At 42.7% G+C, this 133,444-nt stretch overlaps 1 protein-coding gene across 1 annotated transcript; it reads right to left on the bottom strand.

Moving 5' to 3' along the window:
• Positions 1 to 13,054: 13,054 nt before the first annotated feature.
• On the bottom strand, positions 13,055 to 108,308 carry LOC130100740 (corticotropin-releasing factor receptor 2). The gene is made up of 12 exons (XM_056266329.1): positions 108,060 to 108,308; positions 107,852 to 107,971; positions 74,958 to 75,043; positions 70,752 to 70,858; positions 68,126 to 68,243; positions 67,129 to 67,282; positions 49,468 to 49,528; positions 46,628 to 46,700; positions 46,003 to 46,088; positions 43,225 to 43,360; positions 21,864 to 21,905; positions 13,055 to 13,195 (listed from the first exon to the last, which is right to left on the bottom strand). Exons 1-12 carry the CDS (start codon positions 108,178 to 108,180, stop codon positions 13,055 to 13,057), a joined length of 1,245 nt encoding a protein of 414 aa, XP_056122304.1. The 5' UTR covers positions 108,181 to 108,308.
• Between the last annotated feature and the right edge of the window lie 25,136 nt (positions 108,309 to 133,444).

Below are 133,444 nucleotides of genomic sequence, written 5' to 3'. Positions count from 1 at the left end.
CTGTCATCTTAAATAAGCTGAATGAGCTGAAGATTTCATTTGAAGATTGCAGAGGGCAAGCTTTTGATAATGGGGCCAACATGAATGGTAAGAACCAAGGAGTACAAGCCAGACTGCTCAGAAGAAATCCCAGAGCCGTGTTTGTCCCATGTGGAGCACATACTCTAAACCTTGTAATTGCAGATGCTGCCAAATCTTCAAAAGATGCAGTAGGGTTCTTTGGACGTGCAAAAGCTCTTCACCTTCTTTTCGACTGGCACACAAAGATGGAGTGTTTTAAAGAAACACGTGAAGATAACCATGAAGTCATGGAGTGACACAAGATGGGAGAGTAGGCTCAAAAGCTTTCATGCAATAAGGCACCAGGCATCTGAGGTTCGGGAGGCATTACTGGAAGCCAGATAGACAATCAATGATCCTGTGGCCCAAGTGGAGGCACAAGCACTTGCAGAGGAGGTTGGATCCTACCGCTTCTTGATTTGCTGTGTTGTATATAGTGAACAAGCTCCTCCAATCCGCCTCAATGCAGTTGGATATAGCAGTTAATTTAATCTCGAATGCAAAGGCTTCCCTCACTACATACCGGGAAACTGGATTGTCTGAGGCATAGACAACAGCCAAAAGCATTTGCGAAGTAATGAATGTGGAGGCTGTTCTGAAAGAGAAGAGACTGAGAAACACCAATAATTCAGCTATGAGGCTCCTGATGAACCAGTGACTGATGCACTGAAAAACCTTGAAGTCAACTTCTTTAACATTGTGGTCGACTCTGCTGTGACATCCATGGATGAGAGATTTGAAACACTCAACCAGGTGAAATCCAAACATGGAGTGTTTTGCTAAACTTCAGCACTGCCTCACAGATGTCTAGGGAATCTTTAACAGGCCGCCACGCTACGGCTTCGTAGAACTCTTGAAAAACTCGAAGAGTCTGTTGGTTTATTTGTATAGTTTGCATAGTAATTACAGTTATTATGTTCCTGTGTATATTGCGTGAATGAGGGTTGGTGTTTGGGCGGATATTGTGTTTTGCGGTAGGTGATATGCCATACGGAACCGTTGTCCACTGAAACTGCATATTAACGCACCAGTGGGGCTCGACAGCCTTAGTCAAACGGGTTGGCGCGTATGGTCGGGTTGCGGAGAGATTGTGAGATTGTGGTTAGGTCTCAGCAGCAGGAGGGATGTAGAGGTCAGTAAGCTGGGCTGAGTTGAGTGGGGGACGGAGGGGGGTGACTCTGGGACGCCAGAGTCACTGTCGAGCCCTCTTGAGGTGTCGTGGGCTAGTCGACGAAACACTGAGGACGGAAGGTGCCCACTTGAAGACCCTAGAGATGTCCCCTACTCGGCTCAATCCAGACGGTTGTCGTGCTGGTCCTGTAGTTGCAGCCGTCGCGTGCGCTAACGCGCCAAGTACACTGCAGCCGTTAACGCCGGACAGAAGGGGAGTCACACCACCGTATGGAAAGAAGCGTGCATGGATGGAGAAGCATAGTTTACTGTAAAGCTACGTCTTAGTTTGTGCTTATCTTGGCGAAAGCCGAATGCAAATCAGCATGAAGTTTTAACATTTACTCTCGTGTAATGGAAATCTTAAAGACTCACTGCATGGAAGTTCAAAATACTATGACATCAGTGGAATGGATCTGGCACACGAGATTCAGAATTTACCAGATTAGATGACTGCATTTGAGTTGCTTTCATTTCTCTGTGAGAAAAACCTGGAGGAACTCTATCCTAATCTTTGGATAGCCCTAAGAACTGCAGTCACCCTGCCTGTAACAGTAGCATCGACAGAGAGGAGCTTTTCAAAATTAAAGCTCATCAAAAGCTTCCTGAGGTCTTCAATGTCACAGGAACGTTTGAGTGGATTGGCCATCATGAGCATAAATCATGATGTGGGGAAACACCTGTCCTATGATGACATCATTGATGATTTTGCCTCAAGGAAGTGCAGAAAAGGAATATTTTGATGGTAAGATTTTAATTCAAACATTCAAATGTTTACACATTTGTAACATGTAACGAGTAACATGTAAGATTGTGTAAATGACTGTTTAACTAACTATGTGATGTTCTTCTCAGTTTCTTCTGGACAGTCCAAATAGACTGGTGTTGCCCACACTGATGCCGAAAATGCCCAGGCTGTAGAGAGAACCAAAGTTAATCCCAAAAGCCAAAGCTTTTATGACTTTTTATGGTTATGATTTATTAGTTCCCTATCGGTCAGTCACTACAACGTAGGTCAGACTGACCAATAGGAATCTCGCTAGAGAGGCCAATCTACTTCGAGTGAAACTAAAACAAGCCAATGCACATTGGCATGCAATCATTTGCATCAGCTGCGCGTCCTCGTCAGCGCGGGTATTTAACAGCAGCTGTTATGATTGCACACTAGCTTTTTGCTTCGGAGCCAAACGCTTCATGGTAATCCTACAGAGTGTGAAACTTGGCAAGCCTTCGTTGGATCTCTCCTTGTTCGGTGCGGGCGTTACAGCACGGCAGCGCGAGCAGTCTTGTGTCCTCTCTCTTCTGTCTGTCTTTTTTGTTTTGTTTTTTTGAGCAAATTCAAAAAAGCTGTTTTAACAGCTGGTAAGGTGCGCAGTTCAGCGCTCAAAGGCTGTTTTCACAGCCGGTAAGACCTGCCAGCGAGAGAGAGAGACAGCGCACAGACGGGTGCACATTCCCGTCTGTGTTCGCAGTGACTGTTCCTCTGCGTGCTTCAGCACCAGTGAGAGTAGTCCCTAAAAGAGCTTACACAGATAGACAGCGTCTTTAAAAAAAGAAAAAGAAAAAAAAGATGACTTTCTATCTGTGTGTTTCTGGATGCGGTCGTTACCTGGGCTCACAGGATGGTCACAAGCGCTGCCTCGTGTGTCTGGGCATTGAACACGCTGAGGCAGCGTTTGTGGATGAGTCATGTACCCATTGTGGGAAGATGACCATCGCGGAGCTACGGTCGAGACTCCTGTTCCTGCAAAGGGGCGGAGTCCCCGTGCCTCTGCCTCGTTCCAATCCTCCTCAGAGGGTTGCTTCGGGCGGGGGCGCGGGTGACCTGAGGATCACGGTGAGCGCGTCTCCTTCGGGGAACCAACCCCCTAGGAGCCCTCACCCCTCTCATGCTCCGCAGCCAGTTGAGCTTCCATTGGAGAAAGCTGGACCATCCTCGAGGTGTGTACCGGTTGTCTCCTTTGGGGCTCCCAGTGACCAGATGTCGATCGCTGCATCGGAGGGTGGGTCAGACCTCTCTGCGGACGACGACTCGGCACTGCTGCCTCCTTCGGGGTTGCCAGCGGTGCCTGAGACGGACCCGGAGATGATGACCATGCTCTCCCGGGCCGCCAACGGGGTCGGGCTCGTGTGGAATCCTCCACCGTGTCCCGAACCCTCGAGGTTGGATGATTGGTATCTCGGGGTGGCGCGCGCTGGTTCTCAGCAACTCACCCCAGTGCCTTTCTTCCCGGAAGTGCATGAGGAGCTTACGGGAACGTGGACGGCACCTTTTACTGCCAGAAACCGTTCCGGTGGCTTCTCCTCCCTCACCACCCTTGATGGCGGGGCAGCTAAGGGATACACGCGCATCCCGCCAGTGGAACGGGCCGTTGCTATGCAACTGTGCCCTAACTCCACTCGGCGCGGAGAACCGTGTCTTCCTTCCCGGGCCTGTAGGTACTCGTCGGACCTATTCGACGAGGCTTACAAGGCCTGTGGGGAAGCTGCCTCTGCCATGCACGCCATGGCGTTGCTGCAGGTCCATCAGGCCAAGGCACTGAAGGACCTGTACGAAGGTGGTCATGATCCACAAGTTCTCCAGGAACTTCGTGCCGCAACGGACCTCGCGCTTCGTGCGACGAAGGTCACCGCGCGGTCAGTGGGTCATGCGATGTCCACCTTGGTGGTCCAGGAGCGCCATCTCTGGCTGTGTCTGGCAGACATGAGTGAGGCTGAGAAGCTCCGGTTCCTCAACTCCCCCGTGTCCCAGACCGGCCTCTTCGGCGACGCGGTCGAGAACTTCGCCCAGCAGTTCTCGGCTGTACAAAAGCAGACTGAGGCCATCAAGCATATCCTGCCGCGGCGGTCAGCTGCTGCCTCCAACCCACCGCCTGCGGCTCCTCAGTCTGCTCGTCGCCGGGGGCGTCCTCCTGCGTCTGCCCCTGCTCCCGCGCTGCAGCAGCAGCCTCCACCTAAACGGCGCCGTGGAGCCAGTCGCAGGCAGGCCGCCCCGCCCGTCCAGGCCCCCGCCAAGAAGGGTGGCAAAGCCAGAGGTAAGCGGCCCCAGGACGGGCGACCCGGAGATGGAAGGGACTGCTCTCCAGGAGACGATGACCGCATCGCTCCTTCCCCCGGAAGAGGGCCGGGTGGAAAATCCTGTGTTTCGTTTTGTTCCGCCGCTGGCCTTAAAACCAGCGGTACCCAAATTTTCAATAAAAGAGCAGTTTCTACCATCTCTGGGTCCGAAGAGGACCCGGAGAGCAATGGGGGGACAGAATCCTCACCACTCTCATCCGCCTCCTCTGTCGCCAGTGAGCAGCAGTGTGCAGTTCGAGAACGCCACCGAGCCGCCTCCTGCCCCGTGGAACCAGGTAAGTGCTGCACAGCACACACAGACCCTGCTACGGGCCGCCTCCCAGAGAGAGCCTCCCGAGCCACGTCCCTGTGTTCCACCTCGCTGCCCCACTCCGGGTACGCCTACAGTCCCTTTGGTCCCGCTTGCACGGTCTCTGAGAGCCTGGTTAGCGCTCCCCAGTCCGTCTCGCTGGCTCATTCGGACCATCAGGCTCGGCTATGCGATTCAGTTCGCCCGGCGTCCCCCCAAGTTTCGGGCCATCCACTCCACTACAGTGAGAGCAGCCGATGCCCATGTCTTGCGTGCGGAGATCGCAGTCCTACTGGCGAAGGACGCGATAGAGCCGGTCCCTCCAGCCGATATGGGGTCAGGGCACTACAGTCCCTACTTCATTGTACCCAAGAAAGGTGGTGGGTTACGACCGATCTTGGATCTGGGAGTTTTGAATCGGAGCCTCCACAAGCTACCGTTCAAAATGCTCACGCAGAGACGCATTTTCGGATGCATCCGTCCCCAAGATTGGTTTGCAGCGATCGACCTGAAGGACGCGTACTTTCATGTCTCGATTCTTCCTCGACACAGGCCGTTTCTGCGCTTTGCGTTCGAGGGTCGAGCATATCAGTACAAGGTCCTGCCCTTCGGGCTGTCCCTGTCTCCCCGTGTCTTCACGAAAGTCACGGAGGGGGCCCTTGTTCCCATGAGAGAACAGGGCGTTCGCCTGTTCAACTATCTCGACGACTGGCTTATACTAGCAAACTCTCGAGATCAGTTATGCGAACACAGGGACCTCGTGCTCACGCACCTCAGCCAGTTGGGCCTTCAGGTCAACTGGGAAAAGAGCGAACTCGCCCCTGTGCAGAGGATCTCTTTTCTCGGTATGGAGTTGGATTCGGTCGCACAGACAGCGCGCCTCACAGAGCAGCGCGCTCAGTCGGTGCTGAACTGCTTGAACACGTTCAAAGGCAGGACAGCGGTCCCACTGAAATTTTTTCAGAGGCTCCTGGGGCATATGGCAGCGGCAGCAGCGGTAACTCCGCTCGGCTTGCTTCATATGAGACCGCTTCAGCACTGGCTTCACGGCCGAGTCCCGAGATGGGCGTGGCATCATGGCACTCACCGGGTGGCAATCACACCGGCCTGCCGCCAGACCTTCAGCCCGTGGTCAGACCTCTCGTTCCTTCGGGCAGGAGTCCCCTTGGAACAGGTCTCCAGGCATGCTGTGGTTTTCACAGATGCCTCTGCCACCGGCTGGGGTGCCACGTACAACGGGCATGCAGTGTCAGGGGTGTGGACGGCTCCCCAACTGCATTGGCACATCAATTGCCTCGAGTTGCTAGCAGTACATCTCGCTCTGAGCCGCCTGAAAAGGCCGCTACGGGGCAGGGACGTGCTGGTCCGTACGGACAACACTGCGACCGTGGCGTACATCAACCGAGAAGGTGGTCTACGCTCCCGTCGCATGTCGCAACTCGCCCGCCATCTCCTCCTCTCGAGTCAGCGTCTGAGGTCGCTTCGAGCCATGTATGTCCCTGGCGTGCTCAACCGTGTGGCCGACGAGCTATCACGAGCTGTGCTTCCGGGAGAATGGCGACTCCACCCCCAGGTGGTTCAGCTGATCTGGAGAGAGTTCGGAGAGGCTCAGGTAGACCTGTTTGCCTCTTCAGAGACCTCCCACTGCCAGCTGTTTTACTCCCTGACCGAGGGAACACTCGGCACGGACGCACTGGCACACAGCTGGCCCCGGGGCCTCCGCAAATATGCGTTTCCCCCAGTGAGCCTACTTGCACAGACACTGTGCAAAGTCAGGGAGGACGAGGAGCAGGTCCTTCTGGTGGCTCCCTATTGGCCCACCCGGACTTGGTTCCCAGAACTCATGCTCCTTGGGACAGTCCCTCCCTGGCCCATTCCTCTGAGGAAGGATCTTCTGACTCAGAGACGGGGCACCCTATGGCACCCGCGTCCAGACCTCTGGAAACTCCATGTCTGGTCCCTGGACGGGACGCGGAGGTTCTAGGTGACTTACCCCCTGAGGTACTTAACACCATCACTTCAGCACGGGCGCCGTCCATGAGACGTGTTTACGCCCTGAAGTGGAACCTGTTCGTCGAGTGGTGTTCTTCTCGCCGAGAAGACCCCCGAAGATGTTCGATAGGGTCTGTGCTTTCCTTCTTGCAGCAAGGGTTGAAGCGAAGGCTGTCTCCCTCCACCCTCAAAGTACATGCTGCAGCTATTTCAGCTTATCACGACCACGTAGATGGCAAAACAGTGGGGAAGCACGACCTGGTCGTCAGGTTTCTTAGGGGGGCGAGACGATTAAATCCTCCTCGACCCCCCTCCATACCCTCTTGGGATCTTCCCCTGGTGCTTCGAGCACTTCAGGATGTTCCCTTTGAGCCTCTGCAGTCAGTAGACTTAAAGCTTCTTTCCATGAAGACTTTGCTACTGGTTGCACTGGCCTCTGTCAAGAGGGTAGGAGACCTGCACGCATTTTCGGTCGACGAATCGTGCCTAGAGTTCGGGCCGGGTGACAACCATGTGGTATTAAGACCCCGGCCTGGCTATGTGCCCAAGGTTCCTACCACTCCCTTCAAAAACCAGGTAGTGAACCTGCAAGCGCTGCCTTTGGAGGAGGCAGACCCAGCCCTGGCTTTGCTCTGTCCCGTTCGCGCTCTGCGTATGTACGTGGACAGAACTCAAAGCATCAGGACCTCAGACCAGCTCTTTGTCTGTTATGGAGGCCAGCAGAGGGGAAAGGCTGTCTCCAAGCAGAGGATGGCCCACTGGATAGTGGATGCCATCGCCTTGGCTTACCAAGCTCAAGGCGTGCCCTGCCCGCTCAGGTTGCATGCACACTCCACGAGAGGCGTTGCATCCTCCTGGGCGCTGGCACGTGGCTCCTCGCTAACAGATATCTGTAGAGCTGCGGGCTGGGCGACACCTAACACGTTCGCTAGATATTATAGCCTACGTGTAGAGCCGGTCTCCTCCCGTGTTCTCACCCTAAACGGGTAGAAGCACCGAGAGGCCCGGCTCTGTCGGCTTGCTGCACCCTACTGTGCACCCTTATTGCTCCAGAGTGAAAAACCTGTCGAGTCCTCCAAAAACCCCTCGGCCCGGACATGGCGGAGCGTCCGGTGCCAGGCCTTTATCCGCTGAATCCTTGAGAACCGGATCTGGGCTGGGTTCCATATGTGTGACCCTACGGGGATCCCATATGTGTATATTTTCCACGGCTGCTCCTAACGGAAGCCCGTGTCTTTCCCTTGGGCTAAGTCACCCACTATCTCATATGTAGTACAGCCTTCGGGCTAGTCCATATGTATTCCCCACATAACTCCTTGAAGTAAGTGGCTTCCGCAGCGTCCTCCTTCCTAACTGAAGGGCACCAATAATCTCACTGTATGGGTTATTACGGAACAACAGTGACAGATACACTCTGTGTGTAGCCTCCTCCTATCGTCCTTCTAGGCAAGAAGGTGTAGAGGCTTGCATGGGGCGCTGGATGGGGTGCAGCAGCTGTGGCGCTTTGGTAGGGATTCCTATTGGTCAGTCTGACCTACGTTGTAGTGACTGACCGATAGGGAACGTCTCGGTTACATATGGTAACCCTCGTTCCCTGAGGGAGGGAACGGAGACGTAGGTCCCGTCGCCACATCTGCTGCCGCCCACTGGGGCGGCCAGCTTTCTCAGGTTTGGCTCCTCAGCAAAAAACTAGTGTGCAATCATAACAGCTGCTGTTAAATACCCGCGCTGACGAGGACGCGCAGCTGATGCAAATGATTGCATGCCAATGTGCATTGGCTTGTTTTAGTTTCACTCGAAGTAGATTGGCCTCTCTAGCGAGATTCCTATTGGTCAGTCTGACCTACGTCTCCGTTCCCTCCCTCAGGGAACGAGGGTTACCATATGTAACCGAGACGTTTCTTCTTATTTATGTTTACGTTAATGTTCACTTACTTAATAATATTCACTTGATATCTTAATAATCTATTCAATAAATATTGTTTGTTTGAACCTCATTCTGTTCTATATTGTTGTACTTATTCTTTGACTGTATTCTGACCCTCTGTCTGAAATTATACATTTTTTTATATTCTTATGGTATGAAGACCTCTTATATGTCAAAAGCTCAAGCCAAATTTGATTTCTCAATTCATGACCCCTTTAAGGCTTGTCAGTAAATGGCCAATGATTGGCTAACTTCCTTGCTTAGGAAACAGTATACTGTGTCAGTGTAGACAGCATCAGTCATTATAATGGCTTCTATTTACTTTATATGCTACGCTCACATCCAGTGTAGGCAAATGCCAGCCGTTAAGCAAATGAACATCAGTGGGCGGGGCCTATGGTGCGATGATGTACAACTATTTGTCATTGTCTTCCTCTGGAGGCGGGCATATGCAAATGTCCGCTCCTTATACATTCACAGGGTTACTCACTCAAAGCATATCTGTGTATTGTTACAGAACTTGGCTTACATTAATACATGCAAACTGCAATAAATAATGTCCTGTTAATGATGAGAGAAAAGACACCGCTTGAGATGGTTGAGGAACTAATTCATGCTCTATATGTTATCTATCCAAGAAAACTCACACAGAGAAATCAGCGTATGAATTATATAACTTGACACGCACCCTCCGGCTATCCTAAAATATATCAGCGCCTAGCATCTAGATTTTTATTTGTTTTATTTAACATGATTTTGCACACCTGCATTAATATCGCTGGTGAATTTGACCCAATTGCATTGATTTCAAAATGTGTAATACAAATTGTAAAAGAAAATCTCAGAGTAAAACTAAAGTTGTGAAAAATATGATACGCCGGTGTTTTGCCAGATGAGAAGTTTATCTATGTATCATCTTTTTACTATTTTAATTCATTTTAAAACTATACCATCTATCTCTTTTAATTTCTTTTATAACTGTTTTAAATTTCCCTTGCTTTTATTTTGTGATTATTTTAATTCCTTTCTGTAAAGCACCATAGTGTATGAAATGTGCTATTTAAATAACCTTGCCTTGCCTATTTAAAAAATGTGAGACTGTGAAAATGGGATTTGGTGTGAATACTGAGATGATTCTCCAATGTGTCTAATGTAGCGTGTGATATTTGGATGGTGTGTTTCAGTGAGTCTGTAACTGATTTAATCCTCATCATCTCATGTGACTTTTATATATTTAGGGTCCCAAAGAACCACCACATGAACTCAGGAACGAATGCCAGAACTCAGGCTGTTTCTGAGTGTTCACAATGTTTTATATTTAAACAGAGCAGTAACACGATCATGTAACCTTTATGTCTATCATATCCACACTTTCAAAATTTTAAGGCATTTGGTTTAAAAAAAAAAAAAAATACAGAAAAAAAATGAATCACACAAACAAGCAGAAAACCTGGTAATAAAACATTCTGAAATACAAAAAGCAAACTGAACATTACATATTCTAGTCTTTGGCAAATATACAATATTAATTTTGAGGAGAAATGTTATTATAATTCACATAATTATTCTGCCCAACTACTTCTTTTTATTCAAAGGGATCAAAATCATGTATCAATGTACACTCTTGATAACTGTTTGAAAATACTCTATCACTATTAATATTAATAATCTTAATTACACTTAGTTGTTTTAAATAGAGAAATACTTTTAAAACAACTTTCAAGACAAAATACATACTTTCTTTCCTCATATAAATTTACAAGTTTGGAGGACACACACACACACACACACATGTACACACATACACACACACACACACACACACACACACACACACACACACACACACACACACACACACACACACACACACACACACACACACACACACACACACTCTCTCTCTCTCTCACACACACACACACACACACACACACACACACACACACACACATTCTCACACACACAGTCTGGTTCACTCTCTCTCTCTCTCTCACTCACACACACACACACACACACACACACTCTCTATCTCTCTCTCAAACACACACACACACACACACACACACACACACACACTGCTTTTCGATTCCTTCACATTTTTAACAGTAATACATTCAAGTACATCTTGCAACTTGACAAATATGTTTTCAATAACAGATCTGGGTACATAAAGATTTTCTAAGTATTTACAGGTAATTACAGGCTTCTTTACAAATGGAATAAAACTATAATGAATTTCTAAATACTACAAGTCAATGTATTGAACAATTTACACAGATTTGAATCTTTGAGACCTGAATGGATTTCTTACGCTGTGGCTCCCTTTGGTGGAAAACATGTCCTTCTTCTATCGATCCCATGAAAATAAATGACTGATGTTTTAGAAACTGCATGGACTAGAGCTGATGTGGATCTCATGAAGATCTTCCAAGGAGGAGTTTGACGTTTTTTGTTAGATTTTTAAAGGAGTTAGAATGGTGGATAAACTTTATAGAAAAATACAAATACATTTTAAGGGCCTGACACACAAATATTCAGATGAAACGGATACTTTGATGCTAGCATGCATGGAGAGTTATGAGCAAAAACGTAAAGTTGCTTATTATAGTTCCACCTTTCAGCTTTGTTTTGTCACTATGTACGAATATATCAATTTTCATAATGGTCAGCCGTTCTGAAGTTTGATTGGCTTTCTGGTGGCCATGTTTGTTAAATCGTGTGTATCAAGTTTAGTTAAGTTTAGACATTTTGTTTGGCAAATAGATGACCATTTAACTTATATCTTCGTAATGGTTTGATGTATCAAAATTCCTTGGATATCTGTCGACCACATGAGGATTGGGGGAGTGTTTGGGAAACCGTTTTAAAACATTTGTTACTGTTGTTGTTATTATTATTAGTGGAGATGAGATTGAAAGCGTGGGTTTTTATTACAGTAAGCGTGAGCGTTTATTAAGATCATATCACATTGTATGAGTAATCAATGCAAAAATTCAGATACTTTCAAAAGGTTCACAAATGTATTGTTGTCACTGTATCAGAAGTCAACAGTCCTGATATTTATGGATGTGAAAACCTCAGGCTGATCATGGATCCTGATGGCATCGAGGAATACACAGCTATATGTGAGATGCATCAGCCAAACACCAGATCTGACAACATTAGCTCTGAGATCTTGATGCGATTTTAAAGGGAAAGTCTGCTGAGAATGAGGACGATGTTGGCGGTACTGGGATCCATACTGAAGATTCAGGTCAGGTTGGCCTACCCTGATTACAGTCTGAGAGGTGAGGGCCGTTTTGGTCCTTGCAGGCTATTATAGGTGTTTTATTTCCACTTCGACAAAATATCCCACCCATTAAAAGCTCTTTTGGTAGGAAATTAAGTTTGGTGGACATTGAATCAAATGAACTTTTGCATGAAAATCCGAAATCTTACTCAAGCCCATGAAGTGGCATATGCTGATTTTTCTTTGCTTGTTGAATTGCATACAGATATTAGTCTTCAGGGATTCGGTGTCCTTATCCAAGTTCAGGAGGGACGAGAGCATGTGATTGCTTTATGCTTAGGTCTCCACCCTGTAGAGTGAAACCATGCCAATTACAGTTCCTTTGTATTAGAGTTGATGGCCATAACAACAAAAAAGAGAGATAAATAAAGATTACCTGTCTGGATCAAGGTCTACTGTGGTTACGGATAGCAATCTTGTGGCTCACTTGCAGACAGCCAACCTTGGGGCCACAGAACAATGGCTTACCAATTTAATTTTTGTAGGGAAGAACAATTCTTTTTTCTAGAAAATAAACAATTTCCTGCTTGCACTCGACATTGAAGAGTGACCACCTTCAAGCTCTAGGGAAAAAGTGCAAAAGTATCACAGAATGTTCCCATATGTTCACGGTTTTCTAAATGCACATGATATAGTTTGGTGAAAAACAAATAGATATGTCATTTATATAACTGAGAGAACTGGCAGCTGTTTTCCTATGTTGCAGTACAACCATATCTGCAGTTTTTGTGGAGATCTGGAGACTGGTCCCGAGTGTGGGCTGAAATTGGACTAAGATTGTTTTTTTTAAAACATTGAGACTTTTTTTGTTGTTGTGATAAATAGATCACCGTCCCCTCCCCTAAAAAACCCTGAAATTTTTATTGAGTTCATTACTAACTCATTGTCACCAATTATTAGATAAGATAGATAGATAGATAGATAGATAGATAGATAGATAGATAGATAGATAGATAGATAGATAGATAGATAGATAGATAGATAGATAGATAGATGAAACAGATGCTACAGTGTTCTGGATGTTTGAAAACTACTAAGTTAAAAGAAACAGTTCATCAATACTGTTTAAAAAACTGTTAATTCAGAGCAGATTGTCAGAATTACAGACATATAAATTAAAAATCTCTGGTTATTGGATGATACACCCATGACCATCGGAAAGGCAAACAATCATTTGGTCTCTCGTGCCACTTGCAGTCCATCTGTGTGGCTGAATTACTGAAGAGGAACCGCAGTTGTGTAGCGGTCAGACGGCTGTGGTCTGCTTGATGCTATGAAAGCTGATGCGGGTGGGTGAGGTGGGGATGGACATGGCCCTCGCCACTCTGACTCGCAGTGCGTGATGGTCTTGCCATCGATGCCAACGCTTTCTGGCTGCAGAACGTACCTATGAAGAGGAAACATGCATTAGTTTATGGTATTTTAAACTCAGCATTTGAATTTGTCTGCACTGATTGTGGAGAATAATCTTCTGAATCACTTGTTCATGTGTCCACTTTAAAAAAAAACACTGAACAAGAATGGTGATCGGACAACACATACTGGAGAAAACCACTCTTGTCTAAAACAATACCGAGGCATGTCTCAGGTTTGCCCCAAATCACCTGGATGTTTCACGATGCTTCTGGGAAAATTGAGATTAAAGTTTTGGCAAAAATGGGCATTGCACACTAAAAAACATCTTCCCATCATTGAAGCATGGTGATAGGAGCATCATGGTTTAGTGCTGCTTTGCTGCCTGAGGGCCTGGACACTGTACAAGCATTGAAAAAAACAATACATTAAAAAATGTATTACAGGAGAACTTCAGGAAAACAGTTCATGACTTCAAACTGATGCAACTGACAATGATCCAAAGGACACAAATAAACCCGCTAAATGTTGAAAAAAGAAAAAAGAATAAGGTACATGTTTTCCTGAGTCCTGACCTTAAGCGAATTCAGATGCTGTGGCATAACCTAAAGTGGGCAGAGCTATCGAGACAACCTAGAAATATTGATAGATTTGTGGGTGAGATGTTTAAAAAAAGCATTTTGTGGAGGTTTGCTGCTAAAAGAATATCAGTTACTAAATTCATCAAAGGTTCAATGTATTCAATAAAACATGGTAAAGTAGAACCGTTTGTGTCTTATTAGTTTTGATAGACTGGGTTGATTACCATTCCCTGTGCATTTAAGCCCTGAGTTCTGTCAGTTACTTTTTTGGTGTTATATATATCTTTGTTTTGCGTGGTTGTGTTGTATATTACACTGAGTGATCTCCTCTGTGTTCCCTTTTGGATTGATTGAAAGACTGTTTTTGTTATATTCTCCTGTGTCGTGCGATTATTGCTGTTGCCACCCGTGACAGAACATCGAACCACAAATACGGATTTAAAAGAAAAGATGGACATTCCTGCAATCTGCCTTCTCATGGAACAGGAGGAGCGTTCCCTCGAGGGATTTCATTGATCTGGCGTGTCTCAATCACTACCCTCACTGCTCCCTCTACGTCTTTTATTACACCACTCTCAACAAGCGGTCCAAGGGATGCATGCCCATGGCAGGTCCTCGAGGGAGCTTTGCAGAATACTTTGAGTGGGTGCTGGTGAAATGTGAATCCCCCCAAAGTCACCGCCAGCCCCACACTGGACCCAGAGCCCAGCCTATCATCAGCCATGCCCATCACTGACTAAGAGCCCGAGCCAACCGAGCCCGCCTTGAAACCAGAGGCAGAGTCGACGCACAAGCCCAACTCTGACCAGGTGCAAGAGCTGGCAACATCATCCGTCAAGGAGGGCATACTTGTGGAGTATGACGGCATGGAAGGGAGCCCTGCCCGTACTCCTGCTGCTGAGGGTGAGCTGTGCCAGGTCCCAATGCAATGGTTTGAGGAAGAAGTTATTCCCCTAAGTCTCCTGTCGCTGCTGGTCCCACCCAGCTCCAAGTCTTCTGTGTCTCCGCTAGCTCCATTCAGTTTCTTGGCTCCTCCTCTGTTTACTCCACTCTGCTGTGCGGATCTTTCGGTCTCCAGCTCCAAGTCTCCTGTGTCTCCGCTAGCTCCATTCAGTTCCTTGGCTCCTCCTCTGTTTACTCCACTCTGCTGTGTGGATCATTCGGTCTCCAGCTCCAAGTCTTCTGTGTCTCCGCTAGCTCCATTCGGCTTCTTGGCTCCTCCTCTGTTTACTCCACTCTGCTGTGCGGATCATTCGGTCTCCAGCTCCAAGTCTTTTGTGTCTCCGCTAGCTCCATTCGGCTTCTTGGCTCCTCCTCTGTTTACTCCACTCTGCTGTGCGGATCATTCGGTCTCCAGCTCCAAGTCTTCTGTGTCTCCGCTAGCTCCATTCGGCTTCTTGGCTCCTCCTCTGTTTACTCCACTCTGCTGTGCGGATCATTCGGTCTCCAGCTCCAAGTCTTCTGTGTCTCCGCTAGCTCCATTCGGCTTCTTGGCTCCTCCTCTGTTTACTCCACTCTGCTGTGTGGATCATTCGGTCTCCAGCTCCAAGTCTTCTGTGTCTCCGCTAGCACCATTCAGTTCCTTGGCTCCTCCTCTGTTTACTCCACTCTGCTGTGCGGATCATTCGGTCTCCAGCTCCAAGTCTTCTGTGTCTCCGCTAGCTCCATTCAGTTCCTTGGCTCCTCCTCTGTTTACTCCACTCTGCTGTGCGGATCATTCGGTCTCCAGCTCCAAGTCTTCTGTGTCTCCGCTAGCTCCATTCGGTTCCTCGGCTCCTCCTCTGTTTACTCCAATCTGCTGTGCGGATCATTCGGTCTCCAGCTCCAAGTCTTCTGTGTCTCCGCTAGCTCCATTCGGTTCCTTGGCTCCTCCTCTGTTTACTCCAATCTGCTGTGCGGATCATTCGGTCTCCAGCTCCAAGTCTTCTGTGTCTCCGCTAGCTCCATTCAGTTCCTTGGCTCCTCCTCTGTTTACTCCACTCTGCTGTGCGGATCCTTCGGTCTCCAGCTCCAAGTCTTCTGTGTCTCCGCTAGCTCCATTCAGTTCCTTGGCTCCTCCTCTGTTTACTCCACTCTGCTGTGTGGATCATTCGGTCTCCAGCTCCAAGTCTTCTGTGTCTCCGCTAGCTCCATTCAGTTCCTTGGCTCCTCCTCTGTTTACTCCACTCTGCTGTGCGGATCCTTCGGTCTCCAGCTCCAAGTCTTCTGTGTCTCCGCTAGCTCCATTCAGTTCCTTGGCTCCTCCTCTGTTTACTCCACTCTGCTGTGTGGATCATTCGGTCTCCAGCTCCAAGTCTTCTGTGTCTCCGCTAGCTCCATTCAGTTCCTTGGCTCCTCCTCTGTTTACTCCACTCTGCTGTGCGGATCTTTCGGTCTCCAGCTCCGCCTTTGAAAATGCATTCACTTCACCTCGGCCCATCGGCCAGTCGACGCAGGAGCCAGTGGCATACATTTATTCAGTTGTTTTCTTGTTTTGATGGCCACAATAGGGGTGTTGCTGCTACAAAAAAGGATGTCACAATAGGTTAAGGATGCGATTTATCGTGTTTATGAGGTTCCTGGGTTAACTTAGCATCTTGGCTTTCAAGCTCACTCTACTTCTGACGCATTATCTAATATTAGCATTTTTGGAGTACGTTTGATGATGACAACGATGACAACTTTTTTATTTCTACAAGAATTCAATTCAGAAATTCAGAATGCAAGAATTTAAATGCAGATGCATGACAGTGAATTGTTTTAACCCTCAACAACTATTTGTAAAACTCTTTTGCCCTAGAATAGTGCCCAGTCTTCATTCAAGAGCAAGATTTGAAATTGAAATGGATAATATAGCCAAATGGACTTGATTTTTTAGCTATCGAAAAGACATGCATGTAATGGTTATAAAAAGAAAAAAGAGCTTAGAAAAAGAACAATAAAAAGAGATGGATGATTGCTAGGGGCTTTTCATTATAAAATTGATTAATTTAGTCAGTCAGTCATGAGAGGGAACATGGTTGCCTTCATCTAAAAACATTATAATATGTATGGGCAAACAGAGAATGACATAGCTGAGTCACAGATGGCACTGATGTGATTTGCTTTGATGTTGACGGTCTAGATGACAGATCATCTTGAGTGTAAGCATATTCTACATCTTGCCTTGGGTCATAACAGAAATCCAAATAATTAACCCACATAACAAATCAGATATAAAGAAAGACCATTAGACTGTAAAATAACATTCTAAAGAAAAAAGAATAACCAAATGTTTAGTTAATTAGTTCTGAAGATTTTTATTTAAACATGTCAATAAGTTATATCAATAACAATGATGATGATAATAACACTAAGAATATTCTGAAATCGTGCTGAATAATGTAGTTTTGCACAGACTTGTGCCCATGGCAGTTCAGTGCTGCTGTCACCAAAGCAGACAGGGACTGTAGAAAAATAAAAGAAACTAGTAGTCTATTGTTCTAACAAGTAGTCTCAGATTAGATTGAACCTCACGGTCTTTATTAATGGATGGCCATTATTTGTTGTGATTTTATATAATTATTTTCTGTTAAGAGACATTAAACTGGCACAGTTATGTAGGAACAAACAGGGACGTTTAGGCATAGCTGGGGGGAATGTAATGACACAGTTTAAGAAAGAATATACTTGAGGTCAACAGCTAAGGCTTCTCAACCTCAGTCCTCCAAGGGTCATTTCTGATTTTATGGTCCTGAAAGGGAGGTCAGGTTCCCAGAGTTTTGTTTCGAACTGCTGAAGTGTATTCACCTTTCTCCTGACTGTTCTCCTGAGTCTGTTTGGTCTGTTCCGACACTTTCATCTTGAACAAAGACAGAATTAATCTTTTGGAGAACAGGTGTCATGCCTTATATTGTGTGCTTATGACTCACAGCATCCGGTGCCCCCATAAGAGATGTTAGGCTCCCTATGTTGGACCAGATTGTGCATTGGGTTTTTTTCTGCTCTTCAGTTGCTCTGTTCAGGAAGGCACAAAGCAATTATTTACCCCTCATATCTCACGCCACCAAAGACGCAGCAGGGTTTCTTTAGTCTGTGCACTCTTGCCTTGTTACCGCCTTGCATACTGTAGGTCTAGATGATTGCTTGGTTTTGACCGACCATGGCCTTCCTTTCTGTATGCAACCTCTGAGATAACCGAGACCATCTAAAATTCTAGGGCTCCGTCTAAAAGGTGCCTTTATGCCTTAAATTGGGGCTACTTTTTGCGTTGTGGTACAGAGTTTGAGGGTTGGAAACCAGTTCACCTCCCTGGTGGATCAGTGCTGGATTTCTTCAAGAGCGTTTCTCTTTGGGTGCAGCTCCAGCGACATTTAAGATATATGTGACTACAGTTGCTCCTGAGATTGTGCTTTTGATGGTGTTTCTGTGAGGAAGTGCTCTGTTTCCTGCTTCATGCTTGGTTTGGGACAGCTGAGGTCTTTTCACTTTGGACGTGTCTTTTCAGGGGCTTTATCTCTGTTTTTGGAATGTTTAACGGATTGTCAGCTTTACGAGCTGATAAACCAGCAGTAACCTCATAGTTTGCCATTTTGTTATACTGTTTGCAGAACCGGGGATTAGGGCGCGAGAGTAAGACAGGCGAGGTAAGAGAAAGAAGATGTAAGGATAAGAAGGGACAGAGGCAAGTGGTATGAGAGAGGAAAAAGGAAAAAAAAAAGCTTGGTCCGGTTCCATGAACACACTGCCGCTCGCTCTTCAACCAACTGAGAAGCCCTCACTTGCAGTGCCATGTCATGGTACTAGATGCCTCTTGGTGGACGGCCTCCAACTCCTCCGACCCCTGGTGGACGGCGACGGCTCCTCTGGCTTCCGGGAGCGAGTCCCCCATTCCCTCATTCAGCCTGGTCCTCCCCATTATAGCGGACAGCAGCAGGCCCTGCCCTCCATCTAACGGTGGCAGGATCTCCATCCGCCGCCCCTCCAGGAGTCAGGCAAACCAGGCGCACCTTCGTCCGCACTGCACGACCTCCTCAGCACCACGATCCCCCTCAGCAGCGAGGGCTCTCCAACAGTGTGCCCCTCCTTCCTCCCGGGTTTCGATAACAATAGCCATGTTTCCACTGTCGGGCCGAAAGCAAGCGTGCTAGTATGTGCCAGGGCGACTGCGTTTCCACTGTCACTTCCCAGGCTTGATCGGGCCTCGTCGGGGCTTCATCGGGGCCAACTGCCAGGTTTTTTTTTGGCCCATCGAATACCTTGGCCTAAAGCGGACCAACAGGGGCTTGAGGATTGGTTACAAACAGAGGCGGAGTTTGAGAGTGAACACCGCTTCTCATTTGCCATGTTTTCATATCAGGCTAACAGCTAACCTCAACATTAAAGACAATTCTCAGCTCAAAACTCACTTTCAGACACCAGCGAGTGTCTGAAATAACTTCTGATTGCAATCAGATGGAGATTCTGATAAAAGTATGAAGCAAAAATATATTTATATGCAATGCTAAATGCTAACCATTGTCATTATGTTTAAATACACATATGATTATCGAAAATACCTGAGACTAAGAATTTATGATCACAGGATTACACTTGTGTATTTATTTGGTTACATGTTCCATCTGTCTCTTCCCTGTGCTTTTGTTGCTTCTCCCTCTGTGGCTCTGGCTGAAAGGATAACAGTATAGTGAGACGGAGAGATCACACAAACCTCCTCAGATCGCATAATTTCATGGAAAATTTATAGAAATGCTCAGTCTTTCTAAAAAAAAGGTGATGTAAAATATGATATAATAATAGTATTTTTTCTAAATGTGTATGCCTTTGGACTTTATAGAGTTGTTTTGTTCATTGCTGTGATCAAGCAGGCGCGATTGAATAAGTTTGTCTGTTCTCTTTTTATGTGAAATAATTATACAGTTTGATTGATCATGTTTGATGTGCACTCCCGATCTAGTTCAGTCTGCTAGCTTCCCTGTGCTGGTGAAACGGCGAGGTTGTGTGATGTCGTTCTATGGAGGCGTGTTAAGGGCAGGTTGTAGGGAAGCACTGCAGTGCTACTGGCCCGACAGTAAAAACGCAACTTGATTTTGGGCTCGAGGTTCGAGGCTACTGGCCCCGGCCGGCACACTGTCAGCCCTGGCTCGCACTGGCCCGACAGTGAAAACGCAACTTGATTTTGGGCTCGGTGCTCGAGGTTCGAGGCTACTGGCCCCGGACGGCACGCTGTCAGCCCTGGCTCGCACTGGCCCGACAGTGAAAACGCAACTTGATTTTGGGCTCGGTGCTCGAGGTCCGAGGCTACTGGCCCCGGCCGGCACACTGTCAGCCCTGGCTCGCACTGGCCCGACAGTGAAACCGCGACTTGATTTTGGGCTCGGTGCTCGAGGTTCGAGGCTACTGGCCCCGGCCAGCATGCTGTCAGCCCTGGCTCGCACTGGCCCGACAGTGAAACCGCGACTTGATTTTGGGCTCGGTGCTCAAGGTCCGAGGCTACTGGCCCCGGCCGGCACGCTGTCAGCCCTGGCTCGCACTGGCCCGACAGTGAAACCGCGACTTGATTTTGGGCTCGGTGCTCAAGGTCCGAGGCTACTGGCCCCGGCCGGCACGCTGTCAGCCCTGGCTCGCACTGGCCCGACAGTGAAAACGCAACTTGATTTTGGGCTCGGTGCTCGAGGTCCGAGGCTACTGGCCCCGGCCGGCACGCTGTCAGCCCTGGCTCGCACTGGCCCGACAGTGAAAACGCAACTTGATTTTGGGCTCGGTGTTTGAGGTCCGAGACTACTGGCCCCGGCCGGCACGCTGTCAGCCCTGGCTCGCACTGGCCCGACAGTGAAACCGCGACTTGATTTTGGGCTCGGTGCTCAAGGTCCGAGGCTACTGGCCCCGGCCGGCACGCTGTCAGCCCTGGCTCGCACTGGCCCGACAGTGAAACCGCGACTTGATTTTGGGCTCGGTGCTCAAGGTCCGAGGCTACTGGCCCCGGCCGGCACGCTGTCAGCCCTGGCTCGCACTGGCCCGACAGTGAAAACGCAACTTGATTTTGGGCTCGGTGCTCGAGGTCCGAGGCTACTGGCCCCGGCCGGCACGCTGTCAGCCCTGGCTCGCACTGGCCCGACAGTGAAAACGCAACTTGATTTTGGGCTCGGTGTTTGAGGTCCGAGACTACTGGCCCCGGCCGGCACGCTGTCAGCCCTGGCTCGCACTGGCCCGACAGTGAAACCGCGACTTGATTTTGGGCTCGGTGCTCAAGGTCTGAGGCTACTGGCCCCGGCCGGCACGCTGTTAGCCCTGGCTCGCACTGGCCCGACAGTGAAACCGCGACTTGATTTTGGGCTCGGTGCTCAAGGTCTGAGGCTACTGGCCCCGGCCGGCACGCTGTTAGCCCTGGCTCGCACTGGCCCGACAGTGGAAAAGCAGGTTTGTAGCAAAGTTCAAGTTCAGGGAACGAAGGAGGCAGGAACTGGCAAATTACACAAATAAACAAACAACAAAACGAAAGTAAGCACCGACTACCACACAAAAACCTAATAAAACAGCAACATAAATGTCCCAGGCCTGGTCCTCTCTCCCCTTCACCGCTGTCGCTCCTCCTTATATCCTTCTGTAGCTCCTCCGTGGGACTCGAGACCGGTGTGCCGTGCAGGGGTCTCTCATTAGAGAGACAGTATTCTGGCTAATGTGATAATGCTATCAGCTACCAACAAGTGACACAATCTAATAAATGTAGTAAAATATATTTAAACTACAGATTTTCTTCCACAATGCAGAAAAACTTGCACACATTCTATGTGGGCCAACTTATATCTACACACACACACACACACAAATAATATGAATACAATAAATTCTGTTTGGACATAGAAGAGGGAAATAACTAGAGAAACATGACAGATGTGTCAAGTGATACTGAAGAGGAATCCTATAGGCAATAAACATGGCCCCATTAAATGAGAGGAGTTTGCAGGGTGCTGATAAATTGCTCTGTTTGTCTTGGTGTTTGTGTGTAAGCGAGTCAGGGTAAATAGCCTCCCACATAATAATAGACTTGGTGTCAGAGTACAGATAGGGTGACGGGGTGATATGGCTGTGGAAAGGGCCTATATATTTATAGTCATCTTTCATTTCTGTCCATCCATGAAATTACACTCATCATTGACTCACCTCCCCATTAAGAAAGCAGTAAAATACCGACACAAAGAATCCCTGTTAGAGAAAAACAAAACATAAACAACATCAGTTAAACTGGCACTTCAATTAACTTTGTTAAATGCAAACAATAAAATTAAAAATGCATTAAAAATGTGAAAATGAAATATGCCACCGTGATGGACACAAGAAACACAAGTCATCAAAATGTAATATTTTTGGCCTTGTTCAGTATGTAAAGTGCCAGATTATGGTGGTTTGACAGCGGGTCTCGTACCACAGGTTGTTCTTGCAGTAAAAAATAAATAAATAATAAATCTCAGTCAGGAACAAAGCTCCATCCAAAAATAATTGGCACATGCTGTTGCTCAGGTGTCAGCTCCACTTCTGAGGACTGACTGCATCAAAGGTTGCTGAGAAATAATGTTCTCAGGGGAAACATTTTCTTTTTTCACACTGACGCACTTACAAGTTTCATGAGAGCAGAAGACGAAAAAGACTCCAGACCCACTTAAAAGGTGACATAAGACCAATAATGGGTCCCCAACTCTCTTACACAATATCTTTTCGCAATATTGACATCTATACAGTTCTTTCAGGTGTACATGACAGACACAATAATAAATAGAACTGCAATTACAGTACCAAGCTCCCTAGGGATTTTATATTCAATGCACAAAAGCAATGGCTCATGAAGCATCCCATGCCAGACTCAAACCAGACCTCCCACAAGTTTTGACCAATATGAGTAAGAGTACATAAAAACGTTTTAGAGATGGTGAGCACTGTACTTCAAATGTCTCTAGGAATCTACACTGAGAAGAAACAGGAATTAAGGCTATATTATTCAAAAGTTATTAACACATAATTTAAACTGAGATTAATCATAACATAAAATTAACTGGAATTAAAACTGAACTGTAAAAATTTGTAGCAGCGATGGCGATTCCAAATTTTTGTTTAAATAAGACAACACATTGCCAAGATACAGCCTAACATTTTCTATTATTATTTTATTTAGTTTTTTCACCTCAGGATATGTTGCTAATGATGTTTGATGTTAAAAAGTTTTTATGTGTGCCATTGTTGGCACAAGTTGACATGTTGATTGATTACATTGATATTTTTAGTTTGGTCTATCTAGAGATCCTCTAGAGATAGCTTTGTTAAAACTCAAAATGGTAAACAAATAATACAGCTAATTATGTATCATTGTACTTTGCATGACCAAATGGATATGTAGTGAACAGCATATTCAGTTTTATTCTGGAGCCCGTCTCTGACTGCCACAGTGGAGAAAGGTTTGCTACATTTCAGTTGGATCTTAGCGGATGAAAACAAATAAATGCCCAGCGCCATCAGATAGGGCTGATACTGTAGGACAACGCTTACAGGGCAAGAAGAAGACCCCAGCACCAGGCCCGGAAAGGAGGGGACTAACCTATGGTCTAACTATGAACTAACTATCCTTCACCCATCTTGACTTTCTCTTCAAGATTCAGGCCAGGCCTCCCATTAAATTTCTTAAGGAAAAATTGTAAAACTGTCATATTACACATGACAGCTATTTGTAATACAACGGTTTACACGAAATTTAGCTGTGTGAATTCATTCATGATAGTTGAGTATTCTTCCATCATGTATTCAGAGTAATGCACAGGTAAAAGTCACGGTTCTAACAGTGTGCTTTAGATTATGCTAAATGATTTCCACAGGCGAAAAAAGGGTGGGCCACGTCTGATGCCAGCAGCCAATCACAGCACTGGAATGGAGAAACTACAAATTGCAATCCCCTCCTCATCGTAAAGGAGGATAGAAGCTATACACCGCTATACACCATACAACTATACAATTTGCAGAAAGAGAAAGCTGAAAACCATCAGAAGAGCAAAAAGAATGATTAGATGGAGATGAATGGCATGTATAGCAGCATGTGGTAAGGAACATTCTTCTGTTTATGATGTATCATACAGCTAGACCTATAATAACGACAAGACATTCCCAAGCAATAGCCTATTGACATCATATCCGGGAGATAAGTCAGTAAATTCGAGTTAAATTCACAGGCTTTGCTATTCCTGTGCGAATGCGCCACACGGAATTCCAATGTGGAGGGGTGATTTCTAAATCACACGATGGTGATTTAATTGCCGTCTGAATCCGCATCTCTGAGTTTACAAGAAGAGATTACTTCAAAATTCAATGTTTAAATCCTTTTTGATCACTGCCGAGCACCGTATGTGCGATAACAGTTGCGCTTCACTGTAATTTGCATGCATTTTAAAGATGTACACTTTTATTACTGAAATGCTGGAAAGTATTTACAAGAGCAATATTTTATCACCGCTCCACAAAAAAAGGAGAAAGAGAAAAAAAAAACACTTGAAATGGGCCGTTATTGTAGCAGCAGAAATATATGCAATCCAATTTTAAAATATGTAGGCTATTATGCACAACATTAAAAATACAAACCAAGCAGCTTTATTTGTATCTCATGTAAATAAGAGGTTGCATTAACTTGTTTCCACTAATTTCCATATTTTTTAAATTACATCCTTTTGAGATAAAATGCAAGACAGTAAACCATTTCAAATATAGAAACATTATATATACATGACAGCTTACGCTACCGTGAGAGTGGCAACTCCATCCCCAGGTGGTCCAGCTGATTTGGAGGCGCTTCGGGGCCGCATAGGTAGATGTTTGCCTCCCCGGACAAGTCACATTGCCAGTTGTTCTTCTCCCTGACCGACGGAACCCTCGGCACAGATGCCCTGGCACACAGCTGGCCCCGGGGCCTACGCAAGTATGCGTTTCCCCAGTGAGCCTTCTTGCACAGACCTTGTGCAAAGTCAGGGAGGACGAGGAGCAGGTCCTGTTGGTGGCCCCCTATTGGCCCAACTGGAACTGGTTCCCAGAACTAGTACTCCTCATGAGAGTCCCTCCCTGGCCCATTCCTATGAGACGGGGCACCTTATGGAGGTTCTAGGTGACCTACCACAGGCAGTGGTAGACACCATCACTTCCGTTAGAGCCTCCTCTATGAGGTGCCTCTATGCATTGAAGAGGAACCTATTCGTTGAGTGGTGTTCTTCCCACCGGGAAGACCCCCGAAGATGCTCGATCAGAGTTGTGATTTCCTTCCTGCAAGATGGGTTGGAGTGAAGACTGTCTCCCTCCACCCTCAAGGTGTATGTCGCCGCTATTGCCTTGCATCACGATGCAGTTGAAGGTAAGTCATTGGGAAAGCATGACCCGATCGTCAGGTTCCTGAGGGGGGCAAGGAGACTAAATCTGCCTCGTCCCCCCTCTATACCCTCTTGGGACCTGTATCTGGTACTCAGCGCACTGCAGAGACCTCCCTTCGAACGAACCACTACAGTCAGCAGAGCTAAAGATCCTGCCACTAAAGACAGTGCTCCTGACGGCACTGGCTTTTATCAAGAGGGTAGGGGACCCCGGCCCGGATATGTGCCCAAGGTTCCTATCACGCCCTTTAGAGACCAGGTGGTGAACCTGCAAGCGCTGCCCTTCGGAGAAGGCAGACCCAGCCCTGGCTTTTCTCTGTCCCATCCACTCCTTGCGTTTTTTACGTAGACAGAACACAAAGTTTTAGGACCTCAGACCAGCCCTTTGTCTGTTACGGAGGCCATTAGAAGGGAAAGGCTATCTCCAAGCAGAGGCTAGCCCACTGGATAGTGGATGCTGTTGTCTTGGCGTATCAATCCTAAGACGTGCCTTGCCCGTTCGGGTTGCGAGCACACTCAACTAGAAGTCTTGCCTTCTTCCTGGGTGTTGGCTCAAGGTGCCTCGCTGATATATGTAGGGCTGTGGGCTGGGCAACACCCAACATGTTTGCTAGATTCTATCGCCTTTGTGTAGAGCCGGTATCCTCCCATATACTCGCCCCAAGTGGCCAGTAGTGCGGGGAGCCCGCTCAAGTGTCGGCTTGCTATGCCATTCTCGCCTGGTTGGCCAGATACGTGTGTCTATTTGCTCCAGTGTGTTCCCCGGAGAGGGCTAACCCGGTTGAGTTCCTCCATCACCCCTACGGCAGTCAGACGTTGTGGAGCATCTGACCCCAGGCCTAACACTCGCATGCATTGAGGAACCTGTGATAGGCTGGGTGTCCATATGCGGCGACCCCATATGTGTATTTTCCACGGTACGGCAACCCTATTGGCTAGCCAGTGTCTTTCCCTTGGCAGAGCCCATTCTGCCGGTGTGCTTCCCCCCTAGGATTAGGCTGGAACCACCCCAGAGGCTTCCGCAGCGTTCTCCTTACCCTGGGAAGGGCATGCTTTCCCAGTGTTATCCAATGTTCTCACTGAGTGGGTCTTGCAGAACATCAGTGGCCAAGACTCCCCCGCATAAGCTTCTGCCCCTAACTTAGTGAGAGCAGGGCACTGGAAGGGCCAACAACATGGCGTGTTGGTAGGGATCCCATTCAAGTCGGATCCCTCCGACGAACGTAGGAGTGACCGACATGAAAGGGAACGTCTCGCTTATGTATGGTAACCCACATTCTCTGAAAGAGGGAACGTTAGACGTTCGTCCCATTGCAATGTTTATGTACAATCGCTGCAGACGGCCGGGTCCCTGGCTCGGCTCCTCAGCAAAAACCAAAGATGCGTTGCACCTTCTGCTCATTATATACCTGCGCTGGGTGACAGAAGCAGCTGGCGCAATTATTGTATATTTCTATGTATGTTTTTGTTTTTGTATGTTACTGGATACCTAAATTTCCCTCGGGATAAATAAAGTATTAATCAATCAATCAATTACATGCCAATGTGCATTGGCTCGTTTAGTTTCTCTCGGAGTAGATTGGTCTCTCTGTGAAGATCCCATTCAAGTCGGATCCCTCCGACGAACGTCTCCATTCCTTCTTTCAGGGAACGTGGGTTACCATACGTAACAGAGACGTTCCGCCACATACTGGCAGTTTTAGTTTAATTTTTAAAAGTATCATATTTCTATATTCAGAAATGTTTATTTTTAAAACGGTAATCTCAACAATATTTATCCAGTTGCAATTGTACCAATTCAGATTCAGATGCAGAGAATTCTCACATAATTTTGTTTTTAGTGATTTCATTTTAATGGTAACAGGTATATATAGTGTCTTATTATTCCAATTGTATTTATTGATTAAATATAAGACACTTTTCAGGCAGTAAATATGGATCTTCCAGATGAATTTGAGGAGTGCTGGTCTTGTCTTGGTCTCAACACACTCTGGTCTTGGTCTCGGTCTAGGTGATCTTATCTAACTTTGCATTATTTGTCTTTATTTGAACTACATGTATTTGTTAAAACAACAACAGCAACAAGAAAAAACACTTGTGATCGTTTTGTTGTGTTGCAACACAGGGGAGATTGAATTGCTTATTTTGCTGCACTTCCTCACAACCAGTGTTGTGTGACACTTTACATTTGATGTGATTTCATTTAAATAATTATCTTTCTTCTCATGTTTGTTTTTTAGTTACATACGTTAGGGTTTTAAATGTTGCATCTCATATTGTTTGAATATTAATCTTTACTCCATTATTTTGGTGCTGTATGTGTTTCCTGATATAGTTTTGAATTTGAGTGTATGACAATGTGCACCATATTTGCCTCAACATGTGGACTGTCATATTTTTATACATATTTCCTTCTTTAACTGTCTATTTTTAAATAAATAATGGAGACTTGCTGCATCATTTTACCACACACAGTGCAGGAATTCAATAAATATGTACTAACAAGGGAATGGACTCCCACATAACCATTAATCCAGCGAGGGCCAGCTGATGTTGAGATGCTCAATGTGCCACACTCATTTCAACTGCTGGATAATTCCCAGAGAGCAAACTCTCGCCCACTCTAACTGTTGACAGCAAACTGCAACATAGCAGAGAGTGCTCCCCACAATGACAAACATTACATAAATCTGTATGATATACTCAGCTCCAGAAATGTGGTTAATTAGTGACAGATTGTAAATCGGTGCTTTACACAGAGCAGTTGCTGGCAGAATTAGGACTCTAATTGAAAGCTGTTTGTGATCTTATCCCAAAGTCAAAGGGTTTTTGGTGAAATGTCTGACATAAAATACATTAGTAATACCCCCCCCCCCCCTGGGATATTAAACATCATCACACAAACAGGAAGATTCAGCTACACACTAGTCCACTTTCACAGCATTGTGTTTATTTCTGACTCAAACTGTCAGGTAACATGTCTTTTAAACTAAGACTGAAAGAGCTGTTGAAGCTGAGTGATGGAGACGTTTTAGTCACGTGACTGTGTTGTAGTTCGTGTATAGCCTACGTTTAGCTTTAGACTTCTGCTGATTCTATTTACGCTTCAAAATTCAGAAAGCTTGTGTCCATTTGTCTAGATGAACAAAACCTGGTTAAGGATTTAAAAAAAATTTCATTGGCTTTAGAATTATTGAGGAATATAAGCTCCATAACCAACAAAAGATTGTGATATGCACGTAAATCACAATCTTTTGTTGGTCATGGAGTTTATTTTCTTCATTAATTCTAAAGCCAATGGAAAAATCCTATTGGGTTTTTGTAGAGGGAACCAGTGTGATGGTAACTTATGGGTTGACCTAAAAAAAATATGTCACCCCTGCAGCGTTGTGTTGCACAGGGAAATTACTTTCTTCGACCAATCCTGAAGTCTTATAGAGACACACTAATTTGCATACAATTGGTCAACGATGTTCTAGCTCACAGTATTCGGCCCATTCGACCCATATAATGTGGCAGGGAACACCATTTCTTCAGCCAGCAATCCCCTTCAAACGAAGTTACATGTGTAACACGCCATACCACTAGAGGTAAGAACATATAAAAAGAACACATAAAACCACACCATAGAGGTAAGAAAGTAAATGCTTAAAGTGGAAATCATAATAGATGCTTACAGTGGCACAGCCAGTGCATGAGGAGCGTCAACCATTTTGTTGATGCAAAAGTGTGTTGGTAAACAATATTCCTGCTGAAAACAGGCGCGCTCAACTCCCAATACGTTTTATGGGTGTGAGTTATAAAACAGTAATCAAAATAAAGATGAAAAACCGCACTCTCTAGTAGCATCTCATAAATATTTATTTACCATGTCCACACAGACGCGTTTCGGCCTAAGCCATCATCAGTGAAACAATATTCCTCTTTTCATTTTCATTTCCCCACCCAATAAATGTTATCATTATGTAAAATAAAATTAATAAATTATACATAACAAATGCTGAAAGTATAGAGAGTGAGGAAATAATCAGCACTATTGTTCACTCATTCTGTCTGATTGTAATGCCCATTTCTTCTGATTCCACATATACTTTTTGGTTTGGGGAGGAGGTTGTGCACTTTTCAAAACAAAAAAAATAATTGGGTTCGTTACTGAAGGAGTGTTTAGTGGATCCTGAATATTTAATTTACTCACATCGCTGAGCCAGAGAGAAACTTGTGGTGGTTTGTTTGATTTCCAATCTAACAGCATTCTTCTCCGGGCCAATGTCAACAGTGGCGTCTGCATATACGGTTGTGTTCACTGTGTGCAACATAAGATCTCTGATTGACCGGACAAATGTTTTCCCTGAGAATATTTCAGCAGTTATTATGTGTTCCCCACTTCTGTTGATCCAGCGATGCCAAACGTTTGTGAATGAATCATTCTTTTGTGTCGTCTCTTTATTTTCAGTTAATCGGCCAAATGGGTTTGCAAAAGAGACTGAATTGATTCGCATTCATTCGGACTGCTTTCTCCTTGAATCATCTGAAAAGCTTTCTCAGTCTTTAAAACAGAGAGTATGGAGGTACTTAAGAACAAACAGCGCTGGATGAAGTAGATATTCACGTTTTGAAATAAAAGTCGTCTTCTTGAGAGGTAAATTCAGGCCTTTTACATTGTTTCCCGGTTGTTTTCCGATGTGAACATGCACTAGATGAATGCTTGCTGATTTTTCTTGTGTAGTGTTTTTAAAATAGAGACATATTCGTTCTGCTCTCACTGACCATTGGTCTGAAGAGTAAAGTCTTATAGATGTGCGTAAGATCAATATGAATTGTTCATACAACTAGGCATTGTTTTTAACATAAGCACACACTGATTGATTTTAGTGTTGGTTTTTGCAAAATTTCGAAATTGTGTGGTTGCATGGTTTTCAAATCAGAGCTCAGATCAAGAAAGAACAACCTGGCAGGATAGCATCATCAGTGCCCCTGTTTTTTAATAGACAAACTGAAAGGGATCAATATAGTCCTAAGGGATCCAGATAGATAAACCTGCAAAGGTTTTCTAGGAAAGACCCTCCAACCCAGTTGCCTTTTTGATGTCGAGACCTTTGAAAACCTTAACATTATCAGCCCGTCTCATTTGTGGCTCAAGTGCAAAATCAGTCACAATAGCCCCAATACATCACTACAGTCATAAGAGTTAACATCCAACCTACAGTAAAATACTTCTACTTTTTCACTTATACAGTATGCATACTTATACTTTTAGGAGTTATATTGGTTACCTTAGACCACAACTTATTTGAATTTGTACTCAAATCACTATCAATTATATCTCTATAATGCTTATGAGTTTCTCTTCTTTTGTGATTGAGCTTTTTCTGAGCCAGTTTTCTGAGTGTAGGGTCTTTTTGATTAAAAGCCAAGTGTTTCAGGTTTATACACTCTTTAACGTCCTTGGTGATATTAGGCTTGTTGTTTGGAAAACATTTAACCTGTTTAAACCTGTATCACAGAATGCACACAGAACTTGCCATGCTGTACGCAGACCTGATTTCATTATGCTTGTCAATATTCGGATCATACAACGCCTCCCAGTCAGTACAGAGAAAACAGCCTTTCAGTTTCTCCACATTCTCTGGAGACCAAAGTCTCTCCACCTTGTTTTCAGGCTTACTTGACTTCAGCGATGTGCAGTATATATGATATGCTGCCCTGCATTGTGCTCAGAGCTTGCTAATAGTGGTTTAACTTTCGCAGTGTATGCATTGGATACGTTCCCATAGCACTTCTCCAAAATATTATTCGTTCCTTGTATTACGTTTCACATACTGTTGAAACCCAGGAAGAAATCCTCAAAGATGACAGTGATTTATAAAACCTAAAACAAACAGAGGAGCATTTGGGTTGCGTTGCACACACTCAGACTCCTGTATCACAACTATTACTACGTTTCCATCCAGTGGCACATAGACAATGCAGATGACAACATTGCCAAACTCAAGTGGCAAATAGAAGTGTTGCAAGCTAAAGCACAGCAGTTCCACATCTCTGTCACATATAGTCTCCCTCACAGTAGCACAACCACACCGTCGATCTTAAACTTAAGCACAGACCGCACCTCGGCAGGATTTTCCTGACCGGTCCAGGTTTCTGTTAGCGTGCACCAATGTAAAGCCATCTGCCTCAACATTAACATCTGCCACAGCCACGATGCATGCGTCCTGGTAATCGTAACAGGCCGTCGTATTACTCCGTAATTTGACCATTTTATTCCCGTAATGAATGGGCATTGAACAGGATAATTGAAGGCAATTACCTCTCCTCCTCAATCGCTCCCCATTTAGCTCTACGCTGAATTCTGCCAGTGTTTTGCTTCTAAACAAATATCCGCTGTTGCCCTTAAGAAAGTTTAGGAATAAGGAAGTTTAGTGGGATATTTCAACGCAATGCCATTAGTGTAACAGAGTTAGAAATGTCAGTTAGTGTTTGTATGTGATTTTCACCATAATTAAGCAGCTGTATTGAGTTTGGTGTTTTGGAGCCCTCCTTTGGAGAAACGGTGTACTGCAGCTCTGCTGCGTTTTGTCCTTGTGTTGTTGCCATACCCGATCAGAAGCGGGATGCTTTACATCGGGTAGGTTCACTGTATAAAGCACTCTCACTTTGTTTTAATGATATAACTGTAAAATGCCGTTTAAAGTTGAAAACTTCGACATATGATCTGTGTTATATTATTTTACATGTATTGTTAAGATTCAGGTGCAATTTCAGCAACTTAGAGAAAGTTTATTAATGCTTTCATTATGACCACGATTTCATACACTCTGAGTCTAGCGTGGCTAGCTGTAAACTCCGCTAGTAACTAGCCGTGTATTCAGTGTGTATTTCTTTTATTTTTGTATGTGCAGATGCTGTTATATGTACACCAGTGCCTGAAGGCATGTTTTGTTCTGATTTTTCCAAAGGTATGTTGCTTCATATGTTAAATGTGAATTAGTTTCAGAATGAGGAAATATTTTCCTGTGTTTATTTTTCTTATGTTTATTTTATACCCTTCTTGTATGCTAAAGGTGTATCCTTCTGTATGAATGTTTCTTTTGTAACAATTTACCAAAGAGATCAGAAGCGGGATGCTTTACATCGGATGCTGTTATATGTACACCAGTGCCTGAAGGCATGTTTTGTTCTGATTTTTCCAAAGATTCTCCAAAGGAATAAATGTGAGAAAAGCCAGTTCTGGTTTCAGTCCCTTCACTGCCTGACCACCGTTACACTGGTGCCGTGACCTGTCGATCTCCCAGATCAGCCCAACGCCGATCGCCGTGGATGCTGCATTGAAGTCCAGCTCGAGTGTGCGAGATCAAGTGTGGTTAGAGTTGTCTTTGTATATGGTTAGGCAGTATAGGACTGTGTTTAAATTATTCCTATGTGGGGAATTGTTCGTTATCTTTGATAAACAATAAGCTACAGCTTTCTTTCTCTGATATTGTTATCTCTTATAATTATTATTTATTTATTTATTTATTTTATTTTATTTTTTGCATTTGATAATACACAACGCAGATACTTACCATTATGGCTGAGAAATATAGTTACAGTAATGTTGGAGATAATTTTGCTAGTCCAGTTCTTCCTAAAGGGAGGGGTATGTGGGGTGCATGGGGGGGTTCTGATAGCAGTGCTGTTGGACATAGGTTGGACAGTGGGGAGGTGGGTTATTCCCAGTCATTAGCTGACAGCGGGAGGGGTACAGAGTCAAGTCAGAACTCAGGTTATACCCCCGTTGGCCAGTCTTTGGGGGAGGGTCCTCTCACATCCACACCCAGCAGTATTGATTCTGCTGCTATTAATCACCTCACAAGCATGGTGGGACAGTTAGGTGCCCAGATTGGTGAGTCTATTGTAGCCAAGTTAATGTCTGCTGGCATAGTGAATAACAGCAGTGAACAGCAGGGCGGCCCATCCCCTAAACATCACATCGTACACATGCAGAACACATCACCTACTTGTACAGGAACTGACTCTAGCACTGTGAGAAAGACAGACTCACAAGTTACTGTACATGTAAAATCAGACAAAGAGCCTAAGTTGTTCAGAGGTGACGGTTCTGACAAATATCCAGTCCAGGACTGGATTGACATAACTAAAGCTTATCTGAGAAAGCAACGGTGCCCTGTGGATGAGCAGGCAGAAGAGATTATGGGGAAGTTGATGGGCAAAGCAAGAGATGTGGTGAAGGTTGCCCTGCGCAGTGATCAGACTCTCGACGTGAAACAGAACCCTGGCCTCATTTATGATATTCTCCTCCAGTATTTCAGTGATGTGTCCTCATGTCTCCCACTTGCAGATTTTTACTCCACTCTGCCCAGACCTGGCGAAAGCCCAGTTGATTACTGGTTGAGAGTAAACAGAGCAGCTGATCTGGCTGATGAAGGCCTCCGCAGGCAAGGCAGACGGATGGAGGATTCCGGTGATGAGGTGACGCGTATGTTTGTCAAGCATTGTCCCGACCCAGAACTCTCCTCCATCTTTAAGTGTAAGCCCATCCATGAGTGGAGTGCACGTGACATACAGTTGAGAATTGATGACTATCAGAGAGAGCTAAGGGCCTCTGGAAGGGCCTGTGCAGATGTGCGGGTAAAGAGCCACACCGCCACCCTTGCCAACATGCAGCCTAACCCAGCGACTTACATTCAGCCTGTGCCTGAGCAGCGTCCCGCTCAGTGCACTACCATCACTACTGCTCCAGTACCTAGTCCAATGTGTCACCAGCAGTGTCCCTCTTCTGTCACAGTTTCAAGTCAGAGCTGCACCTCACATCAGACTCCATGCCCCCGCTCATGTGCCTCTACGCCAGCTGTATTACAGAATAGTCAAGACACTGAGGATAGAATTATGTCTCGTATGATGGCCATGTTAGAGCAGATGATGGGGAAAGTGCAGCAGCGCAGCAGTGTTCGTGGCGGAAGATTCCAGGGTGGTAATCGAGAGAGAGCTTGTCGTGTCTGTGGTGACAGCAAGCACACCACCATCACCCATTGCATGTCAGAGAAGCTGTGTTTCACTTGCCTTGCCCCAGGCCACACACGGGTGGGATGCCCCACCAGGTCTTCCCCTGAGCCTCAGTCTAAGGGAAACTAGTAGACTCATATTCAGAGGGAGACAGTATGGGTCATAATTTTAACTCCCGAAGTGAAAATATTTCAAATGCAGAAACCGTTTACATGATGAACAAGGTGGCTTGTAATGACACTCAAACTGTTGTCTTTCAGAACATACACAAAGTTGTCGGCAGTGACAGTCTTTTTTATACTCCTGTGATGATTGATAATACAGTGACCCTGAACGCTATGCTAGACAGTGGCTCTATGGCTTGTACCATAAGTGAAACTGCTGAGATGAAGCTTAGAGAAGCTGGAGCTTTGACAGCACATGATCAGTACAGTACGGATGTTGTCCTCATTGGCTGTGGTGGCCGTCGCGTCATGCCAAAGTCAGCTGTTGATCTTCGGATGGAGGTGTATGGCTGCAAGATCATAGTTCCTACTCTAGTTGTCCAGGGCCAGCATGATGAAATGATATTAGGTACCAATGTAATCAAGCATGTTCTTCATCAGTATAAGCAGTGTGATGTCTATTGGAAAGCTGTGTCTGCCCCTTGTCCTGCTGGTGATCCAGAATCTGAACAGTTTCTCTCCATGCTTGCTGGTGTGGACCGTTGGAGAGGTGAGGAAGTTCCCTCCAAGATAGGCACTGTGAGAAGCAACTCGGCAGTGTGTCTTGAACCTGGTCGTGAGTACTTGATGTGGGGAAAGCTACCCAAGTCGGCTGCTGTATCTCCTGGTAGCACTGTGATGGCTGAACTCACATCATGCCGCTCAGCTCCAAGGGGAATTCTGGTGGCGAGAATGGTGACGTCTTTGTGGGGAGACAGATGGGTTCCGTTAAAGCTGATCAACACCTCTGATAAACCCGTCTTGGTGAGACGCAATGCTAAGTTAGCTGACGTTTTTCCCTGCATTGCCCTTGAAGATATGGATGACACACACACTGGGCTTTCAATGGCCAGGTGTTCTTTAGCAGCTAGTAGATCTGAGAATAAAGCATGTTCTGTTGACGACAAACTCAAGGCAGCTGGATTGAGTGAGATTGACATAAACGGCTGTGAAGTGTCCGAGCAGTGCAAAAGCAAGCTGACTGAACTGGTTGTGCGCTACAATGATATCTTCTCACGTCATCATCTGGACTGTGGAGAGGCAAAAGATTTTGTCCATCGCATTCACCTCTCCGATCACAGGCCATTCCGACTCCCTTTCAGGCGGGTGCCCCCAAGTCAATATCAGAAGCTGCGCCAAGTGCTGAGTGAGATGGAAGAGAGGGAAATCATTAGGAAGTCCACCAGTGAATATGCGTCTCCATTAGTTCTCGTTTGGAAAAAGAATGGGGATCTCCGAATCTGTACGGATTTTCGCTGGCTGAACAAGCGAACTTTTAAAGATGCTCACCCTCTCCCTCACCAGGCCGACTGCCTAGCAGCACTTGGAGGAAACGCTCTTTTTAGTACCATGGATTTGACTTCCGGGTTCTATAACATGCCATTGCACGAAGATGACAAAAAGTACTCTGCCTTCACCACTCCAATGGGTTTATACGAGTACAATCGTTTGCCACAAGGTCTCTGCAATAGCCCTGGAAGTTTTATGCGTATGATGACTAGCATTTTTGGAGATCAGAACTATCTGAGTTTGCTTTGCTACTTAGATGATTTGCTTGTCTTTGCTCCTGATGAAGAGACTGCTCTACAACGTTTGGAGGTGGTGTTTAGCAGATTACGTAGCCACAACCTGAAGTTAGCCCCCAAAAAGTGCTTTTTCCTTCGAAAGGCTGTGAAGTTCCTTGGGCACATAGTCGATGAAGCTGGTGTGTCGACTGATCCCAGCAAGGTTGAGGGCATCATGAAAATGACAAGTGCTGACCTCATGGAATTAGACGGTGTGACTCCCTCAGCGAAACGGGTTAGGTCCTTCTTGGGTATGATCAATTACTACCAACACTTTGTACCCAATTACTCAGCTATCGCTATGCCACTCTTCTCTCTGTTGTCAGGCCAGAAACGAAAAAGTAAGCAGAAGCCAATGAGTAAACACAGGTCTCAGAGCAGGAAGTTGAGTACCGCTGACTGGACCCCTGACATGGAGCAAGCCTTCCAGAAACTGAAATTGTCACTGGCCGAAACAGTTGTCCTTGCTCACCCAGATTTCACCCGTCCTTTTATGCTGTCTGTGGATGCTTCTCTTGACGGTATTGGTGCCGTTTTATCGCAGATCAAGGAGGGAGAAACAAGGGCAAGGCCCATCGCATTTGCCAGCAAATCACTTTCACTGTCTCAGAAGAATTACCCAGCACACCGGTTAGAATTCTTGGCATTGAAGTGGGCCATCTGTGACAAGTTCAGCCACTGGTTGAAGGGTCATGTGTTCACGGTGTGGACAGACAACAATCCATTGACCCACATTATGACAAAGCCCAAGTTGGATTGCTGTGAGCAACGTTGGGTGGCCAAGCTAGCCAGCTACAGCTTTGATATAAAGTATGTTCCAGGTCCACAGAATGTTGTTGCCGATGCCCTAAGCCGTGTGCCTTTTGTGAAAGAGAGAGTCAGTCTTAGATTGCTTCAGGAGCCTTACACCACACTTCTCTCTGAGGTCCAAGGTTTGACGTGCGACTCTGTTCAAGACACCTTTCGCTACTCCAGTGCCTATGATGGGAATCTACGGCAAGGTGATGATCGTGTTGGGAGTATGTCTGCTCCTTTATGTGTTCACACTCAGTCCATTGGGATGGATGATATATCTGCTGTCCTGCAGTCACACAGTGAGTGGGAGACTGGAGCAAGAACCCGTGCTGTTGCCGCTCTGCACCACGTGCCACAGTTTGTCCCTGATGGTCAGGATTCACTGCCTGCTTACACAGAGAAGGAACTTCGTGATGAACAGCTCGCTGACGGAGCCCTTCTTCGAGTCTTGTATTATGTGGAAAGACATCGCAGACCATCCAGGAGAGAGCGAGTGAAAGAATCAGTCACTGTTTTGAGATATTTAAAGCACTGGGAGAAGCTTATCGTGAGCAATGGGATACTCTACAGAGTTTCAAGAGACCAGACCACAAAGTCAAAGCGTCACCAGTATGTAGTCCCTGAGTCACTTAAAGCTGTTGTCCTGAGAGGTATTCATGACGATGCTGGTCACCAGGGTCAGATCAGAAGTCTTGGGCTGGCTAGGCAGAGGTTCTTTTGGCTTAGTCTTGACAGGGACGTGAGGGATTATGTCCGCAACTGCAGGCGTTGCATCGTCGGCAAGACAGCCGAACCTGCTGGCAGGGCACCCTTGGAAAGCATCACATCCACCAGGCCTCTACAGCTTGTTTGTATTGACTTTTGGTCAGCAGAGGATGCACGGAATAATTCGGTCGACGTGCTGGTGGTGACTGACCACTTTACAAGGATGGCCCAGGCATTCCCCTGCAAGGATCAATCAGCAAAGCAGGTGGCGAGAGTCCTCTGGGACAAGTTCTTCTGTGTATTTGGGTTTCCAGAACGTATCCACAGTGACCAAGGAGCTAGTTTTGAGAGTCAACTGATCAGCGAGCTACTTAGAGTCTCTGGTATTAGGAAATCACACACCACACCGTATCACCCTATGGGTAACGGGAGCGTGGAACGTTTTAATAGGACCCTTGGCAATATGATCCGTGCACTTGCTCCAGACACAAAAGCCAATTGGCCAAGACGTCTTCAGACCCTCACATTCATGTACAACAGCTCAGTTCATGAGACAACAGGATATGCGCCTTTTTATTTGATGTTTGGACGGACTCCTCGTCTGCCAGTCGATGTCCTTTTCCGTACTGTTCTGAATGATCCAGCTGTGGTCAGCTATGACAAGTATGTTGCATCTCTGACGAAAGATCTACAAGATGCTATGTTAATAGCTCAGGAACATGTCATGAAAGAACAGCACCGTCACACTGAGATCTACAACAGGAGAGTCAAGGGCCCTACCATTGAAGTTGGTGACCGTGTATTAATGGCTAACAAAAAGGAAAGAGGAAAGAGGAAGACTGCAGATCGTTGGGAATCCACTGTGTACACTGTAGTAGACAGGAACACCGAAACACACACTTACAGGATATGTGACACAGTCTCTGGACGGGAGAAAGTCGTACACCGTAATCTGTTGATGTTGGTGAATTTCCTGCCTGTGGAAAACGCAAGTGTGATCTATGACCCAGTCTCATCTTTGTCTTCTGTTCAGCAGTCAAACCCAAGTGAGGACTCAGTGTCAATAGTGAGACAAAGTCATTTGCGTGACGACATGAGTGAGGACTGTGATGATCTAATTTCTAGCCCGGGAATTCAGGGAGAACGGATGGGACGAACAGAGGGAGAGAGAGTTGAATCTGATTCCATAACTGTTCCAGGGCAAGTGGATTCTGAGGGACGAACTGTAGAGTGGATTGCACTATCACCATTCCCTGATACCCCGCAAGCTGAGTCAGCTGATAATGGAGGAATAGAATCAGTTCCTCTTGTCTCTCAAAGTGACCCGGTAATATCTGAGGACAAGATAGGAGACCAGTTCATGGCCTCTGACTCTTCACCTGTGACAAGCACTGACGGTAGTACAGTTGTTGCCAGCAACATGGATGGACAGACTGTTGTAACACGGATAGACAAAGCTAATGACATGGATAGTGTTGACACAGTAGCTTCTGTTTCACAGTCTGAAAATCCTAGTACGTTCACACAGGTGAGGTCTAGATTTGGTCGCATTCTTAAGCCAGTTGACAGACTAATTCAAACTATGTCAAGGCAAGATATTATTCACGCACATCCATCTATGACGGCTATCTGGAAGTCAGTGTTTTAGGTTTTTCATGACTAGACTTAGAGTTGAGGTCATACACACGTTTGGTAACATTGGTTATATGGTCCAAGCTTTTCTGGTGAGCTTTATTAAAAGAAATGTTTATCTGTTTTTGTTTTCCTTACTTTTCTTAGTGGCTTTAGTACACAGTATACGTGGGTCTTGTGGGGTGTATAAGGCACCCTACTGCCAGTGGTTGGTTGGAGAGTTTGCGCACCTCTTCTTCCACTTCATCCTTATTGGATACCTTTGGGTTGGCTGTCCTGTAATTGGTGACCCTCTGTCTAGTGTTAGAAAGTAATGTACTTAAAGTATTGCCGCTCAAATTTGGTGAAATTCAGGGGAGGTGGGTGTAACAGAGTTAGAAATGTCAGTTAGTGTTTGTATGTGATTTTCACCATAATTAAGCAGCTGTATTGAGTTTGGTGTTTTGGAGCCCTCCTTTGGAGAAACGGTGTACTGCAGCTCTGCTGCGTTTTGTCCTTGTGTTGTTGCCATACCCGATCAGAAGCGGGATGCTTTACATCGGGTAGGTTCACTGTATAAAGCACTCTCACTTTGTTTTAATGATATAACTGTAAAATGCCGTTTAAAGTTGAAAACTTCGACATATGATCTGTGTTATATTATTTTACATGTATTGTTAAGATTCAGGTGCAATTTCAGCAACTTAGAGAAAGTTTATTAATGCTTTCATTATGACCACGATTTCATACACTCTGAGTCTAGCGTGGCTAGCTGTAAACTCCGCTAGTAACTAGCCGTGTATTCAGTGTGTATTTCTTTTATTTTTGTATGTGCAGATGCTGTTATATGTACACCAGTGCCTGAAGGCATGTTTTGTTCTGATTTTTCCAAAGGTATGTTGCTTCATATGTTAAATGTGAATTAGTTTCAGAATGAGGAAATATTTTCCTGTGTTTATTTTTCTTATGTTTATTTTATACCCTTCTTGTATGCTAAAGGTGTATCCTTCTGTATGAATGTTTCTTTTGTAACAATTTACCAAAGAGATCAGAAGCGGGATGCTTTACATCGGATGCTGTTATATGTACACCAGTGCCTGAAGGCATGTTTTGTTCTGATTTTTCCAAAGATTCTCCAAAGGAATAAATGTGAGAAAAGCCAGTTCTGGTTTCAGTCCCTTCACTGCCTGACCACCGTTACATAAGCTCCTACTATCACATGTCTGTCCTGTCTTGTGATGCACATGGGTGTTTTGTTATTTTGAGCCATGTGCTCTTGTCATTGTTTGATCCCTCCCCCTTGTTATCTGGTTATTGGTTTATTTGTTCCACCTGTCAGCCTCGTTACCCTCCTTTGTTTGCCTCCCTATTTAGTCTTCCTGTGTTTGTTGTCCTGTGCTCGTTCGTTGTTTATGTTACTTGGGATTTTGAGTTGTGTGTTGTTCTGTTCCTGCCATGTCGTGTTTCTGGATTTAGCAATTAGTTTATCAACCTGGATTTCCTTTGTTTGATTTATGTTTTACTTAATTAAAGGCTTTCACCTCTGCATTTGAGTCCTCGCTCCATTCTCCGCAACGCACCCGTGACACCTACCTGGTATAGGAGATGGTGTTCTGTTCAGGCCCATGTGCAAGGCCTAAAATTAACACTTGTCAAGCGCCATATCCAAGTAAAAACCGGCGTTGGCGAGTGTATGAAACTGTGTCAGTCGCCAGTAGCAATTTGTTTAATTCTAACAATGCAATGTTGTGAGAACATGAACGTGAACGAACGTGAACCTGAAAGCCGCGTCTCTCAGACAGCGCTCGAAGTTGAGCTCTCTTTCATGTCTTCCTGCGCTTGAATGGACAAATTCATTAAAGATTATGTCAAAGAACGGCCGTCTCGTTGAGTATCCTAGTAAACATAGTCGGTTATGTCTTAACGCGAACACAAAACGCATGATCCATGCGTGCATTCGATCTTAAAGTGACAGCATCCTAATAATCCTGCTACTGTCAGTGTTTTTAATGTTAATCAGACAACAACGGACAAAGAAAAAAATCACTCACTGCTCTTGAACTTTAAAAAGGATAGGAAGACTGTGCAGTGTTATTTATTTGATCAGCCTACTTTATTACATTTGATTTCGGTACCTGAAAACTATTAGACCTGCCTGAAGAGCACTGTTTATTTTATTTGTATGTATTGTATTTAATTGTATTTGTGCTTTTGCTTTTAATCTGATTGTTTGTTCTTATTTTATTACTGACTGTTTACTTGTCTTTAAAAATGTAGGCTATACAATTTATATTAGATAGTCTAGTAGTTTTAGCTGTGGTATCGAAATTGAAATAGAGGATTGGGAATTTTCACAAGTATCTAAAATGTTGGTGTCAGATTGCTCCTAGAGCTGAAGTCTTCAACCCTGCTCCTGGGACACACTTTTCTGCAGAGTTCAGCTCCAACACACCTGAACCAGCTGATCAGGAATCACAGGCATGTGCGCTAAAACAGGTGGAAGTGAACTTTGCAGGACAGTGGGTTTCCAAGACCTCTGACCAAGACCCATAGTAACAGACTCTCAGCGTGAGTATCAGAATTGTTCGCTACACAAAATAAATGTTTCATCTATATCATGCATTTTTCATTCACAGTAAAGGCGATATCAAAGAATGTAATTTTGGATAACATCAGGCCAGAATGAAGATCCTTTTTTGTTCATTTCTGGACTTCAAAACAGCTCGGCAAAGCAACCCTTCCGGAAAGTTCACTCTGGCTGGTCCACTCCTCAGAACCACCACTGGTCTGTGCGGTTAATGGCGCTGAGGCTCGTCTTTGAGGCGTAAATCTCCTCTGGTTCATTTCTTCTGTTCAGTCCGTCAAGGGCAGACGTACGCGAGTAACTGTAGAGCTGCTTTATAGTAGAAACTGAAGTTGTAATTTTAATTGAAAGAGGCACTGACACTTTTTTCATGTTTAACACTGTAACGCTGCTTGCTTTTAAACAGTCGATTGTATAAAGTGGTATATAGATAAATGTGCCGTGACTTTACTGCCGTGCTGAATCTCAGAGCTGGTGCAAACATCCACATCGCTGTGGTCACTGTTTTCTCTCCGCTGTCATTGTGTGTTTGTTTAGTTATTGAGAGGAAACGTGCAGCACATATTAACAGGTTCATCTCAGCAGTGTGGGTTACTAGCAAACATTTAAATTGCATCGGTCTAAAAAAAGCTGAGTTTTTTCAACCCATGTTTGGGTCAAATATGGACAAACCTAATTGATGGGTTAAAAAATTAATGTAATCCAATGGCTGGGTTTGTCCATATTTGACTCAAACGGGTTGAAACACCCTGGCACCTCTTTTTTTCATTACATTTATTACTTAATCAATTAAATTTTTTTTGGCAAATCTACAGATTTTCAACTAGTCTGATTTACTTTTGTGTGTTAAACTAGAGTAATTGTTGGAAGTGCTTTCAATCGTAAAAGACCAATTATAATAAATCCCAGTTACAATCTCCTGTCACTTGGTGAAAATAGATACTGTGTGTGAGAATGTGCAAGGATAGACTTCACGAGAGAGGGAACAAAGAAAGGGATCAGAAAGGTAGACATGGGCCGTGTTAAAGAGATGGCTGTGGGTGTTCAGCAGAGGAATGAGGCAGTGACTGTCATTTCAAATGAATTTCAGGCCATCATCATTGGCCATTCACAGAGCCTCTCGCATGTGCGGGCTGATGGACTGAGTTTGTCTAGTGGAAATGGTCAGGGCAGGGAACGACATACAGTTGTCCAAAACCAAAGGAGAGCAGTGACGCTCTTTCCAGCGTAGCATCAATCAGCATTGCTTTTGAAGAAGCACCAGGTTTTTATGAAACAAATGTACCTGTTGCCTTTTGAGAGAAAGCATGCTCGAGTGAACCGACTGCATGCAGAATATGTTCATGGATATATGCTGTACTATATGTAGATTTGTGTCACCATTGATTTCTATTTTCCTACAAAACAAGGGAGCAGTGTTGCTATTTATAGTGCTAATGCTCTGATTCCTGAAGTAAACAGTTCATAAACGTCTCTTTACTACTCCAGTCCTTTAGGGATGCAATTAACCGTCCGGCCTAGATTCATGTCGGCAATGCAGACCGTATGAAGAGTTTTAAGAAAGTGACTTCTTCAGTATTAGTCAACTATAAGGTGTATGTACAGTTCGAGGAACGGGTTAGGGTTGATGACTCTACACAGACATGATGATGTGACACTCACCTGAAAGGACTGAAGAAATGAGTTGAAATAGATAAATACAATTTGAGATATGTCATCCTCCCCTGGGTTCACAAAGAACAGCATGTATGTGATCCCGAGTAAAGGCAGAAGCACTAGAGTTGCTTTCACAGCTTTCCTGCGGTCACAGAGAGACAGGGAAGGAGAGGGAGCCACAAGTTCACATTAGATTTAAGGCACAGGAACTGATTTGACATTAGGAAAACTTCCCTAACTTCAGCTCAATACTTCATATAGCACTGAGAAATCGTGAGATTATATCGTTAGTTATGTCGATGATAACAAATTCACATGAATCACAGTTTACAATAACTATACTGCATTCAGATGTCCCAAATTTAACATGGTTGTACACCTCGTTTAAACTGTAAAATAGCTGATATATGAAATCTAGATGATTTTAACATTTCGAAATGATCGACATCTCAACGTTTAGTACATGTACACATCAAATATCAAAACTGCTGGTCATGCTCAACCCTACATTTACCCTTAATACCTTTGAATCGCTAGCAAATAACATATCATTTGGCCTCTTATCAAACATGACAACAAAATAAACTCACACAATATGTGTGATCATCCACTCAACCATCATTGTTTGGCTGGGACAAAAAAATAAAAATTCTCCAGAAACTTTACATTAAAGTTAAAAGTATTGGTCTTGATGTATTTTAAAAAAATCCATGCAACAATGAAATTAAAAAAAAAAAAATGAAGAAAAGAAGATTCATTTTCCATAAGCTTGTCCTCAAGACTCACTGCATTAATACTTAGGAAATCAATTGAAACGCCACAGCAAAGTTTGCAAAAGCATCCTCAGCGAACCTCAGATGAAAGAAGACTGAAGTAAGCGTCGCCCCGAGATACACACACACACACTTTAGGAACGCATGCTTGCCAGTGGATTTTGAGTTAAAAAAAAAAAACTGGTAGGCTTATTTATATATATAAAACTTCAAATCGGAGTAACCTCAAATGACGTGACAAAGACTGCACCGGATTAAAGATCTCGCCTGCGTGTGTTCAGAGGAGCTGAGTGTGTACAGAAGTGTCTAGATCACACACCACGCTGCCAGTTTCTACACACACTCTCAGAAGAGCTCACATTACTCTCAGAACTAATTACTCTTCTTTTACAGTACACTTATAGTTTCAACTGTTTCAATACAATTGCACCAACAATGAAATATAAGGAATATTTATATCAGAAATATGAGAAATGAAAACAAGCAAATTGAAAATGTGATTGTTTTTCATGCAATAAAATAAAATTAATATAATGCATTGGGCTGAAATTGCAAATTCTATTAGAAATTCCAGCGAACCGTTTGAATAAATGATGATTATTATCATGGCTCAGTGAAGATGATGTAAAAGATTGTCTTTTACTCTTTCAAACGTTTCAAATGTTATTAATCTCAGCATTGGAATATATATATTCTCGTTTTTTACTAATATGATGTCATAATCATAAGGGAAGAAAAACAAGCGAATTTACTTATTTAAATGAAACTCACACTAACAAAATTTCTGTTTCTGAATAATTGTCAAAGGAATAATTCACCCAAAATGTAAATGTCTGTCATCATTTATTCACCCAATGTTTGTTCCAAAAGTCCAGAAATGTATGCTATAATTATCAACTGTTTTCTATAGTGTATATGGCATTTCGCAATGACTGACTGGATATGATATTGTCATGTATTTAGTTCAGTTCATTGACGTGTAGTTTGTTTTCATTCATCACGTGTGTTTCTTTGTTTCCCGTCACGAACACTCATCATCGCATCTGCTCGTCTGTAGTTCATCAGCACTGGGTATTAAAGGCTGTTGCACACAGTCTCGCATGTTGGCTTGTTATTCTGAGTTCGTAATAAAGCGTATGCTATTTTATAATCCTCTTTGTCTTTTGTGGATCTGAGCATAACAGATATTGTGTCAATCAAAAAAAAAAAAAACACATACAAGTAGCCTAAAGTCTTCTGAACTCATACAATCTGTGTGAGGAAGAGACTAAGTGTTTACATGTCATTGTAAACTGTGGTTTTATGTAAAAGAGCGGTGTAAAGATGAGTCTGTTTCCTAATAAAGAAATAAATGAACATTTTGAAACTAGGGGTAAGTAAATAATGACAGAATAGGGGTGAAACAATATATATCGCAATACAAAAATGCAACAACAATATGTATTGTGGATAGTTCACCCAAAATGAAAATTACTGTGCGAGAGGTTTTCAGAGTTTTAGTGTCAGTACGACATTAAACTGCTATATATTATGTTGAATATAATGTATAATAATGCACTGGGGGAATATTTGTGTGTCCTGATAATGCCAAATGTCAGTAAAAAGTGGCCGACATTATTATAAATATATCTAGGCAGTGACAGCACAAGCATATTCGACTAAAGTAACTCTTTCAGCTTCAGAATCATGAATATTGTTATTCTGGTGTCTCTATTGTCCTGTGCTTTGGGTTTCAGCACCGAGTCCAAACGCCTGTTCATTTACACACACAATGTAACACCAAATTTAGCATTTTAATCAACAGCACATTTTTTGTTAACCTTTTATCATATGTCCTGGAGTATAGCAATAACAGTATCGTGATATGTGTCGAATCGTGACATGAGGGCGTCGTTATGACAGAACTATTCCTTTACTGAACGTGATCATGAAACAGGCGAGCATCATTCATCAAACAAACGCTCGCTCTGGAATATCACTGTTACAGTGAGCCGTGGTTAAAGTACTTTACCTGTACTGTATAGTTTCAGATGTGGTCGAGGCCCTCAGCTTCGTCATTAAAATGCGCACAATGTTGAAAAGGAACACAAAGTTGATCTGTATTGGGGAGGAAGAAGGGAAGTAGGTCAGTAATGGTGTTCCAGCAAGTGTTTGACATGTGTGAATGAACTCAAAGGTCCCATAAATCACAATTAACGGCACTTGTGACATATCGAGTGTGGTGAACACTAAATCTCTTTCCTCCTGGGATTTAGGAATATACATATTTGTACATATTTCCGGAACCGCTTGATCTTCCTGCACTCGTATGCACTACTGGCTTACATTAAATACTGTTCTTATAATGCTTTCACATGAAGAAGAGGGAGGGAAAAAAGATTCACTTCAGTTCAATAATTCTCTCGAAGCTCAAGCTCTTTATCTGAAATTAGCAGACATCGCTATTATATAACAAGCTGATATTCTGGCAAGGCCTGGCCTACTATTTGCTGATGTTAATAATTATAGAACAGCTCTCTTGGAAATCACATATGGGTATTACGTTTACATTTTGCCCTTTGTAATGCTTTAAGAGTTTTGTCCACTTGGCTTTAAATTCTGACTACTACAAATCTGGGAAAAGCAACAACACTTACTAGAAGAACTAGAATCACGGGCCCCTGATAAATGTAGTCGATGTACTTCCCAGGCTCCTTCCCGAACCAGCATCTGAAACACAGAGCTTTTTCAGCGTGTACTCACAGCACAGATAACTATAGAACTATGCTATATATACGTATATAATGTGCCTTTGTAACTTTAAACCCACAATGGCTATTTTCATTTCCATCAGGGACTGTATTCACTGGCACAATGAAATATATACTTTACTGTGAATATCAGTGGGTGGAAGAACCACAGTGGTGTTTTATAATAAACACATACAATACATCCCTTTCATATAATAGACTAGCTAAAGATGACATTTGTACTTTCAGAGTCACTAAGTGCAATCACAAAAATAATGTTTTCAGTTTTCAGTCACTCCATTTTATGTTACATCCAGGGTTTGATATTGACTTATCTCCTTTTTTAAGTCACCGGCCATTCAGAACTTCTACTACCCCCCAAAAAAGAAAAAATGAACCAGAATAACTACGTCACATCTTATATATATAAGCTGTGACAAAGAAATTAACCAGAAGAAATGAAGATATTAACCAGACAAAAAAGAATATATTAATCAGATTGGAACTATAGCACATTTTTATATTATAAAATTGATAAAATTTGTATTTTGTACATTCATTTCTTATTCAAAGTAAATCCTGTCGTCCAGCATCTCCTCCTTCCTATTTCATCCTCATCCTTTTTACCAAAAATGTGTTTTAGATGGACAGATCAACACAGTACACAGAACATCAGAGACATGTAGGATATTGGAAAATAACAATGTCTTTTCTGTTAACCAAACGCTTTTTAATCTTCGCTATTGCTTCAGCGCAAATGAACAAGCGCGCCGTTCCCTTTCAGTCGCTCACGTTCGACGTAGATTGGGATCACGCTTAGAGAGCCTGTCATCTTCGAGTACTGTTAAAACGAGCCAATGAATTGGTGTGCGTGAAATGCATCACACACTCGCGGCGCGGGTATAAATGCGGAAGTGAAAGCACGCACTAGTTGTCTTTCGCTTCGGAGCCGATCGTTTGATGTCTCTGAAGAGTGCTGTTGTTTACAACGAGCGAGTGTGTCGGTGTTCTTCTAGAAGACTCTCCCAGTGCTGGTGGTTTCTACAGCGCGAGTGCAGCGGGGATCGCGAGCTTTGAGCTCTCAACTACTGTTCTAACAGTAACAAATTTCGGTATTTGTGTGTGTGTTGACGGCTGGTTGAGGGTGGAAAAGTGATTGCTTCACTGTTTCAGTTCGCTGAATTAAGTGTTGCCGCGGTCATTCCCTGTGTGCTCCGGCACTGGTGACAGATCCCATTTCTGAAAGAGCAACACGGGTGCGTTTTGTGTCTTTTTCAAGATCCCATTCCATCTGTGCGTTTCTGGGTGCGGTAGGGCTCCATCGAAGCCCTGAAGTGCCGTCTGGGCTGGGTGACCGGAGGATTACGGTGAGGGGTAATCCACCCGCCAAAGCCCTGTGGATCCCTCACTCCTCTTTTGCACCGCAGCCGGTGGAGCTCCCCGACGAGACTACTGGTCCCTCTGTGGTGGACCGACCAGCCATCTCGTTCGGGGCCCCTCCAGAGGACAGGATGTCCATTGCAGCATCGGACGGGGAGCTGGGCTCTGGAGATGACGACTCGGCTGCGCTGCCTCCCTCTGGGAGACCGGGGTAGCCCGAGCCGGATCCAGAGATGGCAGCTATACTAATGAAGGCCATTGAGGTGGTAGGGCTCGAGTGGAACCCTCCACCGTGTCCCGAGCCGTCTTGGTTGGATGATTGGTTTATCGGAGCGGGCCGGTCTGGTTCTCAGCCCACCGCTCCGGTACCTTTCTTTCCTGAAGTGCATGAGGAGTTGACGAGGGCATGGATGGCACCTTTCTCTGCCAGAAACCGCTTATGTAGCTCCTCACCCTCACTACCCTTGACGGGGGAGCGGCGAAGGGTTACGAGGCTATCCCTCCAGTGGAGCGGTCTGTCGCGATGCAGCAGTGTCCGGCGACCGCTACCTCATGGAAGGGGGATCCTCGTCTCGCCTCTAAGGCCTGTAAGTTCTTGTCCGTTTTCCTCTCTGCCTGCCATGGCGTTGCTTCAGGTCCACCAGGCCCAGGCACTCATGAACATGCACGAGGGTAGTCCGGACCGGATGAGCTCCGCACTGCAGCCGACCTCGCCCTCCGGGGCACGAAGCTTGCAGCTCGTTGCCACTACCACTGGACCACCGCTGACTCCGAGTTTCGCTCGGCGTGCATCCACTTCCGTATTTATACCCGCACTGCGGGGGCGGAGTGTGTGATGTCATCACGCACACCAATTCCATTGGTTAGTTCAATAGTACTCGAAGACGATTGGCTCCCTGGCGTGATCCCCATTCAGTTGACGTCGACTACGTCCTCCGTTCCCTCCTTCAGGGAACGGGGGTTGCATACACAACCAGGACGTTATAGAATGCCTAAAGTGGACGATCAAAATAAAGCATATCCAAGCATACTTTATAAAAAAGTGGGCCAATTTAGTAATACATGCAAAACACACAGGTATACCACTAGTACATTGATATAAATGAGGCAAGGGTGTCGAATTACCAGGTTCTTATTCTTACATTAGCTAACATAAAAAAAATGAAAATTTATTTCTTACCATTTTTTTTTTTTTTTTTTACATATTTTCGAACTACTCTTTCTGTTTTATAAATATTCTACATATCTGGATTTAAATCACAGGCTCATTCATTGACATCTTCTGCATATACTCTACAATTACCCCGTCATTCACTCCCATCACAGGTTTATTGCACTAAGCTTATTTCTGCAAATCAGCAACTTACTGTTCATTTTCGTTGTAAAGTTTTCCAATGGCCCACACTATAATTATCGGACATGGTATACCTGAAAGAGAGAAGATTGCAAATCACACTTCACGGATAGCAACTCCAGAAACGCGGAAATTAAATCATATATAACCAGTCACCATGAACCAGTGGGAATTTATTGTGATTTTGTTTATGCAAGTGGAAAGAGATGCAACATAATACCTTAGATTAAGTTTAGATTGTAGACATTTACATATACATTACATATACATATTTGTAAATTCCATGTCCAATTTGATGTTTTCAGAGTTGGAACACCATTTACACTAGCATGATAAAGTAGCCAATACTATAATATTTGTTTGTTTATAATAACATACTATTTATTAAAATCAATTGCTTAAGTATCATTGCTTATGCAGTTCTATACATTTTTATTTGCATATGACATATTACTATATCGCCATTAAGTACATTAATACAGTAAAAAAAAAGCATTTATCTTTTATTTGTTATTAAAACTGTTGTTCTGTATTATTGAACAGGGTATTAGTCCCTTGACTCCCTTCCTATTATGGCCATTAGTCAATAAACACACAGCAGGTGTCATGATCATGCAGCTTTAATTTAACAGTCATTTCACATGTACTGTATTTAATTTGGATGTGGGTGAGTCGTTTGCTTTGTGATTAGTCCCTCTACCCCCACTAATGCGCTTGACTGATTCATGCTGATTTGCGTACTGTTTGTGAATATGACATGAGATTGAGGTATTGAGATAGTCATGAGTTTCTGCCTGGCTCGTCCCTCCCTCGATCACTTGCTACAGAAACACTGTTATACTGCAAACGAGACGCTGCCTCGCTGAACGGTGTAACTGAGGGATTCATACAATCTCACGCCTTGCAATATTGTGCACAGTTAATTGTTGTCTTTTTGGTTTGTTTGTTTCTTTGTGTCCTCAGAGAAAACAGCACTATATGCATCTTATAAAAGAAGAAAATTGCCCTATATCTGGCTTTTTTCAAACAATAGAAACATTGGTGGAAGGCACTTTATGGCCACGTTCACACAACACCAAGACGGTTAAGACGGTTACGTTCACACACAGTTCAGTGACAACCGTATTCTACAACCGTACACACACTCGTACATTTTCAAAATGCCCTCGTCAATCCCACAAACTGACAGTGTGAACGAAGCCTTCGTCAGTGTGGGCCTTTTGATCGGCTGAGCTTATTCTCACAGTAAATCAGCCAAGCGAAAGTCTTTACACTGTAGTATAGTTTCCTACCAGCTCTCTCACAGCTCTGAATAATCCTCCAGTCACACACACAGACACGTTTAGCATGCTTGCAGATATTATGTGGTACACTGACTCCACAATAGTCTCTCCTGCAGTTTGAATACTTTGTAACTTTTCGTATTTCGTATTAGTGCCATAATGTTTCAAGCACTTGTGAGTAAGTTTAGATTACCGCAACTCACTATACTGCGGTATTTCCCAATCTCAAATTGCTCGTCTCCGACTGGGCCAAAATGCAGACGCCAGATTTCTTCACACGAGCCGTAAATGATCCACATCGCTCCAACACTGAGGGCTCTTCATTGGCTGCATATTCAATTCAGAAACGATTTCATAATTCTCTAGTTTGTGTATAAATCTCTATCTCTCTGAGTTGCTGCGTCCGTACCCCTTCCAGAAGTCTAAAGGTTGGAATACACTACGCAACTTTTGCTCCGAGTTTTGCAGATTTTGTGCGTTCGGAGTTGATAGGAGTCACAAATAGCTTCAGACTTTGATTCGGAGGACATCAAAACATGTTTGATATTTTGAGGCGATTTCAGAACACATACAGTGATGCATCGCTAATAAATACTGATCATAATACAGTCATAATACAGACTCAATGGTAGAGGAGATCGAGTGTTTCTGTGGTTGAGCAACGGCTATGGAGTAAAGATTAGATTGGCACATTCCCTGACTATAAATGAACATGTTCTTCCTGGCTTATTAACATCTAATTTTAATTGCTTTATTGTGGTTTTCTGTCAGTGATCTTGTTGTACAGCACTTTGGTCAGTCGTGTGGCTGTTTTTAAATGTGCTCTACATGATGTGACAACAAGATTGTTTAAGCAGATATATGCCATCTGTTAAAAACAATGAAATTCTCTAATGTTCAAAGGGTAATGTGGCTCAGTTTTATGGCAGGGCCCTTCCTATGAATGCTTGTAATGTGCGTATGACCCTTCAAAGAGCACTGAACCTAGCATTGGCATGACATGGAATAACCCAATATCAAAGCCACCAGCCAGAACTGAAAGGTGGGATCTAAGACTTCAGAATTGAATACCAAGAAGGAACTGACAATCTGACTTTATTTCCAGACAGTGTGTCTTGCGTGAGAAAGAGCACAGCACAAGAGTATCACAGTAGCCGAGGAATATGTCAACTTCACGGCACTGCAAGCAACGCCGAAGGCCATGTCACTGGAAGAGATTGAAATCAAGACAAAAAAGGATGTTGTTTATCAGTAACTCTGCTCACACACAAGAAACAATTAACATTGGCGATACCAAACCCTGAAGAGAAAATTACACAGGGAATGTAGTGAAGGAGAACAGAGCCAGGAGTGTGCAAACTAGTCAACATCCAGGGCAACTCACTCAGAACAAACCGAAACCGAAGATAACAGAACATAAGACCATAAACGCGTTACACAGTCCAGAATAAACACAAGGGGTGTAACGGGTCGAACATGAGCCGTTCTCCAGCCACGGTTCGGCACGCACTTGCACCACACTTCATCTCAAATCTGACGGCAGTAGCAACTTGTAAAACAGACAGAGAGCGTTCGGCTGATGTATGTGTCTGTCGATGGATAGGTTCTCTGGCTTCCCAATACATCACAACAGTGATGATCAAAAAGCGTGGGAAACTCTTTGTAAACTGTGTTTAATAGGAGAAACCTGAACAGTACACGTTGCTATCTGTGTTTACACTAAACTCATTTAATATTGCTAATTCAAACTTTCAAGAGCAAGACGCGAAAGATAGGTCGCGCACGCTGAGAGAAGAGTGTGTGTGAAGTACATCTGAAGTGCACACACTGAAAGCGCGTATACAGCGCGCAAATATTGTGCAAACTGAATGGACAAATTCACACAAAAATGTCAACATGCCCGTCTGTATCCTAGCAAACATAGTCTGTTATAAGTGAACGCAGTCGAGAAAGACAACGCATGTGTGATGGATCATTCATTGTGTCTTAAAGTGACAGCAGCCTAATATTCCTGCTGTCTGTGTTTAATGTTAATCAAACAACAGATGATAAAGAAATCACTCACTGCTCTTGACTGAATAGCTTTTGTAACTTCAATAATGATTGATTTTTATTTAATTTATGCTGTGAAGATTATATGCAATATTATTTTAAATTTGATTACTTTTTTTCTGTACCTGAAAACTTCTATTAAATATCTGAAAAACATGAAAAGCACTGTTTATTTTATTTAAATCTTTGCTCCATTGTATTTATTTGTGCTGTTGCTTGTAGTTTGATTATTTGTTCTTATTTTCTTTTTGTATTTAAAAGTAGTAATTTTTACTACGCATACCGAACCGTACCGAAACCATGAATAAAGCTGTAATAAAACTGAACCCTGAGTAATTTGAACCATTACAACCCTAATAAACACGTTACGTTAAAGGTGACGCCCTGCCCTCGGTGTATGTGTGTGTGTTCTTACATCCTCGTCTACAGGCGTCCTTATAGACGGCTTTACAAACCCGCATGTGAGAGCGACAAAACAATCTAATCATAGCTATAGCTGATTAGAGAAAATGGAAGTTGAAAGAAAACTTTCAGTTGCTGAAAACTGCTAAAAACATTTGATCATTTACCCTTGTACCATGCATGCTGTAACCTTGGCTAAAAGTCCTGAAGAAACCCGACTACGCCACCTGGGTTATTTCTCCACCCAGGAAAATAAAATAAAAATACCCCAAAGAATTAAACCAAAAGGAGTAACAATAATATCAAGGACCCTGCTGGTTCGGATCGGATTAACGAGACTTTCCAAAACGATACAAAAATGTATTTCACAGAAAAAATCATTATTCTAAAACATTCTTAAAATGAATCTCATGCCCAATTAAATACCCACAGTTAATAAGAGACCATAATAAACCCAACTTTAACAGAAGGGACAAAGTACACAGCAAATCAGTGAATAAAGCTTCTTAAAGCTTCGTAAAAACTCGACGTATTTCCATCGGGCGTATTTTCAATTCGCAATTTCAATTTGCGCAGTTTGAAGGGTAATGGAAACACGGCCAATATGTCAGCCAAATATTTTTTCTTTATTATTCTGCAGAATTATTTGTTATTCGTTTTGAGGCCATTATCCATGGCAGCGACTGCTCCTGATCAGACGGCCCAATGGGAGGATTGTGTCAACCTGCAGAAATGCATTTGCCTTTTCTCACACTGTCCTCCAGATATGTTAATCCAGCCATGTTTATCGGTTCAGGGCAACAGCAGATCATCTGTACGTCTTCTTGCTTGAGCTCTGTGCGGTGATGCCTGTCTCCAGTCTGTGCTCGGATTCGGCAGAGCAGAGGTAGATGTGATCGCCTCGAGTGAAACGACCCAGTGCCCTTTTTAGTCTCCATTATCACTATGAATAAAGTCTCCTAGCACACACGTGTCCCACATGCAAGCCTTTCCACCAGTTAGTCTTCCAGCAGTTCTTGTGAGAGCGTGAAGTGTCGTTTCAGTCCCACATTAGGTTCTCGGATCTGGTCGGACGACTGTCCTTGAGAGATTCAAATTAGAGCAGATCTACTTTGCGAGGCTCAGGGCGATGTGTGATATCCCCAGCCTAAGATGAGGAAACTTTGGGTTTGACCTTTGAAAGGGCCTCTATGATAAGCTCTGGGGTCTCATTTATAAAACTGTGTGCAGGATCCTTACTAAAATGCACCCGAAAGACAAAAATATAAAATATTCTGACTTGTAAAACCGTGCGTACGCAGAACCTGCGCTAAATTTCCTTCATAAACCCCAGTCAGAGGAAGATTGTGCGCACATGTGTCTCCTGGCTGAAATAACCATATATGAGCTTTCAACGCCTCATTTTCCTGTGCACATCCTCATCTGCATATCATTTGCATATGCATATTCATCCATGTGATAACATGTTTAACGGTACAAGACATTAGGCAGTCCCTCCAGAAAAACGTGATCATGCGATCGCGCGATTTAATGCATTATCAGCCAAAGTCCGCATATTCATGCGGGGGCCGCATTTTTTCAAATACCCCGCACTTTCGCAGCATAAATTGCGGATTTCCGCGCAAAATATGCGGGGCTTGCATGATTTCATAATCCCCGCATTTTCGTTGCAAAAAAAGTCACATATATCTTAGCAGAAAATTGAAAAATTTTGCGTTTGCTTCACACAAGAGCAGCCGTTTCCCCCGTTGCCATGGAAACGTTATGAAGTGACGTAATTACGCGGCGTGAACATCATCGAAAAGCTGCAAACCCTATGTGCAAACCCCGCGATGAAGCCATGATGAAGCCCGCAAATCAGTCTCATTTGCCAACAAAAATAAGCGTAAAAGACCGTGCAAAGCAGTTTCCCGGTGTGTAAGAGATTGCACTTTGTGCATTGGAAGCACTTATTTTAACAGAAGATGTAAAACAGAAAGCACACATTTTATTTTTTTATACATTTTTACAGAAGTTGTAGCATATTCCTTTTGTAAAGCTACTGAACTTGCAGTTTCATCTCATAAAATTGCATAAATATCCCGCATATTCCATCGCATTTTTTAAGAAATCGGGCCGCATAATCAAGGATTTTTGCCCGCAACAATCACAAAAAATCACATTTTTCTGGAAGGACTGATTAGGAAAATATGAGATACGGATGTGCGTCACATTACATTGCTAAAAATCATTTAGTAACCTATCCTTGCCTTGTTTTGGAATAAATAAATCAAATAGTATAAAATACATTTCAGAGAAATTTCCACTGGCCAAATAGTATTTTTAATTGCTTTATATTTTTAATGGAAACAAATAGGCCTTATTGTGCATTATTGATCATTATTTGCGTGAAAATATTTTCTCAGAGCATGAGAGAGTTCTGCTGTTATCATGCGCTCAGCAAACATTAAAACACAGCATGCCACAGGAAAAGTGTTCAAAAGCAGCGCATCCACTACTAATATTTTAAATTAGAATATATATATATTTTTGTAACTTCTCTGTGCTTAAGTCCATTAATGAGAATGACATATTCAATCTAAATGTGTATATGAGATGTAAAACAGAGTTTAAATCATTATTTTATGTATTTGAACTGTTATTGTGATCATGTATTTATGATTAGGACTCATAGTGAGGATTTAAAGGAGTTTTCCTTCATCAGTCCCTCAGTTCACTATCGGTGTCGCCAAACCGCTCCGTCTCCAGATGTTCGTACACACGGATCAGAGTTTACTTACAGGTGCACACATTTCCCGTCAAGTTCGTTTTTATAAATCACAAATTATGCGTGGGAAGTGGCGTACGTCTCTTTCAGGGCCTGTTTTCTGCGTACGCACCGGTTATAGATGAGGCTAAATGTTATTGCTGCTGAATATGCACCAGGTGGAGGTTTAGGGGAGGCATTCAATTGTTCCTCGTTTCATGCATGGGACGATAAGCTTAAGAGCAATCTGTACTGCTCGTGTTTGTTCTGGGAACTTATCTATATTCCTAGAAGGTTTAATGTTTTAAGTTCAAACCAGTTGAGTCAGCGTCTGTTGCTACTTCTCAGTCTATCTTATCTAAGTGTGCGTCTTTGGATGACATGTGTGTGGGAGCAGACTGGGCCTTTACACACACTTGGGCATGATTATTTTATATTAGGTGTCCTTATCTACTATGACTACTATAAAACATAAGCACAATGTACTTATTGTGTTCATATTGAACTGCAAACCTCTGGTGCTGCCAGTGGAGTGGGAAACGGGTGAGGTTAGGACAGTTTTGGTGGAGTGGGAAACGGGTGAGGTTAGGACAGGTTTGTTGGAGTGGGAAACGGGTGAGGTTAGGATAGGTTTGGTGGAGTGGGAAACGGGTGAGGTTAGGACAGGTTTGGTGGAGTGGGAAACGGGTGAGGTTAGGATAGGTTTGGTGGAGTGGGAAACGGGTGAGGTTAGGACAGGTTTGGTGGAGTGGGAAACGAGCGAGGTTAGGACAGGTTTGGTGGAGTGGGAAACGGGTGAGGTTAGGACAGGTTTGGTGGAGTGGGAAACGGGTGAGGTTAAGACAGGTTTGGTGGAGTGGGAAACGGGCGAGGTTAGGACAGGTTTGGTGGAGTGGGAAACGGGTGAGGTTAGGACAGGTTTGGTGGAGTGGGAAACGGGTGAGGTTAGGACAGGGTTAGGACAGGTTTGGTGGAGTGGGAAACGGGTGAGCTTAGGACAGGTTTGGTGGAGTGGGAAACGGGTGAGGTTAGGACAGGGTTAGGACAGGTTTGGTGGAGTGGGAAACGGGCGAGGTTAGGACAGGTTTGGTGGAGTGGGAAACAGGTGAGCTTAGGACAGGTTTGGTGGAGTGGGAAACGGGCGAGGTTAGGACAGGTTTGGTGGAGTGGGAAACGGGCGAGGTTAGGACAGGTTTGGTGGAGTGGGAAACGGGTGAGCTTAGGACAGGTTTGGTGGAGGTGGAAACGAGCGAGGTTAGGACAGGTTTGGTGGAGTGAGAAACGAGCGAGGTTAGGACAGGTTTGGTGGAGTGGGAAACGGGTGAGGTTAAGACAGGTTTGGTGGAGTGGGAAACGAGCGAGGTTAGGACAGGTTTGGTGGAGTGGGAAACGGGTGAGCTTAGGACAGGTTTGGTGGAGTGGGAAACGGGTGAGGTTAAGACAGGTTTGGTGGAGTGGGAAACGAGCGAGGTTAGGACAGGTTTGGTGGAGTGGGAAACGGGTGAGCTTAGGACAGGTTTGGTGGAGTGGGAAACGGGTGAGGTTAAGACAGGTTTGGTGGAGTGGGAAACGAGCGAGGTTAGGACAGGTTTGGTGGAGTGGGAAACGGGTGAGCTTAGGACAGGTTTGGTGGAGTGGGAAACGGGTGAGCTTAGGACAGGTTTGGTGGAGGTGGAAACGAGCGAGGTTAGGACAGGTTTGGTGGAGTGAGAAACGAGCGAGGTTAGGACAGGTTTGGTGGAGTGGGAAACGGGTGAGGTTAAGACAGGTTTGGTGGAGTGGGAAACGAGCGAGGTTAGGACAGGTTTGGTGGAGTGGGAAACGGGTGAGGTTAGGACAGGTTTGGTGGAGTGGGAAACGGGTGAGGTTAGGACAGGTTTGGTGGAGTGGGAAACGGGCGAGGTTAGGACAGGTTTGGTGGAGTGGGAAACGGGTGAGGTTAGGACAGGTTAGGACAGGTTTGGTGGAGTGGGAAACGGGTGAGGTTAGGACAGGTTTGGTGGAGTGGGAAACGGGCGAGGTTAGGACAGGTTTGGTGGAGTGGGAAACGGGCGAGGTTAGGACAGGTTTGGTGGAGTGGGAAACGGGTGAGGTTAGGACAGGTTTGGTGGAGTGGGAAACGGGCGAGGTTAAGACAGGTTTGGTGGAGTGGGAAACGGGCGAGGTTAGGACAGGTTTGGTGGAGTGGGAAACGGGCGAGGTTAAGACAGGTTTGGTGGAGTGGGAAACGGGTGAGGTTAAGACAGGTTTGGTGGAGTGGGAAACGGGTGAGGTTAGGACAGGTTTGGTGGAGTGGGAAACGGGTGAGGTTAAGACAGGTTTGGTGGAGTGGGAAACGGGTGAGGTTATGACAGGTTTGGTGGAGTGGGAAACGGGTGAGGTTAGGACAGGTTTGGTGGAGTGGGAAACGGGCGAGGTTAGGACAGGTTTGGTGGAGTGGGAAACGGGAGAAGTTAGGACAGGTTTGGTGGAGTGGGAAACGGGTGAGGTTAAGACAGGTTTGGTGGAGTGGGAAACGGGTGAGGTTAAGACAGGTTTGGTGGAGTGGGAAACGGGCGAGGTTAAGACAGGTTTGGTGGAGTGGGAAACGGGTGAGGTTAGGACAGGTTTGGTGGAGTGGGAAACGGGCGAGGTTAGGACAGGTTTGGTGGAGTGGGAAACGGGCGAGGTTAGGACAGGTTTGGTGGAGTGGGAAACGGGTGAGGTTAGGACAGGTTTGCTGGAGTGGGAAACGGGCGAGGTTAGGACAGGTTTGGTGGAGTGGGAAACGGGTGAGGTTAGGACAGGTTTGGTGGAGTGGGAAACGGGTGAGGTTAGGACAGGTTTGGTGGAGTGGGAAACGGGTGAGGTTAGGACAGGTTTGGTGGAGTGGAAAACGAGCGAGGTTAGGACAGGTTTGGTGGAGTGGGAAACGGGTGAGGTTAGGACAGGTTTGGTGGAGTGGGAAACGGGTGAGGTTAGGACAGGTTTGGTGGAGTGGGAAACGGGTGAGGTTAGGACAGGTTTGGTGGAGTGGGAAACGGGTGAGGTTAGGACAGGTTTGGTGGAGTGGTAAACGGGTGAGATTAGGACAGGTTTCGTGGAGTGGGAAACGGGTGAGGTTAGGACAGGTTTGGTGGAGTGGGAAACGGGTGAGGTTAGGACAGGTTTGGTGGAGTGGGAAACGGGCGAGGTTAAGACAGGTTTGGTGGAGTGGGAAACGGGTGAGGTTAGGACAGGTTTGGTGGAGTGGGAAACGGGTGAGGTTAGGACAGGTTTGGTGGAGTGGGAAACGGGTGAGGTTAGGACAGGTTTGGTGGAGTGGGAAACGGGTGAGGTTAGGACAGGTTTGGTGGAGTGGGAAACGAGTGAGATTAGGACAGGTTTCGTGGAGTGGGAAACGGGTGAGGTTAAGACAGGTTTGGTGGAGTGGGAAACGGGTGAGGTTAGGACAGGTTTGGTGGAGTGGGAAACGGGTGAGGTTAGGACAGGTTTGGTGGAGTGGGAAACGGGCGAGGTTAAGACAGGTTTGGTGGAGTGGGAAACGGGTGAGGTTAGGACAGGTTTGGTGGAGTGGGAAACGGGTGAGGTTAGGACAGGTTTGGTGGAGTGGGAAACGGGTGAGGTTAGGACAGGTTTGGTGGAGTGGGAAACGGGTGAGGTTAGGACAGGTTTGGTGGAGTGGGAAACGAGTGAGATTAGGACAGGTTTCGTGGAGTGGGAAACGGGTGAGGTTAAGACAGGTTTGGTGGAGTGGGAAACGGGTGAGGTTAGGACAGGTTTGGTGGAGTGGGAAACGGGCGAGGTTAGGACAGGTTTGGTGGAGTGGGAAACGGGTGAGGTTAAGACAGGTTTGGTGGAGTGGGAAACGGGTGAGGTTAGGACAGGTTTGGTGGAGTGGGAAACGAGCGAGGTTAGGACAGGTTTGGTGGAGTGGGAAACGGGCGAGGTTAGGACAGGTTTGGTGGAGTGGGAAACGGGTGAGGTTAGGACAGGTTTGGTGGAGTGGGAAACGGGCGAGGTTAGGACAGGTTTGGTGGAGTGGGAAACGGGCGAGGTTAGGACAGGTTTGGTGGAGTGGGAAACGGGTGAGGTTAAGACAGGTTTGGTGGAGTGGGAAACGGGTGAGGTTAGGACAGGTTTGGTGGAGTGGGAAACGGGTGAGGTTAGGACAGGTTTGGTGGAGTGGGAAACGGGTGAGGTTAGGACAGGTTTGGTGGAGGTGGAAACGAGCGAGGTTAGGACAGGTTTGGTGGAGTGGGAAACGGGTGAGGTTAGGACAGGTTTGCTGGAGTGGTAAACGGGTGAGGTTAGGACAGGTTTGGTGGAGGTGGAAACGAGCGAGGTTAGGACAGGTTTGGTGGAGTGGGAAACGGGTGAGGTTAAGACAGGTTTGGTGGAGTGGGAAACGGGTGAGGTTAGGACAGGTTTGGTGGAGTGGGAAACGGGTGAGGTTAAGACAGGTTTGGTGGAGTGGGAAACGGGTGAGGTTAGGACAGGTTTGGTGGAGTGGGAAACGGGTGAGGTTAGGACAGGTTTGGTGGAGTGGGAAACGGGTGAGGTTAAGACAGGTTTGGTGGAGTGGGAAACGGGTGAGGTTAGGACAGGTTTGGTGGAGTGGGAAACGGGTGAGGTTAAGACAGGTTTGGTGGAGTGGGAAACGGGTGAGGTTAGGACAGGTTTGGTGGAGTGGGAAACGGGTGAGGTTAAGACAGGTTTGGTGGAGTGGGAAACGGGTGAGGTTAGGACAGGTTTGGTGGAGTGGGAAACGGGTGAGGTTAGGACAGGTTTGGTGGAGTGGGAAACGGGCGAGGTTAGGACAGGTTTGGTGGAGTGGGAAACGGGTGAGCTTAGGACAGGTTTGGTGGAGTGGGAAACGGGTGAGGTTAAGACAGGTTTGGTGGAGTGGGAAACGGGTGAGGTTAGGACAGGTTTGGTGGAGTGGGAAACGGGTGAGGTTAAGACAGGTTTGGTGGAGTGGGAAACGGGTGAGGTTAGGACAGGTTTGGTGGAGTGGGAAACCGGTGAGGTTAGGACAGGTTTGGTGGAGTGGGAAACGGGTGAGGTTAGGACAGGTTTGGTGGAGTGGGAAACGGGTGAGGTTAAGACAGGTTTGGTGGAGTGGGAAACGGGTGAGGTTAGGACAGGTTTGGTGGAGTGGGAAACGGGTGAGGTTAAGACAGGTTTGGTGGAGTGGGAAACGGGTGAGGTTAGGACAGGTTTGGTGGAGTGGGAAACGGGCGAGGTTAGGACAGGTTTGGTGGAGTGGGAAACGGGTGAGCTTAGGACAGGTTTGGTGGAGTGGGAAATGGGTGAGGTTAAGACAGGTTTGGTGGAGTGGGAAACGGGTGAGGTTAGGACAGGTTTGGTGGAGTGGGAAACGGGTGAGGTTAGGACAGGTTTGGTGGAGTGGGAAACGGGTGAGGTTAGGACAGGTTTGGTGGAGTGGGAAACGGGTGAGGTTAGGACAGGTTTGGTGGAGTGGGAAACGGGTGAGGTTAGGACAGGTTTGGTGGAGTGGGAAACGGGTGAGGTTAAGACAGGTTTGGTGGAGTGGGAAACGGGTGAGGTTAGGACAGGTTTGGTGGAGTGGGAAACGGGTGAGGTTAGGACAGGTTTGGTGGAGTGGGAAACGGGTGAGGTTAGGACAGGTTTGGTGGAGTGGGAAACGGGTGAGGTTAGGACAGGTTTGGTGGAGTGGGAAACGGGTGAGGTTAGGACAGGTTTGGTGGAGTGGGAAACAGTAAACAGTACAGTGTAAACACATGTATGTACACAACAAGTGCATAGAATTCAATTATTAATCTAATTCACTCTAAAAATTGCTGGGTTAAAAACAACCCAATTGGCAACCCAGCGCTGGGTAAATATTGGACAGAACACATGCTGGGTTAAATTGACCCAGTGACATTTCAACCCAGCAGGCTGGGTTGTTGAGAAAACCCAAGATGTAGTCATTTTTTACCATTAATGGATTTGCTATTCTGGGTTATTTTTGCTGGGTTATTCTTATAATTTCACCTGTGCTTTACTGTAAAACTATGAATTAAGAAATAATGAAATAAGAACATGTTAGACTGTCAAAATAATCTTTTTTAATGCTTGTCAACTGACATTCACAAACGTGTTAAAATTGGAAGCACATTAAATTTAAATGCAAAAATCATTTAGTGCTGCAAAGTTAAATATTGTCATATTTTAATAAATAAATACGATTAGTTCTAAAACCATGGTTTAAATACAGTGACATTGACAATAATATTTTAAAGTCAGCGAATGCAAAGTCATTTAAAAATACATCAAGTATTATAGTCAAATACAATTAAAGAAAGAAGATTAGTTCTGAACAATGACATTTATACATTTAACGGTTTAAATACACAGTGAAATTGACAGACAATTAAATTTTAAAGTCAGCGAATGCAAAATAATTTTTAAAATATGCTAAAATTTACACAGGTATAGTTAAATAAAGTAAAATAAAGTTAAGGAAGAAAGAAAATGAGTTTTGAACAATGACATTTATACCATTTAATTCTTAGTAAATTAAAGTGAAATTCACAGATGTGCAAAATTGTATTTTACAGTACAGTATTTTAAGAAGGAGCCCCCCCCCCCCCCCCCCCCCCCCCCCCTCCCTCCCTCCCTCCCTCCCAGTTTCATTAAAATAAGTTATTAGTCCACCATGTGCGTGACGTCATAAACCAATGTGTTTGAACGACCACTTTGCGACAATATGGTTTCGGGAAACAGTCGTGACTACCTAGTTGATTTTTTTCAACGATGCATCGTACTATGGTAGTGAAGCATCGAGTTACGTTGTTGTACGGGAAACACACCCCTGCGTGGGGTAGTTCATGTCAAATACATAGAATGCTTTGAAGCATACGTCAACAGCTGCAAGTAGTGTGCTTGTCCATTGATGATGAAGGATTGCGATATATGCTGGGCGTTTCCCATGGTCATGACAATGGGATGCGTTTTAGAAATGCCACCATGTTCGTTCCAACCTATAAAAGAAAGTAAATACAATATCAATTGTTTCAATGGCAATGGTGTCATTATTCGGTTGAAGTCAGTTCAGTGTTGATTCAATTCAGTTCAATTACTGTGTAAATTACTGTGTAAAGTTCATCATGATTTCAACAATCAATATTTTTATTTGGCGAAAAGCCATTTAATAAGTGGTATACTTTACATTATTCCTTAAATGTCTTGTTTGATCTTGTTTTTTTTTTTTTTGTCAAGGATCAAAGCTGCTTAATAGGAATTGTTTTGAGGTAATAAAGTTAAATGTACATCCAGGCAGTTTTCATCACAAAATAAACTCCTTCAGGGTGATACGAGATCCCTCCACTTTGTGTTAATTACCCTGTTGAAGTTTATTCTGCAATATCAACTGGCTGGATGTACAGTATCCCATGCTTAATGCACAGGCAGGTCACAATGCAATTTAAATAGCAGTTATGCAGTTTTATACTTACTGGTTGAAGATCAATGAAAGCCTTTCTAGCTTGGTCAATATATGGACGAAAGACCCTCTGACCAATTCTGTCCACCATGGCAGGAAGAAGGGGAAGGACCAAAAGAGCATCATCACCTCTATTCTCTGCAGAAAAGAGACATAACATCTCAGAAACAGGACCAGCTACAACAAATATATACTAAAGTTAGTGCAATAAGCTACAGACATAGAAATAAATATGCAATAATGATACTACATACCGAAAATTGCCTTTTATGTTGTATAATTTTGAAGATCTAAAACAACTAACCTTGCAGATATTTTTTATGCACAAACAGCAACATAATACACTAACTAAAGTTGAATAAATGAAATAGATTAATAAAGTAATTCTCCACCCACAAATTTAAATCTCTCATCATTTACTAGCCCTCATTCCACCCCAGATGTGATGTATATGACTTTCTTTCTTCTGTGTAACACAAATGGAGATTAACCATATAACATAGTCCATACTATACCAACTAGCAGTGCTCCCTTTATGTTTTTAGCATTAGTTGAGAGATTTTTTCCTTTAAATTTGTTTACATGAAGCTACTACATCTGATATTTATCCAAATGAATCGACATTGAATCAAGATCGGAATCGAATCACAAGCTTTTAAATTGCTAAACTCAGAGGTTGGCAGCCTTGTGAGCTACCTATAACATACGGATCAAATGTAACGTTATATAGGCTACGTTAAGTTACGCGAGGTTGAGTTGATTATCACAGGCAGTCAATTATATGTAAAAGCTGCAAACGTGTATAATAAACATGAACTTACCGTTAAACTTGTCGATAAGACTGGCTAACTGCCACTCGAGTTTCCCTCACAAATGTATCCATGCTTTTCTGACTAGAAAAAAACGACATTTTGAATTACATCACTTACCAAAAACAAATTTATGTATGTAAAAATACTTTTTGTACCACACATCAAATCACCTCACTGGTCCAACCCACGGCACTGAGCATGCGCGCGCTTTGAAAGTTTTCGCGGTGCTGATAAGTCGATTCATTTCTTGGAATCATTTTGTTTCAAAATTGGTGAACCGGTTTATTTGAACCGGATGGACGGTTCTTTTCGACCTGCGGTCCCACAACATTTTACGCACTTGTTATGTCTTTTACATGTCGGTAATTGCAGGCGTTTTACAGTTTTACATAAGAGCAGTGAGTGATATTACTCAATTGTTTTGTTTTGAGTGACTCGACTCACTTTGTTCAATTCGCTTGTCAGTGACAGAAACGACTCTTTCCTCTGTTTCAGATATTCACATATTTAATGGGTGTGGTACATAATCATGAACTGTATATTTAAAATAATTATTAATTAGAAAAAAACATTATATAAACTTACCTCAAAACAGTTTCACCCAGCTGCTTTGCCTTTGCCCCTTTGTCCTCTCAAAATGACAGCTGGGAGCGAATTTGAACATCTCCAAGGCGCGAAACTCGTGAAACAACCCAGCTGGGCAGAAACAACCCAGCGTTACGACCCAGCAGATTTAACCCAACCACTGGAAAATTAAAACTACCCAAAGGTGTTTAAAAGATGGTAAAATAACCCAACAAAATTACCCAACAGACTCAACCCAGCATTCTGGGTTAAAAAACAACCCAGCATTTTTTAGAGTGTTGTTAATAGATGGTCATCAAAGACACCTAATAAAAAGTGGGACCATGTGCACTCAATGGCCACTTTATTAGATCACCCGTTCAACTCCCTGTTAAAGTCAACGTCTAATCAGCGAATCACATGAGAGAAACTCTATGCATTCAGGCATGCAGACATGATCCAGATGATCTGAGTCACAGTCTACCTGAGTATTGCTGAACATGGCCTTCCCTTTATGAGCACAGTGGACATCTTCTGATGGATGAATCATGATATGTTTGTACAAACGTTCACAGATTTCACTACACATGCGTGCTTACTCATCTTCCCCTGTGTTGGTCTGCCTCTTGGGCTCAGAGAAGAGTTAAGACTGGAAGGCTTTTGCCCAAATTTTTGCCCCAATTTGCAATCTGGGCAAGTCAGTGCTAGTTAAATAAAGCTAAAAATATGAGTCTGTGCCATCATACACTACATCATTTTGTGTGATATCTGCTCAAAATCTGCAGACTGGCTCTGATTTTAAACAGTCAGACTTGACAGATAATACAAAACATTGCGTAGTGTATGATGGCACAGACTCAGATTTCATCCAGTTCGAGGATATTAAACATGAGATTTTGAAAATACTGTCATGGACCGAGCCGCACAGAACTGACAGGACTGTCCGCTTCAAAAACCAAAGCCATGTAAGCTAACCTGTTCGTTATAGTTCACTTGACTACATTTAGAGAGAATAATGGTCAAAACCGCATAATTATACAAAATTATGTTTTCAATTGTAGCTTGAGGCTGTCAATAGATTAAAATGATAAATAATGATGGCATGTTTTGTACTTAATGTGATGTTTTCCACAGTTTCTTTCAAATCATAGTGCTGTAATGTCAAATATGGCTTTTTCCAATGATGGGAAACAATATACAAAACTGTTTATAATATTTTGTCGTGTTTTATTGAAGCAGGGTCAGAAATCAGGAAGTTGGGGCAAAATCCCACCAAAATTAATAAAATGCAATTATCAAAGATATAGTGGCAAAAATGGCCCTAGAATGAGTTATTTTATATTTATAACATTCGATATCAACCAATATTTCCATAATATTAGCACGATTGCAAATGTGATGTTGAATTTATACAACAGTTCAGTAAACAAAGAGTGAATATTGTGATAAGTGACATTTTAGACATAAAATTGTCAATATTCTCAGTTTTTTCTCTATTTCTCCGAGGACGATAGCTACAGACAAGCCACAGCAAAAGAGTTATGCGTCTCTGTGGCGAACGAACGAACGAACCGACTCAGTGATTCAGTGAACAAGTGTCTTCATTCCAGAATGAATCAGCCGTTCTGAATGAATCAGTTGAATGCATGCTTCTGTGAATCATTCATTAAGACAGTGATTTGCCACCACCTACAGCGGTTTTAATTTCATAATAAAATAAATAAATAAATAAATCCCCTTCTCATTTTTTCTATATACAATGTTTTATATTTGAATCATTAATCTCATAACATTATTTAAGCAGTTGTAATTGCGGTGTAAATGCATTATGTATACATTAACATGGTTAGAAAATAAATGCCCCTGGAAGACGAATTTAAGGGGTCAAATATTGGTGATATTCCATAAAAAAAATATATAATCAAAGTTAAACATATGACACTTATTATAAAACCAATGCAATTAATGCATCGCACTTGTGAATTTACCTTCAACTGTTTAATCTTCCAAAAAATTGTATTAATAATAAATACGTACTAAAATAAATCATATTATTATTAATATTACAGTATAAATGTATAATTAAGAAAGTTAATCATTTCTGGGGGGAAATAAATAAGGTTGAGGCCAATATAAACTCTATTTATATTCTATTCTATCACTCCATTTCTATTTCTGATTGGAGTGAAAACATTTTTTTTTACAGGTTTCACTCCAATAAAGTCACACGACGCACAGAGAGGTTCCAAATAAAACAAAACTTTGTTTTTAAACTACATTTCCGCTTCCTTCCTCAGGGCAAATGTAAATCCCAGATGATTAGGCCTTTCAAAACGAGTCCACTTATGTAGAGAAATGTACTCACACCATCCGATGAAGAGGAAGACCCATTTCCGAAGCTTGTCTGTGGAATATGTCATCACAATCGCCGTGTGAAGATAGCAGCCCTCCACAAACATCCAGAAGAAATTGGTCACCACAAAGTAATTATAGATCGTTGTTATAAGACGGCACCAGGGCTATACAGAGAGAAAGAGAAAGAGAAAGAGAAAGAGAAAGAGAAAGGCTGTTAATTGCAGTGAACTCTTTTGATGTTTTACTTTTACTTGATGCTAACAGGAATCTTATTCTAGGTCTTAAAACAACATCATACCCCAGAATTTCTCAAATATTTCAAGTGTTTTGCAAGGTGATATATTATTGAAAATATTGCAATATTACTATTGCAACTGGAAACATTCAACATGTTTAACAGCCATTACTACAAATTTCACAGATTTTCATAAAATTATTATGGAATTCAAAGTGATGTACTTCTGCTAGGATATACTTTATAGTCCCTGAAAAGCAAACAGCAATATGAATGAAAAGGGGATGAAATTATCAAATTTTCATGTTTGGGTGGACTATCCCTTTAAATTTGCTTGCTCCAATAATGTGTATAATGAAATGTTTTTATTATGTTGTAACCATGTTAAAAAAGCAATGCCACTCGTGTCACGCTCAACAATCACATTGTTACTGTCTTGTATCAGTGAAGACTACAGTCATTCAGTGGTGGACACATGGAGTCTTGTATATCCTCTCTTCAGCGGAAAGAAAGATGGAAAGAAAAATGCTGTAATAAGTAATATGTAATAAGATTATAACGAGGCCGTTTACACCAGCAGACAAACATGAGTGTCTCCAGAGAGTTAAAGAATCTGCTTCACGCAATATCTTCAGCTAGTTTTCTTCTGAGAAATTTAGCAAAAACAATATTGTGAGGAATCGTCTGCCAACATCGTAAATGGGAATGTTGTGAACCTGCTGATCTGTTTACATATTAATAATCTGAAACGTAGTTTAAAAGTGTGTCATACCTCATTGGTCTCATAAATGTGTTGGTCAATCAGTTGAAGCAAAAACCACATTACATTCCTCAGAATGAAGGTCGTAATTAAGTTCCAGTGGATTATGTTGCGAAGACATCGGATGCTCCTAGAATTAAAAAAACAATCATTTCAGCAATTACACTGTGACACAGTTTCAGCATTGCATGATCTGATTATGGAAATACATAAGCATGAATATGGGACAGAGAGCGAAGAGGAGCTAGAGACAGCTAAAGGATTCAAAGAGGTCCATCTGACATTTTTTCTTTTAAATTAGCATTTGTTATTAATTTGACTCTAATCAGTGACATTTTTGAAAGTAATACATTGCAATAAATGACTTAGCCGAATTCCTGAACCCTGATAAAAATGCCCATTTAATAGAAATGTTCAGTAACACTTTCAATGAGGTCTGCATATTTAAAAAATGACATGTTTAATTTCATCAGTTCCTCACGTGATTCATATGTTTACTGTTCACACCACTGACTCTGTTTGAGACTGTCCCAGCAGATTTGGATCCACCAATGGCATGTGTTAGACTCGATGGGTGTCGATATCTGTGTTATTCTGTGTAGTGATTCTCAGTGGTGCAGGAGTTACACACATCAAATGCACTGGAAAGGTTACAATGCATTCATAATGACATAATACAGTTTTGAATTCATTATCTTTCCATAAATAGCTGTCACGTGTGAGTGACAGAAGACTAGAGCGCTGGATATGAACTCACTGAGCTCACATCAGTTACGCATGGCGCTTCTGCGGCTCTATCACACGAATAACAGCGCAGATCGCCTGATCCAAACACATTCAACCCGGCATGCTGTTCAATACACTCGTATGATATGGGATTATTAAAGGATCTGAGGTGAAGATAGCTGAAAACAGCCACCGTGTAAACTATTGACAAGTTAAACTGGAAAACAATGTGTCATACACACACACATTACACATTGTTCAGTCCTGCACCACCCTTATAGTTAATCACATTGCAGTTACTAACACTGTACAAATATTGTATTGTGGCACAAATGCATTTATTATAAATGCTACTATTAGTATAAATATTATTATAAATAAATTATATTTATTATTATTATGTTTAATTAAGTAAACAAGAGCACAAGGAAAAATGACTTGTCTTTTTCATACAAAGCTATCATATGACTTCAGAAGATTTGAAAAAGAGAATATTTTTATATGCGTTTATGTCATTTTTAATATAAAATAAATGTTAAAATTCCCCATTATTTGGCATTTAATGAAAAAAAAAAAAAAACGACCAGTGACTTCTTCACAATATTATCGTTGAGTGTTCCTCAAAAAAGAGAAAATTAGAGTAGATATTACAGTATGATGACCGAATGTTTCCTTTAGTGTATGTGTACACTCACCTAAAGGATTATTAGGAACACCTGTTCAATTTCTCAATAATGCAATTAGCTAATCAACCAATCACATGGCAGTTGCTTCAATGCATTTAGGGGTGTGGTCCTGGTCAAGACAATCTCCTGAACTCCAAACTGAATGTCAGAATGGGAAAGAAAGGTGATTTAAGCAATTTTGAGCGTGGCATGGTTGTTGGTGCCAGACGGGCCGGTCTGAGTATTTGTGCAAAGCATTTGTGAAGCCACAACACGCACAACCTTGAGGCGGATGGGCTACAACAGCAGAAGACTCCACCGGGTACCACTCATCTCCACTACAAATAGGAAAAAGAGGCTACAATTTGCAAGAGCTCACCAAAATTGGACAGTTGAAGACTGGAAAAATGTTGCCTGGTCTGATGAGTCTCGATTTCTGTTGAGACATTCAGATGGTAGAGTCAGAATTTGGCGTAAACAGAATGAGAACATGGATCCATCATGCCTTGTTACCACTGTGCAGGCTGGTGGTGGTGGTGTAATGGTGTGGGGGATGTTTTCTTGGCACACTTTAGGCCCCTTAGTGCCAATTGGGCATCGTTTAAATGCCACGGCCTACCTGAGCATTGTTTCTGACCATGTCCATCCCTTTATGGCCACCATGTACCCATCCTCTGATGGCTATTTCCAGCAGGATAATGCACCATGTCACAAAGCTCGAATCATTTCAAATTGGTTTCTTGAACATGACAATGCAATGCTACAATGCACTGTACTAAAATGGCCCCCACAGTCACCAGATCTCAACCCAATAGAGCGTCTTTGGGATGTGGTGGAACGGGAGCTTCGTGCCCTGGATGTGCATCCCACAAATCTTCATCAACTGCAAGATGCTATCCTATCAATATGGGCCAACATTTCTAAAGAATGCTTTCAGCACCTTGTTGAATCAATGCCACGTAGAATTAAGGCAGTTCTGAAGGCGAAAGGGTGTCAAACACAGTATTAGTGTGGTGTTCCTAATAATCCTTTAGGTGAGTGTACAATCTTAATTATCTTTAAGTCTAAGGCTTAGGGTCAGATTTACTAACAGCTTCCAGCGCAAACCATCTTTTCCAGCTGCAGTGAAAAATGTGCGCTGATAAGATGTGGGAGAGTATTTAAATGAATCATGCAAGGTGATTTACTAAGGTTTGCCCTCGTTAATTTACTGCCGTTTAGTGCTGAGACATAGCTGACACACTTACCTCAAGCACAGAAAGAGAACGAAGGCAATGACGAGAGCGCCAACAGATATACAGTGACCGAAGTAGTTTATGATGAGGGCTATCTTGTAGTGCATGGGGTACTTCCTCTGTGGAAAACAGATCCATTATCAATTCTGCCATGATAAAGAAGTCATTCATTCTTACTAGCATGTGATATGATATAATATGATAAATGATTGCAATTTTAGCACAAATCAATAGTTATTACTCAATGACCATTTTGTCCTTGCTTAATATTTTCCAGTCCTTGCAAGAGGTCACACGCCGCAGACAACACACTGAAGGATTCAACTGTCCTTTTGCAGAATCAAGTCATGTGAAGTGAAGAGAGAAGTTTACTGATGCATGAGTATGTGATATTATAACGGTTACACTTTATTTTAAGGTGTCATAGTTACAGTGTAATTATATATTTAAGTGCTGAGTAATATTAATGAACTACATGTACTTACTATAGGGTCAGGGCAGGATTAGGGTTTGGTTGAGGGTTAGTTGCATGTAATTATGCATAATTTACTGTTATTACTATGGTAAGTACATGTAACATATGTAACAAGGACACTGTAAAATAAAGTGTTACCGAGTGAACTTAAGTCAAATATGGGCTACTTCATAATATGTGTAAAAAGCTAAATAATTGAGCCAAATGGATTATGATATGCATGTCATTCAGAATGTTTTGGATTCTGTAAACAACAGATCCTAAAAGCAATGAGATTAATAGCATTAATTGATTTAAACCGATCGAAACAGTTCAGGTTGAGCAGGGAAGCTTTTAGTCGTAAGAAAACAATAAGAAGAAAGTACACAAATTGCAGTGACTTATAAAGGACCATTTTCAAGTGCCATCCGTCCTCAGATTTCTCTTCTTCAGGAAGACGGTTTATCTGGCCGTTCTGTCTTCAGAGTTTTATTGTGTTTCAGCGAGTGGCTTGAAGTCGAGTTAATCTTCCCTTAGTGTGGAACACAATGCCATTTTCATCAGTGTGTGCGCCCGTGTTCTTGCTTATTATGATCAAGGACACTCATTGTAAGTGTGTTCAGTGTTTTGGCTCTCGCCATGCTCAGCGGCTTATCGAGCTGTTCACACTGCATTGGTTTGCAAAAATTAAGTGCTTCACTCAAAGTGCGCTTTCTTTCGAGAAAAAGAGTAATCCCCCGACACCGTGGTCCTGCGGTTGCAGTCGCAGCATGAGTCGGGTTGCTGGAGATCCCATGTGGAGCTCAAGGCTCTCTCAATCTCCCCGGACCATGTGCCGGGCATTTTACACATGAACACTTGTGTTCAAGTCTGGAAGCTCACATTTCGGCTTGAATATGTGCCTGTTCACCGTCACTTTGGACTTCGGAGCGGGAGGAGTAGTGTTTTGGTTCACACGAGCATCGTGGTTTCAACAGGATGAGTCCCCGTGGTGCATGTTCATCCTCATATTAATAATCTGAGAACTGTGTCAGACCGGCAAAGAATATCCAGCCCATTCTCATCCCAAGGCGTCATATACTGACGCTTTTGACATTTCGTCTACATCCAACGCACATGGCACCCTTTAGCGTCCATATGAGACGCAGATAGATATGGGCCAGAAGGCGCCTCCTAGCGGTCTAACCCTAACCCTACCCCAGACCTAAACCTACCCATATCTATCTGCGTCTCATATTGACGCTAAAGGGTGCCATGTGCGTTGGATGTAGACGAAATGTCAAAATATGTCAAATATGACGCCCTAGGATGAGAATGCATTGGAATATCTGCCTCTCTCCTCCCTGTCTTTGAGCAGCGCAGTCTCATCCCAAGACGTCATTTAACTGACGTCTTGGGACGTCTTTTGACCATACGTCAATATCCGCCTTTTTAGGGTACCCTTAAACGTCGGTTAGAAGACGTTATCGGATCCTAACTCTACCCCAGACCTAAACCTACCCCTAAACCTACCCCGTCACCTAACTGACGTTAAAGGTAAAGCGTCAGTTGTATGACGTCCCAGGATCGTCATAAACCGACGTTTAAGGGTACCCTAAAAAGGCGGATATTGACGTATGGTCAAAAGACGTCCCAAGACGTCAGTTATATGACTTCTTGGGATGAGACTGTGTTACTTTGAGATTCTGCTCTGTCAGTTTCACTGCTCAACAGTTTTATCCTCATTGAGTCAGATTCTCTCATCTTGAAACAGGTTTCCCTGCAGTTTAGCCACTTCAGGGTCCTGTTATGGATCAGACAAAAAGACACAAATCTCGTTTGCTGACTGGAGACAGACATTCTCTGATCTGCGCACTGTCTGGCAAACTTAAAGGAGTAGTTCACTTTAAAAAAAACTTTTGCTGATAATTTACTCACCCCCATGTCATCCAAGATGTCCATGTCTTTCTTTCTTCAGTCGAAAAGAAATTAAGATTTTTGATGAAAACATTCCAGGATTTTTCTCCATATAATGCACTTTACTGGGCACCAAACTGTCCAAGGTCCAAAAGACAGTTTCAGTGCAAACTGCAAACTGTTCAAAGGGCTTTAAATGATTCCAGACGATGAATAAGGGTCTTATCAAGCGAAACGATCGCTCATTTAAAAAATAAATAACAAAGTTTAAGTTTTATAAGCTCAAATGCCCGCCTTGCTCTGTTCTGTGTGACTCTGTTCGAACTCGTTCATCAAAATGAACGAATCTTTTTTCGAGTCATTTGATTCATTTAACGAACGAAATGAACGAATTGACTCGGAAAAAGATTCGTTCGTTTTGATGAACGAGTTCAAACAGGAGAGTCACACAGAACAGAGCAAGGCGGGCATTTGAGCTTATAAAACTTAAACTTTGTTATTTATTTGTTAAATGAGCGATCGTTTCGCTTGATAAGACCCTTATTCATCGTCTGGAATCGTTTAAAGCCCTTTGAACAGTTTGCAGTTTGCACTGAAACTGTCTTTTGGACCTTGGACAGTTTGGTGCCCAGTAAAGTGCATTATATGGAGAAAAATCCTGGAATGTTTTCATCAAAAATCTTAATTTCTTTTCGACTGAAGAAAGAAAGACATGGACATCTTGGATGACATGGGGGTGAGTAAATTATCAGCAAAAGTTTTTTTTAAAGTGAACTACTCCTTTAATGTTTTGTAAAAAAATAAAAATAAAAATTGGTAATAATCACTTTTCACGCTATCGTATATATTAAAGATACCTTTGCAACATCAAAATAGCCTGTGGAACAATCATTACGACAATAACAGCTTACAGATGGAAGGCAATTAAGTTTACAGTTATTAAAACTTAGGACACCAAAGAGACGTTTCTACTGACTCTGAAAAACACCAAAAGAAAGAAGCCGGTGGTTCGGCCAGGGCAATGGCAATATCTGTACTGTGAGAAAGACAGTGCTACAGTGAGAGAAAGTTGTCCTCGCAGTGGAAAGCCACGTGTAACAACACATGCACAGGATCAGTGTTTGAAAATCACACATGCGGCATTGGTAAAGGACGCCTAAAGCAACTATAATGCACAATCAGTGCTCAGACTGTCCGCAATAGGTTGAGAGAGGCTGGACTGAGGGCTTGTAGGGCAAGTCCTTACCAGATGTCACCGGCAACAATGAGGGCACACACTGCTGGACAAGACAGGAATGATGAAAAGTGATCTTAACAGAAAAGTCACGTTTTTATCTCTCCAGAGGTGATGATAGGTCTCGCATTTGTTGCTGAAAGAATGAGCATTACACCGAGGCCTGTTCTCTGGAGTGGGATCGATTTAGAGGTGGGGGTCCGTCATGGTCTGGGACGGTATATCACAGCATCATCGGACTGAGCTTCTTGTCATTGCAGGCAATCTCAACGCTGTGATATACAGGGAAGCCATCCTCCTCCCTCATGTGCTATCCTTCAGCTGGCTCATGCTGACAGGACTCTCCAGCGGGACAATCAATGCCGCCAGCCACAGTGCTCATCATGTGTGTGGTTTCTTGCAAGACAGGAATGCCAGCGGCCAGCGAAGTGCCCAGATCTTATTTCCCAATGTGACCTGTTGAATCTGAACTGAATATATATTCCCAGGGGAATCAAGTGATGATCCATCATCGCTGCTTGCAGCTATTTTTATTTTACTAATGAAATGTTATAAACAATCCTGGGGACATCACTTAAGCCAAAACAGTAGAGTTCAGGAGAGTACAGTTCAGGCTTATAACACATTTACCCACCTTTTCCTCCAAAATGGGCTCACAGTTGGAGTAGTTACTTTTCAGTGCCCATGTACCATTGTCCAAGCACTCTCTGTAAGCAATTCCTGCAGGGAATGAAAGGAATTCAAAAGTCAGTGTAGTTCTTAAAGCCCACAGAGGTTAACATTTTCATTGTTCAGCAGTCATAAGTTCAAATTCACATAAGAAAAAGAAAATGTCCTTGCTGAATACACACATCATTTATAACAGCTCAATGGCATTGACTCATTTAAATCCTTCCCTACTTCAAGGGCTGTTGGCTCTTTCTAAGGTAAACCTTACAGTTTAGAGTTTACCTATTTGATATGTTGTTTCTATTTAAATATTTGAGCTTGTAATTTGTAAAGGCACAGAGGGATTTACTTAGTTTCTTATTCCAAGGAGTTATTTTGCATATCTTTGAAAAACCATCATGCTTAAATTTTCTTGCTTTGCTCTGGTTATTTTACTTTTTTCATTTTTAATGGAAAATTCTAATCTCTTTTCCAAGCTGCACTTGGCAACTTAATTAGTTTTTTTTTCAAAAACCTGTTAATATACTGCATCTCGTTATTACAGCCATTTTAATAGAGAATGAGTCAGCTTTTCTATCCATACTCAACGAAGAAATCACTTCTTGTTTCAAGTTTTTTAGTTCCCAAACACTGAAAGTGTGCCCGTTCAGCTAGAAACTGGAGGTATTTCTTGCATGTCTTGGGTTGCATCTTTGAATGGGGATTCCCTTCTGTGCTGTTGAATACTCAAAAGGGGTTTCCCAGTTCCTATTGTTTTCCTAAGTATTATTATTGTTTTTGTTCAAGGTTTTTTAGGGCTTTTGGGGCCCTTAACATGTCAAAATCTCTTGAAACATGCACAAACTTTGGCTTGCTCTGCAGCTCCCCCTTGAACCAATTTCATATCCCTGACCTGAACAAACCATCAATCATTCATTTAAACTTTGCATTGAGTTTTCAATGAGGATATGAATCTTTCTTAATGCACCAGACAGTTCAGCTAGAAACTGGAGGTATTTCTTGCATTTCTTGGGTTGCATCTTTGAATGGGGATTCCCTTCTGTGGCGTTGCATACTCAAAGGGGGTTTCCCAGGTTTGCTCATTCGTTGGAGGTCTGGTTGCGTCTGGAGTGATGTCTTGGGAAACAAGTCAATATGATCTGTAAGCTGATGAATAGGTGCAGCGTAGTTTGAAGTCTGAGGGCGCCAAAGACTATAGAGTTGTAGACTATGGCTTTGCGGCAAAAGTGAGACTAGACAAGATGGCTTGTTTCTTCGTGACATTGTCTTTAGTTTAGGGGATAATTACTGTATATCGGGATGTGCCGTCCCATTTGTGTTGTGACAATGTCATGACATCTTTTCACAAATTCACCTTTTTTCCCATTTTTTTTTTACACAGAGACGAAAACAGTATTGTTTCAAAAACTTGACCTTTGAAACCCGTTACCCCCCAAACGCCCTTGTTGTGTAAGTGAATGGCCAATAAGCATGACAAGTTTTCTGTTTTTAGTTAAAAACTGTGTAAACAGCCACTAAATCTCTGTATTGTTCATCAGTGGGCGACTGAGAGACATTAGCCAAGTGTGTTTTATGTGGTTGGTTGACCAATTATGACCTATTCTTAATCCAACTATTGTGTATAAAGTGCATTGTGATGACCATTGCACTAAGGCATATGGGATTACAGAATGTTCTGACAGAAAGTGTTTTCGCTCAATAAGGGCTCCACTCGGTTGAAAGCATGGTTGAAATCCAGGGCACAATAATTAGACACAGACAAGCACATTTATACTGGCGGCCAGCACTATTACACCATTAGGAGGGACAAACCCACAAACAAGATTTAACACATTTAAAAATAATAATAATTAAGACTAGAAGAAATATTTGGTCACAGTGTTCAGAAAAAATAATCTACTCTCTTATGCAAAAGAAAAGTTAGAATTTACATTGAAAATGGAATATAACAGATGTAAAAACACCCGTTCTCCAACAATGGTACATTCCTATACTTAGCATAATTAAACTCTTGTCTCAGTAAAATTGTGTGTGTGTGTGTGCCTACTTATTTTGTGTATAGTTTGCGTGTACAAACTATATTTTGGGGACATATTTGTACCCAGAAGTGACCAAACCCTGATAAAATCTCCAAAAACATCCGTCCTCATTTGTAAATCTGGTATAAAAATCAAGAAATAGAAGGGGTTTTTTTTTATGTATAAATGCAGAAGGTTTTCTGTGATGGGTATAGGTTTAGGGGTAGGGTTAGTGTAAGGGGAGAGAATATACAGTTTGTACAGTATAAAAAACCCTTACGTCTATATAATGTCCCCATTTAGATAGCTTAGTAAACATTACATCTATGGAGAGTCCCCACAAAGATAGCAAACCAGACATTTCAGCCACATTTCTAATAATTGTATAACCACGTTTTTAAATCTTAAAAATATCTCCAAATTACAACATATGTTTTCAGTGTCAAACTTGTTATGCAGCCTGGATTCAAAATCATGCCATGTTAGTTTATTTGGCCAGAGAAGAACTTGCCCCCCGAATGAGTCTAGTTTCCCCCTTCATTTCTGTCACCTGATGGAGATTGGGTTCCTTGCCACTGTTGCTTTTGGCTTGCATAGTTGGGATTTAAAAGACACTTACTATTCAGTATTTTTTTTTTTTTTTTTTTTTGACTGCACTGACACTTTTGGATGGAAACAAAAATTGAGATGAATTGATGCTGGATGATGATACTATTTTCATCTGTATTGCTGCTTTATAGCTGAAACAAATTTGTATTATAAACAACACATTTTGCAGCATCAACACTGTTATTGAACAGAACTGACTCAAGCTGAAAAATGGCAATTTTGTCTTGTTAGAGCTGCTATACAGCTGAATTTGTCTCATATTTGATTAAGTGTGCATCAGTGAATCCGCTATTTCCCTGTTTATTACTCTGAAGCTGCTTTATATAAATAAAAGTGAATTTACGACTTTTAAGTAAACTCTTCTTTGGCTTTTAATAATAGCAGAACCTAGATAGATAGATAGATAGATAGATAGATAGATAGATAGATAGATAGATAGATAGATAGATAGATAGATAGATAGATAGATAGATAGATAGATAGATAGATAGATAGATAGATAGATGGAAATATAGATAGATAGATAGATAGATAGATAGATAGATAGATAGATAGATAGATAGATAGATAGATAGATAGTAGGGGTGTAACGATTCATCGATGCATCGATGTATCGATTTATATTCCTATGATCCAACTACATCGATCTGTGCTCGGCAAATTGGCATTCCGTACGACATATATCGATCTAATATCGTTTTAAAAGGTAATCAATCGATTGTATCGATACTAGGAAATAACGTATTAGATTTAAGCACGTCAGACTTTATATGGACGTTTTTTCTTAGCACTTTTAATGATAAAGGCGTTAAACATTACTCGATTTAGTCTGCCTATATGTGACGTCATCGCCACGCGCCAGCAGCGGCGCAAAGTCAAAACATAGCATGGCGGAATACAGAGGAGATGCCGACGAGCGAGAAATCATCAAGCCTCCATTGCGGTCCAGTGTGTGGAAACACTTTGGATTTTGCAAAGACGGCGATGTTTTAAATAAGTCGCTCGCTGTTTGTAGAATATGCAAAGGTCAAGTAAAGTACAACGGCAACACGACAAATCTCTCTAGCCACCTACTAAGGCGCCATGGGATTTCACACAACACCGACCGTCCAGGCACCTCTTGCAGCGTTCCCGCTACTGCAGCCGCAGCGCAAGGTAAAGTCAACTCTGCAGAAGCCTCAGGCCTCGCCTGCATGTTTAGTCAGAGACTAGGCCAAAACTCAGCTCGGGCGAAAAACATCACGGCAACAATTGCCAAGTTTATCTGCAAAGATTTGCGACCGTACAGTGTGGTTGAAAATCCGGGGTTCCGTGAAATGATTCTAACATTGGAGCCAAGGTACACGATACCAAGCCGACCACACTTCTCAGAAAAAGTTATTCCTGCATTGTACGAAAGTACTAAGAATGACGTAAAGCTGTCGCTTTCTCAAGCTGAACGAGTAGCCATAACGACGGATGGCTGGACGTCATGCTCAAATCAAGGGTATGTGACAATTACCTCTCATCACATTGATCCGGAGTGGAAAATGAAGACCTTTGTTCTGCAAACCAGAGTTTTAAATGAAGCCCATACTGGTAAAAATATTGGCGCGTGACTGCGTGAAGCCTGCATGGAGTGGGAAATCTCAGACAAGAATCCTGCCATCGTCACAGATAATGCCAGGAACATGATTGTGGCCGGTGCAGAAGCCCAGTTCAGTCCACACATTACCTGCTTCGCACATACACTCAACCTCGCCTCGCAGAAGGGTTTGGGGGTGGAGCGTGTTTCCAGGTTGTTGGGGAAAGTGCGAAAAATTGTTGGATATTTTCACCGCAGCACGATTGCATGTCACGCCCAACAGGAAAAACAAACTCTGATGGATTTACCAAAACATAAACTGATCCAAGACATAATCACCAGATGGAACAGTTCCTTCGAAATGCTTGAACGTTTTTTGGAACAACAGCCAGCTATAATGGCAACTCTGATGTCCAAGGATCTACGAAAAAAGGGGGTCACAGATGTAGGCACGCTGAGTGAGAGTGATATTGCCAACATGGAAGACATTGTTCAGTTGATGGGTCCTGTCAAAATGGCAACTACTGTTATGTGTGAAGAAGACCAGCCAACTCTCTCTGTAATTGCTCCACTTCAAGCAAAACTGCTGAAACACCTTCAGCCATGTGAAGACGACTCAACCCTGGTTGCAGAGATCAAGAGGGTGATGGCCAATGACCTCTCCACACGCTACAGTGGCACCCAAGATGCTCTCAACATAGGTAATTAATTTGGAGCCTTAATTAAAATCAACCAGGTTACTATTTAAGGTTATTAATTTGTAAAATGCCACACCTTTACTATTTCAAGTTTGAATTTGAGTTGAGTTTTTTTCATATGGAAAAGTAAACAAGATATCTGCTATAAAATTCTTAGTTTTTGGTGGCTTAACATCACTGTACCACATTTCTTTTAAACATACTAAGTTTAATCTTCTGCTTATTTTATGTATGAGGAGGTGGTCATCACTTGCAACGTCAGGTCGGCTTAATTTAATAATGCAATGAATGCAATATTCTTGTTCTTTACACAGCATCAGCGTTGGACCCACGATTTAAAGAACTGCCCTACCTGGAAAAAGAGGACAGAGAACAGGTCTACGCAAAACTGTTTTTTGAGGCAGACCAGGTTACTCTCCTCTCCTCTCTCATCTCCTCCCCTCCTCTTTTCTCTTCTCCCCTTTCATTTATCCTCTCTCAAATCTCATCGGTTCTTATCTTCCTCTAAATTTCTATGTGTTTAGTCTTACAGAGCAGAAATTTGAACAATTCACACATTCTTACATCAATAGATGCAAGCAATGGGAAATCAGGAGGAAGATGAGGGAAGCTCAAGCACAAAGCTGTCAGGATTCAATGAAGAGACCACAGGTGTGTTTCATGTGATGCCAACAAAAGATTGTTGTTTTGTATTAATGAGAGACATGACTATATTTTGAAATACATTTATTATATTGTAGCTCCAAATGAGTCACCTCCTTGTAAGAAGAAAGCCTTAGATGCACTGTTTGGCGATTCCTTCACCCAAAGAGAAAGAAAATCCACAAGCGAGACAGCCAGAGCAGAGGTGATAAGCTACCGAGCAAAAGATGCGTTGCCTTTGACTGAAAATGCCATGAAGTGGTGGAGATCTCAGGAGAAAGAGCTACCTGTACTTTCAACCCTTGCTAAACGGTACCTGTGCATTCCAGGCACCAGTGTGCCAGCAGAGCGAGTTTTTAGTACTGCTGGCGACATAGTGAATGCACAGAGAAGTGCTCTGCGGCCAGATCATGTTGATCAATTGATATTTTTGAAAAAAAATCTTTAGTCATTGAAGAGTAGTTGGTTACACTTGATCTTTTGTTAAATATTGTTTGTTTATTAAAATGAGAGTAGTAGCAGGTTCAGCCACTGCTAATTCAACCTGAAGAAATTTTGGTTGCACTTTATTTTTTATATTAATATTGCAATATTTTTGTTAAAAAACAAAAGCAGAAGTAGCAGGTAAACCTACTGTTGAAATGTTGGTTGCACTTACTGTACTTTTATTCAAAACGTTTTGAATAGTGAAAATGAGAGCAGAAAAGTTTAAACTTTTGTGTCAAATTCAATCTAAAGTGTTGGTTGCACTTCAAATAAAATGTGAATGCATTTGCCATTAATTTTTGTTGTCTTGTTTGTTTATATCCATAATTAATTGATACCTGATTCCCTTACAAGAAACAACAGGAATCTAGGAAACTTTACCTGCACTGACCAGTATCCAGGTATTTATTTCAGTCACACTGGTTGCATTTTTGGCTAAAAAGTTACTGAATCGATTTCAAGTCACTGAATCGTTTCGGATCGTATCGTTCTAAATGAACCAATATCGTCCTTGAATCGTATCGACAACCACGTATCGTGATACGAATCGAATCGTTGTTAAAACGAATCGTTACACCCCTAATAGATAGATAGATAGATAGATAGATAGATAGATAGATAATGAAATATTAGATAGATAGATAGATAGATAGATAGATAGATAGATAGATAGATAGATAGATGACAGATAGATAGATAGATAGATAGATAGATAGACAGACAGACAGACATATAGATAGATAGATAGATAGATAGATAGATAGATAGATAGATAGATAGATAGATAGATGACAGATAGATAGATAGATAGATAGATAGATAGATAGATAGATAGATAGATAGATAGATAGATAGATAGATAGATAGATAGATAGACAGACAGACAGACATATAGATAGATAGATAGATAGATAGATAGATAGATAGATAGATAGATAGATAGATAGATAGATAGACAGACAGACAGACCGATAGACAGACAGACAGACAGACCGATAGACAGACAGACAGATAGACAGATAGATAGACAGATAGACAGATAGATAGATAGATAGATAGATAGATAGATAGATAGATAGATAGATAGATAGATAGACAGACAGACAGACCGATAGACAGACAGACAGACAGACCGATAGACAGACAGACAGATAGACAGATAGATAGATAGATAGATAGATAGATAGATAGATAGATAGATAGATAGATAGATAGATAGATAGATAGATAGATAGATAGATAGATAGATAGATAGATAGATCAGGGGTGTGCGGTCCATATAGCTAAGCTGCGAAAGCTCTGCGTACCCAAGCCATTCATGCACTCGCTAATTAACATTAACCCTATAAATTACAATAAATTACCTTGTTTTCAAACAACAATTATTAGCTGATACATTAATAAATGTTATTTGACATTGAACATGAACAAATACATAACGAAATGAAATTCAATATAAACATAATGTTAGTTCCAGTGAAATATCTACACAACCCTCTATAATATTTTTCTCGCTGACACACTCGCTGACACACTTTAAAACTAGACTAAAGACGTGTCTCTTTAATCAAGCATTCACATAATGCTTACCTTTTAGTCCTCTGCTATGCCATACGGAACCGTTTGCCACTGAAACTGCTTAACGCACCAGTGGGGCTCGACAGCCTTATAGACAAACGGGTCGGTCCGTATGGTTGCGGTTGGGTTGCGGAGAGTTTGGGTTGCGGAGAGTTGTGAGATTATGGTTTTCTAACACCTACTCCCGTGTAATGGAAATCATTATGAACATCAGCTATGCTAATTATTTCCCATCTGCCTTTCTGCTGTTATCTCGGGACGCTTGTCCCGAGAAAAATGGCGTTCGTAGGCTCCAGTTTTGTATCCTGCCTCTCACGGGGATTTCGGATGCCCCAACGCCTGTGATGAGAAGACCAACGCCTGTGAAGAGACGACTCAACGCCTGCGAAGAGACGACTCAACGCCGGCGATATGTTATCCCCTTAATATTACATGATTAACTAAATGTATTTTTTTCAGGTACTTTCTGATATGCACTTACTGTAAAGCTTCTTTGAAACCCTATGATTGTTAGCCAGAGGAGAACTGGCCCCTGACTAGCCTGGGTTCTCCCAAGGTTTTTTTCTCCATCCAATCTGATGGAGTTTTGGTTCCTTGCCACTGTCGCCTTGCTTTTGGCTTGCTTAGTTGGGGATATTTAATATTCAACAATATTATTGAACTGTGTTGTACTACTTTCATGTTATCACTGTGAAGCTGCTTTGATGCAATCTGTATTGTGAAAAGCGCTATATAAATAAATGTGACTTGACTTGACTTGACTATTTTTACATCCATCATTATATGTGTATTCTGGTGTAAGTGAGTGACCGTTTCTCTCTGCATGCAGATGATGAGGTTTTGGGGTGTGACAGCATCAGTCTGGGTTGAAATAGACAAATGAGCTTAGAGTCACAGTGCATCTCTTCCATTTGTTTAAGTAAAAGCACTTACGTTTATGAAGGCCAAAATGGATAGTATGTAAGACCTTCACAATGTTATAAGGAAAAAGTGATTAAAAAAAAGTCATGTGATAGCTTTAATGTTTTTGTTTCTGGGCATGTTTATGCATAAACCCAAGTAATAATTGAAAACTGTAACAATATGGATCATAAATTCAATATCTGTGCCACTTGCTTAGTGGAGAAGAGGAGAGAATTATCCTCAATTGAAGAGAGCTAATCACAGTTCTATGTTCAATTAAAATAGAAAATGTAACCCATCTCAGGACTTGAGTCTGAAGCCAGTGCTGAAATATGCATCAACCTGAGCTGTGTTATCGCCACCAAGGACACCATTTGCCCCAGGAGCCACTGAAATGGTTTCTGTGAGTCTACTGTTTTCCCCCTGAACGAATTCAGGCAGTTCAGCAACAACTGTGTGCACTCGCTCATAAGAGGTGCTGTCATAGTGACTGAGTCCAATTCTACACTGAGAAAAGAGATGCTCTGCTTCTGGGAGAACTCGCTCTTTTCACAGTTGACTTGAAGCCCCAAACGGCTGAGGTGCTCGAGCATCAGGTCCCTTTGTGCACACAATACAACTCAAGAGTGATAGAATTATCCAGTCGTAGAGTTAATTGAGAATGTGAATGCCCACTCCCCTTAGCAGGCCAAGGGGAGCCTCTGTGACCGTCGTGAAGATGCGAGGTGACAGGGACAGCCCGAAAGGGAGGACCCTTGTACTGATATGCTCGTACTTCGACGGCAAACATTAGGAACGGTCTGTGTCAAGGGAGAATTGAGACATGAATGTATGCGTCCTTCAGGTTCATCACTGTGAACCAATCTTGATGTGGTACGCATGTCAGAATGCTTTTCTGTGTCAGCATTTTTAACAGGAGTTTGTGCAGGGCCCCATTCAATAATCACAGATCTTCCCTCATCCCACAACCTTTTTTGGTACGATTCTTCTCCTTTCTTCATCTCGGCTGGAGGAACAGGCTCTTCGCTAGAAGGAACGTGATCCTCGGACACAGGACAGACATTTTCTAGCCTTACACTGAGATAAACAGGACGCTGTTGAACCTGGGCGGGTGCCTTAGAGCGCTATCCATGCTTCCCAGCTCCGCACCAAGGTAACAATCCTTCCTGCAACGGAGCAGATGTTGCCATGTGGAAAGGACATGCGTCTCAAACTAGTGACTGGGCCATAGAGGCATTGAAACACCAACCTTGCTCACTTACCTGACTGCGGGTGAGCTGCAGTGGAGTGTGAGGAGGCAAGGAGTTTGCATCCATAGAGCTCCCTGTGCAAGCATTCGGTGTATGGCCATCATGATGACGAGGGCCATTAGCATCGATTGTGAGAGAATGACCCAGGGAATGAGGAAACTGCTCTTTTTCTAAACGTGATAGAAAAGCCATCGGCCCTTCAACGTCTGGCATCACCTCCTAATATAAATGAAAAAATAAATGAAAAGAATAATCCATCTCCTCCAAGCCCTCCACCGGGGGACGGAGTGGAGCCCGTGTTATTCTTCACTGCCGAGAACTGCTGTGAGAAGTCCTGGACAGTGTCACGAAAGCGGCTACCTTAGGAGGTGGGAGCATCGAGTAAGTGACACTTTCTCAGAATCTCGTGTCTGCGCAAGATTAAGCCAGAGATGGCGCTCCTGGACCACCAGGGGGGGGGGCATCACCCGACCCAGAGCCATGGCAAGCGCAACTCCTGCATCAAACCTGGGTTAGGACTAGCCTAGTGCCGTTGGATTGGCCTGATGGACATGCAGGATGGCCATGCCATACAGGGTGGAGGCAGCCTGACCAGTTCCTCCAGGCGGCGGATTCCTCTTTTTACCTCTTCAGCGCTGTCGCTGATGCGACTGCACCTACGAAGAACAAATCTAAGTGAGTGGGGCCATCTCCTGTTATACGCAGATGTCCAGGGGAGTGGCATACAAATTCCACTCGCCAAACATCATTGGCCTTTTCTAAAGTATTTCTTAGTGACGTGATATGACGGGAAGGCCAAGTATGGTAACCTTTACTCTGAGTTTGTCCTCTGTATTTAACCCAGAGAAGTGAACATACACACTGCAAACCGTGGACACACACACTCAAAGCATTGGGCAGCCATTCACTGTGGTGCCTGGGGAGGGATTGGGGGGTTAGGTGCCTTGCTCAAGGGCCCCTCAGTCATTTCCAGTCGTTATTGAGAATCGAACCTGCAACCATATTGGCCTGTAGGACTCTCCAACCATTAGGCCACGACTGCCCCAAATCAGAGGTGTTTGGGGCTCCCAAGTGTCACTTTATCAACACAATGTTGAGTGAGTCACAGTCTGTGAGAGCTAATTTACGGATCCATGCAGAATTACTAAACACGCCAAAATACAAAGGAAAAAATGGTAAATGGACTGCATTTATATAGCGCTTTCACAGACCCAATGGCCACCAAAGCGCTTTACATTTTGCCTCACATTCACCCATTCACTCTCTCATTCGTACACCGACGGCGGTGTCAGCCATGCAAGGCGCCATCCAGCTCGTCGGGAGCAGCCGGGGTTAGGGGTCTTGCTCATGGACACCTCGACACTTGGTCAGGTGGAACCGGGGATTGAACCACCAACCTTCTGGTTTGTAGACAACCTACATGAACCACTGAGCCACTGCCACCCCCAAATACTAGGGATGCACCGATAAGAAAATTTTGGCCGATAGTTCTTTATATTTGAAAGCCGATAACCGATATATTGGCCGATAAATCTACTGTAAATCCAAATTTTTATATAATTTTTGAGAGCCTGAATACAAAAACAAAAGTCTCACCATTAAAAGCCATGTCCCAAACACAATTATAATGATTTTCACATTATAATTTTATGTAGCCTATATGGCAGACTTGTGCTGCACATGTTGCAATTAACTGTATTTTCCTTTTTGAAGTGATTCCAATCATATTTCAAGAAATGCAATAACATCATGGTGAACAGCGTGCATCTGAAGTGTCTCAGCTGAAGAAAATAATAAATTATTTTTCGTCTTTGATATATATCGGCCAAACATTAAAAATGAACATATATTGGCCGATACCGATATAGTGGCCAATATATCGTGCATCCCTAATAAAAACATTCTAAATGTGTTGAAACTCAGCGATCTGAAGGCGGGTCAACATCTACAGTGAACAGTTTCAGAGTGAGTGTTTGTGTCTGTGCTTGGAGCATCTGATGTCCATATGTACATCTCAGCCTCAGACGTCACGCTGGCTGAACGTCTGATGCATAAGGCACACTTTTCTGGAAACACTTCAGGAGTTTTGAAGTCGCGATCTGATTGGTTGAATTCTACAGGATGTCCGGGAGACAAGTGTGTCGCGTTCTTTATCGGTCCGCCGGGAAACAAATGCTGTGACGCCCAAAACCCCTTGTGGAAGAAGAATGCCATTGTGTATACAACTGTGACAATGAGAGCTTACCAGGATCAACTAACTGCTGGATTTTCTAAAGTTTGTAAAGTTTACGGCTCCATTGTTGCAGTAAACTTGCATAATATTCCTGAATGAATAATTTATTAGATGCACGCCGGTCTGTTATTGTAGGGACATCGACATTATATTGTCACGCCCCTAATCATGATGTGAAACAAAACGAACTGTGATTGGTTGCGTTACATGTCAGTCAAACGTCCTCTGGGGCGATCCTTGACCAAGAAAAGCTGCGATAGAGTCCAGACCTCCTGCCGTCAGTCTGAAGCTCTGGCTACGCGAGACTAATAAACATCAAAACACACTTTTTCCACAAGTCCATTATAAAACACTTGCCAGACATACATTTTGAAAGCACACATACACTGTTTGTTTGTGCATTAAAATTAACAGACTCACGCATGCATAATGTTCTATTCCTGTATGTCACTGCAATCGTCTTTGCCTTGATCACAATCGACATCAATCAAAACTTTACTAGCAAGACACTGGTTTGCTTTATACAGCCGAGAGTCGTACTTTGCCATCATAATGCTCAGGCGCCAGTTGTATGTTTCAGTCACTCAGCACTGTAACAGAGGACTCACACCTTCATCTTAAAGAATTATGCCCCCCGGACTGCTCCGTGTTCGGGACCCCTCGGCTTGCACGTCGTGGAGGCGGACTTGCGTTGGTCTTTCGGGATTCTTTCTGCTGCAGTTTGATGAACACCGCTTCGTCTGACTCCTTTGAGCTGCAGATGTGTAAGGTTGGGAAAATACACCCCTTTTACTGTGTTTTAGTTTACCGACCTCCTGGTTCTGCACGTACATTTCTTGATGATTTTTCTGAGTTTTTAACGTCTATCATCAAACTAGATCGCGTTTTAGTCCTCGGAGACTTTAATTTACATATTGACGATCCCTCTTGTTCAAATGCAGTTGAACTGTCGACAATTATGGATTCTTTCAATTTTGTACAGCATGTTTCTTGGCCCCACGCATAAAAAAGGCCACACGTTGGACTTGGTTTTTTCTTGTGGCCTAAACATTGATAAACTGAGTGTTGAAGATTTTCAGATTAGTGACCATTGTTGTGTTTCTTTTAATTTGTCACTTACCACGATGCCTGCTGTCCGTAATGTTGTAACACAAAAACGCATCATTAGTGAGACAACACCTAGTAATTTCTCTGCCTCTTTTAAATCTCGCTCCTTTACTGAATGTGATGATGTTGATTCACTTGTGCAAAGTTGGATATGGTAGCACCTGTTAAAAAGATTGCAGGATCACAGAAGAAGGCCCTTCCATGGATAAATGATAATATTTGTAGTTTTAGGAGAAAATGTTGGAAGACAGAGTGTCACCGAGTGAACAAACCGGCAACCAAAAAAAAAAATGTGTTGACTCGTTTCCAGGGGAAAGAAATGCCGGTGTAACACCGGGCCGGCTCTGGGTTTACACATCATGGCCGCCGACCATAATGAGCGCCAGCTGAAGCCGATGAGTAGTGCTTCATTGAACTACATGCCCGGGAAAAAGGAGTATAAAGAGAGGGGCTTGGAGTACAGGCAAGAGAGAAGTGGTTGTCTCAGTGCAGGCGCTGGTTGCCTCAGCGCAGGCGCGCTGGTTGCCTCTGAGCAGTTTTGGGCACAAGCTTCCTCAGGAAAATTGTCTGGGTGTGGAAGCCGACCATTTGAAGTCTGCTGGATCCGAGTGATCGTCTGTGGGAAATCTGCAGGGCCGAGTCATCGATTGGACCTGCACTGCGAAGAGAGAGAGAGAGAGAGAGAGAGAGAGAGAGAGAGAGAGAGAGAGAGAGAGAGAGAGAGAGAGAGAGAGAGAGAGAGAGAGAGAGAGATAAGTGCATTGATTTCATCTTACGAACATGCAAACAGCCTGAAGAGGATGCAGTGAGTGTAAACCTGACTATTAGAGAAGTGTGTGTTGCAGAGTTTGTCGAGGAGGAACTGAAGGTTGAATCTCCCCCACGTGAGTGTAACAAACGGATCGTAGGCCTCTGATCAGCCCTATTGTGTGAGTGAATTGCAGTGCTTTTGCCTTATTGATACACATTGATTCCTGGCTAAGTAGTGGTTCAATCCATGTTTACACGTTTGTGGAAAGTTGTTATTATCTGCTCTCCATCAGAAGCCAGAGTGATACAGCTGAGCTGGAGAGTACTTTGTACTGTGAAGAATCCTTACCTGTTCTACTCACTGTATGAGTTTGGAAGTATGCAGCATCGCTGATGAAGTAAGCTTGTCAACCACTGTCTCACTACTGTGAACCGAAGAGTACTTTGTACTGTGAAGAATCCTTACCTGTCCTACTTACCGTCCGAGTCTGGAAGTATGCAGCAACGCTGGTGAAGTAAGCTTTTAAACCACTGTCTCATTACTGTGCACTGACGAAGAGTACTTTGTACCGTGAAGAATCCTTACCTTTACACTTACAGTCCTTACCTTTACACTCACTTCACGCATTGTTGGTGAAGTGAGCTTTTAAGTCACTGTCTGTCCCACGAGTCTATTCGACGAGCCTGGCGACGAGAGGAGTCTCTGTCTGTCCCACGAGCCTTTTCGACGAGTCTGACGACGCAAAGAGCCACGAACGTCCCTGTCTCTGCTTTTACCCTGTTTAAACTGAATAAAAACTTACCTTTTAAAGTCACTGTGGTTGTCTGCCTCTTGGTGTCCTCTGGTGTCTGCTCCTCCGGAGTGTGGTGAAATAACCCTTGGCCTTAACATCGGTGACACAGAGCGTCTGTGGAAAGCCACTAAATTAGAGGTACACAGACTACACTTAAAAGACATGATCTTAATGAATTGATAAAGCAGGCTCGCTCAGCTTATGTTTCAAATCTTGTGTCAGGAAATAAGAAAAATCCCAAAGTCTTATTTGACACCATTGAAAATCTTACTGCTCCTCTTGTGCCTGTGTACACACATGAGGACTCTAACAATTTTTTTACTTTTTTTTTTCAAAGTACATGACATAAGGGCCAGTGTAAATCCTCCACTCATTCGTGGTTGTTTTATTGAGTTTTCACAGGTGTCGTCTTGGTCGTCCTTCACTCCTGTCAGCCTACAGGATGTGAAGACCATAACAAGAAATATGAAACCGTCTTCGAGCCCCGCTGACATTGTCCCAACAAATCTATTTTTGAAAATATTCGATATTGTCGGCCCTTGTGTGGTAAAAATAATTAATCTGTCACTTTGATCTGGCTCAGTCCCTAACTACTTCAAACACGCTGTGGTAAATCCGATCCTTAAAAAACCCAATCTTGACCCTTCAGAACCTAAAAACTATAGGCCCATATCAAAACTTCCATTTATCTCCAAAATTTTGGAAAAAGTAGTGGCATGCCAGCTGACCTCCTTCATGGAGCAGCACAATCTGTTTGATACTTTTCAATCTGGCTTTCGAAAATTACATTCCACTGAAACAGCCCTTATTAAAGTCTCCAGTGATGTGATGATGGCAGCAGACTCTGCCGCTACACTGTACTTGTACTTCTTGATTTGACTTCTGCTTTTGACACTGTGGATCACGGTATACTGATCAATCGGCTTCATAATGAGATGGGACTATCAGGATCTGTCCTTCAGTGGTTCTCTTCCTATATTCATGACAGAACCTTTAATGTTGCTGTAAACAATGTACAGTCAGATGTGACCAATTTATCCTGCGGAGTGGCACAAGGTTCAATTTTGGGTCCTATTTTGTTTTTACTGTACATTTTGCCACTTGGTCAAATTATCGGTTGTTTCAAGGATGTATCGTATCATCTCTATGCTGACGATGTTCAGTTGTATTGTTCTTTTAATGATGCTGAGTTTCATCGTTTGACTCTGTTTCTAGAGTGTGTGTCCTCCATCAAAGACTGGCTAGCCACAAACTATTTGCAGATAAACTCAAACAAGACTGAAACGCTGATTTTTGCCCCAGGCCATAAGATCCCGCTGATCAAACAGCACCTTGGTTATCTGGGCCTCTCTGTCAAATCCAGCCTCAGAAACCTGGGGGTTGTGTTTGACCAGGCCATGTCTTTGGAGACACACTCTAAACAGCTCGTCCGAAATTGCTTTTGTCATCTTAGGAACATCTCTAAAATTCGCAAAATGTTGTCAAAGAAGGATCTGGAAATGATAATTCATGCTTTCATATCCACAAGACTTGACTACTGCAACTCTGTTTTTACCTGTCTGAATAAGTCTGCTTTGAACAAATTGCAAATTGTTCAAAATTCTGCTGCTAGACTTTTAACAGGTGCCCCTCGAAGGTCTCATATCACACCAGTATTATTAGATCTCCATTGGCTCCCTGTAAAATTCAGGATTAATTTTAAGATTTTAGTGCTGACTTTCAGAGCCTTAAATGGTCAGGCCCCACATTACATCATGAACCTTTTGAAGCCGTATTCCTCTGACCGCACTCTCCGGTCTTCTGGCCAGAACTTGCTTGCAGTCCCTAGGACTCGTTATAAGACCCGAGGGGACATGCCATTTCAGTCTGTAGCTCCCAAACTGTGGAACGCCCTGCCCCTGTCCATACGTCTGGCAGACACTGTTGTCTCTTTTAAAAAGGCTGTGAAAACATGTTTATTTAGGAAGGCTTTTGGTTGATGGGTTTTCACTAGTGTCACTTTAATTTTACATATGTACATACATTTTATATTGTTTGTTTTAATTATCCTCTTGTACAGCACTTTGTGATTTTATCTGTGAAAAGTGCTTTATAAATAAACTTTACTTACTTACTTACACGACTCCAGGATTGTTTTATTTTCATATTCAGGTTGTTTTTTCAATTCTAAATACACACTGGATTGATACACTTTTGAAAACTGGACATGAGTCACTATTCTCTCTGCCATCTCTAATTTAATCTGACCGGTTTTGGACTGACTGGTTGAATGCATTGCCTTACTCATTGGACTGAAAACTTTTGATCTGATCGTATACAGAGATGGGAAAACATAATGATGTCTCTTGTCAAAAAATGTACTTACTATTATTTTTGCTATAATGTAACTGGAATACCTGACAACAGAGGTCGGATCAATCGCCCGCCAGTGTGGGTTAAGGGGCTACGTGGAGATCAAGTGGAGACTTTAGCTTACGTTTCCAGTGTCCCAGATTTGTCTCCTGAGATAATGAACTCTTTCAGAAGAGATGTCATCAAAGCAAATTACCAGAGCAACTGGAGTCCACATAAAATCTATAAAGCTATACTCTTTCGCAAAAACTATTCATTGTGTGTATTTCAGTTAGAGAATACAACAGCAAAAAAAAAGAAGAAAATATATACATCATAAATAAACATTGTTTGTCTAAGTGTGTGGAAAGGTGTGTGAATCTTTGGTTTGTCTAGTTGTGCAAAACTCATTATTTGAGCACATCAGTGAGAACAGGCCATTGTTGTAGTGACTAGGATCCTAAACTAGTATTTATTTTCTTGCATTAGACTTGTTTTACCTAGAAAAGAGCTGCAGTAAAGTTTTTTTCACCTTTATTCAGCATATTTCACACAGACAATAGCACTGGAATGAGCAAATATGGGTGCTGCTCTACACAACCCTCTAGCACAACAACAATCCCCTTTAAAGCATACATGTGATTACTTTAGTAAAATAAGCAACACTAAGACTTTATCCCTTCTGAAGAAAAAAAAAGCCCAGAATGATTTTAGGAAAGTTGTTTTTCTTGTCAATATGGGAATCTTTGCCACCACTTTTGAAGAATGATCCTCCAGATGCTGTCAAACATAACAGGCCGAAGCTGAGCAGAAGTGAAAACCAGTTGATAAATGTTACAAGGTTCATCTCAAATATCCGTAAAAACAACAAAAAGGCCGTTATGTAACTTGGATACAGCTTTATGATCATTTAATTGCTCCGAGACCCTATGTTCACGTCTGTGTTGCCACATGGAATCAAACGCTCTCTCCTCCGCACTGACTCTTTAGAAGTCTCCACAATAGATGCCTTCACATCTTCTCACTGTCTTCCCTTTGCACTCGGTAAATCATTCTCACTTTAGTTTTACCAGCCCACCATATTTTTCCTTTTATTTTTCCACTGAGGTGAGTTTACATTTATTTATTTTCTATTATTGACCTCAATAAATACCTCCAAACTTCACTGTTGTATTCAGGAATATAACTACAGATTGTGTTTGTGGATGAGCCGAGTCGCTGATCAAACAGCGCAGCATGTATTTTGTATTTTGTTTCACATTAACATAGATCTTCTCTTGTTTCACATTAACACTGTTTGTCTCTTTTCTTGCTAAGGAGGCCAGGGTGGAGGACCTGAGCACTCTTGGCACGGCGAGAGGATTGTTCTGCCTCTTTGATCACCAGCCGTGAGCTATAGGTTCATTGGTCTTGGTGTGACAGCCGAACGCCCAAACCTCGAGTAAGATCCATGTCGGGCAGGGATAGCAGGCTTTGAGCTGAATGATGGATTGTGGGCGTCTGACTGTCAGGTTATCTGGTCATCTTCAGGTATGTTGTCATCTTCAAATAAGTCTGGCCATAAGTTCTTAATCCTAACAGTATCTCCAGACTTTAGTGATGAGAAAGATCTAGCTCTGGCTCTTGTTGAGTGTGTTTCTGTGCGAGCACGTACCCTGGGCTCAAGCTGTTTGTCTGCATCTGGGCGTGTTGGTGTGTGATGTGACGGCAGCATTGGCAGGACAGGTCTCGTTCTTCTGCCCATTGACAGCTCCGCTGGACTCTAGCCATGTGGAGTGGTGTGCACTGTCTACATTATGTTCTGGCAGAGAGCTAGCCAAATAAAAAAACAAACTAGCCCAATGCCAGTCCAATTCACTCCCTAGTCAGCTTTCCAACTCAATTTCTTTCTCTCTGCGTCTTTGTCTTTGCTAATTCTCTCTCTTTCTCCTTCTCTGCGTCTCATTTCCTCCATTTGTCGCCTTCCTCTGTTTCTCACTGTCCCGTTTTGCGCTGCTCACTTTCGTCGACGCCTTTCAGAATAAGTTGTTTGTGTTAAAACTGTAACTTATTTTCAACACTGATCAGGGCTCCGGGAATCATCCCAACCTTCCCCCCATTATTTCAGTGGCACATCACGCCACAATCCACTGAAATCCAGATGTGCCACTAAACATAGCGGCATCTGCTTCTGGGTATAGGATTAAAAAAATGTCAGCACACCAAGGCTACAAAATATACAAAAAAATATATAGTAGACTCGCACACAAGTTACGTTTCGAGCACACAGGCTCTTCGTCAGACTGTGTATAAGATGCCATGTCACATACTGCTACTGCATCTCTCTGCACGTCACCCTTAAATGCATTCAGTTTACTTATTTATTTGCTTGCTTACTTACTTACTTAAAGAGCCATATCCACCTTTATTTTAAAGTAAAATAGGCCATTTGTGGATTATTATTAAATATTGCGTGTGAACGTCATCATCTGCCTCTTCAGTCTGTTCCTGCATACCGTGCTGACAGTAGCACAAATATTGTTGCTGTTTTCTGCACTTTGTTATCCTTTAGTTATTTCCCTATAGCGGCTAAAGAATCATAAGTCTCGCACATTCACAGAAAATAAGGTGGATAACAAATGCCCAAAAAAGTAACATATAAAGTGATTTAATCTACCTTACAGAAATATATGGATCTATGTATCTTTTGGATCGTTCATCACTGTATTACTCACAGAATTATGACCCAAAACTTTACAAAAACTTTGAAAGCTTTCAATGACTTGAACAGTTTTTTATGTTAATGATAAAACTTAGTGGTTCTCTGTGAGGTATAAAAAAAAATAGTAGTTATTGATTAGATAGTAGTTGAAACTTTTGTTGAAATCTACTGCATTTGACTGAGTGATGTTACTTACTAATAATTACTTTGTAGTTACTAGAATATTGTACTCATTTATTCCTGTGTAGCTATTCATTAATGACATGACGTGCACTTTATCTCAAGTCTTCTAAAGCTGTGCAGTGGCTTTGCTTGAAGTGCAAAAATGTAAATTCACTGACATTCTTGAAGCCCTGAAATCTCATTTGCCTTGATGCTCCATGCCAGGTTTGATTTCAGCGACGCTAAACACTATTAGCTTGTGTGTGTGATGCAATCTAACACAATATGCCATGTTTGAACATGTAGGTAATGAAGTTTGAGGGCTGCAACAGTAGAGAACATCTGAAGTGAAGCATCACCATTTTATGGAAAAGAGCTCTAGGTAGATTGTTCAAAATTTCTCCTTTTGTGCTCCACAGAATATAAATAGCAATGTACAGGTTTGGAACATGGCAGAGAGAATATAGGAAAATTAAGGAATAATTAACCCCAAAATTAATTCCAATAGAAAACATCACTCCAAATGGCATGTGAAAAATGATTTGGCTTTATCTCACTATTTTAGTTTATTTTAAACAATATGTCTATTGTTTATCATTTAAAACCAAATTTTTTGGGGGAAAAATGTGTTTGTGTTATCTTTAAAAATGATATTTCACCCCATAATGCAAAGATATTCATATATTTTTTAGATTGGTTTCGGTGCCTTATTTTTGGAGCCATTGTATCCTGTGGCACATTCGCAGAACGGTTTCAATGACTAATAAATGATAAGATACTTTAAGGTTGGCGGATTGTTGGTCTGGAAGTGAACCTTAATGGAAGGGAAAATCTAACCAGGAAATGGGAGACGCTGTATAAAAATAGCTGTCTTTATCAGCGCAATCTATTTTTACATTTTCTTCTCACCACCGGCTCTGTCACGGGACTGAATTAATTCTGTCAAAGCCCGGGAGCTTAATCCACCTCAAAATGTGCCTGATCCACGTTCAAATACATATATTCAGCTCAACCCAAAGATGAGAGTACACACAAAATCACTTACAGTAAAACCAGTTATAAATACATTTTTACTATAGTGGGCTGGTGGTGCAAGCTTCTGTCACATCTGAGCTTGCTAGATCTGACAGGCACGTTTATAAAAGCTACTTAAATGCCCTAATTGATCTAAGGCCTAATCCTGGTTTGATCTAAGCCCTGTCTGTGAAACCAGGCCTGAGATTCACAGAATTGTGCAGCAATTTAAATACAAGTATCACTTACTGACATGCCAAAGTCATACTATATTCCCATCAAATGCTGTAGAGTACATTAAGCAATGGAAAAAATCAAACACGTCGATTGTCATGACATACGTACACATTCATGGAGGTGACAGTGCCTCATTGTTTATACGTAGGTGCAGTGTTTGGACGCTACTAAGGATGGAGATGAAGATCGTTGAATAAAGTTTTGAAGACTCCAGCTTGAAGACTCCAGACATGACTCGGACTCCAGTGATAAACACTCCAGACTTGACTCGGACTCCTGTGATAAAGACTTCAGACTTGACTCAGACTCCAGTGATAAAGACTTCAGACTTGACTCGGACTCCAGTGGTAAAGACTCCAGACTTGACTCACACTCCAGTGATAAAGACTCCAGACTTGACTCGGACTCCAGTGATAAAGACTCCAGACTTGATTCGGACTCCAGTAATAAAGACTCCAGACTTGACTCGGACTCCAGTGATAAAGACTTCAGACTTGACTCAGACTCCAGTGATAAAGACTTCAGACTTGACTCGGACTCCAGTGATAAAGACTTCAGACTTGACTCGGACTCCAGTGATAAAGACTCCAGACTTGACTCGGACTCCAGTGGTAAAGACTCCAGACTTGACTCACACTCCAGTGATAAAGACTCCAGACTTGACTCGGACTCCAGTGATAAAGACTCCAGACTTGATTCGGACTCCAGTAATAAAGACTCCAGACTTGACTCGGACTCCAGTGATAAAGACTTCAGACTTGACTCAGACTCCAGTGATAAAGACTCCAGACTTGACTCAGACTCCAGTGATAAAGACTTCAGACTTGACTCGGACTCCAGTGATAAAGACTTCAGACTTGACTCAGACTCCAGTGGTAAAGACTCCAGACTTGACTCAGACTCCAGTGATAAAGACTCCAGACTTGATTCGGACTCCAGTAATAAAGACTCCAGACTTGACTCGGACTCCAGTGATAAAGACTCCAGACTTGACTCGGACTCCAGTGATAAAGACTTCAGACTTGACTCAGACTCCAGTGGTAAAGACTCCAGACTTGACTCAGACTCCAGTGATAAAGACTCCAGACTTGATTCGGACTCCAGTAATAAAGACTCCAGACTTGATTCGGACTCCAGTGATAAAGACTTCAGACTTGACTCGGACTCCAGTGATAAAGACTTCAGACTTGACTCGGACTCCAGTGATAAGGACTCCAGACTTGACTCGGACTCCAGTGATAAAGACTTCAGACTTGACTCGGACTCTAGTGATAAAGACTCCAGACTTGATTCGGACTCCAGTGATAAAGACTCCAGACTTGATTCGGACTCCAGTAATAAAGACTCCAGACTTGACTCGGACTCCAGTGATAAAGACTCCAGACTTGACTCGGACTCCAGTGATAAAGACTCCAGACTTGACTCGGACTCCAGTGATAAAGACTTCAGACTTGACTCAGACTCCAGTGATAAAGACTTCAGACTTGACTCGGACTCCAGTGATAAAGACTTCAGACTTGACTCAGACTCCAGTGATTAAAGACTCCAGACTTGACTCAGACTCCAGTGATTAAAGACTCCAGACTTGACTCGGACTCCAGTGGTAAAGACTCCAGACTTGACTCGGACTCCAGTGATAAACACTCCAGACTTGACTCAGACTCCAGTAATTAAAGACTCCAGACTTGACTCGGACTCCAGTGAAAAAGACTCCAGACTTGACTCAGACTCCAGTGATTAAAGACTCCAGACTTGACTCGGACTCCAGTGGTAAAGACTCCAGACTTGACTCGGACTCCAGTGATAAAGACTTCAGACTTGACTCAGACTCCAGTGATTAAAGACTCCAGACTTGACTCAGACTCCAGTGATTAAAGACTCCAGACTTGACTCGGACTCCAGTGATAAAGACTCCAGACTTGACTCGGACTCCAGTGATAAAGACTTCAGACTTGACTCAGACTCCAGTGATTAAAGACTCCAGACTTGACTCAGACTCCAGTGATTAAAGACTCCAGACTTGACTCGGACTCCAGTGGTAAAAACTACAGACTTGACTCGGACTCCAGTGATAAACACTCCAGACTTGACTCAGACTCCAGTGATTAAAGACTCCAGACTTGACTCGGACTCCAGTGATAAAGACTTCAGACTTGACTCGGACTCCAGTGATAAACACTACAGACTTGACTCGGACTCCAGTGATAAAGACTTCAGACTTGACTCGGACTCCAGTGATAAAGACTTCAGACTTGACTCGGACTCCAGTGATAATTGTTTTAGCCAGTCACAACTAGAGATAAATTGGTCACACATGAAGTTTATGTTGATTACTTAGCAATTCTACTGTTATTTGACAGGCATAGAAACTATGAATACATTTCCATGGCGACAAATCAATCTAGTCATGTTACACTTTGTGCTATGTGACTGATGTAGCATTTGTATTTCTTTGTTTGTTTGTTTTTATATTCGAAATATTGTTACCTAGACTGTGAAAAACATTATAGTTACTTTATAGATTACTTGCTGTAAATAAAATGATGTTTTGAAAGGTTATCTTTTAGATTATTATTGCCGCTTGGCTCCTAAACTATGGCATCATCTTCGTAGCACTGTTCAAGACTCTCTTTCTTTAGACTAAAGACCTTTTTTCAGTCAAACATAGCCCTAATTAATTGACCCATTCAGTCCCACTTTATATTAAATGGCTTTAAGTAGGCTACTATGTACTTACATTGATATTTATAATTTGATACAATGGACTTATTGTGTACATACATGTTTTTACATTGTACTTATATTTTTTAAATACCAGCATGTAATTACAGCTGTAATAATTTTATGTAATTATGTTTGTAATTACACAGTTGACCCTTCCCCTACACCATAACCCACCCTTAAACCCACCCATACCACCACACCTGTCCCTACCTTACCCGTGTCACACCTCAATAGCAGCAAAAGTGTTTTACAATACAACATGAACACAATAAGTACATTGTACTTATTTTTCGATGTAAGTACATCGTACTTAAAGCCACTTAATATAAAGTGGGACCATTCATTCTTTTGCATTTCTTCTGAACAAATCCCCAAAACGTGACCTGTGCCATGCGTTCAGCGAGGGGCATCTCAATTATTGAACGTCTGTGTCTCTACAACCTTCCTTAACAGAGGATGAACTACTGCTGCTCTCAGATGGACATGCCTGCACTCTAATGTTCAATCCTGGATGGAGCTCAAAGACTACAATCAATGGACAATCATATTTATTTAAGTATAGCCATTATATTTGAACGCCCGATGAGAACTAGCCACCTGGTGTTGCCTGGTTTCTCCAAAGGTTTTTTAGACAACATCAGAGTTTTTTGTTCTTTGCTACAGTTGCTTTTTGCTTGCACCCCAGGGGACTAAATAAATTATGCAGCTACTATGTAAAATAGTATACGTATTACGCCATGACTTTCAATTAATTCCTCAATTAAACTGCTTTGGGGTAGGGGATATGATTGGAATTTGAACCTTCTCATTGATATGCATAATTTTAACCATGGCAGTGATACACATCACAAATAGTAAATAGGCTCATCATTACATCAAATTGCTATATATTGAACAAAACTTTACAGGTTTTATAATCTTCAATGTCAAGACATAGAGAATTAATAACTCCAACCTACAACTAAGTATATCCAATTTACCCAAATACATACAGTACACACATGTAAAGCAATATAAACTATATAGCAAATCTTAACTGCTTGACTGTTTATATCATCACAAAATGTAAAGTATATTATTGCCCGGCAATATGTTTAAAGTTGGATATTTAGTACATCCAACTTACCAGCATACATACGGTAAACTCACATAAAACAGTACTATATAGTAAATCTCAGCTACATGATCGTTTGTATCACAGCAAAATGTAAAATATATTATTGCACAGCACTATATATAAAGTTGAATACATGTATAAGTGTAAACTTGACCATAATGTTGGTTTCTACTTTTGTATTACAACTTTATTCGAACAAGGGCAATAGACATTGCATATATGTGCTATAAATGTGCAAGAAATTGTTAAATGATGTATTAAAACAGTGAATCGAAGTTGAAGAGAAGCCCTCATTCAGTAGCAATTACACCATTAATAGCAGGTCTGTTCATTTATCACAGTATTGCAAGTGAACAAAATTGCTCTTAGTGTTTCAACAAGATGCTTACTAAAGTACTGTGATCATAGTTTTTATTGCATCTACTATGACTTCAATCATTGCATAAATCAATTAAGTTTACATATAGTTTAATCAGACATTACACAAACACTCTGATGTGGTGGACGACCAGGGAGAAATGATCAGTAATGTTTTAACCCAGGGCTTAGCTTGTCTTTAAATAGCATGATAGAAACACAACGATCCCGAGTGCTACTTCGACAGAATGATGCATGTTTGCTATCCTTACTCTCCTGTTCCTCTCAGTGATCTCTCAGCTGGAATGCATGAGTGCACTGAGATGAGGAATAACCCCATCACTCCAGGAATGACTGTTCACTCCCATCAAAGAACTTCTCACATCTTCTCATTGGTAAACGGCCATTTTAAACTTAGGAGATATTTTACATGATCTGACCCTAAAAATACTTGGATTGGTGAAACCTAATGGAGCCAAGTTGATTCATTGATATTAAATATTATTTTTGAATGTTTGGGGTTATCTGACAAAACATTTTTTTACCATGAACTCAAAAGTTTAAATTGCTTCAAAATCGAGTAGGGCATTTTAAGGCCCGTTCACACTATAACGATAATGATAAAGTTCTAAAACTTGTTCTAAATATAAAAGAATAGCAGAGCATGACACCACAACTACAACAACAATGGCACACAGAAACGATATCACCGGAATCTCTTTCAGAATGATTTTTTGTTCAGCTTAAGAACGATAAAATCATTAACAGAATCCATCCTGCTTTAAAAAGCTCGAGCATTTAAAGTGGCAAAACTGCAGCATACTTATAATAAACAGAACGATATCGTACCCTGGTGTGGACACTAATATAGTTATTGTTATGGTTATCGCTGTGAACAGGCCATTATAGGCACAGATGAAATTTGCTGACTTTCACATTTTATCTGAAGTCTTATTAGTAGATGACTGTAGAATTAAAATAGCCAAAACATTTGATAATTGATCTTTTAAAAAGCAGAGGAGTTTTATGAATGACAATATTTTCAAGTCGGAGCTTTAATGGCAGATTCCCAGCAGGTGTGCTTATCCCGAATAATGAGGACAGGGGTTTGGGGGAGTTTGTCCTTTACTAAACCGGCATCGCTGAGCAAAATGACCTCTGATAATTACAGCTTTCAGTACACTGATATTCTGAGTGAATGTAATTGACTTCCAAATCTCAAATCCCTGGCATCTCAAATGGACTGATATAATTTGGATATTTCAGGGTAAGCTAAAAAAAAAAATATTGTACTAATTTGTTAACCAATGTGTATATTGATATATATTGAGATTTTGTGTAGGCTATATTGAGATATTGATACGTCAAGAAATTTGTGACATGTCATTGATAATGTCAACTACTGTAATCTACAAATCTATATTAATGTTTAGTAATTGAAGACACAGAGGCTGCGTTATGTGTAAGATCCCTCGTCTTAAAGTGACAGCAGCCTAATATACCCGCAGCTGTCTGTTAACCCAATGTTAATCAAACAACAAAAGAGAAAGAGAAACTCACTTTTATAGCTTTAACACAGATAAATAGATTTTTACAGAGAAGACTATAGTCTTATTTTACATTTGATTATTCAATTACTGAATACAATATTACTGAATACAGTTAGACTTGTCAGAAAGACATAAAGCACTACTTATTTCATTTGTGATGAGGACAGCTTGTAGGATAAGTGTGAGCACCAGATCTCCAGGTCTCCTTTGAGACAGAGGATGTGCACCCCTGAACATAATAATCCAAATTCAACCACGAAAAGGAGGCGTGTTTGTGCAGAAAAGATCGACACCAGTGACGTGACAAAACATGCCAGTTGTGTTAATAAAAACACATAATGAGCCAATCAAACTGTAATATAATCAGCAGGTCACTGTGATGAGCAGGTCAAACACACTGTCAGCGCTCCGCTATGAACGGCTTAACTGTGCCCTGTGTTAGATCAGCTCTGTATTATGAGAAAGTCACATCCATACGCTCAGCCACACACAGGGGAGAATGATCTGTGCTCATAGCTGAAGGTAACACACACACACACACTCACACACTTCAACAGACACATCGTGTGCATATGCAGAGACTTTATCATAAACCACAGTAAATGTACAGTTCTGCATATCTGTTGATGTACAGTGTGATGTTTTGATCCAAGCAGGGTCTTCATGATTACATGATTAGATCAAATATACTACAATAAATGCTCTGCAAATCCGTTTGCAATCACTGTGTGTCTACACCTACACTGTCTATCACTGGAGAATTGAATAAATTCCTGTAATCTCTCTTTCAAATGATATAATGATGATCACAAATGCATTCTTTTGGCATATTTATGGAAACGTAATCACGCAAAAATTCACAACAAACAAGCAGACACAACTTCAACTCTCATGTCATGATAATTAAAGGCATATTTCTTCAGATAAAATAAAAATAAAACATCTCTGCATCACTGATATTGAGCATCAGCACGGAGACTGTGTGTGTGTGTGTGTGTGTGTGTGTGTGTGTGTGTGTGTGTGTGTGTGTGTGTGTGTGTGTGTGTGTGTGTGTGTACTTCACAGCTTTGCTTGATCTAACACATTAAAGCAGAGAGCATGTGGCAGGACAGATAACACTGAACACAGAAGCACAAATGGTGAACAAACAATTGTCCAGTGGTTCTCAACTCCAACTCTGCTTGTGTGTGTGTGTGTGTGTGTGTGTGTGTCTTTCCTAACTGATGATCTGAATCAGATGTGTTGAATTAAGAAGACATACAACATGTGCAAAGGCGGTGTGGTTCCCGGACTGGGATTGAGAACTAGCCTAAATGATTCTGTCATTAATAGTAATAAAGATTGGTTAAATAAGCTTTGAGAGATAAACTGGCTTCCCGAGTGTTGTCTACTGCCTGCTCTGTCTAATGTTATGATCAGTGTGCCCGTTCCATTGGATGCCGTTTGTTGATTTACCCTTTTACTTTGTTTGCAAGGACCTGGGTTGAGAACTACTGGCCTAAATTATTAAAATGTAATTTGTATTAATAAAAATGGCATTAACTAGCTTTAAAAGAAAAAAATGTAAAAAGCTATAATTGTCCTTGCAATCTTATGAGCCATGAACAGTTATAAACAGAAAGAAACCTTCTATCAATTTTCTGTCTCACTGACTCACTTTGCTGTACTTTACCTCTGACTGAAGATCAACAGTCTAACAGTTATTCAGACACACCTGTCCTACTGTACTCAGACACACCTGTCCTACTGTACTCAGACACACCTGTCCTACTGTACTCAGACACACCTGTCCTGCTGTACTCAGACACACCTGTCCTGCTGTACTCACACACACCTGTCCTACTGTACTCAGACACACCTGTCCTGCTGTACTCAGACACACCTGTCCTACTGTACTCAGACACACCTGTCCTGCTGTACTCACACACACCTGTCCTACTGTACTCAGACACACCTGTCCTGCTGTACTCAGACACACCTGTCCTACTGTACTCAGACACACCTGTCCTACTGTACTCAGACACACCTGTCCTACTGTACTCAGACACACCTGTCCTGCTGTACTCACACACACCTGTCCTACTGTACTCAGACACACCTGTCCTGCTGTACTCAGACACACCTGTCCTACTGTACTCACACACACCTGTCCTACTGTACTCAGACACACCTGTCCTACTGTACTCAGACACACCTGTCCTACTGTACTCAGACACACCTGTCCTGCTGTACTCAGACACACCTGTCCTACTGTACTCACACACACCTGTCCTACTGTACTCAGACACACCTGTCCTACTGTACTCAGACACACCTGTCCTGCTGTACTCACACACACCTGTCCTACTGTACTCAGACACACCTGTCCTACTGTACTCAGACACACCTGTCCTACTGTACTCAGACACACCTGTCCTACTGTACTCAGACACACCTGTCCTACTGTACTCACACACACCTGTCCTGCTGTACTCAGACACACCTGTCCTACTGTACTCAGACACACCTGTCCTACTGTACTCAGACACACCTGTCCTACTGTACTCACACACACCTGTCCTACTGTACTCACACACACCTGTCCTACTGTACTCAGACACACCTGTCCTACTGTACTCACACACACCTGTCCTACTGTACTCAGACACACCTGTCCTACTGTACTCAGACACACCTGTCCTGCTGTACTCACACACACCTGTCCTACTGTACTCACACACACCTGTCCTACTGTACTCAGACACACCTGTCCTGCTGTACTCACACACACCTGTCCTACTGTACTCAGACACACCTGTCCTGCTGTACTCACACACACCTGTCCTACTGTACTCAGACACACCTGTCCTACTGTACTCAGACACACCTGTCCTACTGTACTCAGACACACCTGTCCTACTGTACTCACACACACCTGTCCTACTGTACTCAGACACACCTGTCCTACTGTACTCACACACACCTGTCCTGCTGTACTCACACACACCTGTCCTACTGTACTCACACACACCTGTCCTACTGTACTCAGACACACCTGTCCTGCTGTACTCACACACACCTGTCCTACTGTACTCAGACACACCTGTCCTGCTGTACTCACACACACCTGTCCTACTGTACTCACACACACCTGTCCTACTGTACTCAGACACACCTGTCCTACTGTACTCAGACACACCTGTCCTACTGTACTCAGACACACCTGTCCTGCTGTACTCACACACACCTGTCCTACTGTACTCAGACACACCTGTCCTACTGTACTCAGACACACCTGTCCTACTGTACTCAGACACACCTGTCCTACTGTACTCACACACACCTGTCCTACTGTACTCAGACACACCTGTCCTACTGTACTCACACACACCTGTCCTGCTGTACTCACACACACCTGTCCTACTGTACTCACACACACCTGTCCTACTGTACTCAGACACACCTGTCCTGCTGTACTCACACACACCTGTCCTACTGTACTCAGACACACCTGTCCTGCTGTACTCACACACACCTGTCCTACTGTACTCACACACACCTGTCCTACTGTACTCAGACACACCTGTCCTACTGTACTCAGACACACCTGTCCTACTGTACTCACACACACCTGTCCTACTGTACTCAGACACACCTGTCCTACTGTACTCAGACACACCTGTCCTACTGTACTCAGACACACCTGTCCTACTGTACTCACACACACCTGTCCTGCTGTACTCAGACACACCTGTCCTACTGTACTCAGACACACCTGTCCTACTGTACTCAGACACACCTGTCCTGCTGTACTCACACACACCTGTCCTACTGTACTACTGTACTCAGACACACCTGTCCTGCTGTACTCACACACACCTGTCCTACTGTACTCAGACACACCTGTCCTACTGTACTCAGACACACCTGTCCTACTGTACTCAGACACACCTGTCCTACTGTACTCAGACACACCTGTCCTACTGTACTCAGACACACCTGTCCTGCTGTACTCACACACACCTGTCCTACTGTACTCAGACACACCTGTCCTACTGTACTCAGACACACCTGTCCTACTGTACTCAGACACACCTGTCCTACTGTACTCACACACACCTGTCCTACTGTACTCAGACACACCTGTCCTACTGTACTCAGACACACCTGTCCTACTGTACTCAGACACACCTGTCCTACTGTACTCACACACACCTGTCCTACTGTACTCAGACACACCTGTCCTACTGTACTCACACACACCTGTCCTGCTGTACTCACACACACCTGTCCTACTGTACTCACACACACCTGTCCTACTGTACTCAGACACACCTGTCCTGCTGTACTCACACACACCTGTCCTACTGTACTCAGACACACCTGTCCTGCTGTACTCACACACACCTGTCCTACTGTACTCAGACACACCTGTCCTGCTGTACTCACACACACCTGTCCTACTGTACTCACACACACCTGTCCTACTGTACTCAGACACACCTGTCCTACTGTACTCAGACACACCTGTCCTACTGTACTCAGACACACCTGTCCTGCTGTACTCACACACACCTGTCCTACTGTACTCAGACACACCTGTCCTACTGTACTCAGACACACCTGTCCTACTGTACTCAGACACACCTGTCCTACTGTACTCAGACACACCTGTCCTGCTGTACTCACACACACCTGTCCTGCTGTACTCACACACACCTGTCCTACTGTACTCACACACACCTGTCCTACTGTACTCAGACACACCTGTCCTGCTGTACTCACACACACCTGTCCTACTGTACTCAGACACACCTGTCCTGCTGTACTCACACACACCTGTCCTACTGTACTCACACACACCTGTCCTACTGTACTCAGACACACCTGTCCTACTGTACTCAGACACACCTGTCCTACTGTACTCACACACACCTGTCCTACTGTACTCAGACACACCTGTCCTACTGTACTCAGACACACCTGTCCTACTGTACTCAGACACACCTGTCCTACTGTACTCAGACACACCTGTCCTACTGTACTCACACACACCTGTCCTGCTGTACTCAGACACACCTGTCCTACTGTACTCAGACACACCTGTCCTACTGTACTCAGACACACCTGTCCTGCTGTACTCACACACACCTGTCCTACTGTACTACTGTACTCAGACACACCTGTCCTGCTGTACTCACACACACCTGTCCTACTGTACTCAGACACACCTGTCCTACTGTACTCAGACACACCTGTCCTACTGTACTCAGACACACCTGTCCTACTGTACTCAGACACACCTGTCCTACTGTACTCAGACACACCTGTCCTGCTGTACTCACACACACCTGTCCTACTGTACTCAGACACACCTGTCCTACTGTACTCAGACACACCTGTCCTACTGTACTCAGACACACCTGTCCCGCTGTACTCACACACACCTGTCCTACTGTACTCAGACACACCTGTCCTACTGTACTCAGACACACCTGTCCTACTGTACTCAGACACACCTGTCCTACTGTACTCAGACACACCTGTCCTACTGTACTCAGACACACCTGTCCTACTGTACTCAGACACACCTGTCCTACTGTACTCAGACACACCTGTCCTGCTGTACTCACACACACCTGTCCTACTGTACTCAGACACACCTGTCCTACTGTACTCAGACACACCTGTCCTACTGTACTCAGACACACCTGTCCCGCTGTACTCACACACACCTGTCCTACTGTACTCAGACACACCTGTCCTACTGTACTCACACACACCTGTCCTACTGTACTCAGACACAGCTGTCCTACTGTACTACTGTACTCAGACACAGCTGTCCTACTGTACTACTGTACTCAGACACACCTGTCCTGCTGTACTCACACACACCTGTCCTACTGTACTCAGACACACCTGTCCTACTGTACTCAGACACACCTGTCCTACTGTACTACTGTACTCAGACACACCTGTCCTACTGTACTACTGTACTCAGACACAGCTGTCCTACTGTACTCCTCGGATGTGTTTAGTGCACAGGAGCTCTTACTGGTGGTGTTGTACTTGACGCCGTTGATGAACTCCGGGCACGGCCGCTCGATGATCCGCCCAGAGTTGCTTCTCGGCCAGCAAGTTCCGATCTCATCCGTGGTGGAGTTACAATAGATGCCTTAGAGGAAATATATAACCGATGCTGATTAATGTGCATCACAAGGACTGAATAACACAAATGCGCTAATAAAGAATACAATCCCCACCATCGACACTCATCGACGCGAAAGACGCGTTCCCGTATAAAGTGTGCTGAAACGCGTCCACAAGAGTGCAGTTGGAGTCGCCGAATTCCTCAATGAAGAACTGGAAGAGCGACGCATCCATGATTAAACGCGGAACTCGAGCACAAATAAAGGGTTCAGTAGAAGAGTCTTCCTCCCTGCTAACTTGATCCGGTGTCTTCCTCCTCACTGATGATGATGATGATGAGTGCTCCTCGCGCGCGTGCCACAGCGGGAGTAATGTTCTGTGCGCGCGTCCTCTGACAGACTGACGGTGATGTCATAATGGAATGTCAAGGATCAGAGCGGGAATGTTTCCTCTGGAGATGTTTTCGTCACTGCCCGTTACAGTCGTAAGATATTGAGTAATAAATTTTACTCAGACACGTTTGACATGAGAACACAGCACTCTCAGACAATGTAGGCTATACTGAACAATGATGATAACAAGACTAGTTGAAGGATTAATAATAGCCCACATATTATGGAGAAATATATTCAAGTTCAAGTTCAAATTACTATTTTCCCCAATGGGGCAATTTGTTGTGCAGCAGAATAATACAAATCACACACAATCACACACACAATACATTGCCTACATTGCAGGCATAATTAAAAACGATTAAAAAAAAAACAGTAAACAATCAATAAATAGTAGCCTATGTCAATAAGTTATCTATGTTTCTTTATAGAGTTAAGAAGCAGAATGGCTGCAGGCACAGACGAGTGTGTATATCTGTTGTGGGAGTGTAAAGCGTGATCAGTGTGAACATCTGAATCCAGCCTGTAAGGGTGAGCACTATCTGGCATGAGAGATGCGACTCTTCAGCATCTGCTGCTGATGAAGCTCCTCCAGCCCGTTCTGCTCAGAGCTCACTGTAATTCACCTGGAAAGGGAGTTATTTTGTTTTACAGTAATGGACCCGGACCAACAGATTAAGGAGAAGGTGACACTGCCCGAACAATGGGTCAATTACATTTATAGCCTATTATTTGTATTACTTTCCAAAAACAATGGCTTTAATACGGTTTTATATTTTGACATTTTAAGTCAGATATAGATTACCGAGCAAGAACATTTTTACATTTAAAAATTATTTTTAATATGTAGTGCAATTTACCTTATACCAAGCAACAAAAGCATGTCTTGAGGGCTCTTTTGGGGTTAAAATCATTCCTTAATAGAGATTCCTCACGCACAGAGACAGTTTTCTGTTTGTTTTTTTGTTTGTTTTATGAGGACTCTCCACAGACATAATAATTTTATTTCTAACTTTACATTCCTCCACAATGGGAAAACCTGGACACGCAGGCAGAGAAGAGAGAACTAATCCTACAGTACTGGTGTGAGTAGGCTGTGGAATTGAAATTGTGACTGATTTTTTTATTTATTTATTTAGTAAAAGTTGTTGGTGATCCTATCTTTTACCGAAATAAAAAAAAACATAGAATTGATCTATTTCAAAGATGTCCACATCTGTTGATTATTATGATTATGAGTTGACACATCACATAGAAGTGAACCCCTCAGTTAACCAGTAGTGTAAGTCCCTTCCTTTTGTTGATTGGTTATAAAAGACTAGTATTGTTCAGGCTTAAAATCTCTAATAGTGATCGGGTTAAGACAACTGGCAGAAATGTTAAGAAAATGTTTCAGCCTTTGTGTTCTTGTAGGAGCCATCTTCTGGGTGTTGATCATGAACTGCTTCTGCGTGGGTTATTCACCGTGTGCCGCATGTGTAAGTACAGTAGTGCTGGGTTATTCACCGTGTGCCGCATGTGTAAGTACAGTAGTGCTGGGTTATTCACCGTGTGCCGCATGTGTAAGTACAGTAGTGCTGGGTTATTCACCGTGTGCCGCATGTGTAAGTACAGTAGTGCTGGGTTATTCACCGTGTGCCACATGTGTAAGTACAGTAGTGCTGGGTTATTCACCGTGTGCCGCATGTGTAAGTACAGTAGTGCTGGGTTATTCACCGTGTGCCGCATGTGTAAGTACAGTAGTGCTGGGTTATTCACCGTGTGCCGCATGTGTAAGTACAGTAGTGCTGGGTTATTCACCGTGTGCCGCATGTGTAAGTACAGTAGTGCTGGGTTATTCACCGTGTGCCGCATGTGTAATTACAGTAGTGCTGGGTTATTCACCGTGTGCCGCATGTGTAAGTACAGTAGTGCTGGGTTATTCACCGTGTGCCGCATGTGTAAGTACAGTAGTGCTGGGTTATTCACCGTGTGCCACATGTATAAGTACAGTAGTGCTGGGTTATTCACCGTGTGCCGCATGTGTAAGTACAGTAGTGCTGGGTTATTCACCGTGTGCCGCATGTGTAAGTACAGTAGTGCTGGGTTATTCACCGTGTGCCGCATGTGTAAGTACAGTAGTGCTGGGTTATTCACCGTGTGCCGCATGTGTAAGTACAGTAGTGCTGGGTTATTCACCGTGTGCCGCATGTGTAAGTACAGTAGTGCTGGGTTATTCACCGTGTGCCGCATGTGTAAGTACAGTAGTGCTGGGTTATTCACTGTGTGCCGCATGTGTAAGTACAGTAGTGCTGGGTTATTCACCGTGTGCCACATGTATAAGTACAGTAGTGCTGGGTTATTCACCGTGTGCCGCATGTGTAAGTACAGTAGTGCTGGGTTATTCACCGTGTGCCGCATGTGTAAGTACAGTAGTGCTGGGTTATTCACCATGTGCCGCATGTGTAAGTACAGTAGTGCTGGGTTATTCACCGTGTGCCGCATGTGTAAGTACAGTAGTGCTGGGTTATTCACCGTGTGCCGCATGTGTAAGTACTGTAGTGCTGGGTTATTCACCGTGTGCCGCATGTATAAGTACAGTAGTGCTGGGTTATTCACCGTGTGCCGCATGTGTAAGTACAGTAGTGCTGGGTTATTCACCGTGTGCCACATGTATAAGTACAGTAGTGCTGGGTTATTCACCGTGTGCCGCATGTGTAAGTACAGTAGTGCTGGGTTATTCACCGTGTGCCGCATGTGTAACTACAGTAGTGCTGGGTTATTCACCGTGTGCCGCATGTGTAAGTACAGTAGTGCTGGGTTATTCACCGTGTGCCACATGTATAAGTACAGTAGTGCTGGGTTATTCACCGTGTGCCGCATGTATAAGTACAGTAGTGCTTGGTTATTCACCGTGTGCCGCATGTGTAAGTACAGTAGTGCTGGGTTATTCACCGTGTGCCACATGTATAAGTACAGTAGTGCTGGGTTATTCACCGTGTGCCGCATGTGTAAGTACAGTAGTGCTGGGTTATTCACCGTGTGCCGCATGTGTAAGTACAGTAGTGCTGGGTTATTCACCGTGTGCCGCATGTGTAAGTACAGTAGTGCTGGGTTATTCACCGTGTGCCACATGTATAAGTACAGTAGTGCTGGGTTATTCACCGTGTGCCGCATGTGTAAGTACAGTAGTGCTGGGTTATTCACCGTGTGCCGCATGTGTAAGTACAGTAGTGCTGGGTTATTCACCGTGTGCCGCATGTGTAAGTACAGTATTGCTGGGTTATTCACCGTGTGCCGCATGTGTAAGTACAGTAGTGCTGGGTTATTCACCGTGTGCCGCATGTGTAAGTACAGTAGTGCTGGGTTATTCACCGTGTGCCGCATGTGTAAGTACAGTAGTGCTGGGTTATTCACCGTGTGCCGCATGTGTAAGTACAGTAGTGCTGGTTTATTCACCGTGTGCCGCATGTGTAAGTACAGTAGTGCTGGGTTATTCACCGTGTGCCACATGTATAAGTACAGTAGTGCTGGGTTATTCACTGTGTGCCGCATGTGTAAGTACAGTAGTGCTGGGTTATTCACCGTGTGCCGCATGTGTAGGTACAGTAGTGCTGGGTTATTCACCGTGTGCCGCATGTGTAAGTACAGTAGTGCTGGGTTATTCACCGTGTGCCGCATGTGTAAGTACAGTAGTGCTGGGTTATTCACCGTGTGCCGCATGTGTAAGTACAGTAGTGCTGGGTTGTTCACCGTGTGCCGCATGTGTATGTACAGTAGTGCTGGGTTATTCACCGTGTGCCACATGTGTATGTACAGTAGTGCTGGGTTATTCACCGTGTGCCGCATGTGTAAGTACAGTAGTGCTGGGAATCTTTGGCACATCACCATCCCATTCGATTCCAAATCTGGGAGTCACGATCCCATTCCAAAACAATTCTTGATCTACTTTTTTTCTTTATTAATTAATTTGTTTCTTTATCTTAAAATCTTTTTGGTAACACTTTAAAATAACTGCATGCTATGAATCATTAGTAAAGCATCAAAGTGCTCATCTTCAGAAGAACCAGAGAATCGGATAAATGTGGAGAACAGCTTTCAGCAGAACGAGGAGTTACTGTGAGTCCAGTTGATATCGCACGGCCTTGATAACACACCTGCTGTTTTCCAGCCTTCATTAATGAAATCTCCATGTTCTGCTGCAGTGTGGAAGAGCTTACATTGATGACAAGCATCAAATTTCATGGTGTCTTTAAAAAAGGCTGTGTGTGTGTGTGTGTGTGTGTGTGTGTGTGTGTGTGTGTGTGTGTGTGTGTGTGTGTGTGTGTGTGTGTGTGTGTGTGTGTGTGTGCAGTAGACATAAAAATATGGCATTTAAATCAAATAAAAATAAAAATCATAAAAAAAACATTAGAAAAATTCCCCATATGCATAATTCCCCATGTCCACTCCATCGGACACAACAGAGTTGACAAAATTGAATATTTTTCCATCTTAACCGTGTTATGCAGTGGAGCAATGTTTCCCTCAGTAGTAGCTGGCTTAATAAACATGAGACAAATGGCCAGATTTATCCAATAACTATTGACAGAAATGATCACACTGGGAAGACGGCGTTTACATGTTAAAGCCGCGCTGGTAGGACATGTTTAGTCCCTCAAGAATCAGTGACACACTAATATACACAGGGGTAGACTAACACAGCGAACACACAGCATGAAGAGTTAAACATAGGATTCATATGGAAGCTTGTTTCCACCAGGGGAAAACAAAAAGGTAATTGTGACTTTTTTATTTTGCAATTCTGGGAAGAAAAGTCAGAATTGCGAGATATTAACTCCCAATCGCAAGAAAACAGTCCGAATTGTGAGATTAAAAAAGAAAATCGCAATTACAATTTTAATTGTATGTATTCTATGGCAGAAACGAGCTTCCATAGATACAAGAGTGGACCGATCATAAAAAAGGAACTTCATTCTCAATTATAAGGAAATTTTTATTTTAAATAAAAACACATGATGCACAAAATGAGAAATGGGAAACTGAGAGTATTTCACTTTTTAAAGGAAATAACATTTGTCTGATAAAAAAAAACAAAAAACATATTATTATCACAGACATTGCAGACATTCTGAATACCAAGATCATGAAGTATCATAATTAATATCCATGCCTGCACTTGCTGGGAGCCATTTAAACAAACTGATTTCATTGATTTGTTTTTATTTATTTCTCAGAAGTGTTCCATTGACCATTCTCTTGAATTACACGGCATTCTGAATCCACCTTTCATTTCTTTGAAAGAATTTTTTTTTCACGGAACACAAATATTGATTGCACATAATATAACCATCAGTTGGTTACTAGCAAGCTACAGTCTGTGTTTAATGCCAGATCCAGTCGTACACCGGATGCGTCATTCTGTAATATAAATACACTGTTTTAAGAATTTACAAGCTGCCTTGGATGAGTTTGTGTATGAAACAACAGGCCTAGAAAGGGCGATGTATAATAGGCCTATGTGTGACCGTACACGTTAGAATTAGAATTAGAAGATTTAGCAACTTTTCAGACTACCTCGGCATCTTGAGTAATGTTTGGGTAAATCAACCGAGAGTTCAGGGTATATGTGACGGTAAGTTAACCTTGCTTTCTGGAGTACCGCTCAGATCATTGTTGAGATTTCAGTTTGTGTGGGATTCTTTGTTTTTGTTTTTTTCCCCAGTAGGATTGTGTTGCATGCTCTGTTGTATGTGGGTTTCAGTTCAATTCAGTTCACCCTTATTTATTCATTATTATTTATCAAGCAATTCAATCTTTGCTGCCCCCTCTTACACAAAGCTTCAGTATTTGGAGAAAAATACAATTTGTTATCTAAGACAGTGTCCGAATACTCTCAATACCCACTCCATTGATACTTTGCTTATAATGTATAGATTTCCTCCGAGCTAAAATCAATAGTCATCTGTTTGTTTGCTTGTTCGTTCGTTTGTTTGTTTGTTTGTGTTTTTTGTGCTATACCAATGAGGTTGGCTGGCTTATTGTGTTCTTTTGTGTTTAGATAGGTGAAACCTCTGTTGTTGGTTATTGTCCCAGCTATATTGTTTTTTTGGTTTTTTTAGGTGTGACATATCAAGATCTGTCCAGGGACAGCAGATGTAAAATAGCCTACTGGCTAATTCTGGCACCCTGTACATTTAATTATGTATTATTAGTGTGCATTGTCCCTGTTAAATAAACCTGAAATAAAAAAATAATAAATAAAAATCTCCTTGGTTTTAAGAACATTAAGTTATAAAAAAGCATTCTGACACCAAATATTAAAATCATCAACCACAGGACCATGCATTGACTCAATAGGCTAACAATTACAGAATCATCAGAACATTTTATAATAAGCCTATTTCTAAAACTACTCCTGCAATAAATTGTGTACAAGATAAATAATAAAGGAGAGAGGACACATCATTGATGTGAACCAGTAGATGACACCAACCATTCAGAAACTCGCTGTATTCTCTGCACAAGGAAATCTAAAATCCATCCTAAGTCTCCAACTTAAATTCATTAATGAGTTTCTCGACTAAAATATGTGGCTGAATGGTATTGAAAGCAGATGAAAAATCAATAAAAAGTAATTTACCAAATGTTTTCAGCTTATCCAAATGCTGAAGTACTCAATGTAAGAGAGTTACTGCTGCATCCTCAACACCTCGCTTAGCCCTATATGCAAATTGAAGGGGATCTAGAAAAGTCCTTAGCATAATTTCTCTCTTTATTAATTTTTAAAAACATTTCATAACTAAAGATGTAAACGCCACAGGTCTAAAGTCCTCTAATGTCTGTGCATTATGTTTTTTTAGCACTGGAATCACTGTAGACGGCTTCCACCGTGCAGGCACTTTTTGTTGTTGAAATGCTGAAAACATGTTATGGCCAATTACTTTACAGCAATTACTTTATTATCACTGTTATATTTAACATTGTTAACTCTTATTTCAGTCTTAACAGTGTATATATAAATGCATTCTATCTACCACTATCTTTACAATCACGACCAAAAACAAAATCAACATTCAATCTTCATCACCCTCTCAGCCCCTCAGCGAGTACTTTGGACAGCGTAGTGACCAGGGTTGGGTTTCCCAAAAGCATCGTAAGCTTAAGTTGATCGTAGAACAATTGCCACCAATAGGTCTCTACGATCAACTTAGGCTTACAATGCTTTTGGGAAACGCAGTCCAGGCCATGAGAGCAAAGAAATAAAAATTAGAGAACAGGGATTTTATGAGTAATTTAATACAATATTGTAGCAAAGTTAAAGTTCAGGGAAGGAGGAGGCGGGAACCGGCGAACATTCAACAAAACTTTAATATCAAAATAACAAACAACAAAACCAGAGTAAAGCGGCAGCCCCACTAGGACAACTGCTGCACAAACATAAACAAAACACAACATAAATAGTCCAGGCCTGGTCCTCTGTCGTCCTTCACTTTCGTCACTTCTCCTTTTATCCTTATGGAGCTCCTCCGTGGGACTCGAGACCGGTGTGGTGCACAGGTGACGATCATTAGCACTCGCGCCACCGGCCTGCTTGCCACATACCCCATCGCCCCTCGCAGGACACAGCACCTGGGAGTAAGGTCAGACGAGGGAGAGAAAAGAAGACAGAAGGATGAGGAGAGACTGAGACAAAAGAAGGCAGAGAGGAAAAGAAGAAAAATCCTGGTCTGGTTCCACACTGCTGCTTGGTCCTCAACCAGCCGAGAGGCCCTCACTCATGATGCCTCACCCAATGACCACTATAGATACAGTCCAATAACATGATGATTCAAATCCCTGAAGTTTGTGTCTGGAAAATTAAGTCCATAATCCAGAACAGTGGTCATTGTATTTAGTGACCGTCCAACTGTTTGCCATGGTTACAGGTGTACTTCCTGTTTCACATGACAGGCCAACCATATATTTCTTAAAGACAGACACACTTAAAATAATAAGAGACATAAAATGGACCTTTTCAAACCTTTATTATATAACTGTCAAAAACTCTACTATACATAAAATCATTATGATACATAGAGCCTCTTGTGTGACAGTGTCGTGCTGGGGTAATTCAGAAAGGGCAGACAGGACTCCTTGAATGCTCAGGAATGGTTGTACCGTGGTAACAATATAAGCTGCACGCTTCACAATGTGCCAGCCTGTCCGATCAATGCAAGGACACTACATCCGATTTAAAGGATAAGCCTATTAAATACCCATTAAGCATTTTATTTCCACTTCCTCAATAATTTCTTCAGTTCAGCTCGCGACAGGCTTGACGATCGGTTTCTCCCCGGCCATAGACCACCAGCTTAGGCGAGCCTTCCATTCCTTCCTGATCTTCACACAGAGATGGAGAGAGCAAGGAGGAACCCATACTCTGCCCGGATGTTGAGTTTCACTGATGTTGAGGGGATCGGAGAGCATGGGTATGTGTCGATGCCGCCTATTGACGAGACGTTAGCAAACTATCTCGTGTCTTGGTGGTGTTGCAGGCGTACCAGGCCAACCTGCTGGGGTATCTCGACCAGGGGGCAGGGATGTACCCTGAGGCGGTTGCTGAGCTGCACCGCACCACAGATCTTGCTCTCCGGACCACTAAACATACTGCCGCTGCGATCGGTCGGTCGATGGCGGCGATGGTGGCCACGTAGAAGCATCTGTGGTTAAACCTGGCTGACATCGGGGAGAAAGAGAAGGCCTTTCTCCTCGACTCGCCGGTTTCGCCCTCTGAACTTTTTAGCACCTCCGTGAAGGCGGTGGTTGGAAAGTTCAAGGCGATGGCGCGCTCAGCTGCTTTCAGGACTTGTATAACGCTGAGATCCGGATCCACACCCAGACAGGCGGGAGGGCCTGGCCCTTCATGGTCTGAGGACCGTAGACAGGGCCAGAGAGCCAGTGTCGCCTCTCGTGCGCCCCCTCCATGGAGGAGCAGGTCGCAGAAGAGGCGTGACTCCCGCAAGAAGAGGGATCTGAGGGAGGTGATCCAGCACAAACACACGCAGCATCAGTGATGGATCACCTCCCCGGAGGGTGTGTTACATCTCAGCCCTCTCCTCTCTTCCAGACTTTCCAGGCGTTTCTTACATCAGGCTTGGGCCCATGATGAGAATGATGTTCTGATGGCCCGGCTTGGCTTGGTTAGTGAGAGAGCCTCTTTCAGGCATGTAAAGTGGTAGACCCCATGTTCATAGAGAATCATCTGTTGAGTCTTCACTCCGCACGCCGCAGGTGAGCTGAGTGGTCTTCTCTAAGAAACATTTTTTTGTATGCAACTAACACAAAAATGTATTTCTCTACAGACCTTTTGTTCCCTGTGTAGAGTTATGGGGTCATGTTATTGTACATTAAGGTAAGGTAAGGTAAACTTGGATATTAGGGCCCTGAAGTTCCCCTGTTAGGTGGTTAGAACGATATAAAGAAGCACCAATTATATGGGCGTCTTTTGTGAGTATGTGATGGCTTCCTTTTTGTGTATTCACAGGGTGTGCCACCGCTCATTCTAGTTGTAAGGAACTATGTTAATAGCTTAGGCTTCCTCTCATGATGAGAGCTTTTTGAGGCCGCCGCTCATTCACATAAATGGAATGTTAGCGGAGCGCTAAGCGGCAGAACGTCATTTTAGAAAGAATGGACGTGTTTTATGCTGCTTATTTTATTTCTGAGACACATCTGTGTTAGCCCTTGGGCTATTAGCCTACTCGGGGTAGAGTAGTTTGTCTCCTCCCAAAAAAAAAAAGAGAAAAAAAAGAACGTTTTTTTGGTTTTGGAGTGTAGACTGACGCTGGAGTTCAGGTAGATCTTATGTCCAGCCCACGGGACCGTCTGACATTGTTTGGTCCTGAGTACATCGCTCTCCTGAGCTATTTTCATACAGGCTGAGCGTTTTTTTGCAGCCCTCATATGAGACATCTCTGTCTTGAGGCTGTGGCTCCTCTGAGCCCTCTGGTAGATCTATGCTTACAGGCTGGCCCTTACCAGGGCCCCCGTAGTAGCTGGCCTAGGGATACTGGAGGCATTCTGCTAAAGCATTTCTGCCTCTGGCCCTTCACTATGTGAAAGTAGGCTTTTTAAGCATCCCTATATGACAGCCTCCTCCCATGGTGGGAGTCGTTTGGCCAAGACCCGCCCCCTTCTCTGCATTCGGGGGTGAGAAAAGTAATGCAGGTTGATGCAGAGGCATGAGCAGTAAAGACCAAGGGTTAGGCCTTCAATAAGGTACAATAGGTCTTTTTTGAGCAGGGTTCAGGCCATCTTTCGCCTCACGAAGAGACTGGTTTGTTGTGTGCCCGACCTCGCCGTGCAGAACTAGTGTATGGACCCAGGCCACCAGAATAGGCTCCACTCAGCTTGCTGAGCTACCAGCTCAAGCAATGGGTTGTAAGGTGGGTTGCTTGCAATCAAGCACCACTTCCCTAGGATGGGTGCAGATAAGGTTCTGTTACCCCTAGAGCCACTGGTAGGCCCGAACCCAGTTGAATCTCAGGGTTAGGTGATGGTACTCCCCTGTTGATACAGGGTAGGTAGTGAGTACCCCACTCTCAGTTCTGTATTATTCTACCTCGCACCACTATGGCTCGGGTCGATCGGGAAGTTCTAACCTTCACTTCCTTTTTTTGGGTTTCGTAGTATGCTCTCGTGAAGCCAGAGCATTTCCATTGAGAATAGGGAACGAGACAATGCGTCTCCTTGCCATGCCTTTGGGCCTGCCTACCAAACAGTCCCTTCAGACGATAAGATGAATGTCATGTTTGCAAGACACCCCTTTTATGCTTCCGGGTCGCACGATGATGACATCATGGGCTGTCGCAGGTCAATAGGATTGCCGTGATTCGATTGCAGTTTCAGACACCTGTCACGCCTGAGGCGTTCCCCAAAGCGTCATTCGACGCAGTGTCTCGTACCCTGTTCTCAGGGAACAGAGGTTACAGTCGTAACCTGAGACGTTTGTTTTGTAATTTTGCCAGGCAATGGGGGGCGGAGTTAGTGTATAGCCTCTGCTAAATGCCAGGCTGTTTGCTCTTAGTGTAAATATACCTCTTTTTTTTAGATAGATGAAAGATTAAAAAATGTTATATACATTTACAACAGTATGTTGTCCTACAATGTTGGAGTTTTGGGGGTCTGTGTTTAGGAGAACAGTTTAACTGAAAAATATGCAGTATGCTGTTTTTCTTAAAGTCCCTGTGGTGAAAATCCAGTTTCTAATGTTGTTTATATGTCTATGTGGTGTTTTAATATGCTTTAAGACAAACCATGTGTAAATTCATAAGTCGACAGCATTGCTGAGTACTTTCTCCTTAAAACTGCAGTGAACCAAAGACAGTCTCAAAAACACGGTTTGAAATCGCTGGTGTTTCTGACGTCACAAACGACCTTGTAACCAACCAGATCAACGTGTGATCGTCAACCAGTGGATCTCTGAGCTGAGTGAGTGAGTGGAGGCGGGGCTCATCTGTATATTCATAGAACCACACATACTAAATGAGGCGAGGGTGTCGAGTTACATTCAAGATATTTTAAGACATGAAGAAATTTTTTCAAGGAAAAATGTGAAATTGTGGTGATCAAAGATGAGTTTAAAGAGATAAAATGATTGACTATAATAACAATAATTTCTCAAAAGTCAGGAAAGTAAACACTCAAATATTCTGCTCTTAAGTTTACTTAATTGAATTAAACAAAGCATTTGAGTTAAGTTTACCTTTTATTTTATTTTTAATAAAACCTTTTTTTTGTGGAATCAATGTCCACAACTGAATTTGAAATTCATCAAAAGATTGATTGGTTATAGTGACTATGTATCGCTTTAATAGCATTATCCGATAGATGACCTTGCATTCATGCCAATGGCAACTGGTCAGGTTAGGGTTAGCTAACTTTGCTATCTTTGCTCATGGATACATTTTTTAATCTCTTGATCCATATAAATACCACGTGACTAATCATTCTGGAGCCTCAAGGTAAATGTCATCATGACAGTGATGAGTTGTTCTGACGTGAAAATCAGCAAAAAGGGAAAACCATACAGTATAATATTTCAGACTTTTAAGAGATTTTAGACTCACTAGAAACTGTCAAAACATCTACTTTAAAATAATGAACTTGAGCAAGTCCTTAGTTATGAATTTGAAATGCACATGGGCTTCAACTAAGCAGGGTGTGTGATGTCTTGGAGCGTTAGTTGAAATGCATTGCTGAACAGAAAACCCTTTTAGTAAATGAGAAGCCATATGCCCACGTAAGCAACTTTCTTGTGTCACTTTGATTGTCTGATGCAATGAATGATGACTTTCGTTAAATAGATTACTTATCTCGCATGAATGTCCAATTTGGAGAATGGTTTGATGCTCAGAGATGCTGTCATTCCACTACATTTGTTCCAGGGCATGCAATACATTTCTTCCTGATATTTCAACACCGAGTTGAAATAGAAAACCCTTGAGGAGTCGGCATGCAGTTTCATGTTCTCAAAGAGCAAAAGAAGCTACAGAGATGGAGCGTTACATCATTGTGTCGCATAATTTAGGGCATCAAACACTTGCAAAGCTTAAAGTGATCAGAGAGCATTTTTTAGAGCCCTGCAGCAGCGGATTCTTCTCTCACTTCTGTTCCCTGAAACCACAGACTGTCACATCTGCTGAGATTTTCTTTAAGTCTTTAAGTCTTTAATGATGTTATGAATTTTATTTTGAAGTCCATTGTTGTTCATATTCTTAGTCTTGTTTACTGTTTCCTGCCCCTCATGTTCCTGTTATATTATATGTTAATAGCCATAATTCTGGTCAAGATTTTTGTAACAAATATCCACTGCAGGCAAGTTGAAGTGAACCTTCAATAACAGTCAACAGTTTGGAATAATTCAATTCTTTGTAATGTTTTGAAAGAATTGTCTGATGGTGAAATGAGGCTTTCCTCTCAGCTGTCTCATGAAGTAGTTCATCGCTCAGTACAGTACACACTGACGACATCTTGTGGACAAAAAGTGGACTAGCCGCCTTTTGTGTCCTAGAGGTCCCAGACATTTTTTTATCGTTTCATTTAATAAATCAGTCACTTTGTACTCAGAAACCATGAAGGCAATAAAAAGTGTCTGTGTTGATGTAGTACTTACACGATCTATGAAGGGTCGCCTGACTGGACTGGAGACATGGGCTAAATCACAGGCTCTGATTTGAAGTTTTAAAGGTCCAACAAATAATTTTTAATTTTACCTTAAAGTGGTAAAAATAAAGTTTTTAATGTTGTTTATGTGTGTATGTGGTGTTTTTAATATGCTTTAAGACAAACCATGTGTAAGTTCATAAGTCGACAGCATTGCTGAGTATTTCCTCCTTAAAACTGCAGTGAACCAAAGACAGTCTCAAAAACACGGTTTGAAATCGCTGGTGTTTCTGACGTCACAAACGACCTTGGGGTGTCCAATCAGGGGTGTGTTTCCCGTCGCTGCTTTACTACCATTGTTTGATGCATCGTTGAAGAAATCAACTTAGTCACGACTGTTTTCCGAAACCATATTGTCACAAAGTCGTCGTTCAACCACGATAGTTAATGATGTCACGCAGGTGTTGGAGTAATAACTTATTTTAATGAAGCTGTTTGAGATCGAGTAACGCTGGATGTTTTGATATAAATCACAGACATGGCATCTGAGGACTATTTCTCATTTTTCTCAGTTATTTGCACTATTTCCAGATTCAATCATAGGCTCATTATTACGCACTAGAGCTCGTTCCCACATGCGCAGTCTTCAAAAACAACGCTTTAAATCTCTTGACAAACTAAAAGATGTAAATTACATTTGTATGTATTCTAAATAAAAGACACCGGTTGCACTGAATGTCAGCTTGCTTATTTTGCTCAAGATAAGGATTTATTGTGTCCACATGTCATGCAAACAAGAAACTCTGCTGCTCTGAGTGAGTGGAGGCGGGGTTCATTTGCATATTCATAGAACCGCGTATACTAAATGAGGCAAGGGTGTCGAGTTACATTCAAGCTATATTAAGGTGTGAAGAATTTTTTTTTTTCAAGGAAAAAACTTTTAAATATGTAATTTTGGTGATCAAAGATGAGTTTTAAGGGATACAATTATTGACTTTAATACTACAATTTACACAAAAACTTATACTAATGTTGCACAGTTTTTACAGGAAACTGTCCCAATGCAATCTCCATCTGTTAGGGAAACCTATATACATTTTCAAAAAACACATTCATTTAATTTTAGTATGCTCTAAAAGATCGTGTGGCAATATAAAAGCTGCATGCATGTCTAACGCCCCTTAGCTCTTCTAAATTCACTGTAAAACATTGGGTCTTCTTGGGTATTATTATTTTAGTATACAATATAAACTGAATATATAGCTTCTTTGTCCACAGTTGTTTTAAATAGTTTTAAATGACTAACTTTAGATTGATTAAAACAAAAAAGGCTCAGTCCAACAGGTCCGAGCAGGAGTCTGCATACACACCACAAACAGACCATATGACCTTTACAGACTGTGGTTATGAGTTATTAATAATACGTTAACACGAGTAGTGTGTGAAGTGCTTAAAATGACCATTAAACTATTTTTTCTTTTCTTTTTTACTATTTTTCACAGAATTTGTAAATCTAAAAGTGTATTAGGTAATATATGAATTTAAGTTTAATAAAAAAAATTTGCATTTTATTTACATTAAATAATGATCTGGTAATCATTATGTTATATTCCATATATTTATTTAAGCATTAACAACGTGATTAGTTGACTTCACTTAAAAAAGTAAGGAAACCCGTTGCCTTAAAATTATGTGGAATTGTCAAGTTCACATAACTTAATTTTTTCAATAACATATGAAGCTTATTATTTAATCATTTTAAGGCAACGGGTGTCATAGAGAATAGGTTATTATATATATATGTTGATTGACAACCTATCCAGGGAATAGAATACCGGAGAGTAAGAGGGGGCGGGACTTGGTAGCTAGAGGACAAATACAGAGGGAGTGAGACTGTGTCTGTTGGGCTCTGTTAAATAAATAAGTTCTTAGCAACAAAGTCGTTGTAAGTGAGACTTATTTGACATGGTGTCAGAAGTTGTGGAGTAATAGAAATGGCGAAATTCGCTCCACCCACGAACTTCACCTTTGATAGACCTCAAGAATGGGCCGCATGGCGACAGCGCTTCATGAGGTACAGGATAGCCACGAAGCTCGCGGAGGAGGACGGCGAGGTACAAGTGAGTACCCTTATATATGCCATGGGACCAGAGGCAGAAAACATATTTAGCTCGTTCACGTTTTAGAGAGACGAGCAGAAAAAAGACTTTGACGCCGTGCTGAACAAGTTCAATGACTATTTCATCCCGAAAAAGAACATCATCCACGAGAGGGCGTGTTTTTACCAACGGATACAAAGGCCGGGGGAGAAGGCCGAGATGTTCATCCGTGCACTCTACGAATTAGCAGAGAGTTGTGACTTCGGTGCACAGAAAACAGAGAACATCCGAGATAAGCTTGTTGGTGGCATCAAAGATAAAGAACTTTCAAGAAAGTTACAGCTGATGACAGACCTTACCTTAGACACGGCGGTGCTGATGGTGAGGCAAGCGGAGGATATCGCCCAGCAAGTGAGCCAACAGGAGGAAGGTGCGCCAAGCAGTGTTCAGGAGGTTACACGCAGACGACCTGAAAGGAAGGGAAGATGGGATGAAAAGAAACCAGCGAAAGAAAAAAATGATAGAATGTTCAGTGGCGGCAAGTGCGGAAAGTGTGGAAAAACTAAACATTACAACAAGGAAAAATGTCCCGCAGCAGAAACTGAGTGGCGAAAATGTAAAAAGAAAGGACACTGGGAGCGTATGTGTTACTCAAGGAGAGTTAATGAGGTAATAAGAGGAACACACACACAGGCAAGTGATGATGATTCATATTACCTGGGGACGATAAGTAAAACTGGGGCAGACGACACAGAGAATTGGTTTGTGAAACTGAACGTGCAAGGCTCGCGAGTAAATTTTAAAATTGATACTGGAGCTGACGTGACCGTTGTGAATGAAGAGACTTTTAACTCGCTGGGAAGTAAAGTGAAGTTGAGTCAGACACATGCGAGATATGACAGCCCGGGTGGGAGGATAAATTGTTTGGGACAATTTGAAACCACCACGGAGTACAAGGATAAAAAGTTCAAGTTCACAATTCACGTCATGGAAGGTGACACCGTGAACAATTTGCTAAGCAGAGAACAAGCAGTAGAGATGGGCTTAGTTAAAAGAATCGAGCAAGTCAGCGCAGTATTCGGTGAACAGGGAACAATGAGAACCGAGCCTGTTAAAATAAATCTAAAAGAAAATGTAGAGCCATACGCAGTCCACACCGCGAGAAGAGTGCCTTTACCATTGCTCCCCAAAGTTAAGGCCGAACTCCAACGAATGGAGGAGAACGGGGTCATTGAAAAGATAACGCAACCCACAGACTGGTGCGCGCCGATGGTACCAGTAATGAAACCTAACGGGAAAATGCGCATCTGCATAGACTTGAAAAAACTGAACGAAAATGTAAAAAGGGAACGGTACATCCTACCCACGACTGATGAAGTTCTAGCCAAACTCGCCGGGTCCAGAATATTCTCTTCGTTAGATGCCGCCAGCGGCTTCTGGCAAATTCCCCTACATAGTGAGAGCAGTCTTCTCACTACATTCATAACGCCGTTTGCTAGATATTGTTTTAAGCGCTTACCCTTTGGCATCAGCATAGCGGCAGAAATATTTCAGCGCAAAATGAACGAACTCCTAGGAGGCTTGGAGGGAGTTGCGGTCTATATGGACGATCTAATCGTTCACGGCGAAACCCAAGAACAGCATGACGAGCATCTGAGGCGCGTCCTGGAGAGGATAGAGCGCGCAGGACTCAAGCTCAACAAAGAAAAGTGTATATTCAGACAGAAGGAGCTTTATTTCCTGGGGCACGTCATAGACGAGAGAGGAGTCAGGCCCGACCCGGGGAAAGTACGGGCTATTTCAGAACTGCAAGCTCCAAGAAATGTGAGTGAACTGAAACGTGTCCTAGGGATGATAAACTATATAGGACGCTATATACCAGACTTGGCAACAGTGGGGGTGCCGCTGTTTGATTTATTAAAAGGGACGGTAGCATGGACATGGGACCAGTCTCAAGAAAGCGCATTTCAAAAGCTCAAAGAGATTCTAATCACTGCACCTGTTCTCGCGTACTACGATTCAGGGAAGCCCACAGCGGTGTCAGCAGACACGAGTAGCTACGGGCTGGGAGGGGTCCTACTACAGCTGCACGGAAACAGCTGGAAGCCGGTGGCATATTGTTCGAGGAGGTTAAATGAGGCAGAAACCAGGTACGCGCAAATTGAAAAAGAATGCTTGGCCGGGGTCTGGGCATGCGAGAGATTCGAGAAGTATCTCATAGGGCTGGACAGATTTCGCCTTATTACAGACCACAAACCCCTCGTACCATTGATCAATAAAAAAGACTTGGACACGGTACCGATACGCTGTCAGAGACTTTTAATGAGGCTGATGCAATTCACAGTGACCGCGGAATACGCACCTGGGAAGACATTAGCAGTAGCTGACACACTGTCGAGAAGTCCAATAGGCGATGATGCACCGAGCAGTAGACCTACAGTGAACGAGATAGCCTGTTACGTAGACGCCGTCATAGCCGGCTTGCCCGTGTCACAGTCGAAGTTGAGCTTGATCGAAGTAGCGACTGGAAAAGACGAACAGTTACAACTAGTAAGAAAGTTCATAAACCAGGGATGGCCAGAGCACGTTAGAAACGTACCGGAAGGTATTAGAGACTTTTTTTCAGTGAAAGATGCGCTGTCAATAAGTGAAGGGCTGATAATTCTGGGCAGACGCATTTGCATTCCAAGGGAACTGAGAAAGGACATCCTTGAGCGCATCCACGGAGGCCATCTAGGGTTGACAAAATGCAGAGAACGTGCAAATTCATCCGTATGGTGGCCTGGTATATCAGCGGACATAAACAACAAAATTGACTTGTGTATGTTCTGTCGGGAAAACAGGAAAACACAAAGGAAAGAGCCACTGAAGTCAACCCCGCTACCAGACAGACCGTGGCAGCGCGTGGCTATAGACATTTGTGAGAACAAGGGCCAGATGTATCTGATTGTTTCGGATTTTTATTCACGCTTCATAGAGATTCTTCATCTGCCAAAGACAACAACGGCGCAGGTGATAAACAGACTGCAAGCTACGTTTGCGAGATTTGGAATACCGGAGCAGATCATGAGTGATAACGGTCCGCAATTTACTAGTGAGGCATGGACGTCATTTAAGGAAAAATATGACTTTGAACATGTCACATCGAGCCCGCACAACCCGCAGGCAAACGGACATGCCGAGCGCGTGGTCCAAGTGGCCAAACGCATCCTCAGACAGGATGACCCGCTCCTCGCTTTGATGTGTTACCGCGCTACACCACATTCGTCTACTGGGGTTAGCCCTGCCGAATTGTTGATCGGCAGGAAAATTCGTACTACACTGCCTACGTTGAAGAAAAACCTTCAGCCAAAGTGGCCAAATAGACTGATGGTGAGAGAAAGGGACGCTTTGGCTAAAACACAACAAGCCTTCTACTTCAATCGGAGACATGGAGTGCGTGAATTACCCGAGTTGAGGCCAGGTGATCTGGTGATGATGAAACAGGACGGGGAAAAGTCGTGGAAAGGTCCAGTGCAGATCAAAACGCAAGTGAGTGCACCGCGCTCATTTGTGGTGCAGGCACCGAAGGGGGAAGGAGAGATGAGGCGGAACCGCAGACATCTACAGAAAGTGCCCGCGGAATGTCTAAATGCTGACAACAACTGCGAAACGACAGCGAAAAGCCCGCAGAAGCTCGAAAAACTGCACATCAGCAGCGCGGATCAGCCAATGTCGCAGACACCGAGTGAGACACAAGGAGTGACTGTGACCAGGTCTGGCAGAGTAATAAAACCAACTGTCAAACTAAATTTATTGTTAAAGTAAATTGGAAATCTATGCATGTTGTATGTGTAGTGTAGGTGAGTTATGCATCTGAAATGAGTGAGTGGTTAAATGTTTATTTGACAAAAGAGAAACTGTCGAATGTTTAAAATGTTCATTATAGTTCAAATGAATATGGTCAAGTGCTAGTTAGAAAAGGAACTATGGTTACAACAATGTGTTTCTTTAGAAAAGTTAAAGGGGGAGGTGTCATAGAGAATAGGTTATTATATATATGTTGATTGACAACCTATCCAGGGAATAGAATACCGGAGAGTAAGAGGGGGCGGGACTTGGTAGCTAGAGGACAAATACAGAGGGAGTGAGACTGTGTCTGTTGGGCTCTGTTAAATAAATAAGTTCTTAGCAACAAAGTCGTTGTAAGTGAGACTTATTTGACAACGGGTTTCCTCACTTTTATATTAAACTGAAAAGTTAAATCTTGTATAACTTAAAAAAAGTATAAAATTGCTCAGCTCATTTTGACAAGTTAAAGCAATGTAAAAACATATATAACTTGTCATCATGACTTATTGATCATCGAATGGTTTTACAGTGTAAGCATTATATAATGTTTTAGCAAAAAAAAACAGAAGCAGAGAGTGCTACACGGGTGTCTTTACACAGCCACTGGTGCTCATTGGATTAACTGGAGGCAACCATTAAGGCACTCACATGGTAAAATAAATCATTAAAACCAGTTAAAAGTAGATCTACGCGTTTCGGCAACACAGGCTTCTTCAGGATAATGTTTGTTAATGATTTATTAATGAAGCTTTTAATCATTGTAAATCATTTATCAAAATCATTTGCAGATTTTTAAAAAGTGCAAGATCACATAAACTGAAAGTTTAATGACATCTGTTAGCATTTCAATTTACATTAAATAACGATCAGTTACAAACATTTTTCAGTTGCTTTGGCACAATTTTCACAAGCAATTGGTACATTTTCAAAACTCTTAGTACTAATATCACAACAGATCATCAAAAGTGCACTTTTTTCAAACCTCTCAGCATATTTTAAATTGTGTTAGTACAAAACACAAAATCATCCTTTTCATCCAAAATCATCAAAACACAAATTATCCTTTTCAATACACATAATATGGGTTACATCTGTATCAACTATTCATTCACAGTAACTGCCTTTCATAATGTAATCAATATCAAACTTCTGTTTTGCATCTCTAAACATTCAGTTTAATACATGTGTCTATCATTTAATTCAACTAATCTTAATGTTTAATCAATTAATAATTTATTATGTCCATAGATTTTCAATGGTCTGATTGTTGCCTGATAATTTGTAAGTTACAAACTGCTTTAAGAGCTTTTAGTCAAGAAAAACCAATTACTAATTACTTTCACCTGATAATCACAATTAGATACCAAAGAGGTGGGGGTGCTCCTAATGACTTCTTTACTTAAAAGATTGATAATATCATAGAAAATTATAACTATGCAACCGTCTACCACAGTATCGCATCAGGAAGTGCATTGTAGTCTCCCTGACTGTCCAGTAGTAGAAAAATTCAGGTTCTCTGCAATGCACACATGATCCATGTGTAATGTAATAAAACAAACACCGAATGCCACAAGGCGTACCTGAGTCTGTCTGCGGCTCCTGCCGGCTCTGGTTGGGATTAGGGGATTTGAGAGGATGTGTACACTGTAAAAAATGATCGTGATTTTAACGGTAAAACACTGTAAAAATGCTACAGTGAAAAACTGTTAATTGGTTAACAGAAAGTTTCCTTACTATATACGGTAAATAACTGTGATATATATAATGGTACATTTAATTTAATTTTACGGTAAAATACCGTTAAATTTACAGTTTTTGGAAGTGAAAAAGAACAAGTTATTGTATAATTTACAGTGAAAAAATGTAAATTGACATTCCCACAATTCCCTGTGTGACACTTCACATTTGATGTATTTTGTTTTTAAATAACTGTTTCTTCATAATTGTCTTAGTTTTTTTCTAATCAGTTATGTACATTAGGGTTTTATGTTACATTTAATGTTGTTAAATTAATGCTTATTGCATTTTTTAAATTTCAACATGTTACCATAATGGTGTTTAATGTTTGTGTGAATGACACTGTGCAGCTTCTATATATTAGTATTAACTTTCTTGTGGAAGAGATGCTTGTGATGAGCTTTGGTTGACCATTTGACTCTCATCACTGCTGTGATTGTTGGCTCTCGGTGTATTACAATGGAAAAAAACAGATATTAATACTTCAAAAGGTCAGTATATATCAACATTATATCAGATAATGAAATACGGTTTATTGCTGTAAAATTATATACGGTTAAAAGTTGTAAAACCTAAAACATTGCTACCGTATTTTTAACAGGAAAACTCTGGTAACCACAGCTGCCAGGGTTTTCCTGTAAATTTAACGGGTTTTTTTTTACAGTGTATGGGCTGTTTCCAACTGCCTCAAGTCTTAACACTGTGAGCCCATGGGTTTGAGGTTTGTATATATCCGCTGTCCTAGTTCAGGTTTCCCTTTTTAAATGAAGAATATATACTTCTGCCAAATGCTGATATAGACAGTTATTTCCTCACACGTGCATGTTACTTCGCCGTTGGCTGCAGTCTTTGCGGTGTGTTTAAGCGCAACTTTTTGGCCCAGGTGCACACAACACGAGGAAATAACACAGTCTGCTTTCATCAACGCTGTGTCTTTGATGTCGGTTTGTCATGTCACGGCCTTTATATTTTCTGCACACTCTTCAATGAGGCTTTTCACAGCAGCCTGTGCATTTGACTGAAGCTTCAGTGTGAAAGAGTGGATCAAGCAGAACTGCAGGGGTTTTAACACCCAGTCCTGGTGCTTGTTCTATTGCCTTTATAACAGCCAGGTTTAGGGCATGTGCTATGCAGTGTGTGTGTGTGTGTGTGTGTGTGTGGTGGAGCTTCAGGCTATGGCACATGCTACCATCAGTTCACAGACATAACTCGTTGCTCAGAATGACCCACTTCTCTCCATCAAAGCTGTCTTCACTTCAGCCATATTCTCAGAAGAATGCCTTTTTGAAAGAACTTCCCATTTTTTTTCCTATTTATTGTTTACTTATGTCTTGTAAATGTTAAAATGAAATTAAATATTAAAAAACCACTTGCTCAGTGTGATATATTTCATGCAGTTGTGTACTTACATTATCCCAAAAGTTCCCAAGGATTTGTAAATCCTTGGTTTTAAATAATGGCTCGTCCCTCGTCATTGTCGCCTTTCAATGATATATGCGGTATCTTCTGTTTCCGCTCATAGAAACCATATACATAGATACCTCATTAGCGGCAGTTTCAATGGGCCGCAATACGTAAGCCGCTAATGAGAATCTATATGTCTATGATACAGTATCTCGCTGATGCCGCTGTTGCAGAGATGGGAAGTAACGAAGTACAAATACTTTGTTACTGTACTCAAGTAGATTTTTCCAAATATTTTTACTTTACTAATTATTTTTGTGCCGACTTTTTACTTACTCCTTACATTTTTAACACGAATATCGGTACTTTCTACTCCTTACATTTGACAAAATTGGCTCGTTACTTTAGTTTCAAATAATTTCAGTGGAGTTACCGTTATTTTTTCGCGTCATCAATACCGAATTCAATCTAATTGGATGGGAATAAACACTGCACTTGACACACCACTACAAGACGACTCGACAGACTGGGCGGCATTCGTTTGCGGCAAATCATTGCGGCTTGATGGCGGTAACGTTAGCACATAGTAGTATGGACGGCTACATTATTGAAAATGAAGAAAACGGAGATCCCAGAGATTCGGCAGACAAGCAGCAAGACATTCCCAATCATCCTTGGCCTTATCTGAGAGAGATGTTTGAGATAGTAGGCATCAAGAATGACTCCTGGGGAATGTCCAACCGAAACCCCACGAACTGCTGGCTTTCAAGAATTCACCATCGAATTTGAAAAAACACAGAGGCAAATGCATCTTTTTGTTATTATCAAAAGCTATTTGTTGTTTGTTCCAGTAACTTTATTTTTACGTTAAAGTCAGTTACATTAGATTTACTAGCTGTCAGTTCATTTCTTATACGCTAGTGGTTGTTAGTTGTAACTCTAAAAGTATGAGGAACTTCTTAATGTCTGTTTAGTAATTCATATTTTATCCTTTATTTTCTTTCCAGACACCATATTTGAGCACACACGCATACATGTAGATTCCTTTCCATGTTAAGAGGAAGATTAAAAAAGACAAACTGGATCTGTGAATTCTCACAGAATCACTATTGAATTGATATCTTGCTACTCAGTCAGAATCTTATTAACCTGGAGTCCCAGTCTATGTCACAATAATCATATATGTAATGTTTTAGGCCTATTGGCAGACATCCTAAAATGTAGGCTATGGCATAAAGAAAGTTTTTTCCATATCCACTTTAGTTTCTCAGCTTGCACTCTAGTAACATGCGTGTGGTCCAGGTAGCTTTGCATAAAAATGGTTGTCATTCGCAAGGCTACTTTTACTTTTATACTTTAAGTAAATTTCCAAGCCTGTACTTTGTTACTTTTACTTGAGTAAAGAAGTTAAATCAGTACTTCTACTTTTACCAGAGTATTTTTTAACACAAGTATCTGTACTTATACTTGAGTACGGGAAGTGAGTACTTTTGCCATCTCTGCGCTGTTGTGTCATTCAGTCATCATGGATCATGGATCATGATTATTGATTGGCGAGTACAGAAAATAAAATGTAAACGCAGATCACCTGAGGCAAGCAGGCTTTGGGAAAAACAGAGAAATAAAACAAGTTCAAGAACAACATCGGCGTGGGGTTTTCAGGATGGAGAGAGCTCGCGACAAACTTGGACTTGACAGAGACTCTGCTCTCGCATGTGTTTTACTTTTAATAGACAGGTAAGCAAATATATATTATTTATTTTACACATACAGTTACACTCACCTAAAGGATTATTAGGAACACCTGTTCAATTTCTCATTAATGCAATTATCTAATCAACCAATCACATGGCAGTTGCTTCAATGCATTTAGGGGTGTGGTCCTGGTCAAGACAATCTCCTGAACTCCAAACTGAATGTCAGAATGGGAAAGAAAGGTGATTTAAGCAATTTTGAGCGTGGCATGGTTGTTGGTGCCAGACGGGCCGGTCTGAGTATTTCACAATCTGCTCAGTTACTGGGATTTTCACGCACAACCATTTCTAACCATTTCTACAAAGAATGGTGTGAAAAGGGAAAAACATCCAGTATGCGGCAGTCCTGTGGGCGAAAATGCCTTGTTGATGCTAGAGGTCAGAGGAGAATGGGCCGACTGATTCAAGCTGATAGAAGAGCAACTTTGACTGAAATAACCACTCGTTACAACCGAGGTACGCAGCAAAGCATTTGTGAAGCCACAACACGCACAACCTTGAGGCGGATGGGCTACAACAGCAGAAGACCCCACCGGGTACCACTCATCTCCACTACAAATAGGAAAAAGACGCTACAATTTGCAAGAGCTCACCAAAATTGGACAGTTGAAGACTGGAAAAATGTTGCCTGGTCTGATAAGTCTCGATTTCTGTTGAGACATTCAGATGGTAGAGTCAGAATTTGGCATAAACAGAATGAGAACATGGATCCATCATGCCTTGTTACCACTGTGCAGGCTGGTGGTGGTGGTGTAATGGTGTGGGGGATGTTTTCTTGGCACACTTTAGGCCCCTTAGTGCCAATTGGGCATCGTTTAAATGCCACGGCCTACCTGAGCATTGTTTCTGACCATGTCCATCCCTTTATGGCCACCATGTACCCATCCTCTGATGGCTACTTCCAGCAGGATAATGCACCATGTCACAAAGCTCGAATCATTTCAAATTGGTTTCTTGAACATGACAATGAGTTCACTGTACTAAAATGGCCCCCACAGTCACCAGATCTCAACCCAATAGAGCATCTTTGGGATGTGGTGGAACGGGAGCTTCGTGCCCTGGATGTGCATCCCACAAATTTTCATCAACTGCAAGATGCTATCCTATCAATATGGGCCAACATTTCTAAAGAATGCTTTCAGCACCTTGTTGAATC

The sequence above is a fragment of the Rhinichthys klamathensis genome, unplaced genomic scaffold (genome assembly GCF_029890125.1).
Source record: "Rhinichthys klamathensis goyatoka isolate OS25496 unplaced genomic scaffold, OSU_Roscu_1.1 h1tg000011l_1, whole genome shotgun sequence".
In the NCBI taxonomy this organism is placed as follows: domain Eukaryota; kingdom Metazoa; phylum Chordata; class Actinopteri; order Cypriniformes; family Leuciscidae; genus Rhinichthys; species Rhinichthys klamathensis.
Note: the sequence above shows the minus strand (reverse complement) of the source record. Positions and strands in the feature narration are given on the sequence as shown.

Coding starts and splice junctions, on each gene's coding strand:
- LOC130100740 (XM_056266329.1), bottom strand. CDS start 108,180: ATGGATGCGTCGCTCTTCCAGTTCTTCATTGAGGAATTCGGCGACTCC. Junction 46,701..49,467: donor CTTTACAACGAAAATGAACA/GTAAGTTGCTGA, acceptor TCTGTGTTTCAG/ATGCTGGTTCGGGAAGGAGC. Junction 21,906..43,224: donor CATTTCTTCAGTCCTTTCAG/GTGAGTGTCACA, acceptor TTTCTCTAACAG/GGATTCTTTGTGTCGGTATT.